Source organism: Hibiscus syriacus, unplaced genomic scaffold, assembly GCF_006381635.1.
Source record: "Hibiscus syriacus cultivar Baekdansim isolate YM2019G1 unplaced genomic scaffold, ASM638163v2 tig00112495_pilon, whole genome shotgun sequence".
Taxonomy (NCBI): Eukaryota; Viridiplantae; Streptophyta; class Magnoliopsida; order Malvales; family Malvaceae; genus Hibiscus; species Hibiscus syriacus.
In genome coordinates this window covers 388,755-532,933 of record NW_024063345.1, presented here as the reverse complement: position 1 = coordinate 532,933, position 144,179 = coordinate 388,755, and the positions used below count along the sequence as shown (strand labels likewise).

The 144,179-nt window shown below is 34.7% G+C and overlaps 7 protein-coding genes, 1 long non-coding RNA gene and 4 pseudogenes across 9 annotated transcripts; 7 read left to right on the top strand and 5 right to left on the bottom strand.

The window, feature by feature from the left end:
- Window positions 1-10,144: 10,144 nt before the first annotated feature.
- On the bottom strand, window positions 10,145-13,443 carry LOC120180384 (cyclin-A1-1-like). Its single transcript, XM_039185715.1, has 11 exons — window positions 13,176-13,443; window positions 12,363-12,771; window positions 12,137-12,276; window positions 11,748-11,840; window positions 11,471-11,604; window positions 11,258-11,333; window positions 11,103-11,179; window positions 10,976-11,009; window positions 10,682-10,831; window positions 10,462-10,596; window positions 10,145-10,343 (listed from the first exon to the last, which is right to left on the bottom strand). Exons 1-11 carry the CDS (start codon window positions 13,368-13,370, stop codon window positions 10,281-10,283), a joined length of 1,506 nt encoding a protein of 501 aa, XP_039041646.1. The 5' UTR covers window positions 13,371-13,443; the 3' UTR covers window positions 10,145-10,280.
- Window positions 13,444-18,083: 4,640 nt separating this feature from the next.
- LOC120180374 lies at window positions 18,084-18,647 on the top strand. Its single transcript, XM_039185708.1, has one exon. The coding sequence runs from the start codon at window positions 18,084-18,086 to the stop codon at window positions 18,645-18,647; it is 564 nt and encodes a 187-aa protein (XP_039041639.1).
- A 16,701-nt stretch (window positions 18,648-35,348) lies between these two features.
- Window positions 35,349-38,700, top strand: LOC120180350 (metal transporter Nramp5-like). Its single transcript, XM_039185692.1, has 13 exons — window positions 35,349-35,562; window positions 35,652-35,730; window positions 35,823-35,863; window positions 35,953-36,031; window positions 36,119-36,223; window positions 36,359-36,468; window positions 36,643-36,824; window positions 36,980-37,049; window positions 37,435-37,608; window positions 37,700-37,804; window positions 37,893-38,024; window positions 38,106-38,201; window positions 38,278-38,700. Exons 1-13 carry the CDS (start codon window positions 35,395-35,397, stop codon window positions 38,617-38,619), a joined length of 1,683 nt encoding a protein of 560 aa, XP_039041623.1. The 5' UTR covers window positions 35,349-35,394; the 3' UTR covers window positions 38,620-38,700.
- A 1,266-nt stretch (window positions 38,701-39,966) lies between these two features.
- LOC120180351 lies at window positions 39,967-42,446 on the top strand (annotated as a pseudogene).
- An 11,360-nt stretch (window positions 42,447-53,806) lies between these two features.
- Window positions 53,807-55,380, top strand: LOC120180382. The gene is made up of 3 exons (XR_005521681.1): window positions 53,807-53,912; window positions 54,244-54,416; window positions 55,339-55,380. It is a non-coding gene; the product is annotated as an uncharacterized LOC120180382 (long non-coding RNA).
- A 25-nt stretch (window positions 55,381-55,405) lies between these two features.
- Window positions 55,406-66,353, top strand: LOC120180373 (annotated as a pseudogene).
- A 544-nt stretch (window positions 66,354-66,897) lies between these two features.
- LOC120180390 (replication factor C subunit 5-like) lies at window positions 66,898-71,401 on the bottom strand. Its single transcript, XM_039185719.1, has 9 exons — window positions 70,978-71,401; window positions 70,455-70,671; window positions 70,130-70,209; window positions 69,878-70,037; window positions 69,027-69,108; window positions 68,416-68,545; window positions 68,249-68,312; window positions 68,095-68,163; window positions 66,898-67,401 (listed from the first exon to the last, which is right to left on the bottom strand). The coding sequence occupies exons 1-9, from the start codon at window positions 71,165-71,167 to the stop codon at window positions 67,302-67,304; spliced, it is 1,092 nt and encodes a 363-aa protein (XP_039041650.1). The 5' UTR covers window positions 71,168-71,401; the 3' UTR covers window positions 66,898-67,301.
- Window positions 71,402-72,358: 957 nt separating this feature from the next.
- On the bottom strand, window positions 72,359-78,846 carry LOC120180352 (aldehyde dehydrogenase family 3 member H1-like). The gene is made up of 10 exons (XM_039185693.1): window positions 78,436-78,846; window positions 76,675-76,743; window positions 76,477-76,573; window positions 76,160-76,366; window positions 74,966-75,081; window positions 74,785-74,889; window positions 74,526-74,698; window positions 74,341-74,431; window positions 73,581-73,733; window positions 72,359-72,631 (listed from the first exon to the last, which is right to left on the bottom strand). The coding sequence occupies exons 1-10, from the start codon at window positions 78,658-78,660 to the stop codon at window positions 72,401-72,403; spliced, it is 1,467 nt and encodes a 488-aa protein (XP_039041624.1). The 5' UTR covers window positions 78,661-78,846; the 3' UTR covers window positions 72,359-72,400.
- A 5,482-nt stretch (window positions 78,847-84,328) lies between these two features.
- Window positions 84,329-87,943, top strand: LOC120180372 (annotated as a pseudogene).
- A 24,104-nt stretch (window positions 87,944-112,047) lies between these two features.
- LOC120180417 (nitrate regulatory gene2 protein-like) lies at window positions 112,048-117,381 on the top strand. Its single transcript, XM_039185744.1, has 5 exons — window positions 112,048-112,403; window positions 112,586-114,191; window positions 114,460-114,668; window positions 115,520-115,743; window positions 116,225-117,381. The coding sequence occupies exons 2-5, from the start codon at window positions 112,595-112,597 to the stop codon at window positions 117,018-117,020; spliced, it is 2,826 nt and encodes a 941-aa protein (XP_039041675.1). The 5' UTR covers window positions 112,048-112,403; window positions 112,586-112,594; the 3' UTR covers window positions 117,021-117,381.
- Window positions 117,382-117,959: 578 nt separating this feature from the next.
- LOC120180370 lies at window positions 117,960-119,247 on the bottom strand (annotated as a pseudogene).
- A 2,181-nt stretch (window positions 119,248-121,428) lies between these two features.
- LOC120180416 (protein transport protein Sec24-like At4g32640) lies at window positions 121,429-143,653 on the bottom strand. Of its 2 annotated transcripts, none has more exons than XM_039185742.1 (25): window positions 143,409-143,653; window positions 142,319-143,268; window positions 141,568-141,804; window positions 141,025-141,099; window positions 140,788-140,886; window positions 140,569-140,680; window positions 139,954-140,081; window positions 139,280-139,399; window positions 138,402-138,482; window positions 137,507-137,584; window positions 137,274-137,366; window positions 136,850-136,904; window positions 136,648-136,724; window positions 126,828-126,899; window positions 126,591-126,674; window positions 125,709-125,828; window positions 125,527-125,595; window positions 124,436-124,513; window positions 124,183-124,321; window positions 123,398-123,562; window positions 123,063-123,208; window positions 122,807-122,986; window positions 122,098-122,186; window positions 121,936-121,967; window positions 121,429-121,614 (listed from the first exon to the last, which is right to left on the bottom strand). In XM_039185742.1, exons 2-25 carry the CDS (start codon window positions 143,177-143,179, stop codon window positions 121,508-121,510), a joined length of 3,297 nt encoding a protein of 1,098 aa, XP_039041673.1. In that variant the 5' UTR covers window positions 143,180-143,268; window positions 143,409-143,653; the 3' UTR covers window positions 121,429-121,507. The 2 variants fall into 2 exon arrangements, with proteins under 2 accessions (XP_039041673.1, XP_039041674.1); XM_039185743.1 differs by having other exon boundaries at window positions 142,319-143,257.
- Between the last annotated feature and the right edge of the window lie 526 nt (window positions 143,654-144,179).

Sequence of the window (144,179 nt, the reverse complement as noted above, 5' to 3'; positions counted from 1 at the left end):
AAAAATTAAAATTAAAATTAAAATTTATTTTTTTAAAAAAATAATTATGATAATTAGTTCAAAATTGACTTTTTTACGTTATTTTTTTATAACATCTCAAAAATTATAATTTCAAATGTATTTTAACATAATTATTTTAAATTTAAGGGTTGAAGGAGAATGAATAATCATAATAAGATATCTAACCATTTGCAATATTAGTACTAATATGTTATTTTGTTAATTTTTAATAAAAAAAATTATTGTAAATCAGATCAAATTCTAATTTAAACTTAAAACTTTCTTTTAGAATCAAACATCAACTCGATCTATGTACACATTTACAATCAGTACCAATTAGTATTGATATTTATTTTTCTTAAAAAAACTAATTTCTATTTTTTTCATCATTTATATTTTTAATTTTATTTAAAGAATAAAATATTTTCACAAAATGAGTCTATTAAATCTAGTTAATAGTAATTTACTATCTTAAAATACTTGTGTATACAAAATAATTTTATATTATTTTAATAATAAAATAGAGGTTAAACATTTATAATTTTAAAATTTATTTAATTCTAAACATGGAATCATGTATCACATGGCTTGTGTTTTTTATAAGTCAATTAGTCATAGCACCGTTAGGGATGGCAATGGGACGGGTTCGAGTCGGGTATTGGTCCCCCGTCCCCGTTTAAAAAACCAGTATCGTCTCCGCTTAAAAAACTACGAGAATTTAAACGGGGATCCCCATTGGATAATCGGGGGAAACCGCGGGGAAACGAATATCTCCATTTAGCATAAACGTTTATTTAAACGGGTATCGGGCCGGGTATCGAGCCCGTTATATATATTTAAATTAAATATATAAATATATATATATATATATTAATTTAAATTAAATTAAATATTATATATATATAATAATTATTATTTTTAATATTTATCGGGCCGAGTATCGGGTAATCGAGGCGGGGATTACCAAACCCGTCCCCGTCCCCGTTTAGTATAAACTATTTTTTCTCGTCCCCGTTTAATTCGGTTTTCGATTTTTCCCGTCGGATTCGAATTTTTTTGGCATCCCTAAGTACCGTTGTAATACCCCAACCCGTACCCGACCCGAATACGAGTCCGAGGTGTCACATTGACTTTTAAAACCTTGACACTTAAAGAAAATTCCCGGGAAATTTAAAACTTTATTTAAAACAAAATACTTTAATTTACATAGAAGAGACTACAAAATACAAACTCGATCAGAGTACTCATAATTAATGACTTATTACATGCCAACACTCTATACACAACAAAATACATACTTCGTCAATTACTTCTGATCTGATCTTCTAGTAAAAATACTATCATTGCCACTTCTATTCTTGCTCTTCACGTTTCTTGGTACCTACGTGTAAATCACTTACACGCTAAGTCATAGACTTAGTGAGGCAATAAATAAACATGTAACAATAGTTTCATGAATATGCATTCTTACCATTTGATCATGGTATTTCAATATGCATGGATATATTTCCTATGACATATATAACCAAGTCATGGACACATGAAACTTACCTTTATGCATCACTTTCACTTTAATTTATATTTCAATTGTCGTTGTTGTTGCCCATGTATATTATTGAGAATAGAGGTATGTGAGTACATTGAGGTTGTGCACCAATGTTGTCACCACAACTCGTATAAATTCCCTCATGGGGCACCGAACATTTGTTCAGTATTCGTCCATAAGGACTGCTATATATGTCCCGTAGGACCACTACGTCACGAAGGACTACAATACCCTTGACTCTTGGCATGCCAACTATACCTATAGCTCTCGTATCATATACTATGGGCATTTACGATGAATACTTTTCTCATCACTTGTTATTTATTTTCTGTCACATACCACATATATGTGTAACCATGTATTTCATATCATATCACATGTATCATGTATTGCATATTCATATATCATTTCATATATTCACATGACTTATCTCATTTCACATTGATCATGTCTCATAGCATATATCACATATGCATATAATCATGTATATCATATCATATATCTTATGTTTCATGCTCTTATGTCTATGCATATCATATAACATATATAATAACCTATACCCATTTCATGTATTCATGCATATATAAGAATCACAAATCAATTAACATTTTAAGAATCACTTTTTACCATAGTAACTCCATCACTAGCTCATCGCAAGCCAATGTTCAATAATATAAGTACAATTAAATTGCACTCACCTTAGCCTTGCTTTGATTCGATTATAATCCTTTGATTATTCCGGAACTTGTTTAGGCTCAATATCTACATAAATATAACATTTCAAAACAACTATCAGAAGCCTAAACCTTAAACTTGATGTTAACAACTTAAGCCAGATTATTGAACCCAATTTCAATTTTCCTTTAGGGGGGAATCGATACCCCCTGGACATACTGGAAATTTTCTCGTTCTAGAAGGGGAATCGATTCCCCTTCATAGGGTATCAGTTCCCTATGCCCAGAAATTGTATTTTAAGCCCGAAAATCATCAATTTTCACTTAATTCTTCTATTTTAAACCCCTAACATGTTATTAAACTCAACTACCATTACTTAAACCAACTTATATCCATGAAAATCATCTATAACTTCAAAATCCTATTCTTCATATGAAATTCAAGAATCATACTCAAATTTCAATATGTTCTAAATATAATTCTAACACTTCATATTCCTTAATTAGCATGATGACAAGTCAAATTTAACTTCAAATTCAATTTATCAACTCTATTTCAAGATTTCATATAAAAACTCGTTTTCTTAAATCTCTTATAACTTCTTCATCTTTTGATTATAAGACAACTTAAGCTTTCCTTAAGCTTAGTTATCATCTAATGATCAAAACCTAACCTTTAATTTAACAAATAACCAACAAATCAGAAAACCCTTACCTTTGCTATGGCTTTCTCTCGTATGGAAGAAAAAGAGGAGAAGCAGATATATTCTTCTTATCCCTTTCCCCCGTATATATCCTCCACATAACACAAATTAATCATTTAATGGTTAAATGACCATTTTGCCCTTTAACTATTTGGATAATTACTAAAAACTTTCAGGAAATATTTCCGAACAAATCATCGGACTACACAAATATCCCACTTAAATCACCAAACTCTGAAGTTTTATGATTTAGTCACTAACCCGTATTTTAGGATGTTACAATCGCTGAATGCTGTCGTGAAAAACATAAATTTAAACTGAGTGATAAATGTTAATCATTAATTTATGAATTAATTGCATCACATATACTTAAAGTATGACCCTTATTTTAATTTGGTCTCTAATATTTTAATTGTTCCAATTTCATCCCTAAATTATGACTATAATTCTAAATTAGTCATCAAAATTTTGAATATTTTAATTTCATCGCCAAAATATGACATTCATTCTAAATTGGCCCCCATACTTTTTGAACATTCTAATTTCATCCCAAAGTATATGTGTATACTAATCACATCCATTGCTAATAAAATCGTTAGGCCAAGTTATATTATCATATGCTTGGAAAAAAATTAGGCTAAACTATGGTTGAAATTAATTACATATTTGGATGAATGCAAGGATGAAATTAGAATATTCAAAAGTTTGGGGATCAATTTAGAAAGGTCATAGTTTAGGGATGAAATTAGAATGTTCAAAAGTTTAATAACTAATTTAAGAATGAGTCGTAATATAAGGATGAAATTGGAACATTCAAAAGTTTAGAGATCAATTTAAAACGAGTGTCATAGTTTGAAAACATATGATGTAGTTAACTCTTAATTTAATATTATTATACCAATTATAATAATAAAACACATTTAAAATAAAAGTATAAATTTTTAAAAAATTCAAAAGTTGATTTCGATATTTAAAAGGATTTAAAAAATATTTTTTTTATCTTGGTTTATTATTGTTTTCAATTCAGTTGATGCTGGTGTGCAAGGGAGAAAACAAGCCCACGCCGCACCCTTTTATAATGTCACGCCCTTAGAACTTCGACGCCTCGGAACGTGCGGCCTTAGTCGCCTTCTTAGTGATTGCGGCTAAGTAAGCCTGAAAATATCCCAAGCAAGGATGTTTAGAACCTCGACGGAAGCTAGACAAGAGAACTATCACAAGAAGGAAGATAAGAAAGGTTTGAGAAAATAATGCTCTTATGATTTCTCAAAGTGAAGTAGTGAGTACAAATAAGGAGGGGAGGCCTCTATTTATAGCTAAAGCTCCCCTCAATGAACGGCTAAGATCTAATTACATTGACGGTCAAGATTAATCTTTACCTACAAAAAACAAGTGGGCATTATCTATACAAATTTAAATGCCACCTAAGTCTTTGTGGCTTCTAGAAGGTCCAAACCACTACTTGGGCTACTTCTCATGGGCTAACCTCGGTGATGGGCTTTGGTCCGTGACATTTTCCCCCACTGGTTCTGGTGACGCCCTCGTCACTCGTTTGGCATGATATTGGTCTATTCTATTTTTGAATTGCCAAAGTCCCTCGGCATGTTCCCAACTCCCTTCGCACTCGGGTTGTCCATTCCACAAGACAAAATACTCATGCCTTGGGCGATGTCCTGGCCGTCGAATAACCCTCTCCGCTTGTATGTCTTGGATCTCTTTGTCATATGAGACCGCTACTCCGACTGGCGCTTGGTGCGACTTGCCTCGATCTGGATCCTCGGTATCCTGATGGTACGGCTTGAGCATGCTAACATGGATAACGTGGTATGCTCGGATAGTTGGAGGCAACTCCAATTTGTAGGCCATGGTGCCTACCCACTTCACGATTCAGAACGGACCCTCGTATTTTTGCACAAGCCCCTTGTGCACATCCGCATGGCGCAAAACATTGGCCAACTTTGCAAGGACAAGGTCACCAACTTCAAAGTTTACGTCCCTTCATTTTCGGTCTGCCCACTTCTTGGTCCGCTTTCCCGCCTTGTGCAAACAAGCTCGGGCTAAGTCGTGTTGCTCGTGCCACTCCTTGGCAACGTTGTGTGCTGATGGATTGGGCCCTTCATACTTGGTAACAACCGTGTTGGGTGTCAACGGTTGTTGCCCGGTCACGATCTCGAACGGACTTTGGTTTGTCGCCTCGCTCCGTTGTAAGTTGTAGGAAAATTGGGCCACATCCAATAGCTTTGGCCAATCTATTTGGTTGGCAATCACGTAGTGCCTCAGATAGATCTCTAACAGAGCATTCACTCGCTCAGTTTGCCCATCGGTTTGTGGATGAATTGCGGTGGAAAAGTTCAAGCTCAATCCCATCAGTTTGTATAACTCCGTCCAAAACCTCCCTGTGAACCGTGTGTCCCGGTCACTAATGATGGTTTTCGACATTCCCCAATACTTCACCACATGCTTAAGGAAAAGTCGAGCGGCCTCTACAGCTGGACACACCTTAGACGCGGGTATGAACGTTGCATACTTCGAAAACCTGTCAACCACAACCATTATACTTGAAAGTCTATCAGTTTTGGGTAAACCAATTATAAAATCCATGGAAATACTCTCCCATCGGCGCTTAGGAATGGGCAACGGTTATAGCAGTCCTGCTGGCTTCTTCGCCTCGATTTTGTCTTGTTGGCATACAAGACAAGTCTTCACATAGGCCTACACATCTTCAGCCATGTGCGGCCAATAGTATTGCTCCGAGAGTAATGCCAATGTTCGATCAACTCCCGGATGTCCCGCCCACTCGGAATCATGGCATTCCTTCATGAGCTCCTTGCGTAACTTCCCATATCGAGGCACAAAGAGACGATGGCCTCGGTGATAAAGCAAATCTCATTTGAGCCAAAACTCTCGGGTTCGCCCCTCCTTGGTTCCCTCGATGATTCGTTCGGCCACATGATCATAGGGTAATTATTCCTTGATCCTCTCGAGGAGAGTACCTTCCACAGTTTCAATGGCATACCTCCGGCTTAATCCATCTGCAACACAGTTCACCTTCCCGAGCTTGTACTCCAAGGAAAAGTCGAACTCGGCAAGAAACTCTTGCCAACGAGCTTACTTGGGAGAAAGCTTATTCTGGGTGAGGAAGTAACTGTTGGCAACATTGTCTGTGAACACCACGAACTTCGACCCAAGCAAGTAGTGTCAACATGTGCGCAAGCAGTGTACAACTGCTGTCATCTCTTTCTCATGAACCGAGTACCTCCTCTCGGTCTCATTGAGCTTCCGGCTCTCGTATGCAACCGGATGTCCCTCTTGCATGAGGACTCCACCAATGGTAACATCGGATGCATCAGTGAAGACTACAAAAGGCTTGGTGTAGTCTGGCAACACCAACACGGGCTCATTCACCATGGCCTCCTTGAGTTTTTCAAAAGCATCCTGGCATTTCGTGTTCCATTCCCATGCCTTATCCTTTTTGAGTAGCTCGGTCAGAGGCGTGGCAATCTTGGAATAGCCCTTCACGAATCGTCGGTAATAGTTGGCTAATCCCAAGAATGCTCGTAGTTCGGTCACCTTGGTGGGTGGCTTCCACTCGTCAATCGCCTGAATCTTGTCCTTGTCCATCTGGAGCTTGCCTCCTCCAACAATATGGAATAGGAACGACACTTCCTTTTGCGCAAACGAGCATGTTTCCTCCTTGACACAAAGCTCGTTCTCTCGTAAGACTTGGAACACCATCCGCAAATGTTCAATGTGTTCTTCCAATGTCTTACTATACACAACGATGTCATCAAGGTAAACTACAACAAAACGATCAAGAAAGGGTTGTAGTACCTTGTTCATTAATGTGCAAAAGGTTACAAGAGCATTGGTGAGACCGAAGGGCATCACAAGGAACTCATATGAACCGTAGCGTGTCACGCAAGCAGTCTTTGGTTCATCGCCTTCCCCTATCTTGACTACGGTAATAGCCCGATCGTAAATTTTGTTTGGTGAATCACCTTGCACCACCAAGCTGATCGAACAAGTCTGCAATGAGGGGAATGGGATACTTGTTCTTTACTGTGAGCTTATTTAAAGCTCGGTAATCTATGCACATCCGTAGAGAACCATCGTGCTTCTTTTGAAATAACACCGGTGCACCATTGGGGAACTTGGATGGTCGAATGTATCCGGCATCGAGGAGATCCTTCAATTGTCTATGCATCTCTTCTAATTCGGGCGGAGCCATTCGGTAAGGGGCCCGAGCGGGTGGCTTTGCATTCTCCACCAATTCAATCTTGTGATCCACCTCCCTCTTTAGAGGTAACTTCTTGGGTAACTCGGCTCACTGGAACAATGCATTGTTGCTTTGGATTCATGATGCACAAGCAATCGGTAAAAGGTACTAGGAAAGCATTTATTCGATCCAAAAAATTTAACCCAATAACAAAGTCGAAGTTATCGAGATTGATTACCTTGATGGCTTCCTTTCCGGACCAACTTCCGACGGTTAGCTCGATTCCCTTTGTGACCCCCGCAATTGGAACCTCTTCGGTATTCACGGTTTTGATGGATCTCGTTGCCTTCTCCACATGAAGGCCAAGTCTTTTGGCAATTTGTTCGGACATGAACAATTCTAAGGCATTTGTGTCCACTAGTGCGCTCATCTTTTGGCCTGCGACGGTGATGTTTACGTACATCAATCCCTTCTTCTTGCGGCCCTTCTTGACCTCCATGGTGCTAAGGATGGAGCCAAGCTTGAGAGTCTCACTCTCCACCCCATCATTCTCCTTGATGGCAACAACTTTCACGAGTTGAGGACAATCTCGTTTCATGTGATTTCCTCCACAAGTAAAGCACGCTAATTCTCCCTTCTTATCCTAAGGATTGAAGAGCTTTTTGGGTCCATCATTCGGCTTCCCATGGTTTCCCGTTGGCTTGTGAAAGTTACCTTTGGCCTTCTCTCCCCCACTATTACCCTTGGGTTTTGACTTGGATTGGAGAGAGTCGGTCTTCTTTACTTCAAATGGGGCAATGGCCTCGGCTACATCTAACGCCTTGGAGAGCTCGGTCACTCCCCTCCTTTGGATCTCCATGTTGGCCCAACGTGTTAGTCCATCCATGAATGCAAAGTACCCTTCTGACTCGCCCAAGTCATGGATTTGCATATTGTTCTCTGTGAAGATTTTGACATACTCCAAGATAGAACGATCGTGCCTCAATTGTTTTAGTTTTGCTCGAGCCTCGAGCACAACATTTTTCGGATAGAAATGCTCCTTGAGTTCTCCCACGAACTCTTCCCACGTTCCGATTGGATTTGTATTCTCGGAACACCTACGACGCCACCATAACATAGCAACATCGTTAAGATAATTGGAAACAACATTTACCTTGGTGGTATCATCCCCGATACCCATACCACAGAAGAATTGCTCCATGCCCCAAATGAAATTCTCCACATCTTAAGCATTTCGACTCCCCTTGTACTCTTTTGGCTTAGGGACGTCGATTATGGGTCGTGGTGCTTGCGCCTCCCCAGTCACTCCATTCAACACGGCCGCCTTGTAGACGAGCAGCTCGCTCTTGAGCTCCTTTACCTCATGCATTATTTCGGCCCTCATGGCCAAGTACATGCTCTCAAGGCCTCTGGTACGTTCGTCTACGTTCTCCGTCAACTCGCTGATGAGTGCTTGGGTTTCCTCACAGAGTACATCCTTACGGACTCCACCTTCTCCAAGCGAGATTCAACCGAGTCTTGAGTCTCTTGGACTTCATTATATCGGTCTTTCAACCTACCGACCCTTTGCTCGAACAAGGCCACCATATCATTCGAGTTTGCTCGTTTTTTTGGTATGGCAACACGAGTAACTTTGCTTATTGGGGCATCGTCTGGGTTTTGTTGTGTCATTCTCACAAAACTAGCTCTGATACCACTTGTCACGCCCTTAGAACTTCGACGCCTCGGAACGTGCAACCTTAGTCGCCTTCTTAGTGATTGCGGCTAAGTAAGCCTGAAAATATCCCAAGCAAGGATGTTTAGAACCTCGACGGAAGCTAGACAAGAGAACTAGCACAAGAAGGAAGATAAGAAAGCTTTGAGAGAAGAATGCTCTTATGATTTCTCAAAGTGAAAGAGTGAGTACAAATGAGGAGGGGAGGCCTCTATTTACAGCTAAAGCTCCCCTCAATGAACGGCTAAGATCTAATTACATTGACGGTCAAGATTAATCTTTACCTACCAAAAATAAGTGGGCATTATCTATACAAATTTAAATGCCACCTAAGTCTTTGTGGCTTCTAGAAGGTCCAAACCCCTACTTGGGCTACTTCTCATGGGCTAACCTCGGTGGTGGGCTTTGGTCCGTGACAATAAGAACGAACTGAAAAATGGTAGTGAGTCCAAATTACCATATTGTGAATTTTCATTTTCGGATATCCAGTATTTAAAATGTGTGTAATTTACAATTTTTAATATTAATCCATTTATAACAGAAACTGCATTTTGCGAAATTTCATACTCCGTGTCTGCTGAATGACAAAGGTGCTGGATAATACCGTCATTTGCAAAAAAAATTTGGGTTGGAAATGAAATTTCATTTTTTTTGAATTAGAATTTAATTTTAATATAGTTTTAGTTCAAACTTTTCTAATTTTATAAAAATTAAATTATAAATTTTATTGTTTTAAAAAACTTAAATAAAAAATAAAATATATATATATATATATATTTTAAAAAAACTAAGGGTAAACTATATATTTAGTTGCCCAACTGTCAAGTAGATTATGTTTTGGTCATCCAGATATTTTACTTTTAAAAATCATTACTAACATTACATTTTAGTTTCATTTTTTTCATACACCATTAAAAACTTAACAGAACTGTTGATGTTATATTTATTATTTTTTTAATAAAGACAAGCCATTACTTGTTTGGTGACACAATAACGTCACTGTTAATTTTTTAACTGAGTGTTCCAAAATGAAATCAAAAAGTAATGTTAGTGATGATTTTAAAAAAATAATTGGATAATCAAAATGAAACTAAAATATTAGTTGGGTGACTAATTACGTAGTTTATCCAAAAATTAGATAGACAATAAATAATTTACACGACGTCCAATGTAACAGATTAATAGCTGCGATGCGGTAGAAGTTACAACATTGGCATTGTAAAGTCTCTTTGTGACACTATAGATTTTCTTGACATCTGCCAGAACCGCTTCGCATTATATAATGCTCATGACTCGGCAGTTCAACGCGGTCGCGTCCTGGACAAAATCTGCACAGCTGATTTAGTACTTCATCTCACAACTGGAGCGGAACAGGTTATCCAACAAAGAATTGGAACATGTTTGGTTCTGATCTCAAATGCCATCTTCAGTTGTGGAAGAAGTCCGAAGGTATTGAAGGAGGACAACACTGCTTTGCAACACATTTGTACTGTGGCCTCAAAAGAAAAAAATGCATACATTTCAGCTATGCAAGCAGAGGAAAGAAACATGATGTTCCTATTGCGTTTTCTTAGTATAAATTTGATGCAACCTATCATATTTTTTACCTTGTGCTGGCTGTATTTCTCCCTGATTGCCGGCAAAGTCGAATTTTTGTTGTTACAGCATAGTCTATGAAGATCCTTAACACACTCGAATAGATCAGACGGATTATACAGTGTGTAATGCTGCAAGGTAGAATTCTGCACCATGATAAAAAGAGATCAGAACAGTAATGTCAAGAAAATGTGTCTTTTTAACAAGAAAACAATCATGAGTGTCACGAACCCAAGGTTTCTTTGACGGAAGAAGTATAAATATGGCCAGGAAAATAGCTGATGCAGCAATAAGTGATGGAGCATAGCAGAGCATACTGTACTCGAGGAGAGAGAGCTCAGCAATGTAGTTGGCCATGCACTCTAATTGCATCAATGGAACCTAATCAGACGCCAGGGCAAATCAAGGAGTTAGGTGCATAAAACCAAAGGAAATAATTAATGTTATTCGGACTTGGGTGTGAGTGTTTGTTACGAATACGTCATTTTACTAATTTTCAGAAAAAAAAAACAATATTTGTAGTACCTCATCGATCCCTTGAGCAGCACGAACAAAACGTCTGATTATCATATGAAGATCAAAAAGTTAATTCAAGAACAGAGATCGTGAAAACCCGAAATTACATTTGAAAATAATGTGCTAAAAGAATGACCTTAAGAAGCACTTAGAAGTGGGGGCAGTCATTTCAAACTTCAAGTAATTCAAAACAGATGATTCCATCTCTAGAACCTGTTTCAATGGCATATTCAGATTTGATAAAGTAGCATCAAAGGAACTTGTAGTTCAAATAAGAGGCCAAAGCCGAACCTCATCCTTGAAATATGTGTTATCAGTGATGTAGCAGAACTCCTCCACTTGAGGGGCGCAAATCTCCTCATATTTGCTGATAAATTGAACACTCTAATGTTAAAAATTAGAAAAATTACATATGATCCTTTGTTATTTGGACTAAACATGCTTTGTATGTATGTGTCAACATGAAATACTTTAAAACAAATGTAGTAGTGTGCTATTTCTTACGCAGCAATCATCATGCAGGCAACACCAAGCAGCTGCAGCTGCTGCCTGTTCATCATATTCCCCGAGAGGTACCGATCTATGTAGTTAACGGTCAAATATAATGTATCTGGAACAAGCCTATACTCTTCAGCCACCTGCATTTCAAATTGAATCTTGGAAATGTTAAACGGATGAAGGTGATGGCACCAGAGATTATGCCAACAGAAGACAGACAGTTTAGTCTTGGTGTATTGGATTCTAAATAACCATATAACTCCATGAGTACACAGAAAATTACTTCAACAAGCCAATCAATCAGTATTGCACGCATACTGGAATTTATGTCTTTCTGAATTGTCTCCATGAAGTCCGTGGAAGGTCTTTTCTTCAACTGAAAAACCAAAAGAAATAAGAAATTTCAGGAGCAAATCAAAATCAGGAAACAGAATCAAACAGGTTACACTTCTCTATGGACATTTGAATTTTAAGATTCTTTCCATAAAACTTCTTTTGTTACTTGAACTGGGATGTAAATTTCATAAGTATACGTTCAACAGGGGTGTCTTCGATTTGTTTATGTTTTTATGCTAATGTTTCTTAGTCAAAATAGTGTTTAATATCATACATTTTCTAGTTATACCTTTAAGAACTCTGCCTATTTATTTAATCAAATCTTCAAACGTATACCTCAGATGCCCGTAGGTGCTTGTAAATATCACAAGCATATGTTGCACAAAGCTGTGGATACATGTAGTTGTCATCAACATCCATTATCTTATTATCGGTTTCCTTGCCGTCGTCAAAAACTTCTCGATTGCAGAATTTTCCTGCAATAAAATCAATTAAAACCAAGTGAATATATTTCAAGAGAAATCTAAGAACCAAATACATTTTCTAGAACATGGTGCTGTACCTGCTGCTTCTACTTCATGGTCCGAAATGCAGAGATTGCTGAATGTCTTTCGCTCGATGGAACCAACCGCTGAAGCATCCTGGTTGTCCATGTATTCCACCTCGGGGCTTTTGAAAGAATCACACGTGGACATTGTCTCATCCATGGAAACTGATGATAAGCCTTCTGATTTACTAGGAGAAAACTCCATGCTACACTGTACTGTTGGAGGAGGGAATACCACTTCATTTTCTGTTGGGAAAGATGAAACAACCTTGGGCGGCAAAACTGAACTGTGTCTTACGTTTGTAGGAGGAAGAACATGTCCGGAGAGACCTACGTTTGTAGGAGGTAAAACAGGTCCTGGGAGACCTACATTTGTAACAGACTGTGTCTTCCTTGCCTTTGATATTTTGTTTGAACTTGGTACCTTCAAATTTGAAATTTAAAATCAAAAGTCAAAGACTGGTTTACCCAATAACCCAAAAATATAAACATAATCAATCAAAACCACAAATTTCTACTTAAATGTAAACAGAACAGCATCCGGATACAGTTTTCTTTTTGGTTCTATGATAAAACATTTGGGTACATAGTTTCAAGTTTGCTCTAACTCTTCACTTGGCTTCTAAGCAAGAAATAAATGAATAATAATAATAATAACCCAAATCTGTTGTTCTTCTCAGAATTCCTATAATAGTAAAAAAGTTATTTGGAAAAGTTTTGAAATACCCATTAAATTCAAAGAACGTGTATAAACATAAGAATCCTACATCAATGAAAGAAAGAAGAGAAAAAGATCAAATATATAAACAAAAAGAAGTTAAGACCCACCAAAGAAGAGGCCGAAGCCGAGCTTCTTGAGCTATTTCTTTGGTTAGTTATGTTAGTGAGAGGGACTCTCTTTTTAGCCAAAGAAGCCGTGACTTTCCCCACATTCTCCGACGACGATGCATGTCGTTTGGCTAAAGACGACGTCGTCGATGAAGAAAACGACGATCGCCGATTGTTACCATTTAGCTTCGACATTTTTATCAGCTTCCTTTTCCGAAAGAGAGAAGACTACTGCAAGAAGCACTTTGGTTGCGGAATGTTCGTTCCCTTGTTTCTTATATTTTCTTAACGATGCAAAGGGCATTTCAAACTTTGAATTAACGAAATATCTTAGCCGTTGTTTCCACTCGCTAATCGTTGGGAGCGTGATATGGGGACCACTTACCCTGTTTAGAGTTCTAACAGCCGGAGTTTTTTGTTGGTCACAACAACCAATAAAAGATTGACACATTTGAAGCACAAAACCGGGGGACGAACTGAGAGGATTTGATTGGTTGGTGATTGTGTACAAAAGTCACAGCTAGGTGTGTTTTGATTCAGGTGTGTCTTTTGAATTCGAAATTTCAAACGGTCACAAGATCTGTCTTGTCTTTTTCTCAATTCTATGGTAACCACCTAGTAAATATAACAAAAATATATAAATAAAACAAAAAGATTTTGAATAATTGAACTTTTGCAGGTCTTTTTACATAGAAATCATATATGAATATTTTAGTTTAAACAAGTATTTTTTGATATATAATTTATTTTAGTTTCAAATCTTAAAATTAATTCATAAAATTTAATTTAAATTTTAAATCTTACATATAAACAGAGTCGGAACGGAGTTAAGACCAGTGGGGGCTTACACTTGAAAAATTATATTTTAGACCCTTAAAATTTTTAAAATTTTAATTTATTTATTATATATTTTTTAGAAATTCATATTAAACTTTAAAAAAAAATTAATGTTCTTAATTAAACCTCTCCCATAATTTTTAAAAATTCTAATTAAATCTCTCAAAATTTCAAAAATTTTAGTTAGATCCCAATTGTTTTGCAAAAAAAATGAAAACTAAACTCTTCATTTTTTTTTAAATTTTAATTTAAACTTTTTAAAATTTTAAGTTGACCCCCAAACTCTATCACCAAGTTCCGTCATTGCATATAAATCATAATTCTTGAAAACTAAAATATTAAATATTAAATATGAAAATAATATTAAAATATTCAGATTATATAAAATAAAATTTATGTTTTTTTTGGTTACACACGGACAACTGAATAAACGAAAAACTATAGAGACTAATTCGTTGAATAAACTGAATTAGATTTTACATTGTTTGTGTATAAAAAACCTAAAATTTAATGTAAAGTATGAAAAATAGTTTCAGAGGACGAAATTTAGGTTTAAAAACTTAAAATGAAGTGTTAAAAAATTAAAATATAACATTAGTTTGGTTTGATTAATGAATATGGAAAAAGTATAATAAATATTATTACAAATTAAATATAACACTTTGTATATGTTTTATATTCAGCGGCAAGATTACCTTTATTTTTGTAATGAGAGAGTGAGGCCGAAGCCAGTTTTATCAGCCCCTTAAACGTTTATGAAGGGGGGCCATTAACATCTCTAAGTAAAATATGAACCAAAGATACCGGTGGTTGGTCTAAAACAGAAAACAGCTCATCTTGTGGAGCAACGGAAGTTGCAGTGTAATTTGCAGCTTGATTTGAAATCAACACTCCGAGCATTGTTGCAAAGGACGGCAACAGATCCTGTATGGACTAGCTAATGAAGGAGGTGAAAGTAGCTTATACACGTCTACATTGTCCATTTTAATGACAACTTTGTTGCAATAATTTGTCCAAGCCAGCTTGAAGAACGGAAGATGGTCCCAACTGTTTTCTAAAATCCAATAGAAATTTCTCTTCAAACCTTTGAAGACTCCCCAGAGTTCGATTTCAAACCTTTATTGTTGGACTTTCAGTTGACATCTTAAAAGAAAAATAATTAAATTAAATTAAATAATTTAAAATATAAAAACCCTTTAATAAAATAGTAACATGTATCACAATTTGATTGGAGGATTAAATTTATTGAATTAAATTAAAATTAAGATCAAATTGATAGAGGGTACAAATATTGAGAACAAAATGTATAATTATACCAATTTTATTACTGTACAGTCACCACCTCCGTTACATTTAAATAGTTAAGTGGTCTGATTGATTAAATTGAAACGTTGGTGGTTAAAATAATTTTTTATAATAATTTGGTGATCCCGTAGAGTTTACCCTAATTAATATTATGCTCATTTGTACATATAAAATTCAAATTCAAATTTGAAACGTTGCTACTTCATAGTTGTATTGTATATATTTCTATTATTATTATGGGGTTCATAAAGCATGCTCATGAATCGAAAAATGTTCTAAAGTTTTACGAGCTTGATTGTGATTAATATCATGTGATAAGTAGATTTGATTGATTGAGATGATATTTATTTATTTATTTTTTTTATCACCGAATTATTATTTTTAAAATTATATTTAATATTATATTATTTTTTATTTTAATTATATGTTGTTAGATTTAATAATTAGTTTAACAAAAATGTTGATATGCCATGATATAATAATAACTTTAGTCTTTAAAATTTTTGTATTTATCAAATTGGTCATAAATTAAAATAATTTAATAAATCTTAACGATATTAATAGTGGGTTGATCTAGTGTTGAGACTCGAGTTATGGGCTTTGGTCCCGACTAGGGATTTTACTAACGTAAGGGTTGAGAGTGGCCTTAGTGACAAGGCTATGATAGATGTTGACCTCAATGGTGGTTGTTGAGATAACATACACAATAAAAAAATCAATTTATAGCTGTAATGACACTTGAACATTACATAATGATGCAACCTTACTGGTGATCGGAAAAACGACATAGTCACTTGATATTATACTTATGGGACCTTAGTGGCGTTGTTACTAGTACACATTTGTAAACAATTACGACCTTAGTGATGTGACCTCAATGGATATTCTGAGAACATTTATAAACTTATACTCAATGTTAGAGAAGGTCGAGAGATGACATATTGATACATGATTATATACTATACTGCCCCGATTACTTGTTGATCATAATTCATGGCTAAGCCCGTAATTGTAAACTAGGAAAAGCATGAGACCAGGGCCGGTGTTAAGACGTTGAAGGCCGGTGTTAATATGTTTGGCAACATTGTAAAATATATATAATCCTTTATTGTTTTAGTTGTATTTGAGGTATTTTTTAATAAAAAATAAAAAAAATATTTGATAAAACTTAATTATATTTTTTTATAATTTATTAAAAAAATATTAAATGAATTCATTGAATGACTTCCATAGTTAAAGGATATGTTATTTTTTCTAAAAGTCTTAAATTCAAACAATTATATTTGTAAGTGTATTTGTGTGGTTAATAATATTAAATTAATTTTTTTAAAGTAATGTGAATATATTTTTATTTTATAAAAGTCTATTTTTAAATTTTTATATGCTCGATACTTTTTGAGGCGACTCTTGGGGGTTCTCGCTGCACCTTTCACAACCCCGCAGCCAAAATCATCAAACACCTATAACTTAACTTTGCTGTTCAGGTTTTGTCCTCCTCCCTGGGGATCTTGACTTATGTTTTCAAGCCAAAGAGTTCAGGCTCTCACCAAAGACACAGGTTTTGATCTTTAATTACATTCATCGTTATCTTTCCGGCAAATTATATCGTTTTACCGGTAATTTGGCGTAATTCTTATATTTGCTCAATGGCTTGAAGCATCTAGTCGACAGCATGCCACTAGTGTTCTCGTTCGACACCTACAGTGGGATGCCGGTGCTTTCCAAGACAAAAGGAGAGATTATAATGGGAGAAAAATGGTTTTTCAAACTTTGTTTATCTGCTATTCACCGAAAAAGGCCCCATCCTTTTTGAATCTCCTCACTCCAACATGGGGTTTGTAATCTTAACTTTGATCTCTCTTTTAACTTTTTTTTTAAGATCCACTGCTAAAGGCAATCCTTTATCTTCTTGGTACAAAAAAGTTAGAATAGTGACAATATTATAAATATTAAGTTTCCGAACTCAATTTTTTCTTCTTCTAATTTATAAAATTGGAGAGGGGTTATCGAATTTGAACCTTAAGTGTTGCCACATAACAATTTTATCACCCTAATTGATATTCTGCAATGTGCCATGAGTTATTGTTTGCATGCTGCCTCGTTGTAAAACGACAATGCTTATTTCTACATAGGGTTATTTTTACTGTTACACATCATAATGTTGAGACCGAGAGTAATGAGTTTGCTTTCTCATTTGAACCGTTCAAAATTACGTCTAGTTTGAATCAAGGAAGAATACCCCAATCCTACCGTTTGCAACATGCCTGTCAAAGGCATCATACCCTACTTTATGCTTTTTGACTTAAGATTTCAAAATATTTATATTAGATATTTAATTCGAATTAATTCATCATAAACTTTTGAGAAAACGGAATAAATCCCACATTTATCATGAACTCAGTTACACCATTCAAAATTTGACAATTCAAAACACCGAATCAAAGGAAAAACGCATCCTCTGATTTGGAATTCCATGCCGAAAAGTCTAGCTAAAGAACTGAATGATTGAAAATTGAAACTATGGCTTGTCGTCTACTGAACCACCACAACACAAGTCACAACTCCAATAGGTCAATGGACCCAACAATATCTACATCTACCCCACCATCATGCCTTTAATCCCGCCGAGACTAAACTTTCCTAAAATCTCTCTCTCTCACACACATATATATAGAGAGAGACCTTGACTCACTCCAGACACTGAAACTACTTTGTTTTACGATCGGTTGGTTTTTTTTACTTGAGTGTTTGTTTTCAGTTAAAGCAATGGCACACGATGATTCCTGCAGAAAGCCTGGAGCTGTTCCTTTTAAGTGGGAGATCCGACCCGGTGTTCCCAAGGTCCAACAACACCAACAGAAACAGAGGCAGCCGCCGCCGCAGTTGTCACCACCGGCGTCGCCTTTTATAAACCAACGTTCATTGCGAAGTCCTCCACCCGGACCTCCTCGGCGAAAGCTTAAACCCCCACCAGCTGCATCCTCCTACATTCTATCTCCGGAGCCCCGAACTCACTCTTTTAGGTCCACACCACGTGGCCGATCCGAGAGTTTCCGGTTCAACCAACCTACCCGACTCCGACCCGAATGTGTTTCACCCGGGTGTTTCCCAGCTCCACTGCTTAGGCGAATAGGAAGCAAGAAGAGGACCCAAAAACTCAAACCCGAACTCGATTATGTTTCAGAGGTCGAGATACGATCACGATGGTCAACGTCGAGCCGAAGGTCACTTTCTCCATTCTACAGCTCTCCGGCTTCGTCCTTTTCATCTATTAGGTCATCGCCTCGACTCGCAGCCGATGTCGAATGGGCCGGGTTTGGATTTTTTTAGAAAAAAAAAGAGTTGTATAGTTGTTTGGGGGAGAATATGCCTTTTTATATAAAAGGTTAGTAGTGTTGTTAAATCGGCTATTTGACAGCCGAAGTTGTATGTCACATGCCCAAATGTTGTGATGTCGAGGAGAAATGGAAATTAATCCCAAGTTTTTATCATAATTTCAAGAGTGAAACTTTTTTTCTTTATCTACATCATATAATTCATGGATTTATACAGGAAATATATTACTTTTATTATTTAATATATAAATTTGAAAAATTCTGAACGGATTCCCATTTCCCATGATTGAAAATACGTTAGTGACCAAGAACATTTCAAATTAATTACTTGAATAGTAGCAATTTGGAGGAAGGGTCGGTAGAAAATAGTAATCCAAAATCCATATAAAAACCAACCAGGTCCAAGTACGAGAATGGGCTTTTTACCGAACCTATTATTTAATCCATATAAAATAGTCATGGTCATTGCTGCTTCAATTCAAATTTATTACACAATCTCAGTAACATGTAGGATTAATAAAATTTGTATTGTGAATTACGAATAATTACAATTGTTTGCGCTCACTTTCTCTTAAGCCATGCTTTCGTTATATTTGAAACCCTAAGTATCCCTAGTTTTCTCTATTTTTTTTACGTGATAGGTAATTTTTTTTCCATATTTATAATTAGACGATAATATTAATTTTAATGTTGATCATTAACCACTAATATTTTTATTTTATTTTATTATATAATATTTTTATTTTTTATTATTTTTTATTTTTTAATAACTCTCTTTTTTGACACATTTTTTTTATCGTTTTGATTGTGTTGTTTTCGTTTATATTTTTTCTTATAATTGGATTTGATGGATCAAGATGACGCTTATTTGTTATCATATTGATATTCATTGCTTTTGACTCTCGGGTAGGATTTGAATACGTGATTTACCCTTATGGATAGTCTTCTCACGTCGCATGATTTTAATTTACGGTTTGTCAGTGGTCTTTCAATAAATTGATTTTCTTTTATGATTCTTCTTTTCATATCCACATTTTGTTAGAGTTTATTTGGTTAAGTTTTTTTAACATTTTTATTGTATGATCATTGTCTTATATGATTTAAATTGACTAGTTTTATGTGTTATAAGAAAATGTCTTTATGTGAATTTAAAACAACATTTTAAGTTTCTATCAATTTAAACTTAAGTTAATTTTCAGATCAAATACATAATAAATTTATATTATTTTAAATGTAGATAATTTATTTATTTTAATATTTAATCTTAGTTCTGATATTTTTAAGGGGGCATATTTAAGATAATAGTATGAAAAAATAAATAAGATAACTGATAAAGGTAAATTATTTATGGAAATAAATTTAATAATTTAGTAAATAAAAGAAAAAAATCAATATTTGTATAAAAAAAATAATAGCCACTAACTTAAGAGTCACGTCAAAGTGAGAAGAAGTTATTATTATATTCAAATAAATTATTAGTGAAATGAATTTGTTTGTTTAAGCTGCCGCCTTATCAGAATCATCCAAAACGAATCCATCCAAACTTGTAATGTCATTACATTTTTTTTTTAGCGGTCAGTGAGATTACATAATATCTTTCCATTTTCGCTCCTCTCTTATTTCTTTCCTCGAACTTCAAAGATGAAACAAATTAATTTTTGAGAAAATAACTTCAATGATCGAAAATGCCTTATAATATATGATTTTAATTATTATTTTTTTGGATTTACGAAAATGACCAACAAATTCGTAACGCTAACTCTAATTTCGCAACTCAGTTTCTAAATTCGCAACGCAAATTTGTAATTCATAACACAAAAGTCAAATTTGCAACACAGAAGTCAAATTCGCAAAGCGCGTTTATTTTCGCAACGTGAATTTTATTTTCTAATTCGAAACACAATATTAATTTCGCAACACAAATTTAAACAGTATAATCGCAAATCATAACTTAAAACCCTAAATCACAACTCAGTCTCATCTCCATCTCTCACTCTCTACGGCGACATCCGTCCCCATCTCCAACGAAATTCGTCTCCATCTCCGGCGAAATTCGTCTATCTCCATCTCTCAGAGCTACCCTCATAACCATTCACAGTCAAAAATAGAAAATCAACCACCGATGGTTAGTTTTTTTAAAATTATTTTTATTTTGAAAATTTTGTATTATTATTAGATTTTTCATATTTAAATTGATGATAAATTTACTGGTAATTTCAATAATAGATTAACCATTTTACTTAGATTGCTTAGTAAATTCATTCGGTTGCTGCCAATACTGCTAAACTGTTTAGTCTTTAATCCTGTGAAGTTAGTATTTGTCTTTGTTTTATCTTTTGGTTGAAGTAATGCAATTCATTCAAGTTTCAATTTGCAGAAGACTATTTGAAACTTAAATTCGCAACACGAAAATGAAAATCGCAACGCGAAATGAAAATCGCAACGCAGTGATGAGGAGATATGGTTTCATTTTCCTCCGACGTATACTTGTTTTGGGAGGGAAGAGTTTTGCTTAATCACTGGTCTACGCTTCAGACACGATGAAGTAGGTCGGTACACTAGTCATATCGCCCGCCCATCATGGTTATCTCAGGTTTTTCCTGAGCTAGCAAAGGCGAAGCCGAGTTTACACGTCGACGACTTGAAAAGATTACTTGTTAAATATGGTTTTACTCGGATGGATGATCTCGATGTTGTCCGAGTATGCCTTTTATTACTTTTGTATGCCGTCTTTTTAGGCAAAGAGGTCAGACAACCTATTTATGAGGACCTAATATTATTGGTAGATGACCTAAATGCATGGAACGTGTTTCCATGGAGTTCATATCTATGGAAAGCTACCTAGAAAAAGTTGTCATATGCCTTTGATGACCGAAAAAGTTTGCGTGGTCATGGTTCCAAATACACTTTGAAAGGCTTTATTTGGGCCTTTAAGGTAAGAATTTATATATAATGTTTCCAAAATTATAATTAATTATTTAATAATTACTAATGTTTGTGTATTATATTGTTTGTATATTTGGATATTTGAGGCTTTTCCCAGCATGCAGACATATGCAATCAAAAATTCAAATGATATTCCTAGGGCTATTTCTTGGAGGAGGATCCAACTGTTGGATTGGGAAGAGTTATTACCATATACGACGATGAATGATGTAAGTTAACACAAATACTACCATATATAAACAAGTTATTACTAGTAGACGTTTAACTTTGTTTGAGCTTTTATATTGTTAGGAGGCCAACTATCCATTACAGAGGCTGACACCCACAGAGGCTGAGCTTGCCACTGATTGGTGGCAAGCTAGTAAGTGTTTTTTTGATGGCATGGATGATGAGCACCCCTACTTCAAGAGCCATCACCTGATCGAGCCGATTATACAACTCGACACCAGATCCATCACCTCCACAATAAGAGCCATCACCTATTCCATCACATCATTGAGCCTCTTCTCCACCATCACCTCATGATAGGCGACCGAAAAAGATGCCACGAATTTTATCTTCATGTTCTCTACCTCCACAGGATGAGTTAGGGGAGTTACGTGATGAGGTCAATACTTTGCGTGAGGAGGTCGGTACTTTACGTGATGACAATGGTGTATGACGTGATGAGGTACGGTCTTTATGTGGTGAGGTAGAGGTTTTAGGCGATGATAGTGGTGCTTTAAGTGGTGAGATCTACTTTACGTGATTAGGTAGCCGCTTTACGTGAGATTGTTGCATCGTTGCAGAATGAGGTTCATACTCTACGCAATGAAGTAAGTTTGTTTAATACTATACTAAAAATGCAAATAACCTTTTTTCAGCATTATTTATTTGTTTATTTACTGATTTATGTATTAATTTATTTTTAGCGGCCCGATAAGGTAGATGTTCTACGTCGGGTTTTTCTTGCACGACGGGGTTCACGCATAAGACGTCGTGCACGTGCCATTACGTCTCCGTTCACCCCAATAGTGCCAAGACTCCGTAAGAAAAAGCCCGATTCACCTGTCATCATTCAAGAGGCATCTCCTATCGTTAAAGCGACCCCTATCATCCTTCAAGAGGCCCCTCCCACCATTCAAGAGGCACCTGTCATCGTTCAAGAGGTCTCTCCCACCGTTCAAGAGCCCGATTCACATGACATAATATGTCGACATATTGATAAACCCCCTCACGTGCCCGACATGATGGATGAGAGTTGGCTTTCGTATGAGTTACAGGTCAGTACCATTCCAGTATCTGAAGTGGAGAGGAGAACACTACCGGACACAATTCTGGATAATACCCTTTGGGCTAAGAACGCAGTTGATTTTTATCTACATGAGCGGAGCCAAGGATGTTACGCTTACATATGCAAACTCGACGATGATATGCATTTGTTTCTTGATCGGTCTTGGTGGGGTGTGTTATTAGGGGTTGAAGACAATGGCTATTTCGAATGGGGGGTAAGTCTTATATTATTCTTATATTGCATTTTGATTAATTTTTTTTTTAAATTTATGACATTCACTAATATATTTATTTTTTTATAAAACAACATATTGATGCATGGGTGTCACGTCTTATGATAATAAAGAAATTAAAGAAAATAAAAAATACGCGATGGACTATTATGCCGACGTCTTTTCACGTAGCTCACTTGAAGGATCAGAGAGACACTTCATATGTGTTGGGTAATGAAAAAGCTAAACTTTATCCTGCGTGGTGGGATGTCGATAAGGTTAGTATTTTTTTTGAATATTTTAAAGGTGTTCATAAATAAAAATTTGATATGCGCAATTGAATTATTATTTATGATTGCAAGTGTTTATCCCTGTTTTGGAACGTCGTCATTGACTTCTCTTCGAGCTTCAGCTCCCTTCACTGAAGACGATAGTACATGAAAGTATGTTGAATTACATATCATTGTCTTATTTGAAAGATATTATTTGTAAGGGATGAAGCGCTCATTTGGCTAAATACTTGGATGCGATTGATTATTGGACTAATTCTGGAAACAAGAAGCCAAAAAAGCTAAAAGTTACAATGATCAGAGACGAGACCGCGCTACAACAAACGGAGGGAGCCAGAGGGGATTGTGATCCTCTTGTATGCGTGTGCTTAGAACGTTTGATGACAGGAAGTAAACAGTTTCTACCTCACACAGATAGAGATAGAGGTGTAGTAGGGTTGTGGTTTCGGTATTTTATGGCTCGAGCGATATATGCGAGACGTTGATTACCTACATCCGCGTGCTGAAAGTGTGCATAAACAATTGGTAAGTTTGAGCAAGTGTTGTTAACATATATACTCTTTGTTGGTTTAAAATGTTTGGTTAAGTACCTAGAATTCAATAATTTGATGTTTGTTGGTTTTAGATGTGTAGAAAGTGTTGTTTGAGCAAATGTTTGGTTTCTGCAGGTTAATCCTGAAGTGAGCTGCGTGAAATTGATGTATTTGTGCATAGACAACTGTCTGAGGTACATTTTTTTTCTTGTTTAATTGATTTGTAAAAGTTGATTTGTTTAATTGATGAGGAAATAAGAATTATTTTTTGCTTGTTTAATTGATTTGTAAAAGTTGATTTGTTGTTTTAAATTTCAATATGCATTATGTTGAAGGCAAAAAAGACATGTTGAATGTACACTTTCGCAACACGAAAGTTAAATTCGCGTTACGATTTCGCGTTTCGAATTTGACTTTCGCAACACGAATTTGACTTTCGCAACAATCGCAACAAAAAATCGCAACGTGAATTTGACTTTCGCGTTGCGAATTCAAGGAAAACACCTTCAAAAAGATAACAGACAACAATCTGATAAGTGATAACAACTGAACATATCATAGCATTATTCAAACTCAAGTTACTAATGAATGTCTAACTGAAATATATGCATTCACACATAAAATACACATAATACAACGTTTGCATTTAAAAATCACCTAAGTTAATAAGTCCCAAAAGGTGAAGCCGGTTGTGATTGAGATTTTGATTTTGATTGCGATTTTGATTTCCTGTTGCTTGGCATCATATGAGCTTTGGGTTTTGATAAGGATTCATATTTTGGTAGAGGAAAAGATTATTGTGATGGAACTGGTGATCCACATGTCAACCTTGTATGACCACTTTCCTTGCATCGACTACATGTCGATATACTCTTATCTTCACCCTTAGACGGTATACGATCGTGATGTTTTGGTCGGCCAGGTAGCCTGTTGTCCATGATTGGTGGCAAAACTGTTTGTAAGTCATCTGATATGTCCCACTCAGAAGGATGTGTAATAGGGTAGACAATCTAGGCATAAGTCTGTCGATATACTTCTGTAGTGTATCAATCCATAGCGTATGCGCTTGAATCATCTTGGTTTAGATGAAGAGCAACTTTTATAACATGGCCACACAGATAACCAGATGTTTTCCATTTCATACAACTATACGTCTTTGCATTTAGATCGACAATCTCATTTAAGTTATTATCCAATACTTCAAACAAAGTGTTTGAACATGGTTCAACTCTCCATGACGTTGATTTCACAACACATTTCGTTATCTTTTTTTCAGTCCATGGTGTAACACGACGTTCCAATATTCCTGTAAATTTAAATAAATAATACTTAGTAAAATATATTATAAGTTACGAATTTAAAGAAATAATACATGCATGGTTTCTTTTCTTGTAGTACCACTGTTGAATAGAGGCTCGAAAAAACTCCATTAACATATTAATGGGTAATTTCTGGGAATGAAGACTTAGAGCGTTGATTGATTCTACACTATTAGACGTCATGAAACCATATCTTGCTCCAAGTTGATGTACTCTTGACCATATTTCAAACCTGACATCTTCTAGTGTTTGAGCACATTGAGGCAAAACACGTCTTAAACAATTTATATGCTTATTAAAATCCACTTCCCAATAAGCTTTTACAGTCTTCCAGTATGCCCATTTGTGATTTTTTATACCAGCAGACCTTGATTTTAGATTTTTGTACAAATGAACACCACAAAGTCCATGAAAAGCATCTGGGAAACACCTTCTAACAGCGTTGTCAATTGAGTTTGCCCTATCGGATCTGATTGTCAGATTGCTAATAGGACCTATGCAATCCCTAAGATGCCTCATAAACCATGTCCATTAATCAGAGGTTTCAGATTTGCCTACCCCGTAAGCTATTGGCAGTATCTCATTGTTAGCATCCATGGCTACTGCTAATAAGTTTACTCCAAGTATCGACCTTTCAAATGTGCTCCGTCAACTATAATAACTGGGCGCATGCAAGTAATAAATGAATGAATCTATAAAATCATAGACACAAGAAATATAATCATTTAAATGTGAAATGCATGCAACTAACAAAAATGAGTCAACAAAATTATAATTATTTACTAACCGCAGCACCAATGGCGATAAACATCAACTTAAAGTGTCTATCTCTATCTGTTTTGATATGAGTTACCGACCCAGGATTTTTCAGCTTTAAATTGTGACAATAAACCGGCAGTTGGGCAAACGATGCTTCTGGCGACCCCCTCAACAATTCCAAGGCATAACATTTGGCTCTCCAAGCTTGAGAATATGAGATACTATTCTTGAATCGAGCATTCATGTCAGTCATAATTTCATGTCCCCGATATGCCCTGTCATTCAAAAACATTAACTCAGCCAGAAAACCACCCAACACCTTTTTGTTTGCCTGTCTATGGTGAGGAAAAACTTGGGTTCTTGAACATGTATGTTTATCAATAAAAATCCTACCTTGAAACATTTCGTAATCTTTTATCCTCTTTGCAATCATACGACGTGTACAATTTTTTTCAATCATACACTTTGTTTCGAAACGATCTTTGCTTGATTTGTTAACTTTTAGTTGATAGCCATCTTCCACACATTTCGTATACAAAGCTATCTTCAAGTCTTCCTTTATATCAAAACAATCATCTTTCTTGATACGAATAACTTTTGTGTAACAATCAACTGCTATCTTTACCAACTCTTCTTCCAGTATCTGAAGTAATTCTGGCATATTCCAGTTATACTCCCGTGGCATTTTCTTTTTTTTCTTTTCTTCGTGGGCTTCTTTTTTTTCTTCTTCTTCAGGGTTATATGAATTACATAATGTATGTTCAACATGTTCATTCACAGTCGTAACTTCCTCCTCATTATTATCAACAACATCTTCCTCGGAAGCGGCTGTTTCATCATCAAAATTCGGGTATTGACCAATATCAAAATCATTACACGCATGGTCTGTTTCTTCTTCTGAAACATCATCAAAATCCAAGTATTGACCAAGATCAAAGTTCGGGTATTGACTAAGATCAAATTTCGAATACTGACTAGTACTCACAATTTTTTCTGTTGGCTCATAATCGTCTAACTGATCAAAACGAAAACCAGAATTTGGTGTTGAAAGTTGATTGAGATTTGGATTAGGAAAAGGTTGTGTGTTTTGAGATTGTGTTTGATATTGTGTTTGGTATTGGAAATGTGGTGAAACAAAATTTTCTTGGTGATGAAATTATGGTGGAACTATTAAATTTTGAGGTTGATAACAACGTTATATATTGTGAGCACCATAAACTGGGGTTGAAGAACTTAGTTGATTACTACTCGCTACTGACCCAACTTCATTACTTCTAGGTTCAACAACATACAATTTAACATCATCTTCTTGCGAAACACTAATGTAAGTAATGAATCGTTCAACATCTTCATTGTTGATTAACAAATAAACTTTACATTTTCTCTGTTAAGATAGCCTAAATCCACTTAGAGGCTCTAAATTCAATTTCTTTACAACACGTAACATTAGAGTTTCATAAGTTAACTTTTTAATGACAGTTTTAGTTGAAGATTCATGGGTAAAGGCATATATTGTAAAACACCATGAACATTCTCTCATGACCCTCCAAAACACAAATTTATCCAAACATGATCAACATTAGATGATTTCATTCTAAAAATTGTAAATTAATTTACTAAACAAACGAGCTATAAACTAGATATCATCACTAACTTAGAGAAAAACATATCTTTATTAAGTTGATAGTTGATAATTTGGGAGAGAAATCATTAAAAAATTATATAGAAATAAAATTATGTAAAAAAAAAAATTAGAGATGGGAAAGGATGTCGTTGGATATAGGAACAGATGTCGCCGGAAAGAGTGATAGATGGAGATGGAATGAGTTACGATTTAGGGATTTAGGTTATAAGTTGCTGCTGCTGTGTAGTTATATACTTAAAACATTTGTGTTGTGAAACTAAAACCTGTTGCGAAATTAAAATTCGTGTTGCGAATTCGAAAATCGAGTTGCGAATTCAGAAATCGCGTTGCGAAATTGGAGTTCGCGTTGCGAATTTGTTGGTCATTTTCGCAAATCCAAAAAAAATTGGTTAAAATCGTATATTATAAGGTATTTTCGGTCACTGAAGTTATTTTCTCTTAATTTTATTTTACCAGTCAATGAGATCACACAACGTATTTCCATGGGTAGAAAAACTATAATTTTTTTAAATATTCTAGATAATTATAAGTTATTATTTGTTTATAATTTTTTAATTAATTAACAATACACATTGTAAACGTTGTTGCTCGAACATAAAACCTCTAAAAGCAATAACTGGTTGAGATGGTGTTAGGTAGAGGTGTTCATTTTCAGAAATTGAATATTATTCGATCTGAAAATTTAGATCACTAAAATTGTTATATATATCCGAATCGAAAAATTGAATATCCAAAATTTTAAATCGTATATCCTAATATTCGAATCCAAATATAAATTTTAATTTGACAAAAAATGTAATTTTAAATCTAATATTTTATGACTTTATACAACATATTTTATATCTATAAAACATATTTAAACAATTTCAAGATAAGTTCTTGATAAAATAAATAATATATATTCCTCAAGATATATTTTATCAAATCTGAAAATTTTTATAAATATTAAGGACAAATAAAACTGCATATAATAAATTTTAGAACTTGTCTTGTCATACCCCAATTTAGGGGTTAGATTTTAATAATTTTAAGTATCGAATTAAAGTCGTAACAAGGGATAGATTGAGGATCAAATTATAAATTTTAAAAGTTACAGCTCGATTTTGGAACTTGTGGGAACTTCAGAGACTTAACCTTGAATTATCTCAGTTTGCTAATTAATGAAAAATAAACCCCCTCGATGATATACCCAAAAAATTCCCCATTCCCCCTAATTGAGCAACCCATCTGCCGGTCATATCCACTTATATTACTCCGCCGTCCAACCGCCATTCAATGCATCGTCACCCTCATCGTGACCGCCGCCTCAAGCCGACCAAAACCCCAATATGCCTCACCAAAAATTGACTCTGATTACCGTGAAAAAGCACTCGAAACCCGCTGAAAACCTAAGTCGATCATCGTATATTTCTTCATTTTTCGGCCGATCTCGACGTTGGGTTACCTCACCGCCCTCACTTCTTGACTCCCCGCTGTCGTGCGAGCAAAACCCAACTGATAAGTAGTTCCACCGTTGTCGATTTCATCGTATCTCACCAGGGTAAGTTTTCTATTGTTCTTTTAGTTATTTCAACATGGATTTGGCTTGTTATCTGGGTTGATTTAGGTTGCTTGTGTTGTAGTAATGTAAGTGGAGCAATCAGACTGCTGAAACTGACACTGTCATCGCCGTACACGCCGCCACACGCTGACAGTGCGCGTGGGGCTTCTATGTCGGTCAGGAAGCTTCTGAAACTGGTCCAGCCAGATTAAATTGGTCTAGTCAAACCAGTTTGAACCGGGTCTGCTTGACCCTATCGAGTCAACTCATCCGAGTTAACTTGTCCGAGTCAACCCGTTGACTTTGATAGAAAAATCAAAAAATTTGAAAAGTCTTATTTTATGTTTTTCGACGTCCTGAGTCTGAATCTGAAGCCCGTTTTTCAGTGTTTTATCTTCATATTCAAATTGGTTTTTCGATTAAGTTCATTTTCTGACGTAAATTTGTTTGATATGTATTCGATAAATTATTGGACGTTGAATTCAAGTTCGAGAGTGATCGAATGAAGTTTAAATGTTCGAACAGTAGAGCACAAATATCGAGGTAATACTTTGCTACCTCTTTGTATGCTTTATGGAACATATTGATAATGAATAAATGCATGGATGTATATAATTGATCTATTATGCATGTTTGATTATGGATGGACTCGAACCGACTATAATTTAAGGGATAAATTGGTTAAGACTCGATAGAATTACATAAAGGAATTAAAAGACTGGTAAGAAATAATTTCAAGTACAATAATTAAATTACATAAAGGTTTAATACCAGAATCACCTGATTATAAAATTATGAAATTGCCCCTATGGGAAAAAATGGCTTGAACTGACCCGAGAACGAAAGTACCTCGAGAATTCATAATTTTTTATTTGATAAATTATTATTTCATCCGTTAAATTCACGATCTACTCAGATAGTCAATGATAATTGGATTCCAACATTCGAGAAGGTGCAATACCTATAATTGTTGATTATTAGCAAGCACCTAAAGACTAAAATATTGGAAGTACTATTCTCGTTTGAATTAGTCAGAAAAATTGAATTAAATGGAAAGATTGGATGGAAGGAAATGACTGGAATAACCTTGAATTTTGATTTGACCAAAATGCCCTTGCACTGCAAAAATATCATAATTACCCCTAAGACCAAATAATAACGCTGAACAGATATATCTGACCAAATTACCAGAAAAGATACATAGGTTTGGATTGATCTTAATTACCAAAATGTCCTCGAGCTACGAAATAACTAAAATAACCTCCAACGTTCAAATGACCAAAATACCCTGAACTCTAAAGAAACTATAACACTTTAAAGTCTAATTTATCGAAAGTAATGCCACTGACATAATTGAATAGAATGACGATAATACCCTTAAAGAGTAAAAAGGACTATGAAAGACTATGATAATGGAAAAGACATGAAAACTTATATTTTGATTCACTTGAACCTTGGAATCACCGATTAAATTCCTGATATATTTGGAAAACTCCAAAAATAAACTCCTACATTTGGAAATTCTTAATATGTCGATCTCCTTATTTTTGAATAATCATTTGAAGACTAGATTACTGGAAGTGCGATACATATCTAAAGTATGTAAATGATTGATTATCCTCAAGTTTTGAAATAACTAATGAGTATGGACCTCAAATGACTAAAATAACCTCGAATACCGAGATGATCTAAATACCTTTATGACTTGGATCAAGTGAATATATTTCAATAGACTATGGGAACACCGATGAACCTAAATGATGTACTTTCTCTAAAGGTTATGGAGCATGACCCAAGTCGTCGGACATTTTGGATACTATTACAATATGAAAATGAAATAAATACTAACGGAATACCTATTTGTCTCCTCAAAAACTGATCAAATATCATTATAATATTGATCGGATCAACTGGTGTAGTCAGTAATAAGAAGTGAATAATAGTGAAGTATCACGGTCCGAATGATTGACAAGTATCGCAATATTGGGATCTGTTGTTCTATCGGACTTGAAATCCTGATAATTCAATGTAAAATCTTGAATATCACAAATCATTATGCTATCCTTATTGAGTTAAATTATTAAGAATTCTACAAGAACCAAAATGTCTGAAATACCCCTGTTTGTTTGAATAATGGAATCATTTATGTCATGCTTGAAATATTAAGTAACTCTGATGCACAAGATTATGAATACCTTCCTAATTACCAAATAGCTCTGAAGAATATATGGATCCTCTAGTATGTTCCTTATGTGACATGTAAATGTTTTACCTGTTTTAAATGTGATTTTCTAAAATCACTGATTTACTGGGTTATGAACTATGGCTACATGATATATGTTTTCTGGTTACCTGTTTTCACTGGAAAATATAATAGTTCATGATCTATGGATCATGGAATCTACTGGTTTATGAATTATGGTTACCTGAAATATGTTATATGGTTTCCTTTTTTCACTGGAAAATATGATTGTTCTTGATTTATGGATCATGGAATTTAACTGGTTACTACTTGAACTGTTTTTTTTGTGACATTATCTGGGTAGTTTGGAGTATGAAGGTTCAGCTATGGTCAAGCTGGTAAATCCTTACAGACCTAAGGTGACCTTTGGGTAGGCTTCGAGGCCCCAAGAAACTTTCTTGAGTATGCTCTCAGGCCCCAAAGCACTCCCTTGGGTTAATCATGGGACTACATATGGTGTATAGGTAGAGGGCAGTTAGGTGATTTATTTCATAGTCACTCTTACGAGATTTTACTGGATCACGATCCTAATATTACAATTTACTGTTAAATCTGATTTATAATGGATATTGTATGGGTAGGATTCTGGAGTATGGATGTTCAACTCTGATCAAGTTGGTAAATCCTTATGGGCCTAAGGAGACCCTTGAGTAAGCCCATAGGCCCTAAAGTACTCCCTTAGTGTGGCTCATATGTTGTGTGCTTAGGGTAAGTCTTTATGGATGTAGTTATGTAGAACTGCATAACAATGTTCGGGTGGAGGATATTACTATGGTTTTATATGTTTTAACTATTACTCTTTTTAAAAAAATGTACATTTTCACTGGTTTTGGTTGGAACACACTAGACATCCTATTCCGATCTCCTGAAAACTTGGTACTCTAAATGTTTCCTATGAACTGAAATCTTCATGGCTTTTACTCGATGAAAAATCGGTGGAACCTCATATCATCATAAAAATATGTAGATGTCTGAATCAATAAGGAAAATTATGCTTGCCTTTTTTCTGCATGTCCTTCAGCATCACTTGGTAGTTCTATATTACTGAGCTTCCCAAAGCTCACTCTATTACTCATTATTTCAGGTTAAAAGAATTGATCCAGTGCAACTATCGACATCAGTATTGGAGTTACACCAACGTTCTTGCAGAGTACGGTGCATGTGATTAGGGGGCATGTAGGTTGCATTCTATTTTTATATCCGAGTATGAAACATGTATGATTTTAATTCTGTTTGTAGTATATAAATGGTTTTCTGAATTTGTGTTTTAATTATAATTTGTTTTATGATTTTACACGTTTTAACGGAAATTTTAAGGTTTTCCGGGATTTTTATTGTGGGTCGCTCCGGTGGCCCTAATGTGACACCTCAGATCAGATCGGGTCACCTGCATCGGTCTGTGAGTGTTACATGTCTTGAAATATATATTTTAAAACTTATCTTAGAAATATATTATAAAATACATGCAATGTGGTTAGCACTTAGCATACATTAACAAAACTCAAAACAAAACCAAAATTTTTCGGGGGAAATACAGATCGAGGCCGCACGGTCAGGCTAAAGGTAGGCTGGTTAAGATTATTGGGTCTAGGGAAAAACTTTAAAAGGCTTATTTTTTATCGGATTTTTAGATGATCTAAATTTAGAAGTTATCAAATTTATATTTGATTTAGATATTTAATTTTTTTTTCTAAATATTCAATTTTAATTATCTTAAAAATAAAAAAACAAATTGAATATTTTAATTTTTGGATCGATTTTTTTCCACATCCTAATGTTAGGTACTTCACATTTGTATTCTTCCTTTGTTCGCTTTGCATCACTAATTTAAAATGGACTGGTTTATGCTTACCAACACTAATTGCAACTGCTCCATTCTACTTTATTCATTATTATTGGTTTTTTTAAGGTTAAATAGTATTTTTAGCTCATGAAACTGCTTCTTGTTATCCCCTTATTATCTATTTTTGTTGAGTTTATCTTCTGAATATTTTTTTGGTTGAACATATTATTCTACTTCTTTCTCTTTGTTTTTAAAATATATAAATTATGAATTTATTGAGCGACTTCAGTGATAAAATAAAATATTTTTCTTCTTAAAAGTCTTAAATTCGAACAGCTATGTCTTTAGGGTGTATATGCACTATCAATTGTTAAGAAAGATTATGAATAAATATTACCTTATAATTATCTCATATTATTATATTTTAGATTTTTAAACAGGGACGGAACCATAAATTTATTAAGGCGGGGTTAAAGTAATTTTTTCATAAATAATTTTTTTAATTGAAGGAGACCGGGTAAATTTTTTTATTTATTTTTCAAGATAAATATATTTTTAATATTAATTAATACTTAGAAAAATTGACGGGGCCAAGATTCCTATGAAGAACAGCCCATGTTTTTAAAGTTTTTTTTAATATCTAAATTTAATATATACTATGTTCCACATGACAGGTTTTTAGAGTGCAGTGTGAAATTTTATAGTAAAAATAGATTGAAATAATATGTTTGACGAATGAAAAAAAATTCGGGTCAAACTATATAAAATTTCTTCAATTATCAAACTGATAATAAGATACAATTTTAGAGATTAAAATCCGAGATCAAATTAATAATCTAATATCAATCATGACTAAAATAATGTCATTTGTCGATGAATCACAACAATTAAAATTATTATTAGTGAATAAACAATATTAATATTCCTAAAACATTAAAAATTTAAAATTTTAATGTTTTATATTTATTTAAAAATTGTATTCTTTTTATATTTATAAACTTTAAATTATTTATTAAAATAATATATATATCCTATTAAACAATAGTACATCAACAAAATCACCAGATTAAATCACCACATTGGCAACAACAAAAGATTCGACATAAACTAACTTCCACGTTATTAAGATTTAACGGAGTTAACGATCAATCGCAAAAACTATTCATCAAATTGCATTTTTCGATGAATTTTAGAAGGCAAAAATACTTAATTGAATGTAAATAAAAAGATAGTCTGAGCTTAATTTTTTAGTATAGTTTAAGGCCTTTTTATAGAATTTACTCAAAAGAAAACCATAATAATAAATGCAAATTTTGATACAAACCAATCACAATCACCAAACCAAAACTCCGTTTACCATCGTAAAACAAATCAATCGATAAAGACTTAAATTAGCTATAACGCTGTGAATTTAGAAACAACAAAGTTATAAATCTAATGAGTGTCCTTAGCAGCAAAAGATAATATTTTTATTCTTTAAAATTTTAAGTTTGAGTAGTTGAATTGCAGAATGTATATTTTATCAATAACTAAAAAAGTTCTAAACATGTAATATTTTGTAATCATCCTATAATTTTAAATAAAAGCAACAAAGTTATAAAGAAATAAGTTTTCAACGCTATTGATTGAAATATTGTGAAGAAACTAACATTTTACAAAATTAGTTTAATTTTAAATGGTTGAGACTTAACATTTATATAAGCCAATTCATTTGCAAATCCTGAATAACTATGGGTAGTAAAATAATATATTATTTAATTTTTTTATATATTATGTAGTTTGTATTACATAAAAAAATAAATTTATAATAATATACACAATATTATAAAATAAATTTTAATAAAGAATGAGTACCACATGATATAATAAAAATATACCTAAATTGAGTCGTAGTTTAGAAATGTGAGACGAAAAGAAAAATTACAAAACTGGAATCATTTATGAAATGATTGAAGAAACTAAATAAAAGTTCGAATTCAGAAGCCATTCTTTATAGAAAGGGAAAGACAATGACTGGTCAGGCAGCGCCGTGTCATTGCCATATGGGAGAGAAGAAACGGAAATTTGAATAAAAAACATGGACTGCTATGCCGTCCGTTTTATGACAAACGTTCGATGGATTCTACATCTCCATCTATAAATAAAAGCTTGACAATCTAATATATATATAAAACAGTATATCAAAGATAAAATAGAGAGAAATGGGAGATTTGCAGCAGCAACAGCAAGGCAGTGAAGTTGCAGTTCCTGAGTCATTGGGTGGAGGAAGCCACCACATAACTGCTATCAATGTCGAACCTGGAAGCACCCCACAACAATCCTTCCCTGTTAACCATACCAAACGTTTTGTTCATTCTGATGCTCACGAGGTTCATGATTATGATTTTTTTTCAGAATTTGACATATTATATTATATATAATCGATTGTTGTGATATTGATGTTTAATTTGATGCGTAGAAACCTGGGTGGCGAAAGTTTCTATCGTATGTAGGCCCTGGTTTCCTGGTCTCGCTAGCTTATCTTGATCCTGGAAACCGTAAGTCACTTGTTGTTTCTTCATCAATCTTTGTAATTTTCTTTTTCTGCAACTTGTGATCATCGTCTGGTATATTTTTTGTCATGCAACAGTGGAAACTGATCTTCAAGCAGGAGCTGAACATGGATATGAGGTAAATTAAAGAGAAAATCCAAAAAGGAAAAAACCCACACAATCTTCTTAAGTTTAGAAAAATAATTGAAAAATGTTAAAAATTTTCAGCTGCTGTGGGTGGTGTTAATTGGATTAATCTTTGCCCTTATAATCCAATCTCTTGCTGCTAATCTTGGAGTCAGCACTGGTAATTCCCCAATTCTATTATTAATCAACGTTCATCAATTTTGACATGATTGATTAATCACGTTTCTTTCTTTGTTTTTTTTTTCAGGCAAGCACTTATCAGAATTGTGCAAGGCTGAGTACCCAATTTTGGTGAAGTACTGCCTATGGTTACTTGCAGAAATTGCTGTCATAGCTGCTGATATACCTGAAGGTTTCTTTTTCTTTTAAATAATAATTTTCAGTTATCAAATTGTTCACTGATTTAACTTATGCAACATACAATATATGAAGTTTAAAACAAATTAAAATCGAGCAGCTTTTGATGCATTTAGTTATAAATTTGCAGTTATCGGGACAGCCTTTGGACTAAACATACTGTTTAACATCCCAGTGTGGGTTGGAGTTCTGTGCACTGGTTTAAGCACTCTCCTCCTCCTTGGCCTGCAAAGATATGGGGTATTCAATTTAATTTCTTGATAAGCCTTACTGCATATATTTTATGATATATATATATATTTTGTTCAAAATATCCTAATTTTTAATTTTATCCTTTCATCACAAGTCAACTTGCACTTGGCCATACGTTGTTCTGATTTTAATTTATTTTATTTTGAATGAATAAAAAAAAAGGTAAGGAAGCTGGAAATGCTGATAGCAATTTTGGTGTTCGTAATGGCTGGATGTTTCTTTGGGGAAATGAGTCACGTAAAGCCTCCAGCATCAGGTGTCATTAAGGGCATGTTTGTCCCTAAGCTTGCCGGCCAAGGTGCCACCGCTGATGCCATTGCCCTCTTGGGTGCCCTCGTTATGCCGTAAGCAATATTAATTATGCACCACCTTTGTTATTATTATTATTTTGCCAAACATTACCTTATTATTATTATAGAGAGAGAGGATCCACACTTAAATTATAATAATGATCTCTTTAAAATTGGTCTTGTTTTTAACTCCAAAGTTATGTGAACAGGCACAATCTCTTTCTCCATTCTGCTCTCGTGCTCTCCAGAAAAGTACCCAACTCCGTTCATGGCATCAATGTAAGTCCAAATGTACAAATCAAATACTAACATTTACCCATTTCAAAATCAATAAATAAATAATACTAACATTTACAATACGACTAGAATTTTGTATGTTTTCCAACAAAGCTGGTGATTGGATACTAAGCAAAGTATCTCCTTTTATAATACGACTAGAATCACATTATTTATTTAAAACAATTGTAATCAAAGTTGATTTAAAATACATATTTTAAAAATATTTGATTAAGCAATTTTCAAATATATATTATATAAATTCTAATTATTTAAAATACTTATAATTAAAGTTTAAAAATTCTATAAAAAAATTAATAAATAACAATTTTAATAAGACAGAGTTGAGTATATGCTAAGCTTTTGTTATTATTTTCAATTTGAGCAGGCTGCTTGTAGATATTTCCTAATAGAGAGTGGTTTCGCCTTGTTTGTGGCGTTTTTAATTAATGTAGCGGTTGTATCAGTTTCGGGAAGTGTCTGTTCTGCCGATAATCTCTCCAGTGATAATCATCGTCGTTGCAATGATCTCAACCTTAATTCTGCTTCTTTTCTCCTACAGGTCTAAGTAAATTTTATTACCATTAAAAAATGTTAATATTTCCAATTTAAACCCCCCCCCCCAAAAATCTGAAGAACAAAATCCATTGCAGAATGTGTTGGGAAAGTCAAGCTCAACCCTTTATGCCATTGCACTTCTTGCCTCTGGACAAAGCTCTACCATCACAGGCACCTATGCTGGACAATTTATAATGCAGGTCTTACAAAGAAAAAAGTGCTTATGAAGCTTAATTAGTAGTTATTTATTAATCTTAATTAATATGTTGATTTTTAATGTAATTTCAGGGTTTTTTGGATCTTAAGATGAAGAAATGGGTGAGGAATTTGATGACACGGTGCATTGCCATTACACCTAGTCTTATAGTGTCCATTATTAGTGGATCTCAAGGTGCCGGTCGACTGATCATCATTGCATCCGTAAGATAATATCCCAAACATTTCATTTAATTTTCATGTTTTAAGGTGAAGTAATAGTGTTTTCGATAATTGATTTTGTAGATGATTCTTTCATTTGAGTTGCCATTTGCTCTCATCCCACTCCTTAAATTCAGTAGCAGCTCAACCAAGATGGGACCATATAAGAACTCAATAATTGTAAGAAACAACCTTCTTATGTATTGTTTATTTAGCCTATCAATGATCGATCATATCAAATTATCGTTGCTTGTAGATAATCGTAATTTCCTGGATTCTCGGGATCGGAATCATCGGCATCAACATCTATTATCTGTCTACGGCCTTCGTAGATTGGCTGATTCATAATGATTTCCCAAAAGTGGGGAATGTGTTAATAGGAATCATTGTATTTCCTCTAATGGCAATCTACATCATGGCAATCATCTATCTAACCTTTCGAAAAGATATCATCATAACATATATCGAACCCGAAAAGAATGTAAACATTAATGCTCAAATTCGAATGGAAAGTGGGCTAACTAAACCCGGTGACTCCTTCCGAGCAGACATTGTTCCTTACAGGCAGGATTTAGCTGACATCCCGTTGCCGGAGTAGTTGGTTTTTGATCTCTTAAATCAAGTGTGTTGACAAGTTAGTGTTATCAATTTGTTTCAAGTTAGATGACGAAGATGGTTCAAAGCCGCTTTAAAGGGGATTTTTTTTTGGTTTCATATCACCGGTATTTATAACTTATCTCAATAGATTGTATTATTGTTATAATGTAAATTTCAAATTAATCGATAAGATTATTAGTTATTGCATTTAATATGTCATTAAATAACTTAAAAAATTTATGCGTGTTTTATTTTACGTTCATATAGTTATAAATTCCTCCAGATTTCTAATAACTCCATAATTCGAACCTCACGCTTAGGCACTGGTGACATAAAACAATTAAGCAAGCAAGCAGTTTATTATATACCAAGTTGCAAATTAAGCATCAAATGATAGCTGTTTTTGCCTATATATAAACAGAGGAAAAGTAACAAACTTGTTACAAAAGATAATACGAACAATTTCAGTTTCAAAGGATGACAAAATAAAATGGTGAAGAAGGTAACTGTGTGGGTTATGCTCTATTTTATAAACAGGGGGAAAAAGGGTTTCTGTCTTCAACTCTTTACTGCAAAGAGAAATGAAGGATCAGAGGATGTTTTTGGTAAAAAAATAACATTCACTTAATCTAACTCAGTAATTAAGGATTGTATTCCCTTTCAAGTGTCTCGGGTTTGACACCTCACTTTTGTCTTACAATATTATTTTCTTTATTTTATAATTATTTGTCCATCAATAAAAAGGAGAAAAATGATATGGATTTTTTTTAAAGAATTAAATTCACATTAATATCATGGTTAACTTTTTAACAGTTTAAGATTAAAATAAAAAAGAAATATTAGTAATGGTTTTATCTAAAAAGATAGTCCGATAATTAAAATAAAAATTAATAACTAATGATGTGATTTATCTTTTATTTTAAATCAAAGCTTTGTAAAGGCAAAATTTTTTAAAAAATAACGTGATGAGGAAAAATTATAAAAAGTTTATCTAAAATGAAAAAAAATAAAACATACGATACTTATCAAAGATATATGTTAACACAAATCGAATAACAATAAAAGTATATATGTATGAGTATTGTCTTCTATTACTAAAAGGATGTATATGTAAGAGTTATGTTTAAATACTTAACGAAATTAATTTATAGTGAAATTTGATAATTTAGTGACTATCTATTATTATTTATTACATCAATCTAACGGAGTGTTCGTGACTATTTGTGATTTATCAATAATTTTAATAATTGAAATTCTATTTTTGAAACTTTAATAAAATTTAGTGACCGAAAACGAAATTAATCCGATAAAAGGGTCGTTCTTCTTTTTTGGCTGCAAGGAAGAATAACTGAGAAAGGGGAAGCCGGGAAGAAAGCAAAAATCAAATGCACTCAACGAAGCCTTCCCTAGCAATGAAAAGACCGAGACCGCCTTCAGCACCACCGTTTTCCTCCGCCTCCCCCACAGCCCCCAGCAAACAGACATCTTCGCCGTCGCCGCCCAAATCCCTCCACCAACCCAAAACCCCACCCATCTCCTCCAGGAAGCCTAAACCCCACACTAAATGGGTGCCACTCAACCTCTCCCAGTCCGAACTCTCGCTTCCCCTCACTTTTCCCACCGGCCAAACCTTCCGCTGGAAACAAACCGGCCCGCTTCAGTATACGGGCACAATGGGGCCCCACATGCTATCTCTCAAGCACCTCCAGAACGGCGACGTTTCTTATTTCATCCACTCCTCCCCTTCCGAGTCGGCTGCCAAGCTAGCTCTCCTCGATTTTCTCAACGTGGGCATTTCCTTGGCCAAACTATGGGATGTTTTCTCCGAGAATGACTCCAGGTTTGCCGAGCTAGCCAAGTATTTGAAGGGTGCTCGGGTTTTGAGGCAGGACGCAGTTGAGTGCTTGGTTCAGTTCATTTGTTCTTCTAATAATAACATTGGGAGGACTACTAAAATGGTGGATTTCGTTTCCTCTTTGGGCACTCACTTGGGCGGTGTTGGTGGGTTTGAGTTTCATGAGTTCCCTTCATTGGAACGTTTATCTGTTGTCTCTGAGGAAGAGCTTAGACAGGCTGGTTTTGGTTACAGGTAAACCATTTTGTTCTTTCTATTAGTTTCTTTATCTGTATTTTTCCTTAATTGCTTGCTTGCTGCTTTAAAGATGATTATATAGTTGTTATTTGCGGCTAAAGTTCCTTAGACAGTGATTTCTTGTTGCCAGTAGTACTCCTTAAATCTTCTTTCACTGCTAGATTTTGTTGCAGCCAGAGGAATAGACTTGAGATTTCATATATCTTGGTCATGTTCATGCATTATTTTGGTATTTTATATTTATATGAATTTTGATTCATTAACAATTAACATTTCAGATTATATAGCTTTTGAGATTCTCATGTATTCGTAATCGTGGCGTGTTCTTATTATTACTTTCATGTTTACTCATGTCTCCTTTTGTGTTTTAGTTATTTTTTCTGTTTCTTGTTGGTGGTGGAAATGTAAAAACAGTAATTTAATGCTTAATGTCTGTTTAATCTCTTCGTACTGTTCTGCTAGTGAATCATAAATGATTCATTATCTCTGGCATACATGGCCGGGTTTTCGATTGTAATCTTGGCCTCATGTGGGGATTTCATGATATGGGTGAACAGGGCCAAGTACATTACTGGCACAGTTGATTTTTTTACAATCAAAACCTGATGGAGGTGCTCAATGGCTTCTCTCTCTTCGTAAATTGGATCTTCCAGAGGCAATTGATGCTCTATGTACTTTACCTGGAGTCGGTCCCAAAGTGGCAGCGTGTATTGCTCTCTTCTCCCTCGATCAGCATCATGCCATTCCGGTTGATACACATGTGTGGCAGGTATTCTTTATGAATGTAGTGCTTTACATTTTGCATTTGTCAGTATTGTACCATCAACTTGACCAAGGTTGGTCATGCTTAAATCCAGGACAAACTTCGATTAGGAAGTGGATTCAACCTTCAAAATCACGTTGCTTTCCATTTAACTTGGCTTGGAGTCGAATAAAGCGGACTTCAAGTTAAAGTTAAGTGCTAAAATCACTATAGTTCCCTCTCTGTTGTGGATGGGAGTTCTGGGGATTTTGTTAGGACTTAGAATACGTGCAATGTATGAAGGACACCTATTTGCTTGCTTGATTCGAGGGGCATTAGATGTTTTGCTCATGAACATTTATAATGCTGAAATAAGAACAAACTACCTCTGGTTATTTAAATTCACAAGTTAATATCATGTTATTCCTCTTTTCGATGCGGTTCTTCAATACTGGTAAATGGTTATTACCTTTTTATCTTCTTTCGTGTTTTTTGGATCTATCTTTCTAACATGGGAATCTTCTACTTGTTTCATGGGCAAGATTGCTACGAAGTACCTCCTTCCAGAGCTTGTCGGTGCCTAAGCTTTGCAGCCGTGTGGCAGATGCATTTGTAAGCAAATATGGGGAATATGCAGGGTGGGCTCAGACGCTTCTGTTTATTGCTGAATTACCTTCACAAAAGACCCTCTTACCATCACATTTTTGGGATATTAAAGGGAAAAAATCTGCCAAAATAAAAGACGGTAATGGTTGCAGTAACGATGGAAACTACAGTTGAAATTGCTTAAACAAAGTCCTTTTGAGACCAGATATCCGAACTTTGCCATCAAGTAGCTTTTACCATTGGATCATTGTTTCTTTCAAGAGCATGATCTAAGATGATATATCTCTCAATCTCCAATGAAAGAAGTTTGTCAGAAATTTGAACTTGGGATGATTAATTTGTAGATAACACCAATGGTGGTTGGGGAGAACTGAGCGGCCTTGACAAGTTGCTGTTGTAACCATGCTCTGGCCCGCCAGGTATTTTTTTCCTATAATTTTCATCGGCAAGCATTACTGGGAATGTTCGAACGGCTATGAATTGATCTTAATATGATAGTTGTTGATTGGATGTTCCAGTGCTGTTTTTTTTTCAAAATGTTCCATCTGTTTTTATGTATCCAGAATTCATGCTTTATTTATAGGCATTTAACTAAGAGGCTAAGGGTTAGAATTTAGAACATTAGGGCTTTCCTTGGTATGTGTTTCTTTAGATCATTCCTTATTACTCCAACCTATAAGACACCGACTGTAAATACGAAATCATAGTTAAAATGGAAGGAAAAAAAAAAACAGCATTAAATATATATTTTCTCGAATACAACATTGAATTCTTTAAATTTAATCAGAGAAATTAATTATGTATGCCGTAATTTCATTGATAAATTAGTTATTTTAACTATAATAAATTTTTGTAAAGGATGTTCAAATTCCATTATATGTATAAATAGTTAATTATTTGAACTAAATTATTTTTTTATTAAATTGGAATTAATTAAACAAAATTAAACTTAGAATATCTTTTAGTAGATCGTTTCATATATAAATCAACTCCATCCATGACAACTAAAATCCAAAAGTTATAGCATGAATCAAGTTACATCGGTGGTTAAAGAGATGATTGTTATCTCTAAAGGTTATGGGTTTAAGTAATAGCAATCGTAGAATATTTAAGTGTTCATTATCAAATGGTTGAGTCTTTAGAATAAATATTACCACTTATAATCACCCTACAATAAAAAAAAATCCATAAGCTATAATGATATTCCTATAACAAATTCAAACATGTCAAATGTATAAAACCAAGTAATATTTTAGTTATAATTTAAATTATTCATTGATTTTGCTTAACCAAAAACTAAAATCTTTTATAATACCTTCATTAGTTGACTAAAAATATTTTGATGTCCGACAGATTAACCGAGAAAAAATCTATTTGACATATTAATTTTGTTTTAACAATACAGTGCATCTCTAATTTGAAGTTAAATATCAACAGCTACGATCTTGTTTTCTATAATTTCAAGCTATTGTACAAAAATATAATAGAGAGTATTTTTCTGTGCAGTGTATTTGGCATGAAAGCTGCCTTTTTCTGAAGAAGGCTTTAGCATTGTCCCATTCAGCCCTTCAATTCCCCTAACATATATAATTGCGATGGAAAGCGAAGCATCAGCAAAACAGTCACCCTTTGCCCATCTTCATTCCCCTTCGGTTTTGGAATTGCAAGAACACGAGGGGATTTCTTCGATGCTCGAAAGCAATTATGACATTGACGATGATCAAAGCAATAACGATTATTGTTGGATATATGAACTGCAAAAGTACACCGTTAGCACTGACTGAAAATATAAACAGTAATTAAGAAGAACAGATTCGTAAACCGTGTCGTGGTAAGAACCACTGCCTTAGAAACGAATTCGCCTCGATGTGTGTAATCGCTGCAGTAGGCGGACCGTCCCCCGAGGTTAACACGGTCGCTCCGAATTCCGTACACCCGAAACCGGAGTGGACTGCTGGTGGTATTGCACTTCTGATCGGAAAGCACTCAGAGAGAACTCACAGAGAGAACTTTAGAAAACACTTTGGTAAGTGAATTGTGAATGTTTTGGAGTGAGTTGAGAAGCTGAATATAGCTCTCTATTTATAGGCTAGAAATAGGGTTAAAATCGTCCATAAAATTTCAGGATTAAACCTCTTATTTGTAACAGCTGAAACGACTAGATGAACCTGACTCAGAAATAGTCCAGGTTCATTGTATCATTATTCAGCTGTTATAACTCCCGAAATTATATCATGTAACCCCTGGAATTAAATCAAATAACTCCTGTAACTCCTGATATTAACAGCTTGTCTCCTCTATACAAAGCTGTAAATCAGTCTAGGTACATCTTAACGTTTCTGATTTAATTTAGGAATAAACTGTTTAATTTCTGATAAAAAATAATTCAGCTGTTATTATTTGAAATTCAAACAGTCCTCAGCAGCCTATAAATATCAGTTGATATCTTTCACATTTTCCATTTGTTTCTTTCAAAGAGAAATTCCTCAAGAATTTTCTCTAAAAAGATAGTATCCGCGCAGACGTGTCGAAGACACGTATTACCACGACCACGACCACGACCACGACCACGACCACGACCACGACCACGACCTCGACCACGACCACGACCACGACCACGAGCCGAGCCGTGCCGTGCCGTGCCGAGCCGAGACGGACGGACGGCGGCGGCGGTGCGCGAGAGCCCCCTTTGTTCTCTATCACTCAACAAGGAAGTAGAATGTCAAGCCTTAAATACCATTCCCAATAGTGTTTCCAACACTATGTGGGATTGAGCATTACCAACATTCCCCCACTAATGCGAAAGAAATCTTCTGAAACTCGAAAACAAGCTTTCCAGAAGAGTAATAGCGAGATTAGTTGCTTAAGCACTAGTGAACATATCTGGAACTAGTACATAGTGATGATGAGCAATCCTTCTCTTAGATAAGTGAAACTAGTCTGGAACTTTCTAAGATCAGGGTAAACTCATAACACACAACTAACCCCTTCATCCACCTGAGTCCTCGATGTGTAAGATATATATATACAAAAGTATATATTTGGCCATCTTACCTCAGGATTCTAGTAAGTGTGCTAGAAAAATAGCCCAACATTTTTCATAGAAGGCGGCTAACCCTTCTCACTTACATAGGTTATTTCATCAAGTTTATCTCAACATAAACCACCCTTTAAAAAGGAATATGAAATAATTAAGAGCTTTTATAATAGCTCAACCTCACAAAGGGTATGGTGACTTTTTTCAAGTTCATTATAAATGAACCACCCAAACTCTGGGCTAAGAAGTCATTAAGAATAAATATTCAACCTCATTTATCGGTAAATTCAATAAGTCCTTCTCACTAGAACCATCCAAATACTTGGATTTGAATTTATTAAGAGTTTAACAAACTCAACCTTTCTGTTGGTAAGTTCATCATTTCCTACCCACTCACTCTGGGTTATGAACTTATTAAGAATAGATATTCAGCCAAAATCGGTAAATTCATCAAGTCTTTCTCACTAAGACCACCCAAAACATGGGCTATGAATTTATTAAGAGCAATTAAGCTCATCCTGGGCATGCACATTATTCATCATAGGGATAGGCAGTAGGAATGTGCACTATGAGTCTTTCCATGGTTTCGTTTGACCACATGGAACTTAGATAACTAAGTTGGGTATCCACCATGAATTCCTCAACCAATGGGCTTTAGACCCATCCCCCTCGACGAATCTAGGACCAGCTTCCGACTTAACCCTTTGGTAAGTGGATCTGCTAGGTTCCTTTCCGACTTCACATACTCTAAAGAGAGCACTCCATTCTTTATCAAGTGTCTAACTGATTCATGTCTTATGCGAATGTGTCTTTTCTTACCATTGTAAGCTTGGTTCTTAGCCACACATATCGCAGCTTGTGAATCACACAACAATGAAACCGGAGGAGTCGGTCTTCCCCACAACGGAATATCTGCTAACAAGCTTCTGAGCCACTCGGCTTCTTGCCCAGCTAGGTCAAGAGCTATAAACTCTGACTCCATGGTAGAACGAGCAATACAAGTCTGCTTTGATGATTTCCACGAGATCGCTGCTCCACCCAAAGTAAAAACATACCCGCTCGTAGAGCTTACCTCATCATTATCAGAAACCCAGTTGGCATCACAATATCCTTCCAATACCGCATGAAAGCCAACAAACTCAAGTTTCCAATTCACAGTACCCTTAAGATACTTCAGTAAGCGTTTAAGCGCAATCCAGTGCTCACCACTCGGATTATGAGTATATCTACTTAGTCTACTCACAGCATAAGCAATATCAGGCCGAGTATAGTTCATTAAGAACATTAAACTTCCGATTAATTTAGCATATTCAGTTTGGGAAACACTACTTCCTTTATTCTTAACTAGATGTATGCTAGGGTCATAAGGAGTTCGAACAGGGACGACATCAAAACTGTCAAATTTCTTTAGCACTCTTTCTCTATATAATGTGCTTGACATAAAGAAAATCCCTTCTCAGTTTTGGTAATTTTGACTCCTAAGATTACATCTACTTCTCCCAAATCTGTCATCTCAAACTTAGTGGACATGAAATTTTTAACTTTGTTAATGGACTCAATGTTAGAACTGAAAATCAACATGTCGTCAACATAAAGACTTATGATAACACATTCAGTTTCAAACATCTTCGAATACACACAAGCATCCGAACCATTCACAACAAAACCAAAACTAAGAATAGTTTTATGAAATTTCTCATACCACTGTTTAGGAGCCTGCTTAAGTCCATAGAGTGACTTTTTGAGTCTACAAACTTTGCCTTCCATACCAGGTGCCTCAAAACCTAGTGGCTGCTCCATGTAAATCTCCTCATCTAGATCCCCATTCAAGAAAGCAGTCTTAACATCCATTTGATGTACCTGCAACTTATGAATAGAGGCTAGTGCAAATAATGCACGAATCGTTGAGATTTTTGTAACGGGAGAGTATGTATCAAAGTAGTCTAAACCAAACCTTTGAGTGAACCCTTTGACGACTAACCTTGCCTTGTATCGCTGAATCGAACCATCTGGCCTTAGTTTCTTCCGGAAGACCCATTTGTTGGAGATTGGTTTGAATCCCTTAGGCAAGTCAACTAATTCCCAAGTATGATTAGACATTATCGATTCTAGTTCATCATTAACAGCGCTTTTCCAAAAACTAGCATCGATAGATCTTATAGCTTCTTCAAAAGTTTTAGGATCCTCATCTAATAGAAAAATTTGAGCTATAGGATCTGAAATGAAGTCTAAATCATTTATCTCAGAAATAAAGGAAGTAATAAAGTCTGGTCCAAAAGAGGTTTCAACTCTTTGCCTTTACTTCTTCTAGGCTCAAAATCAATTTGTTCAGAAGACCTAGCAGGTTTACTAGAAGAAGTTGATGGAATATATTCTATTTGTGTTTCAATATTTATTCTCGGTTCCTTTAAAGGAAAAGTATTTTCAAAGAAAACAGCATCTCTTGATTCACAAATAGAATAATCTTGTAAAAGCATGAATCTGTATGCAGCACTATTCGTAGCATACCCTATAAACACTGCATCAACGGTTTTAGGTCCGATTGTGGACTTCTTAAAGTCTGGCAAGCCCACTTTAGCCAGACACCCCCACACTTTCAGGTATTGTAAATTAGGAGCGTATCCTTTCCACAATTCATATGGGGTAGAATCTAATTTCTTATGAGGAACTCGGTTCAAGATATGAGTTGCCGATAGAATGGCCTCCCCCCACATGTTATCAGATAACCCGGAACTTATTAGTAAAGAATTCATCATCTCTTTTAAAGTTCTATTTTTCCTTTCGGCTATACCATTCTGTTGAGGAAAATAGGGGGCTGATGTTTCATGAATTATGCCATTCTTTTCACAAATATCTTTTAAGAAATTAGATCCATATTCACCACCTCTATCAGATCTAACTCGTTTGATTCTCCTATCTAACTGATTTTCAACTTCTGCCTTATAAATAAGAAAGAAGTTTTCAGCTTCATCTTTAGTTCTTAGGAGATAAACTTTTGTATATCTTGAATAATCATCTACAAAAGTTATGTAGTAGTGTTTTCCTCCTTTACTTTCAGTGTTTCTAAAATCTGCTAGATCAGTATGAATGAGTTCTAACAGTTCAGTCTTTCTATTAGAAACAGTCTTAAAGTGAGGTTTAGTATGCTTAGCTTCTACACAAATCTCACATTTGTTAAAGCTAGTTGTGTCTAGTTTAGACAGAACATTCATATTCATTAATTTCTTTAAAGCATGAATATTCACGTGTCCTAATCTAGCATGCCACATATCAATGGATTCAACAATATAAGCAGAAGTGGTAGCTTTATTTTCATTAAATTGAGTTTCTATGACAAATAAACCATTGCTTAAAAACCCTTTCCCCACATAATCACCATTTCGGGAAAGTACAAGTTTATCTGCCTCAAAAACTAACTTAATGCCTGCCTTATTCAGAAGCCCACCACTTATCAAATTTCTACGCAAGGCAGGTACATACAGAACATTATTTAAAGCCAGAGTTTTACCAGAAGTCAGCTTGAGTAAAACCTTGCCTTTGCCTAGCACTTCAGAGCTGCTAGAGTTCCCCATGTACACACATTCACCAGTGTTTCCATCCTCGAACTCAGTGAAAAACTCCTTCCTTGCGCAGAAATGCTTCGAAGCGCCAGTGTCAACTACCCATTCTGAACTTTTCTCCACCAGATTAACTTCTGAGACCACCGCAGCAATGATCTCATCATCTTCTTCTACAACGTGCATCTGTGGCTTGTTGTCATTCTGGCGGTCTGAGCGGTGTTGGCATTGGTAAGCCTTGTGGCCAGGTAAACCGCAGACATAACACTTGAACGTCTTTCCTTCCGGTTTGGCCTTTCCTGACTTCTTGAAGTTGGTAGCCTTCTGTGGTTTCGTCTTTTTGTCTTGATTCCCACGTTTCATGATCTTCTTAAATTTGGACTCAACCAAGTTAGCTCTAAAAGATAAATTACTCATAGAATTAGTAAGCTTATCTTTTAAACGGTTGGCTTCTTCAATCTTCATATGGCCCACAAGTTCTTCAAGCGAAATGTCTCTCTTCTTATGCTTAAGAGAGTTACGGTAATCGGACCAGGACTTGGGCAGTTTCTCAATGAGTACACTGGCTTGTAGCACCTCACACATTTGCATCCCTTCAGCGATGATGTCAGCGACTAAGTTCTCATAGTCATGGACTTGATCCATTATTGGCTTGTCGTCTGTCATCTGGAATTTGAGCCATTCGCCGACAACGTACTTCTTGATCCCCGCATCATCCGCACCATACTTCTTGTCGAGAGTGTCCCATATTGCCTTGGCACTCTTTTCTCTAAGGAACATATCAAATAGTTTATTTGACATGTGGCTGAGCATATGTCCTCGTACCGTCTTGTTATCCTTCTCGAATTTCTCGTAGGTAGCGAGAGCGGCGGCGGCAGTTGCTAAGGCATCATCATTGAGGATCGCATCCGCATCATTACCAACAGCTGGGGTTGGCGGCATGGTAGGTGGTGGCTTGAGCAACACGTAATCAAGATCAAGTTGCTCGAAGAATATAAGAATTCTTTGGGACCACCTTCTATAGTTCTTTCCATCAAGTGCATCGAGCTTGGAAAGATCGGGAATGAGTTTGCTCAAAGGCTTTAGCATTGTCCCATTCAGCCCTTCAATTCCCCTAACATATATAATTGCGATGGAAAGCGAAGCATCAGCAAAACAGTCACCCTTTGCCCATCTTCATTCCCCTTCGGTTTTGGAATTGCAAGAACACGAGGGGATTTCTTCGATGCTCGAAAGCAATTATGACATTGACGATGATCAAAGCAATAACGATTATTGTTGGATATATGAACTGCAAAAGTACACCGTTAGCACTGACTGAAAATATAAACAGTAATTAAGAAGAACAGATTCGTAAACCGTGTCGTGGTAAGAACCACTGCCTTAGAAACGAATTCGCCTCGATGTGTGTAATCGCTGCAGTAGGCGGACCGTCCCCCGAGGTTAACACGGTCGCTCCGAATTCCGTACACCCGAAACCGGAGTGGACTGCTGGTGGTATTGCACTTCTGATCGGAAAGCACTCAGAGAGAACTCACAGAGAGAACTTTAGAAAACACTTTGGTAAGTGAATTGTGAATGTTTTGGAGTGAGTTGAGAAGCTGAATATAGCTCTCTATTTATAGGCTAGAAATAGGGTTAAAATCGTCCATAAAATTTCAGGATTAAACCTCTTATTTGTAACAGCTGAAACGACTAGATGAACCTGACTCAGAAATAGTCCAGGTTCATTGTATCATTATTCAGCTGTTATAACTCCCGAAATTATATCATGTAACCCCTGGAATTAAATCAAATAACTCCTGTAACTCCTGATATTAACAGCTTGTCTCCTCTGTACAAAGCTGTAAATCAGTCTAGGTACATCTTAACGTTTCTGATTTAATTTAGGAATAAACTGTTTAATTTCTGATAAAAAATAATTCAGCTGTTATTATTTGAAATTCAAACAGTCCTCAGCAGCCTATAAATATCAGTTGATATCTTTCACATTTTCCATTTGTTTCTTTCAAAGAGAAATTCCTCAAGAATTTTCTCTAAAAAGATAGTATCCGCGCAGACGTGTCGAAGACACGTATTACCACGACCACGACCACGACCACGACCACGACCTCGACCTCGACCACGACCACGACCACGACCACGAGCCGAGCCGTGCCGTGCCGTGCCGTGCCGAGCCGAGACGGACGGACGGCGGCGGCGGTGCGCGAGAGCCCCCCTTGTTCTCTATCACTCAACAAGGAAGTAGAATGTCAAGCCTTAAATACCATTCCCAATAGTGTTTCCAACACTATGTGGGATTGAGCATTACCAACATTCCCCCACTAATGCGAAAGAAATCTTCTGAAACTCGAAAACAAGCTTTCCAGAAGAGTAATAGCGAGATTAGTTGCTTAAGCACTAGTGAACATATCTGGAACTAGTACATAGTGATGATGAGCAATCCTTCTCTTAGATAAGTGAAACTAGTCTGGAACTTTCTAAGATCAGGGTAAACTCATAACACACAACTAACCCCTTCATCCACCTGAGTCCTCGATGTGTAAGATATATATACAAAAGTATATATTTGGCCATCTTACCTCAGGATTCTAGTAAGTGTGCTAGAAAAATAGCCCAACATTTTTCATAGAAGGCGGCTAACCCTTCTCACTTACATAGGTTATTTCATCAAGTTTATCTCAACATAAACCACCCTTTAAAAAGGAATATGAAATAATTAAGAGCTTTTATAATAGCTCAACCTCACAAAGGGTATGGTGACTTTTTTCAAGTTCATTATAAATGAACCACCCAAACTCTGGGCTAAGAAGTCATTAAGAATAAATATTCAACCTCATTTATCGGTAAATTCAATAAGTCCTTCTCACTAGAACCATCCAAATACTTGGATTTGAATTTATTAAGAGTTTAACAAACTCAACCTTTCTGTTGGTAAGTTCATCATTTCCTACCCACTCACTCTGGGTTATGAACTTATTAAGAATAGATATTCAGCCAAAATCGGTAAATTCATCAAGTCTTTCTCACTAAGACCACCCAAACATGGGCTATGAATTTATTAAGAGCAATTAAGCTCATCCTGGGCATGCACATTATTCATCATAGGGATAGGCAGTAGGAATGTGCACTATGAGTCTTTCCATGGTTTCGTTTGACCACATGGAACTTAGATAACTAAGTTGGGTATCCACCATGAATTCCTCAACCAATGGGCTTTAGACCCATCCCCCTCGACGAATCTAGGACCAGCTTCCGACTTAACCCTTTGGTAAGTGGATCTGCTAGGTTCCTTTCCGACTTCACATACTCTAAAGAGAGCACTCCATTCTTTATCAAGTGTCTAACTGATTCATGTCTTATGCGAATGTGTCTTTTCTTACCATTGTAAGCTTGGTTCTTAGCCACACATATCGCAGCTTGTGAATCACACAACAATGAAACCGGAGGAGTCGGTCTTCCCCACAACGGAATATCTGCTAACAAGCTTCTGAGCCACTCGGCTTCTTGCCCAGCTAGGTCAAGAGCTATAAACTCTGACTCCATGGTAGAACGAGCAATACAAGTCTGCTTTGATGATTTCCACGAGATCGCTGCTCCACCCAAAGTAAAAACATACCCGCTCGTGCCGTGCCGAGCCGAGCCGAGCCGAGCCGAGCCGAGCCGTGTCGTGTCGTGCCGAGCCGAGACGGACGGACGGCGGCGGCGGTGCGCGAGAGCCCCCCTTGTTCTCTATCACTCAACAATGAAGTAGAATGTCAAGCCTTAAATACCATTCCCAATAGTGTTTCCAACACTATGTGGGATTGAGCATTACCAACAATTATGAATACTTTGAAGTTAGAGGTGACCTAGAATTTCTCGACGGACAATATATTAACGATGTCAATGAAGACATAGAGTACGATAATGAAGATGATAACGAGATTGATTTGGGCAACTTCTCGTACGAAGAATTGATAGCTTTGGAAGAGATAATAGGAGTAGTGAAGAGAGGGTTATCCGAGGAAGAATTTTCTTCATGCTTGACGCCATTTAAGTTTGGATCCATCGAGCGTGAAAACGGAGTTTCGATGTGTAATTTGTCAAGTGGAATACGTAAACAATGAAGGATTAGTTGCTCTTCCTAATTGTGAACATCCATATCACTCGGATTGCATAAGCAAATGGCTCCGAATGAAGTAGAATTGCCCCATTTGTAGCATTGAAATTCTATCATCCAACAATGTTGTATAGATCTTGTGTTTATTTAATTCGTCTTCCACTTCAAATTCATTCAAAAAAAGTTTAATCCTAAAATATTTCATATTGAAGTCCAATCTTTTGTCCATAACACCTTCCAAAATCATATTTCAACATTACCCTTAACCCTTTTCTAAAGCATAATTCACACAAACTTAAGCATTTCCACCACGTTTCTTTCATCCAACCTAGAGGTGCCAAGCTTTGTCTTGCCCCCTAGAGTGAGATCTAAGGGCTAGATTCTTACAGCAAGAAGAAGAAGAATGTATAGAAAATTGAGTTGGACTTTACAGATAAGTATAATTTTAGAAAGCAGTTTGTTTATTATAATAAAATAATAGATGGCGGCCCCATTTTCATATGCCTCTCCCCCATGCACATGCTTTGCTCTGCTCCTTACTAAATAATACAGATCCCAGGAAGATCTCTCATTTCCGCTTTCACTGATAATGCCAAAACAATGACCAAACGTGAACTTCTTATCTTACTATTGTTGTACCCTTTCCAGTATTACTTTGATCCAATTAATTTGATATACTGTCAATGGGTTCCCACAATTCATTAATCTATATTTCTTTTTTTATATAAAAAATTTTGGTGGATCCTTAACTAGATTAGATCTACCTGTAACCCTCTTAATTAATAAATTTGGACATTGATATCTGATAATGACAAGTATCCACGGTATTATCTGATTATTATTATTATTGTTTTATTACATGACAGACATGCAAAACACATTTTTTTTACTGATTTCTAGATTTTATAAAAGCAAATTACATTGATGACTTGTGTTTTCCAAAATTGTTGTAGATGAATTATAGTATTTTGTTTAAAATTATTGATCTACTGGGTTAAGCAAATTACTCTTTTTTTTTAGGAAAAAAGGAAAATGAAATGAAAAGTCCCATACTTTCTCTTTCTTTCTGTCAACTGAACTCTGTCTGATACTACCTCTGTTTCTCAGTGTGATTGTTGGCTTACATTTGGGTAGCATTCATTTGCTCTGATTCTTTAAGTAATACACCTTTTTTTTCCTTTTTCTTTTCCATTTAAAAAAACAAATTTTTTAAATGATGACAATTAAGAGGAAGACACTTGTTTTTCCTTACCCTAGATTCTGTTAAATCCTTTTGTGATTTGATCTCTGTACTCCGTTAATTTCTTTTTTGTTATCACATTTCCATTGACTAAGATAATAATAATACTCTTATTAATCTTCTTTAATTGCAGCATTTATTCATTGTCAGGATCTGATTTTTATTTTGCACTCGATTCTCCTTTTTGAAATTTGGGCTTCTGGTTTTGTTACTTATTAAACAAAGAATCGTAATATTTCAGGGTTTTAGGATTGCTGCATTTTCTGGGTTTTAGTTACTTTGGACTAAAACTGTGTAAAATGGTGAAGAATTGAAGAGCTTTCTTTTAAAAAAAGAGCTGAAACTGCTTCTGGACTGAGAAAGAAGGTTTGGGATTGATCATAAGGAAAAATCGTTCTTCGGCATTTGCAATTTCAGCAAAGGTAACCTTTTTTTTGTTTCATTTTATTTTGTGTTTCATTCAAAAAATATATATTTTGTGTTAAATAAAGATAAATCAGTTTTATTATACTTCTTTCGGAAGATGTGGAATAGGATGAAATTTGGTTATGTAATATTGTGTTACAGTTTTTAAAGCTTGCAATATGGGGGTGTAGCTCATATGGTAGAGCGCTTGCATTGAATGCGAGAGGCACAGGGTTTGATTTCTCCTGCACCTCCGATCTGTCTTATATACATTTAGGGTGCGTTTGGTTCACGGAATGTAAGATTATCAGAGAATAGAATTATTGAGAATGTTGTATTTTGTGTTTGGTTGATTTAGCAGGAATGTAAGATTATTGTGTCTGGTTAAAGGAATAAAAGATTATTGGAATGTATATTTGACCAAATTATCCTTATTATATATTTGTATAATATTATAAATTATAAAATATTTATATATTTTCTTTTAAAAAAATTAAATTTATAATATTTATATAATTTTTTTACAAAATTAAAAATATAAAAAAAATTTAATGAAAGGGTAAAAAAAAATTTAACCCTGAACTTTATATAAAATTTTAATTATAGATTTTTTTTTGTAAATCTAAAATAATTTAAGGATAAATTTTTAATTTAACCTTCGTAAAATTTTTATTATTCAATGACATAATAATGATATTTTTGAAAAAAAAAATAAAAATTTAAGGGCATTTTAGTCTAAAACGCCGATAATGTTATAATATCTAAGGGAATGAAAGTAATGACATTCCTAATAATATACCAAAAAAATTTACTATTGATAATAAAATATTATCGGAAATGAAATTTACAGCCAACCAAACATGAAAATATAAGATTTTCATCCCATGAAAATCTCATCTCTTTGAACCAAACACTAATTTTGCTTGTCTGATTCTGCAGATAGTCAAGGGGCAAGCTAAAGCGACTTTTGTTGGTAATGTCAGACTGTGTCCCCTGAACCGCGGGAATGGGGACAACCTATCTTCATCTAACCCTAGGTGAGTTACTAAATTATTCTAATGAAATAAAAAAAATGAATATAACAATCAAACTGTAGATAGATATCATCTCTGAAGTTTTAATTGAAAGATCAGATATATTTTCATTTATTCTATTCTAAGTGAAGACATCCGTGCCTGTGTCGAGTTACTGATGAAATTGTACAACTTTGCATGAAGCTTTTGACTAGCAAGACTCAAGTTGTTGCGACTCAATCTGCTCGAGTGTTGGGCTTCTTGCCCAACCAAATCTAAAACTGCTAAATAAGATGTCTTACATTGCAGCAGCAGATGTCAAACCTCTAACTAGATTAGCAAAAACTTCTTTCATTGGCGCTGCTGAAACCGCTGTTGCTGCTTTGGCCAATCTTCTCTCAGATTCCGATATTGCAGCTGAAGCACTAGCTGCAGATGTTGTTTCAGCTTTGACAAGAGTGATGGGAGATGGAACTTTAGAAGGTAAGAAGTATTCGTCAAGGGTTCTTCATCAATTACTCAAGCATTTTCCAGTCGGCGATGTGCTCATAGGAAATTATCGGTGTCGTTTTGCTGTTCTTGCACTTGTCGATTCCTTAAATGCAATGGATATGGACATCATTGATGCAGCAGATGTTTTAGAAGTAGTTGCACTATTGTCTAGAACAAAAAAGGGTGCGAGTTTAACTTATTCATGATCTGCGCTTGCTGACGATCCATCGAGTTTAGAGCCTCTTGTGAGATGCCTTGCGGAGGGGCCTCCTCCACTACAAGATAACTCCATAGAAATTTTATCTAGACGTTGTGCGGAACAACCAGTTGTTCTCAGTGATCTATTGGTTGCAAGATCAAGATCTATTTGTTCGTTAGCAGATAGAATAATGAACTCTTCCAGTTTGGAAGTCAGAGTTGGAGCGACTGCACTTCTTACATGTACTGCAAAAGAACACAAACTGCAGTCATTGGATGAACTTGATCAGTCTGGTTATTTAAAACCTCTTGAAGCTTTAGTGGATATGACAGAGGAATTCAAGATGTCCCTCTTTAGAAATTGTCAGAGGCAGAGCCCCAAGAGAGTTTATTGAAAGAACTGCATTCCAGGAAGGTGAGGAGTTTGATGTTCTCAATCCTGCTGTTGTTTTGGGTGGAACCATTGCTTTTTGGTTTTTGTTAATACTGTCTTCATGCCTTTCAAAAAACAAAATTACCATAATGGAAGCTGGTGTACTTGAGGTCCTATCTGACAAGGTTGTAAATTATGCTTCCAATCCTCTGGTATGGCTCTCCCTCTCTCATTCTCTCTCCGTCAATACTGTATACTTGACAAAATCAGAATCCACCTCTCTGTAGTTGATGCTAAACATCCTATTCTTGTGCGCTCTTACATTCTTTTCGGTAGGATGATTACACTTGCTGGAGCTATTTTCACGATTGATATCGGAAAAAGGGACTTCCAGGATAAACTTACAAGCTTTTAGTTGATTTTATTTTTCAATTTTCAGATTGTGCTCTTTAATGTTATACTGTAATGGCATTAACTTAATACTTGCATTAGCTTAAATTAGTTTCAGCTGCATTAGCTTATCCGAGTGGTTCCATTTATGTTAAACCATTATGCGATGATAAGGCATATTTTGTGCTCTTGAAATATGCCATGGCTGTAGATACTTATAACTAAACAGACAAAGGTATCTTCCGACATTAACTGCAAAGAGAAAAAAGAGGAAAGATTATAATGCTGACATGATTGTGGAATGCAAGTGGGAACATGTGTTCTGAATATATCAAAATATAAATTTCCTTATTCCTAAAGCCACTTTTTTTATAATAAAAAAAATTGACATAACACCATGCATGTTGATACTTAAGATTACTTGCTAAAGATTTTGTTAGCCTAGCTGAAAACCAGGTTTATTTTCAGGCAGAATTCGAGGATACAGTAGGTATTTGGATAAGTGTCCAAGATGAAAATCTTGTTTTATCTCCAGCAACCATACGCATTATACCTTCACTTGCTCTTCTTCTGAGGTCTGAAGAAATTATTGACAGATATTTTGCTGCTCAGGCGATGGCTAGTCTAGTTTGTAACGGAAGCAAGTGAATAAGTTTTGTCATTGCAAATTCTGGTGCTGTTTCTGGGTTAATAACATTGATTGGCTACTTGGAATCAGATATGCCCAATTTAGTTACTGAAGAATTTTCTCTGGTACGAAATCTATTCCTCTTTTAGTGGATCGCTTGAGACCAATACCAGATAGGCCTGGGGGCCCTCCAATTGCTGTTCAACTCTTAACCCGCATTGCAGGTGGAAGTGATGCAAATAAATTAATCATGGGCGAAGCTGGTGCTATCGACGCTTTTACAAAATATCTGTCTTTGAGCCCTCAAGACTCAACAGAGGCTGATATATGTGAATTGCTCAGGATATTATTTGGAAATCAGGAACTTATTCAATATGAAACATCAATTAGCTCCTTGAATCAACTTATAGCTGTTTTGCATCTGGGTTCTAAAATTTCCAGGTTCAGTGCTGTGAGGGCTCTCCATCAAACTTTTTATTCTGACAATGTTTATAGATTCTGAATTAGCCAGTCAGGCTGTGCAACCATTGGTTGACATGTTTTCTGCATCTGAGAGTGAGCAAGAGGCTGCTCTTGTTGCCTTGATCAAGTTAACTTCCGGGAATGCTTCAAAAGCAACTTAATGACTGATGTGTAAGGAAACCCACTCGAGAGTCTGCACAAAATCTTGTCTTCGGCTTCATCTTTGGAATTGAAAAGAAATGCTGCACAACTTCACAACTTTTTTTTGTTCTCTTTGGTAATACTAGATTTAGAGCAGATCCTATATCCTCCGAATGCATACAGCCGCTTATTTCTCTTATGCAGTCTGATGCTAGTACTGTGGAGTCTGGAGTCTGTGCTTCTGAGAGATTGTTGGATGATGAGCAGCAGGTGGAGCTTGCAGCAGCATGTGACATTGTGGATCTCCTTGTCCGCTTGGTTTCTGGAAGAAACCATCATCTTATTGAGGCCAGCATATGCGCACTCATAAAGTTGAGGAAAGACCGCCCACCACTCAAATCAGACATGGTGAAAGCTGGCATTATTGATGATTGTCTTGAGGTACTCCCTCTTGCATCCAGTTCATTGTGCTCCTCAATCGCAGAGTTGTTCCGAATTTTGACAAATAGTAACTCTACTGCTAGAAGTTCAGATGCTGCAAACATAATCGAGCCTCTTTTCATGGTTTTACTTCGTCAAGATTTTGGTGTGTGGGGACAACACTGTGCGTTCCAAGCACTTGTAAATATCTTGGAGAAGCCGCAAATATTTGCCACTCTGAAATTGAGTCCCAGTCAAGTCATTGAACCTCTGATTTCATTTCTGGAATCACCAGCTCAAGCTATTCAGCAGCTCGGAACAGAATTATTGACTCATCTTCTTGCGCAGGTACATTTTCAGCAGGACTTCACAAAAAAATGTAGTTGTGCCGCTGGTGCAGCTTTCTGGAATTGGAATATTGAATCTGCAGCAAACAGCAGTTAAAGCTTTGGAAAAGATCTCTGCTAGTTGGCCGAAGGCAGTTGTTGATGCTGGAGGTATTTTTTTTTTTGTTGAAAGTCAAGCCATTTCGGTGCAATTAATGCACTGAAGGGCAATTGTCAAAAAGCTTGGGCTGCAGAAATTGTTTTCAACATTCGGTGCAACATTTGTTGATTTTTCAACAATGGTAAAACATCAATTTTAACCATTGTAATTTAGAGTATTTACAAATTAGTCCTTAAAGCTTCAACTATAAATACCCTAACTCATTTAGTTTCAAAAGCATACCAAAGCATTCTAGCTTTCTTCCAATACTAGAGAGAATTTAGAGAGTTGTTTTCTCCTTTTTATCAAGAGAGAATTATCATTGTTTTCTCCTTTGTAAATCGAGAGAGGTTGTAATTCATATTTTTTCATAGTGAAATTCTTCTACCGTTGCCCGTGGTTTTTACCCTATATTATTTAGGGGTTTTCCACGTAAATTTTGTATCTTCTTTATCTTCATTTTTATTTTCTCAAATTATCAGTTGCATTTTTGCTCTATCCGATAGCCGTCTTCCGCAACAATTGGTATCCGAGCCAAATTTGAGTGTGTAATATCTGCTTATTGTCTTTGTGGTTGTCACTAAAAGGTGGATCCTCCAACATAAGAAAATAAGAAGTTATTACCTATTTTTTGAAGGTTCCAGAAAACTATTCACGATAGTGAAATAGTGGGAGCTATCCGTAAAAGAAGCTATGACAACGAAATTTGATATTGAAAAATTCAATGGGAGAAATTTCTCATTGTGGAAATTAAAGATGAAGGTCATCCTGAGGAAAGACGGTTGTCTAACAGCTATCAGTGAAAGGCCGGTAGATTTCACAGATGACAAAAAATGGATCGAAATGGACGGGAATGTTATGGCAAACTTTCATCTAGCATTAGCAGATGAAGTATTGTCAAGCATCGAAGAGAAGAAGACAGCTAAGGAGATATGGGATCATCTCACCAAATTATATGAGGCCACATCGCTGCACAATAAAATTTTCCTTAAGAGAAAATTGTACACTCTCCGTATGCCAAAATCTACTTCAGTGACGGAGCACTTAAATACACTGAATACTTTATTTTCTCAGCTTACATCCTTAAGCTGTAAAATAGGAGAACAAGATCGTGCTGAACTTCTACTTCAAAGTCTACCGGATTCGTATGATCAACTCATCATCAACTTGACAAACAGTAATGTCATCAGTCTAGTCTTCGATGACGTTGCAGCTGTTGTTCTACAAGAAGAAAATCGGCGCAAGAACAAGGAAGACAGACAAGTAAATCTGCAACAAGCAGAAGCGTTGACAACGACGAGAGGGAGATCAACAGAACGTGGCCAAAGCAGCAGTCACAAACATGGTAGATCGAAGTCGATGAGCAAATAGAATTTAAAGTGCTACAACTGTGGAAAGAAGGGTCACTTGAAGAAGGATTGTTAGAGTCTAAATAAAAACTCCAATCCACAAGGCAATACCGCAAACATTTCAGATGATGGAGATGCTCTATGCTGTGAAGCGTCAACCACCGTTGAAGGCAGAAAAAGATTTACAGATATATGGCTCATTGATTCGGGAGCGACATATCACATGACCTCAAGAAGAGAATGGTTCCATCATTATGAACCTGTCTCAGGAGGATCTGTGTATAGTTGCAATGATCGTGCCTTAGAGATCGTTGGTGTGGGAACCATCAAATTAAAGATGTATGATGGAACAATTAAAGTTGTTCGAGATGTGCAGCACGTGAAAGGCCTGAAGAAAAACTTATTATCCTACGGATTGTTGGATAATAATGCAAGCAAGATTGAAACACGGAAAGGAATCATGAAGGTGTTCCGTGGAGCGCTTGTGGTGTTGAAAGGCGAAAAGATAGCTGCAAACTTGTACATGCTGAAGGGAGAAACTTTGCTAGAAGCAGAAGCCTCTGTTGCCTCATGTAGTTCAGATTCTGCAATGCTATGGCATCAGAAACTTGGACACATGTCAGAACAATGAATGAAAGTCCTTGTGGAGAAAAAACTACTTCCAGGCTTAACAAATGTATCACTTCCTTTGTGTGAGCATTGCATAACAAGTAAGCAGCACCGGTTGAAATTCAACACATCAAATTCTAGAGGCAAAAGTGTTCTAGAATTGGTTCACTCTGACATGTGGCAAGCATCAGTTACATCTCTAGGCGGAGCAAAATATTTTGTCTCATTTATTGATGACTACTCCAGAAGATGTTGGGTGTACCCTATTAAAAAGAAGTCGGACGTGTTTTGAACTTTCAAAAACTTCAAAGCGCGGGTGGAACTTGATTCTGAAAATAAGATCAAGTGTTTCAGAACAGATAATGGAGGAGAATACACAAGCGAAGAATTTGATGACTTTTGCATGAAAGAAGGCATCAAAAGACAGTTCACACTGGCGAACACTCCTCAACAAAATGGAGTGGCAGAGCGGATGAACAGAACCTTGTTAGAAAGAACAAGAGCAATGTTAAGGGATGCAGGCCTAGAAAAATTATTTTGGGCAGAAGCAGTCAATACCGCCTGTTATTTGGTGAATCGAGCTCCATCAACTACAATAGAGCTGAAGACACCAATGGAGATGTGGACTGATAAACCAACTGATTATTCAAACCTCCATGTATTTGGAAATATAGTGTACGTGATGTACAACTCCCAAGAAATTTCAAAGTTGGATCCAAAATCTAGGAAATGCAAATTCTTGGGGTATGCTAATGGAGTAAAGGGGTATCGCTTGTGGGATCCCACTGCCCGCAAAGTGATCATTAGCAGGGATGTTATCTTTGTAGAAGATAAGCTACAAAGAAAAGAAGAAGATGGTAGCGCTGAAAAGTCAGAGACTACGCAGATACATGTGGAAAAAGAGTTTGAACAAGGAGATTCTTCTGAAACATAACCAACACATGATGAACAAGAACCAGAGAGTTCTGAAGCTCCAACAACTCGTCAATCAGATCGTGTGAGAAGACGTCCCAATTGGCACTCAGATTATGTTATAGAAGGTAATATTGCATACTGTCTTTTAACAAAGGACAGTGAGCCATCAACATACCAGGAGGCAATAAACAGCTCAGATGCTTCACTGTGGATGATGGCGATGCAAGAAGAAATTGAGGCCCTTCATAAGAATAATACATGGGACCTTATGCCACTACCACAAGGAAGGAAGGCAATTGGTAACAAATGGGTCTTCAAAATCAAGCGAAATGGTGACGATCAAGTAGAGAGGTATCGTGCAAGACTGGTGGTCAAAGGATATGCTCAAAAAGAAGGTATTGATTTCAATGAAATATTTTCTCCTGTGGTTCGACTAACAACAGTTCGAGTAGTTTTGGCAATGTGTGCTACATTGAATTTATATCTAGAGCAGCTAGATGTTAAAACAGCTTTTCTTCATGGAAATCTTGAAGAAGAAATTTATATGCTCCAGCCTGAAGGTTTTGAAGAAAAAGAAAAGAAGAACTTGGTTTGCAGGTTGAACAAATCTATGTACGGTCTAAAGAAGGCGCCGAGGTGTTGGTATAAGAGATTTGATTCTTTCATTATGTGTCTTGGACACAACAGACTTAATGCAGACCCTTGTGCTTATTTCAAGAGGTCTGGTGATAACGATTTTGTTATTTTGCTGTTGTATGTAGATGACATGTTGGTTGCAGAACCCAACAAAGATCATATTGAAGAATTAGAGGCACAACTGGCTAGGGAATTTGAAATGAATGACTTGGGATCAACAAACAAGATTCTAGAGATGCAAATTCACCGAGATAGAAGTAATAGGAAGATTTGGCTTTCACAAAAGAATTATTTGAAGAAGATCTTGTCACGATTCAGCATGCAAGATTGTAAGTCAATTTATACTCCTCTTCCTATTAACTTCAAATTATCCTCCAGTATGAGTCCTAGCAGTGAAAAAGAGGATAGAGATGTCTCGAGTATCGTATGCATCAGCTGTGGGAAGTTTAATGTTCGCTATGATATGCACAAAACCAGACATTGCACAAGCAGTGGGAGTAGTTAGTCGGTACATGGCAAATCCAGACATAGAGCATTGGAATACAATAAAGGGGATACTGAGATACATCAAAGGGACCTCAAATGTTGCATTATGTTACGGAGGGTCAAATTTACTAATCAATGGGTATGTAGATTTTTACTATGCAGGGGATTTGGATAAAAGCAAATCTACTACAAGGTATGTGTTCAAAGTTGCTGGTGGAGCTGTAAGTTGGGTTTCAAAATTGCAGTCATTTGTGGCTACGTCAACAACAGAAGCAGAATATGTAGCAGCTACACAAGCTAGTAAAGAAACAATTTGGTTGAAGATGCTATTGGAAGAGCTTGGGCACAATCAAGAGTATGTCTCTCTATTTTATGACAGTCAAAGCGTCTTGCATCTAGCAAGGAATCCAACATTTCATTCAAGGACAAAACACATACGAGTTCAGTACCATTTCATTCGTGAAAAGGTGGAAGAAGGGATAATAGATATGCAGAAGATCCATACCAAAGACAACATAGCAGATTTCATGACGAAGGCGATCAATGCTGATAAATTTACCTGGTGCCGATTCTCCTGTGGCCTGTCAGAAACGTAAGCAACATGAAGGTATAAGGTAGAAAGAATGGTGTGAAGATATGATTGTTCCAATTAAATCTTCAAGTGGGAGATTGTTGAAAGTCAAGCCATTTCGGTGCAATTAATGCACTAAATGGCAATTGTCAAAAAGCTTGGGCTGTAGAAATTGTTTTCAACATTCGGTGCAGCATTTGTTGATTTTTCAACAATGATAAAACCTCAATTTTAGCCATTGTAATTTAGGGTATTTACAAATTAGTCCTTAAAGCTTCAACTATAAATACCCTATCTCATTTAGCTTCAAAACCATCCCAAAGCATTCTAGCTTTCTTCCAATACTAGAGAGAATTTAGAGAGTTTCTTGAGAGTTGTTTTCTCCTTTTTATCAAGAGAGAATTATCATTGTTTTCTCCTTGGTAGATCGAGAGAGGTTGTAATTCCTATTTTTTCATAGTGAAATTCTTCTACCGTTGCCCGTGGTTTTTACCCTATATTATTTAGGGGTTTTTCACGTAAATTTTGTGTCTTCTTTATCTTCATTTTTATTTTCTCAAATTATTAGTTGCATTTTTGCTCTATCCGATAGCCGTCTTCCGCAACATTTTTAGCTTTCAAAAGTCATCATTCAAGATGATCCTCAGCCTCCTCAAGCGCTTTGGGAATCAGCTGCTTTCGTTCTCTCCAATGTTCTGCGTTTCGATGCCAAGTACTATTTTAAAGTTCCTTTGATTGTTCTGATCAAAATGTTGCACTCCACGGCGGAGAGCACCATTACGGTGGCTCTCAGTGCCTTAATTGTCCATGAAAGGAGTGATCCTTCAAGTGTCGAACAGATTACTGAAGCTGGAGCTATAGATGCTTTATTGGATCTACTTCAATCTCACCAGTGTAAAGAAGCTTCTGGCAGACTGCTTGAAGCTTTATTTAACAATGTAAGGGTACGAGAGAAGAAGGTTTCTAAACATGCAATTGCTCCCTTCGCACAGTATCTGTTAGACCCACAGACAAGATCAGAATCTATAAGACTCCTTGCAACTTTAGCTCTCTGAGTATGAACGACATGCTAGAGCCAGTTCATTCTGTTTCTGGATGCCGTGCACTTGTAAGCTTGCTTGAAGATCAGCCAACAGAAGACATGAAAATGGTTGCAATTTGCGCATTGCAGAACTTTGTCATGCGGAGTAGAACCAATAGACGTGCTGTTGCTGAAGCAGGTGGCATATTAGTAATCCAGGAACTTTTACTTTCTCCTAATGCAGAAGTAGCTTCTCAGGTAGCACTGCTGATCAAATTCTTATTCTCTAATCACACGCTTCAAGAATACGTATCAAACGAGCTCATCAGATCTTTGACAGGTGATATAACATTGCAAAAGCTTTTTCCTTTTGTAATTTTTTGGTATCAGTTCGGAGAGTCTAGATGTGTATTTAATCTTATTGTTTTAATTGAAATTAATGTTAGTAAGAGAAAGAAAAAGTATTGTTCCACAAATCTGCTTGAAACTCGGCACAATTCATTTCTATCTGGAGTTCGTCTACATGATATATGACTATTGTTTTACGCTTAAAAAACTTCTAGCCAACACGCAATTTCAAAATGAGTCTTTCCTCGCTTTTGGTTCTCAGCATTGCATTTGATATTGAAATATGTAATCATTTTCTTCTATCAAAAAAAAATTATGTAATCATTTTGTCGTGCAGCTGCCCTTGAGAGAGAACTGTGGTCTACTGCAACTATTAATGAAGAAGTCTTGAGAACATTAAATATGATATTCGCCAACTTTCCCTAGCTCCAAATTGAAGTCTGCAGGTATAGATTTATCAAGAAGGTCGATGTTTCTCATTCTTTTAGATTTCATTTATTTAAATGAATTTTTTAGCATATCCAGAATTTCTTCATTCATTTTGTAAAACTCTCCACTCTGTGCAGTGATATATCAATATATCATACACTTGTTATGTGATGGAAACATAAAAATTTAATAACTTTACCCTTGCCTTGCTGATTGCGTAATATTTTATTATCATCATCAATGGCCACAGACTTCAACACAAATGGCTTTGTACTACGATTAGGTCGTGAAAACGTGGACTTTTGATGTGCCCCCAAAGGGACAAAAACTTCATATCGTTTGCAAAAGTAAAAATACTTTTGGGAAGGTAAATGAGATTTTCCAAATCTTGTTCTGAATATACTATGGTTAAATTGCTGTAATCTCGATGCAGTGACATTCTCGGGTGTGCTTTGATGAACAGTTTTCGTTTCATAGTTGATGGAAAAAAGTGCTAATAGTTATATTTTCATCATATCTTTGGCAAACTGTCTTTTTTATTTCTGATGGATATGTTGGTTTTTTCAGACAACTTTAGGAAGAGTGACTATTCAGATCGACGAAGTCGTGACTGAGGGAGTATACAGTGGTTTATTCAGCCTGAATCCTGATAGCACCAAAGATGGGTCTTCCAGAACTCTTGAAATCGAGATAATATGGTCCTACAGGATCGGAACGACGAAAGCATATAATGGATTACAGGTTCATTTCTTTACAAGCAACCACAATGGAATCAGGCGAGGAAATTTACATGAGAAATACAATAGGAGTTTAGGGGTGCTTGCTTTTAAGCATATTATGTATATATTAAAGGTCCAGTTTTTGTAGTAAATGGTTTAAGAATGTAAAGTAATAAATGTTTATTAATTGATGCGATGAAAGAGGATAAATCCAAGAGAGGTCCCCCCAAGTGTAGGTAGGGAGTATAGGAGCTGCATAGAAGTTCCATTCTTGCGAGTTATGTCTTGTTAAAGGATGCGATGGCTTTGCAAAAATGCATGTTATACAAACGGCTTCTTGTAGCACGAAGTGCTGCTTTGTCTAATGAATTAGCATTTGATATATTAATGGTAGAGTTTTTAAACTTTAGCTTCATTAAATATGCTATTTGATATACTAAGGTTGAGTTTTTAAACTCCAAAAAGCATTGAGGAAGTGTAACTGATTTAGAAGCATCATTATTTCGTCATTTCTGATCAACCCATTGGACAAATAGGCATGGCATTAACCATGACCCCCTCCTGATAAAACTCTAATACCATTACAACCACAAAAGCTGACTTAACAAAATTGATGTGTCGTTTCTTTGATATACTTCTTATGAACCCATTGAATCACCAACACGTGCATGGATTTGGCTGATGCCATTGCCATATATATATATATATATATATATATATATATATATCGTTTGATTTATACCAATCTCCCATCAATCCATGGAAAGTGGAAATCAACTACCAACCCTAACATTTTACTCGGCCTACAGGAAAACAAAATACTCACTTGCATCGCTATTGATATGATGAGTTTACATGAAATAGGAATCACTTTTTGACTGACTCGGGTGACTCACTAGCTTTACTTGTCTTTACCCTTATAGCTTCTCTTGTCCTGATTTTCCAAACTGAAAATGTTGTTCGACTCGGTTTACTTCTACTCAATCACAAGCTGGCAAGGAACAAAGCTAACGGGACTACATCTGAAATGCCTAAAGAAAAATAACTACGCAGAACCATAATGACTACGTATGGAAGGAGACGAACATGCTTTAGGTATTCACGACTCACAGACTACATGCGCAAAACACTTGGTATTTGTCAGGCCAAAATCACACAAAAAGAACATGCCGAGATCCCCAGTGGGAGAAGAAACGAGGCCAAGCTTCATGAACAGCTACTTTGCTGCAGAAACTAGAGCAGATCTAGCTTGCGTGAAAGTAGCAATGAGTGATCCCAGTTGCAATTTATCATTGCACCCAAAACTCAAACGATACCTGCAAATGGTAAAACATACCGGTTGATGCCATTAGCTACTATCAGATATACATTCCACAATTCACACCCATTATACAATATCAGCTATGGTCTTGATTTGAAATACCAAAATAAATTATGTTCACAAATACAAATATAAATACAAACAGATATTTAATAAACATTTCTTTCATGATTCCAAAAACAAAGCCAACAGTTCTTTTTACAGGGATTGCATATCTACTAGTCAGTTATTCTTCAATCTACTATCTAATATGAAAGCCTATTTATATTGATAAGCATAGTTCTTTCCATAATCTGGCCCATATTTAAAGTGTTCAACAACTTCGCCAAAAAAAATTTCCAACGACCATCAAATAACCCGAGTAAAATGACTCTAAAACCTCATTAGGGTAAGAATACTCTAAATGGAATCCCAAAGCAAGCAATTCCTGATACTTGCAATAAAATAGTCTTAATCTATATGATAAATACAGCTTATTTACGAAATTGTTTCAAAAGTACTTTTCCCCTTAATTCTTTTGGTTCCTCTTTTATATTCATAACCAGTTTTATGATACATTCATTATTTAACATCTCAATATCTTGGCTTTATTTTTATCATTCAAAACATCAACCGTTTACCAATTGTTCATGTGTTGTGTTGTATGTGTGCGTATCTGAGTTGAGAGATAGCAGATATAAGTACTTACTCTATGGCTGCCAAGTCGTTAATTAACTGAACTCGAACATCTGAGGGCATTTTAATCTTAAAAACAAACCTGTTAAAAAGTGTACTGAATGAATATCAACCAAAAAAAATTTAAAGAGTAGCCTTTTAGGAGTTAAAAGAGACATGGCACTTACATAGTCAATTCCCTCACAATATCGATCAAGGCCAATCCTTTACTTGTCTTCGTTTCAGAAACTCCTACGGAGAGTTAATCACAGAATAAAGATTTGGTGTTAAAATGCAGATCTAAAGATGACAATTTTATTAACTGCATAACAAACAGAAAGATTGAGACAAGTACGTTTGAAACTCTCAGAAAATGATTCATTCAGAAGCCAGTATGATATTTGCTCAATGTCTTTAGGCAATGGATTTCCAGTACAGAGATACACTGCTTCTTCTGTAATCTTCAGAGAAGCCATGTGTGTTGACTGCATATAGCAAAGAAATTATTAACAATACTACTCTTGCACATTCATTAACACAACCACTTTAGAAATAATAGGCATCACACTCTCCAAAATCCCCCAGTATGGAAAATAAAGTACATTTATTCACGCACTTGAGGATTCAAGTCAGAGAGAAGTGTATAATTCCCAAGCTCAAGTGCCAGCTTTAAATCCCCTTCCCCAAGTGCGAAAAATATGTATCCTATACATTAAAACTAGTGTTGAGATCACCTGAAACAGAAATCACGTAACCTAACACATCAAGCACAAATTAGACGAGGCTACACTACCCCTCCAAAGAATAATGAGATCATACGGTAATGGAACATGACTTTTGCTACAAAGCAAAGAACATATCGATGCCAACCTGTCATTTGTCTGACACTCTGAATTTCTTAAACAAGTGACTATTATCGTAAACCAATTTACGCAAAAGCAATATATGAGCAAGTGGTTTAGATACCTGCAAAATGTTTAAAGCCTTTCTCATGTCACCATTGCTAAGCCGTACAAGTGCTGCCAAGCCACTATCAGTTACATCAAGCCTGGTCCAATAAAGCAAAAATTGCAACAGTAGTCAGGTGAAAGATTCAAAGATAAGACCTAAAGAACAGAAGGTAAATTCATATGAGATATGCTAAGGCACAGATTTTCACTTTTTAACAACTCTAACACAAGTCCAAATAGCTTGATAAAGCTATATCTTAAAACTTTAAATCTACAATGGTTTCATATTTATGCAAGCTTGAACCAAGCCTGAAAAGGCAAGCTCTAGCTTAACTAGTGGCAAAATTGAAAATGAACAGTTCTAGCTCAATTTGGAGCAGGACAATAATTGGAAGGTTAAAATTATGATGAGTTGGAAACTACAAAATGCATGAAAAAAATCATTTATAGGCCAACAAGCATTGGACTCATGTATTAAATGGGAACTGATCATGTGCAACTCAACTCATTTGCAGCCCTAGGAATGAAATAACATAGTGACCATCCAGAAAATCAAAATTTTATGATGTCTTTGAATTAAGTTAAAGCTGTAAAATTTTAACAATGCAAACAATGAGAATATATAAGAAGAAACTTTTAATGGGTTCTAGCATTGACAAAAAAGAACTACAGGTAAAAACTATAAACAGGAATTATCTTGCATTCTAGTAAGCTTGTAAACTATCAATATTTTAGCTGATTATCACCAATATAGAAACTCATTCCCACCTCTTTTCCACATAAAAGAGCACTTAAATTAGAAACACTTCACTCCAACCCAAAGTTTAGCACAACACAAATTAATGGCAAAGGAAACAGAATACTTACCCTTCAGCCTCGATAACATGCCTAAGACGCTCAGTGACATGAATAGGATCGAGAGGTGCAAATCTGAACCGAGTACATCTGGACTGTAGAGCTGGAATGATCTTGTTCACATGATTACAGATCAGTGCAAACCTAGTATTCTTTGTGTATTTCTCAATAACTGCAGACAATCACTAAAAATGTAATTACAAAAAGAAAGGGAAAAAGTAATAAAAACTTCCAATGAGATAATTCCGGTAAAAAAAACTATACCTCTACGCAGGGCAAATTGGGCATCCTTTGTCATAGCATCTGCCTCATCAAGTAAAATCAATTTTACGGATGACTTCGCCCTGCGAAAACCTCAATATTAATCAACAGGTTACCTTTGCAAAGCATTTATTCAAGCCCAAAGATAACAAAATGCTAAATTATGAACAATGTAGACGAAAATGCGAGCAATATCAGCGGCAATACAAGAGAATGACTGGATTTAAACAACCAAAAGCAACTTCTGCAGTTCCATTTTCATAAATAGCCAGTGGCGGTTATCCAGCTAATGCATAATATACAATTGCACACAATAAAAGGAATTTACCCAAATGAAAAGCTTTGGGTGCTAGCAAAATCTTGAATTTGTTGCCTGACAACATCAATTCCCCTATCATCAGAAGCATTCAACTCCAGAATCATATTATGATAATGTGCTCCATAAAGCTTCCGTGCAACAGCCAGAATGGTGGATGTTTTGCCTGTTCCAGGAGGACCATACAATAGAAGATGCGGCAATCTGTTCTCGCTTGTAAGCCTATCAACTAATTTACACCAACAAAAAGCGGAGTAAACAATTTGTAAAAACACACACACACACACACGAGTAAAATATCATCAAATTTCCTTCAATTGAGTAACGAAGCAGACCGATTACATTAACCTATTTCCTTTTACTAATGAACAGTTACGCAATAGTAATGAGAAAAAATTGAAATCTCGAACTCAGTTCCTGCCTTTCCTGGAATTCATTCCTTTTGTACCCTATAATCACAGTAAATCCTTAAATAGAAAAAAAATAAGTGGAAATACATTTTAAAAAACCCTAGGACAGATAGAAAATGAATTACTGGTATCAACGATATCGCGGTGAGCGGCTACGTCGGCGAGGGACTGAGGACGGTACTTCTCGACCCAGGGAGTGGCTTTGATATCGGTGGGTGTGACTACACTTTTGCCCTTGTTTAGCTTCTGTGAGCCATTTTGTTTCTGATGCTGGTCATCCTCGTCGATGTCCATCAGCGAAATTACTTCCGCCATAGCCGTTAAATTTCTTCTTCGCTTTGTCCCTTCTTATTACGGTGCTACAATCGTGGTCGTTCGATCTCCGCCATTCGACACGGTTTACGAGAAAATGGGGTTTCACTTCACTCGTTGTGATATTTTACGAGTCTCTGTCTTATGGCGCCAACCCTGTTTTTGAAGCGCTCTTTTTTCCGTTTTCTTAAGCCATGACCAAAACTCTCGGGAGAATCCACTCACTTGGACGGACAAGTTTATCTTCTCACTTAACTCCATTAGTCCATACGATAAACTATATGATTTGGTAAATTCAATGAAAATAATTTATTTTAGAATAATTTTATTTTTTTCAAAATTTAAATTTAAATTGTATATATTTTTATTTTATCTGTGTATTTTAAATTTAGTATCTTTTAAATCATATTTATCAAATGTAGTTATTAATTTTGAGAAAATACCAACATATGTTTAACAATTTAAGTTTAATATTTAATTTCATATAATAACAAAAAACCTTTGATATTTATTATTTTTTCAGTTACACCCTTAAAAGTTTTCTTTGAAAATTTAAATTATAATATTTTAGTTATATTCAAATAAATCTCCTTTAAATGATCAATTAACAGCCAACATTTATATAGACATGATGTAATAATATTAAAAGTATAATTAAATAAATAAACAAACATTAACTTTTTCTACTATCGTGCTTTTTGAATTCTCAATTTATAATTTATTTCATATTTAAATAAAATAACTAAAAATTATTAATTAATAATTAAACACAAAATTAACAAATTTCTATACTAATATTTTATAGCTCCAACATTCGTGAAATAAAAATTTATAAATATTTTATATAAAAATATTGTTTACACTTTCCATTTAGATAAATAAAAAGCAACATAAGAAAAAGCTTAATTATTACATAAATCTTAAAGCAGTACCATAATAAAGCATATATTTAAACTTAGAATTAGAAAAATAGTAAAATTTCAAATAAAGTATAATACTTATTCTAAATATGCGTTATATTTTTTCTTTGTCAAAATTAAATAATGTAAAATGACTAAAAAAATCTCAATTGCTAACTCGGAACAAATAAAATTATTACCATGCGTAGCATAGTGTCGTATACTACTCTGCTTGGTGATACTGAATTAATGGCAAAGAAAATGCTGAAATAAATAATGTCTTGAAACTACATTATTACGTACGAAATAACCTTAAAAGGGAAGACAGTGGAACTTGTTACCATCCCAGCAAAGCACGGATTATGCGCAGTATGCTACCACTGAGAAGAGCCTGCAACAATCTGAGCTTTCCACGTGTGTATGGCGGGTACCTCAGAGATGAATCACCGGAAAAACCTTTATACAGAACAGCCTTCTTATGGCTAAAAGCATCGAAGGAGAATTTTCCATGGTACGAACCCATTCCGCTCTCCCCAACTCCTCCGAATGGTAAATTGTGCTCAGCAAGCTGAAATATTAGTTGATTTGATCGACGTGAAGACTGGAATCTAAGGTGTATTTTAACTGATCCCGATAATTAACTAAAAGTAAAAGGAAAGTCCTTTACTCATGAATCCCAAATGGAAATCTACGTATAATTTCCGGCTGCCACAAACCATACAATGAATCGATGCTTTTGCCGGGGCAATGATGACCCTTTACATGAAATCTGATCCTCGCCTACTGATTACCCTAGAAGATTATTATCTCAACGATTGAATTCATTCTAACAGTTCCTTGGCTTGGACCAAATGATTTACCGAAAAAAGCAGTTTAAATCTAAGGGTAAACTACATCAGGTACTACCAAACTTTAGGCATTGTATCATTTATACCACTAAACTTTCAATTTTACCAATTACAGTGTTGAAATTTGATTTTCGTTTCAAATATACCATTGAACCGTTAAATAATTAACAACCGGACCAAAATGACAACATTTTGGTGAGGTGTCTAAGTCAGCTTCCGTCAACCACGTCATCGTGCCATTAACGATTTAATGGTTCAGTGGTATAATTGAAATGAAAATCAAAGTTTAGTGCTATAATTGACAAAATTGAAAGTTTAGTGGCATAAACGATACAATGCCTAAAGTTTGATGTATCTAATGTAGTTTACCCTAAATCTAATGTCACCAACTAATCACTGGCTTATAATTTCCTGGTGACATTCTTTAGGGTCTAACAAATTATTTTTCAAACCTAATTTCACAGTTACGCATTTCATGTTTTTCATATCGATTTAACCATAAGGATACAATCAATATGCTCCCTCATTAGCCAAATCAAGGGATCATTTGTATTCTATCCAATATCCGTGGAGATTGCCGCCAATTCCGAAGGTAATAATGTCTAAATGTAGATTGTATAACAATGCATGTATGTCTATACCGGTTCCATAAGTTGAAAGTATACTTACATGTACAGTAGTGTCATTGACGACTAAACCCCCGGCAGAGACCTCTGCAACGAACTCCTCTTTTAACTTGTTGTTATTGGTAAAAAGATATGCTGCTAGTGGCTTCGCTCCACAAGAATTTATCACATCAAAACTCTCTTCCAGTTTATCGACCTGTTATAAACCAACCACAAGAAAATCATGATGAATGACCCCTATTCAATCTCTATAAATGAAGAACAAGAGCACTAGTCCAATTATTCATTAAAACTTCCTCGACGCCATAAATAATTGGAGTTAGTTTCAGTCAGGTCATTTTCATGCAGAGAATTCATAAACCAAGTTATATTCTATATTTTGCTCGGACTCTTCAATTTGTTAAAATATGAGTACGGGGATATAACCCTCAAAGGATCCTTCAAATACATAGGAAAACTCAACAAAAAAAATTAACCATGCCCCTGCCAAATATATACCTGTACTCAAAACACATACCCCAGTCCGAGTTACATAGGCAATATCCTCAAGAAGATCTCTCTGTTCATATGTAGAACTTTTAATTTTTCCCTTGCAAACTTTCCAGAAAAATATTGCTTAGTCATTTCTTGTCTAATTATTCATGTTCCATTTGAAGCAAATGATATGCATTCTCTTTGCTCAATCAATAAAAAGAAAAGGTTTAAATCTTTACCATAATAATCGCATGGAACCAACAAAAAGTAAAAGAAATTGTAAAATAAATAGCAAAACATTTTGGTGCAATTGACACTTTAGTTCCTACCATGATAATCGGAAGCAACGGGCCAAATATCTCTTCCTTCATGATTAGAGAATTTATCGGGACATCAAGCAAGATAGTGGGAGCAATCTTCCTGTCATTGGAAGAAAGAAACGATCATCAACTATTAACAATATAAATTGTCCGGTGCACTTTAAATGAGAAGCAAAGCCCAGATTAGAACTGACAAGTTTGTTTCATCTTTCTGACCACCATGTGCAATCTTACTAGAAACCTTGTCCTCTTCCAAGAGTTTTGACAAGCGATCAAAGTGGTTAGGGTTCACTATGCGAGACAAGTCTTTTGATTCCAGTGGGTTTTTTCCATAAAATTGCTCCAATTCACATTTGAAAGAATCTACCTGCAGGGTAAAAATAGCTTGAGAAGAGCGATTGAAAACTAAATGGGTTACAACTTACAAATGTTAACATGTACGAGCAATATTACCAATTTCACAGCATAATCTTTTGTTGTAATAACATAATCAGGAGAAATACATGCTTGTCCATTATTACACCCCCACTTCCCTGCAATTATCCTCCTAGTTGCAACCTGAAACACACAAAGAAAAATGTAAGTCAATCAGAAAGAAAGTTGACATCATGGCAGAATTGAACACACTGCATACCTTTAAATCGATGCCTGAATCAACAATGACAGGTGACTTCCCTCCGAGCTCCAAAACAACTGGTGTTAAGTGCTTTGCGGCAGCTGCCATTACAATTCGCGCAACTCTTCCATTGCCTAAAAATTTAAAAGATGTTTTGACTCAGAACTTATAATCAGAACTGATATGACAATGACTAAAGCACTGATTAGCATACAGGGAAAATTAGAGGTTCTGGGAGAGCACCAAAAATTGGTCACAAGGGTTCAACTTGTTGAAAATCACTTTAAGACTTGAGTACATTTTACTTTCAAATCTCTAATCTAAAAACAGCATATCAGCAGAGTATCAAATAAATATGCCAAAGAAAACCCCTGAAAAATCCCCCCAAATCCTCTTCATTCTTATAAGATCCCAAAGTAAGAAACTTTTTAGAATCATTAGGCCAGCAAGACTTCCAATTTCCAATAAACTCTAGACCATTTCCAGTGCTTCATTATCCATAATCACCCTCAGGGAACACATTAGCTTGTCAAACTATGGACCATACAACTGTCTTCTATGTCCCCATGAAACACTCTTCTTCATCTGTCTAGCAATTCCCGAGGATAGGAAAAGGTTAAAACTGAAGTGAGATGTCAAAGAAAAGAGCCAATCAATAATGCCATAATGTTCTGCACTTCAGAATTTGAGGTCCCAAACCAGATCAAGGATGTTGGAGTTGATTTGGTCAAGCAGCCGGAAGTAACCACAAAACATAAATCCTAGAGAGAGAAATGATTGCCAAGAGAGTCTACTAAGTTTTATAAGAACACCTATTTACAAAAAAAAATATGAGTTATACGCCGCCCAACAACGAAGAATACTTAATTTTACCTCTAACACAGCTTCATCCACAGAGTGATCTAAACTATATAGAAGCTATAAAGAAATCTAAACTAAATGCTAAAACGGAAATCCTGTTAAATCATCAATACCACTTGCTCTTCCACGGAATTGAGCCTTAACACAACACAGCGAAAATATATGACTTCCAATCCTACCCAACTGTAATAGAGATTTACAATATCCAACAACCACTGCTACCACAAGCTTTTTGAAGCATTATGTACATATCACAGATGAAACTAAAATGCAGCTGTCCAAGAATGCTTAAGTAAGGCATAAAAGACTAAGCAAGAGAAGAAGGTAAATAGATGCAAATGTGCAAAGGACCTGTATAAAATATTTTGTCCCACTTTTGCTCCAGTAGTGCTGATGTTTGAGGAACTGCTCCTTCAACAACCTTAATGCAAGAGCCATCCAAATAACGAGCTACAAGCTTTGCAAGCAAGGATGATGAGGCTGGAGCTAGTTCTGATGGCTTTAAGACTATAGCATTACCAGCTGCAATAGCTCCAACCATTGGATCAAGAGATAATACTGAAAGAAGAGATACAAATATAGTCATATTCCAACATATTCCAGGAATTAAAAGGGAAAAAGGGACATAAAGGCATGATTTGAACAAGTTCATCTTGTGTTTAACATACAAAAAGGATAATTCCATGCTGAGATTACTAACACAACTCCCAATGGTTCAGATACAATTTCAGCAGATGAAGGAAATGTAGTCAATGAAGTTTTTGCCTGCAAAAAGGGGCAAGTTGATCATATTCAACTCTTTTAATGTCAAAAACGAAACCTTAATGAAAGCTTATGCCCGGTTTAGAGGTATCCAAAAGTTTTACATTTTCTGGCTTGATCCAATGCTTCATTTCCTTGAGTGCCAATTTGCATGAATTCTTTAACATTGCTATCTGCAGAGTAAACCATGTAAACATCATAAGAGTTGAATATGTACATAATGAGCTTACTAAATTCAGGAGACTAAATCCAAAAGGTATCATGTTTCATGAGGGACTTCTATAGAAGGAAAAAAAAGCGCTTACTAAATTCAGGAGGCTAAATATAAATAACTCCAATATTTGATGATTTTTCCATAGTTCTAGTTTCCTAAATATTATTGTGAGATATAGAGCTTAACTATCAGCTATGGTATGAAAGTTGAATTTAAAACAAAGATATCATGTATCATGAATTACACAAATTTAACAATAGTTCAGAACAATAGTCATCCAATACATTATTTTCCCCAAAATTACAGAGCCTAAAAATAAATAAGAGGCTCTGTAAAGCTCTTTATCTTCAGAAAAATTGACACTACCAAAGAACAATCATTTAGGAAACCTAAAAAGAGAATTTGCTTACCTTTCAACTTCATCAACTATTAAATCTAATTAATTTAAACACAGAAAGTTGACTTAAATGATGCATCTAACTAGCTTAAATTAAACACATCAGCTCCCAAAGTTAAATCCAGAGACTGAAAATGTACATTTAAGCACATGACTAAGATACTTTTGTAAGAGCCGCAACACCAATCATCAAATTATAACTACTCAAAATAGATAGCAAGATATATCTCTGTTTCTCTTCTCTCGTTTTTTCCCCCCAATTTCTGTCCAACCACCGACATGCATACCTACATTCAAATTCAATCACTACTTATTCTTAATCTTTCTCTCTACTAAATAAAGTTATACTCACTCAGCAACTATTCACCCCAAAGCAAAACTTATCCCCGCTTTCCAAAATTAATATTCTGAAGAATCTTCACAATGAAAGGGAAGTATTAGCTGGTACTGAAAAAGCGTGCCAGAAATGTAAAGAGCTCTTACTACAGTTACATCCTGTCAGCTGCAGATTTTAACAATGAGTGAGAACTGGATCAGCAATAAATATTCAAGCACTTAAGTTCTAACAGTTTCAAGTATTAAATAGCTCGAATTTTTTACCAAGTCTTGACACTGACCAACCATTTTCACGAAAAAGGAAATATTTGGCATGTCATAAATGCTATTCGGTTCCACCCAGATTTCAAACCTATCATCTATTTAGACACGTCTAAAAATTTTGCACCCAAAAGGAAAAATGGACCACTCCAAACCTCAAGTTCTAACCATTTTTATTCATGAATTTCAAGTTCTCACTGGAAGTTTGTGATGAAAGGTCGTCTCACAAACAAAATGATATATATATATATATATATATATATATATATATGTGTGTGTGTGTGTTTATATATTATAAATAATAAACCCCAAAGGAGAAAAAACAGGGAAGCAGACAAAATAAAAATAGCTTTAGTGACATTCTGCTTTGGAGGCCAGCAATTATTATTTATTAATACCGAAATTTAATTAAGAATACTAACACAAAATTTGATAATTGTGGGCACAGTGAAATCTTTTTATTTGCGACACATATTGCGAATCGAGAACAGCAATAGAGCCGACTTAGATCGGCCTATTTGTTCTTTTGTCTTTACTAATACCATGAATAACGATTCAGTTCATGAAATAAATTAAATTAAAACCTAGTCCGATAACAAAATCAAAGCAGATTCATTGAAATAATGATCGGATTAAAATTAATTAAAAAACTTTTACCTCGTAGATGGAAGATTCGAGTTCCGGCTTGGAAAGATCATCGCGAAGAGCGGAGACGATTTGCGGCTCGCTCTCTTCCATCATGTTCAACATGGCTATCAACTGAGATACTCTCCATTCGTAGCTTTTAGTTTTTCCAGCCACGAAGCTAGCTCGCAGCTTGTTCACCATCTGGTTCGCTGAATCCGTATCAAAAACCGCTTTGTCCTCCGATTTATTCCCCATTATTACCAAAATCGACAACGAAAATTACAATAATCAATGAAAAAAGATCCAAACTGTGAAGCTTCTTATTACAGTATACGTCGATTTCTTTCTTATAGTTTTGTTCGAATCTGCTTCCAGAACACGCCGGCGTCGTTGAAAAAGATTACCGTGTATCACCGTGCCACCGATAACAAAGGTTGAAGTTATGCCTTCAGAGTTTTATTGGCATCAACTCGGTTAAAAGATTATATAGTATAGATTTTATTATTATTGATTATTATTATAAATAATAAATTAATAATATTACAAAAGGTCAAATCAATAATTAACCCATTTGACTTTGGAAGTGTGCAAAAATAATAATAATAGTAATAATAATAATCTATTACTGTTCAAGAGGATACAATGACATTATCACGACTTTGGGAGAGCGGGTAAAACTAAAATATTTTTTCACATATTACTCCCACTAATTAATATATAGGGTAAATTACACAACAAAAATCATTGTATTATTATAGATAAATTTGTAATTTGATCATAGTATTTTAAAAATATGTAATTGAACAATTCTTTTTATTAGTTATAATAAGTAAGTATTTTTTATTAAATAAGTTTCGTACATTATTTTTTAATTATATTTAAGTGATTTGATTATTATAATTGATAATTAGAATGGTTTAATTATTATAATTAATAAATATAAAAATTTAATTATTAATAAAAGTCAGTATATATTATTATTACATAATAAATAAAATAATTTAATTATTATAATTGATAAATTGTTGTTTTTAATTTGCTTGTGGAGACTTCACTACCATGTATATTATAATAGTCTTATTTATAATTGCTAAAATATTAATATTATAAAAATGTAATATTTATATACTATACATAATAAAATATAATTATAATTATTCTAATAAGTGTACTGATTGAATTGTCAATTGTAATATTATAAATAAAAATTCTATAACGCTCGTAGTATGCATGATCACCGTTAACGATGAGCATCATTAAATTAATTTATAAAAAGTTAAATTATAAAGTATTAAACTTATAGTTATAAATTAGTTAAAACTCTAAATGTAATTTAATTAAAATACAATATTTATAAAGCATTAATTTTTAGGGTAAACTGTGTCATTGACCACCTAACTATTTATCATTTTACTTTAACCACTAATTTTTCAATTTTATCAATCGAGTCACCTAACTATTTAAATATTGTCAATCAATCCATCTTCCGTTAAATATTAACAGAGAATATGATGTGGCAGTTAATAAAATTTATATAATTACATAATTAGTCCTCATTACTTACACATTTTATTAATTTGGTCGTAACTTTTAATTAATTCAATCAATTTAGTCCTCAATTAGATGATGACATGTGTCACCATGTGATTGGTTTTTTTCTTAATATTTTTATTTAATTTAATAAAATTATCATCCAATCAAATGGTTCCATGTGTCACCAATTGAATGAATATAAAATAAATTTAATCAATAACTACTGCTGGTGGGGTTTGAACCCAAGACATGAAGAGAGAAAGCAAAAACGCTCCAACCACTGGGCTGCAAAATTCAAATGACAAACCTATCACAACATAATATATATAGTTAATGGCAATAAAAAGGGAAAAATTACCTAAAAAGAACTCCTACATGGAATAATTGAATAATATGATATATATATATATATATACAAATATAATGAAGATCTTCGTTAACTTAGAATTTTCCTGATTGTTGAAGGCTTATCGTAGTAAGCATTTTAACTTATGCATTGACTTGTTTATATACCAGTTAGAGTAAGAATTTTATATTTTATTATTTGTTCATTATATATTTGAAGAAACTTTTATGGAAAACTTGGTTTTATTGAATTAGTATATTTTAATATAAAGTTGTTAAATAAGATTAGAATCTAATCGACGTTATAATATTTTAAAATATAAGATATGATACATTTCAATTAAATAAAATTAGAATAATAAAGATAATTTATTAATTCAAAATATGTAAAATGATACATTTCAATTATAACATATTAAATTCACTTTTATTTTAATTTTTGCATTAAATGTTATTTAAAATATAAATAAGCATATTCATTTATTAATCAATTATAATATTTGTTGATATATATTTTATATTTTCATACTATTCAATTATTTCATGTTTGAGTACTTATAATGTCAATTGTTACCATTAACTATATTATAAATTATATAAATTATGTTCTATATAGTAGGAAATTTAGTGGTCTAGCTTAGAGGTTAGGGCGCTTAGTTTTTCAATTTGCTTCTCACGTTCAAACCACACTATCAATGGTTATTGATTTAAGATATTTTCCATTCATTCAATTGGTGACATGTGAAACCACTTGATTGAATGAAAAATTTATTAAATAAAAAATAATTAAAAAATCGAATAACATAGTGTCACATGTCACAATCGGATTAAATATTAAATTTATTGAATTAAATAAAAGTTATGATCAAATTAATAAAATGTTTAAGTAATAAGGACTAACCATGTAATTATATAAATTTTAGTAACTGCCACATCATCTTCTACGTTAATATTTGACGACAGATGACTTAAATTATAATATTTAAATAGTTAGGTGACTTGATTGACAAAATTAAAAAATCAGTGACTAAAGTAAAAAGGATAAATAGTTAAGTGGTCAATAGTATAGGGTATAGTTTATCTTAAAAACTAATGTTTTATAAATATTATATTTTAATTAATTTATATTTAGATTTTTAATTAGTTTATAATTATATGTTTAATACTTTATAATTTAACATTTTATAAATTAATTTAATGATGTTCATCATTAACTATACTAATTCGTGCTCGTTGAGCGTGTCAATATCATTTTATTATATATTATGTGTACTTTTCTATAAATAACTATTTTCTATAAATATATATTATGTAGTAAAATCAATCCTAGTAAAATATAATCTCATCTACTTTTTCTTAAAGCTATCAATTATTTATATTTTATGTCAACTAAAAATACGTATCATAAATAAAATATAACATGATAACAATGTCTTTTATCTTTCAAATTATTTTTAATATATTTAAAAGTTATTGTCATTTTTCTTAAATCACCAATTTTCGTGAAAAATACAGTTTTTCATATATACTTTATTTTTCCCCCCTTGGATTCATTTAGTTGAGAAAATAACGGGAAATTACGACAACCATTGCGTATGGCGTGTGATAAAAGAAAAGGAAAATGCAGAAAAGAATGAAATAGAAAATACTGTTTTTTTTATTATTATTAATGCTTATTTGAAGGAAGTGGAGGCATAATTTTGTGGTGAAACAGGATGATCAAATGGATAGTGAACGGATGTATTTTTTTTAAAAAAATAATTTTTTATAAATTTAAATATTTTAGTTTTTATTTATAATTTATATTTATATTTTTTTAAATTTTATAATTTTACACGTTAATTTTTTAGTACATATTTTTTAAAAAATTCTTACGTCCGTGACGTCACTGGTGACAAAAGTAGCCACCAAATCTCAACTATTGTTTGGTTGTTATGCTGAACTTTGAATTTGATTTACGTTCTAGCAACTAAAACTGAAAAGACATTGGGCTCTTGTTTCCAGAAGGAGATTGTTTAAACTCTTTATTATCTTTCTTTTAATTTATAAGGTAGTTTAAGTCCCGTTACTGCCTACTTATATAATAACTGCCTACTTATATAATAAGGTCGCATCTAAATTTATTTCTTTGTCATTTTCTGATGGCTTAACATAAAAGAATTGTCTAAATTATATCTTTTATTTATTCATGTGTTTAAACATTTTTTGGTCAAAGTAGATATCATTTTAGATGTTTATATCATTTTCAAAATTATATAAATGTAACACATGTCGTTTAATAATTTTTTTTACAACCGTTACTATTAGAACACTTAAAATAGTAATATTTATAACATTAAACATTTATATTTGACAAAAAATTAATTTAAACCCCTAAATAATAAAAAAAATATAATTTAAACACCTATTTTTATATTAAGTCTTATAAAAAATAGCTTTCACAATTAATTTCATATAGACCCTAACCATTATTTTCATTTCCATAATTTCTCTCTGAATGATCTCATCACTTCCATAATTTCTCCCTCAATGATCTCATTTCACATTGAAAAAAATATATTGTAAGTTTAATTATACTTTAATCCTTCATAATTAACTTTTATTTTCTTTAGATAAGTTCTAAATTTAATCCTAATTCTAATCATACTTAGAGAGTATAAGAAAGAGAATGAAATAGAGCGCTCTTAGAGAATTTAGAACTAAAAATTTAAAAGAATACGAGAAAATAAAAATGAAAAACTTGACTAATCAATCAAATGTATTTGCTCTTTTTTATTTTTGTTTTAATAGATTCAAATTCAAATATTAATAATAGAGAGACGAGTCACCTCTCTTATACATCATTGACCATCATTTGTAGAAATAATCATGTCCTTGTGACTCAATGGTCTAAACATTCTCTCTAATGAAACTAATGTTTTGTTAGTCAATAACTATCATCAATTTCAATTGATATTCATAGTTAATTATTTTTATATTTGATTTTTTTTCTTAATTTTTATATATAAACTTATTTCCAGATTAACTAAAAAAATTGTCAGGAGTCGTAACTTGCCTGTTATTCACCTATAAGAGTGAGTTCATGGATTTTAGTTCACTTGTTCGAACATTAAACTAAAATGAAACTAATGTTTTGTTAGTCAATAACTATCATCAATTTCAATTGATATTCATAGTTAATTATTTTTATATTTGATTTTTTTTCTTAATTTTTATATATAAACTTATTTCCAGATTAACTAAAAAAATTGTCAGGAGTCGTAACTTGCCTGTTATTCACCTATAAGAGTGAGTTCATGGATTTTAGTTCACTTGTTAGAACATTAAACTAAAATAATGATACGCTAATTACTAATAAAAAAAACAGATTGATTTAAAATTATGGTTGAAAAAAATCGATCTAACCTCAAAAGTTAAAGTTTTTAAATTTTATTGTGAAAAAACATTTTTAAGATGAAATTATATTTTTATCTTTAATTATTTATTTATAATTTACAACATAACATTTTAAAAAATATTTTATCTTTTTAATAACATTTTTAATAACAATATTAACAATTAAATTTTAAATTATATTTTTCAAAAATATTTTTAAAAATATTTTTTATAAGTGCTTTTAGTAACCCAAAAGTAATAAACAAAAAAATGTATAATTTCAAAATTAGTCCCAATGTTTATTAAAATAGTTATTTTACCTCATAGTCTATTTTTTGGAGCATTTTAGCCCTCCATATTTCATTTTAAGGCAAAAGGTTCTTAACATTTGATAGAATAATGACTTTGTTCCTTATTATTTTTTTCATGGCATTTTAGCGTTCAACGTTTCATTTTAACTTGATTAGTGCTCTTATTTTAAAGTATTAATCATATGTTAAGTAATAGCTTATTTACAAAGGAAACTTTTGGTCTCAAAATAAAACGTTAGATGTCAAAATGCTTCAAACAAAAAAGAATTGAGATCAAAACGATTAATTTGACAAATATTAGGGGATATTTTTGGCATTATGGTTAAAAAAAGTTCCGAAACAATAGGAGACCGTTAGACATGGCTGAGGCAACAATAGCATCACAGCTAAGTTTAATGCTTAAAGCTCCTCCCACTCTTTCATCGCCTTCACAGTCTCTATTGCAGCAGTTAAAGCCGATGGCTTCCTCTCTCCGAACCATCGCCTCTTTTCGTATCTTCTCTTATTCCTCCGCCGATCGACGTTCTCCCCGCGCTACCCCCTCTCTCCTTTCTTTCTCTTCCTCTCTCAAATCCCTCGCATTCTCTCTTCTCCCCTCTCCTTTATCTCGCCACCAGGTTCATCCTTTTCTTTATGTTTCTCTTTTGGATTTCTATATATTGTTTCGTTTTGAAAATAATTTGTGTATTTATTTATATTTATAGAGAGGATCAGCTGTAAATGTGTCCACTAACGGACGATTCAGCTCTGTAACAAGTCCGAAATGCGCTGCCTCGCTTACTGATCAGTTGAAAAGTGCTACAGAAGATATCCGACAGATTTTAAAATCCAAACACTGTCATCCTATTCTGGTATTGATCCCGTTTCACTTTGTTCATTGTTGAATGGATGTTATGTTTCTTTGAGTTTGAATTTTTTTACCGTAAAAATAATAGCACGATGGTTCATTTTGAAGACATTTTTTATTTTAGTGAAGTTTTGTTTCATATTTGAAGCAATGTACCAATACCATACTACCATAAGCTTACACAGTATAAAAATATATACAGCGATCTTCGGTTTTATGAGTAATCTCGGACTCGTTTTAGTTTCTTACGGAGGCATCGGAGTTTCAGGGGGGGAAAGGCTCAAAAGTTTTTCATGAATTGAGAAAAACTTCCATTTATTGTAGTATGATATTGATATATGCTCAATAGGTTCGTCTAGGATGGCATGACGCTGGTACCTACAACAAGAACGTTAAGGAATGGCCTCAAAGAAGTGGTGCAAATGGAAGTCTTAGGTTTGAAGTTGAGCTGAAATATAAATCCAATACGGGTAGCATATTAGCTCCTTCTTATAACGTAGAATTAGCTTAGTTAGTACTTGCTAGCGCTCTAGTCTCATTAGCTTATGTTTCAGGTCTTGTCAATGCATTGAAACTTATTCAGCCTATCAAGGACAAGTACCCTGCTGTATCTTACGCGGATTTGTTCCAGTTGGCTAGTGCTACTGCTATTGAGGTCATCCTTGCAATTATTCTTCAGTTTGTATTTTTTGTATCAATCCATTTTGTAGTCATTACACTGAGAATAAAGTTGACATTTCAGGAGGCTGGGGGACCTAGAATTCCCATGACATATGGAAGAGTTGATGCCCCTAGTCCTAACTACTGTCCTGAAGAGGGCAGACTACCTGGTAAATGAAACTTATATCAGTGCATGATTTTCTTATTATCAATGTAAATTCCGGGAAGATCATAGTGCGTCTGGTTTCCTAAATTAAGAAATATAAATAGAGACGTGGAAACCTTTTATCCAAAAAAAGAGAAACTCGAGCCATTGGCGGGAGATGGGCTGCTGTTTCTTGAACGGTTATCGTGAACTAGATTTCTAGGCGGGTCATTACATTGATGGCATCTACTGTATCTTCCTCCGCTGACAAATAGGCACTACCTGGTTTTCATCATCAACAGGATAGAACATATACTTGGGGGTGTCATTGTTCTAAAACTGGATAAAACCAACTGATCGGATCAGTTGAATTTGAAACTGGTGGCTTGTTTGGTTCAGCAACTATACACAAACCAGCTAATAATCCTACCATCAAAATCTGGAACCAGATTGTAATCAATAAGCTGTGAACCTTTAAGCTTTAGTTTCGTAAAGACCATAAAATTAAATCAAATGCGTTTTTTTGTTAATTATCAAATACTATGGTATTGTTTAGTTTACATTAAATTAGTAACATAAAAGAAAACCAAACCGTTTATTCCAACTGATTGTACTGAGAACTAGAGGTCTTACAGGCTTGAGCTTTGGCCCTGTTTTCTTTAACATTGCTATTAGTGCATCTCCAATTAATTTGGGCCTGTTTTACCTTGTTCCCTCATCGGCATTGATACATTATCTTCTACTTATGTTTAGAGACCTCTAAAAGTTATGAATTTTCTCTGTTGTTTAGCTGCTGGAGCCTCTTCACCTGCCGATCATATGCGGAAGGTTTTCTACCGAATGGGATTCAATGACAAGGTAAACTTATTTCAATATCCTTGGTTATTGTCTTTATCATGAGCACGCAATGATAATTATCATATGCAGGAAATAGTTGCATTATCTGGCGCACATACACTTGGGAGGGCCAGACCAGAACGTAGCAGTTGGGGTAAACCTGAAACCAAGTATACGGTATTTAAGCAATCTGTTTTGATGCTAAATAGGAAAAGTCTCTTTTTTGTGTGTGTGAGTAACTTGAATTGGCTCATTGTCATGTCCAAATCTTGATTGGGGATAGAGGTTTTGGGGCAAATGCTTAGCCTTATATAGCCTATTCTACTTACCTTAGAAGATGCAAAGTGCTTTATTTAGCAAATTACTATTCTTCAGAGAAGCAGTCTCGAGTCCCCCTATCCTGGATGCACTTGGCATCAATGGGTTAAGAACTGGTTACCCGCTATTTCTATTATAGTGCTTGATTGAAACCTATGGATACATGTGATCAATAAAAAGACACATAGAAAAGCAAGTGCGAGAAAGAAGCACCCATCTTTGCCTTATAGGTTTAAGCTGTCCTGTTTCCATTTTCCTATGGATCAGTATTAGGTTAGTGTGGCCAAGTTCCAGCATCAACCACTTCTACTTTGTTTTTCATACTGAACCATAAAGTTCTAGCTCGACCCGCTAAGAATTAAGATGGCTTTAAAAAATTTAAGTGTAAGTTTTTTATTGCCCCAGTAAAATTTAAATTGGATTTTCCATCTTGAATGGCAGAAAAATGGGCCGGGAGCACCGGGAGGACAATCCTGGACAGTGCAATGGTTGAAGTTTGACAATTCATACTTCAAGGTTTGAAATCGAAAGCACTTTGGCTTTTCAAGAAGAGACGTGAAAGCCTCTGATTCTCTTTTATCCGTACAAACAGGAGATCAAAGCTAAAAGTGATGAAGATCTGCTTGTGTTGCCAACTGATGCTGCTCTTTTTGAAGATCCCTCTTTCAAGGTAAGTAGACCGAGTTCAAACTAAGCCAGTAAGAATATATAAACAAAGTTTTGGCTGGGCATTACTCTCTTTGCAGGTATATGCCGAGAAATATGCAGAAGATCAAGAGACGTTCTTCAAGGATTTTGCAGAAGCCCACGCCAAACTTAGCAACCTTGGGGCTAAATTTGATCCTCCAGAGGTATGTTTGTGAAGGATGGTTGCATGCTTATTAACTAAGAAGACAGTTAAATTATTAGTAAAAGTTGCTACTTTGCTAGACTTCTATTCCTTGGGGGCCAAAGTTGCTACTTTGGTAGACAGTTAAATTCGATTGAACCAATTAAATCAAAAATCAAAAGTCTAAATTTAACTTAATTCATCATCGTCATTGTACATACAGCTACTGATTTCTAAAATCGATTGCATTTGATGATCAGGGCATTGTCTTAGATGCTGCACCATAGAAGTTTGTGGCCGCCAAGTACTCTGACATGAAAGGTTGTAACCATGAATAAATTATTTCATCTTCATCATAATATATCTACTGATTTCTAAAACTGATTGCATTTCCTTTTTTAATACATATTACATGTTGCATGAAGCAATCTTCTGAAGGAGATTTATACATGCGAAAACTGTTCATTTTGTCTCTTTCCCCCCATTTTATTGCAGGAATAAGAAAAAGAGAGAAGTTATTGATGTGGGGTCGTGTGTTATAACAATAGTTCGAGCTTTTGGAATTCTGAAAAATGAAGAGGAAAGAGAATAAAATTTTAATCGAAGTGGTTTGAAAACTAAGAGAATGGGAGATGTTAGATGCAATGAAGAAGAAGATTCAAGCAAGCATTTGGTGGAAGCCCCAGTGAGGCTCAACCAACCAACCAACAATACTGATGATCGTTGGTGCTTTGGCTATTTTGATCTCTCTTCTTATTAGTTAAAAGTTTATTATACCTTAATCCAGTATTAATTAAATTAATATCATTATAATAATAATAGTTTATTTTTTATCCAAAAATCATAATAATTAAATAACGTGAATTTGAACACGCAATTACCTATAGTAACAAATTATTTTGGAGAACATTTTATAGAAATTAAAGCAAAATGAATGGAACAATGTGAGGACAAAATTGGGGGGGGGGGAGATAGCAGAGAGGGCAAAAAGGCAACAACTAGGGAAATTTAAGAGCACCACCGAACCCAACAACAACAGGAAGCAACCCCACCCCAGTTTGACAGGTTTTGGACTAACATAATTTAGAATCCTTACAAAGTTTTGTTTCTTTTAGGAGAAAAATAAACATGGATATGTTAGTTTTTTTTTTCTTTAGAGTTTTGACCAGACAAAAGTGTCCAGTTCAAACTTTTTTCTTTAATTTGTCGCTGGGGATTGAAAACTGTAATAAGAGGGGGGGGGGAAAGGAAGGAGATGATTGAATATAGTGCATTCTGCCCCCATTTATGGAAGCACATGGAGTGTTGAGTTAATAATTCACTCTCATGCAAAAATCATCATTTCTACACCGCTTTCCTCTATACCTTTTCTATTATTTGTTGGGGAAACTTCTTTATCCTTTTTCACTTTCACTGTGCCCAAACCTTATCTATCTCTATTTATTTATTCATTTATATATATTATTTTATGCACTAACAACCTTACAAACACAGTTATAATTCTATTATACGTAGAGATGAATCATAGGTGGGGTTGGTAGTTGATTTAAATATTATTTTTAATGTTTTATCTTTTTATTTATTACACGATTCAATACAAGTTTAAGGAGATTTTATTCGATTTAAAATTGGACTTGATTTGAAGTAAATACTTACATCTAACTTAAACGAATATAATATATAAAAATTTATTCAATAAAATAGAGGTAATTGAAAATTATTACATATTATTGTAATTATTTTTAAATATATAAGAGATATTTACATTATTGTCTCAAGTCAAAAAATTTCATCTTAAATATACCGTGATCTTAATCTAAATTTACAAAAGAATATAAATTCAGATTAAATCAAATGAAAATCTAATGGGTTCAGATCAAATAATCATCTTTAATTTATACATTCTTAATTTATACTAAAAAAATTAACTTAGAAAACAAAAATACATAGAAACAATATAATCTTACTAAATATATTTTAATATTTTTATTTAAGATTGTCTTTAAAATATATGTTACTATTTATAACTCCTTAAATTTCGAATTTGATAAACTGTGTGTTTGACTATACTCAAATAGTGAAAATTAGTAGTTTTAATGATTTATATATATTAAAATAAGTTCATCATTAAGATCATTTACATATATATTAAAATAAATTCATTACTAATGGTTAAAGAATTGTTAAAGCGAGACGAGTGATTAATGAAAGATATTTTACTAGAGAATTTTTTCCTACTAGTTTTTGCTTTAAATTAAGGGCAGTGTAAAGGATTTAAGCTAAAGTGGTTAGAAAATAAATAACTTTGAATTTTGTCCCAGTGGTAAATGTTCTAATTAAATGGAACAAACGTTTGACAAACTTTTTTTAAAGGTAAATTGCCCATGCAGTAAACAACTCCCGGAAACACAAATAAAATTACCATTTGACTCAAAAGTTTAGTTCAGTTAAACTAAAATAACCATTTTTTAAAAAATGGCTGAGCAAAAACAAGTATTAGTTATAGATGATAAATTTAGTCGGATCTAACAAGTTTTGAATCAATCTGATTTGATTGTTTGATTTTTTTATTTTAAAGTTTTAAATTGAGATCGAATCAGATTGAGTTTTTTTTTTAAATAAGATCGACTCGACTTTGGATTTAGGATGAAAAACTAAACATGATCTGACATAATATTATAATTATCTCTTATATATTTGAAGACAAATGCAATAATATCTTTTTTAATTTATCTTTTTAATTAGGTCCTTTGTTTACCCAATAAAAATGATAGTATATAAATATATATAGGCCATTTTGGATTTTTAAATGGAGAAAATAATTTCAGTGACAAAAAATGCCTTATAATATACGATTTTAACTAACTTTTTTTAGATTTGCCAAAATGACCAACTAAATCGCAATGCAATCAATAATTCGCAACGCGATCTCCGGTATTGCAAATTAGTTTCCAGATTCGCAACGCGAACTTCGACTATCGCATTGCGATTTACATATTCGCATTGCGATGGTCCAAGTTCGCGTTGCGATTTATTCCAAGTTCGTTGCGATAGTCGAAGTTCGCGTTGCGATTTATTCCAAATTCGTTGCGATAGTCGAAGTTCGCATTGCGATTTATTCCAAATTCGTTGTGATAGTCCAAGTTCGCATTGCGATTTATTCCAAGTTCATTGCGATAGTCCAAAATCGCAAAGACGGTATTGCATTTGTTTCTTAAGAATTTTCTCTAAAAAGATAGTATTCGCGCGGACTTGTCGAAGACACGTATTACCACGACCACGACCCGAGACGAGACGGACGGCGGCGGCGTGCGAGAGTCCCCCTTGTTCTCTATCACTCAACAATGAAGTGGGAAAGCCAAGCCTTAAATACCATTCCCAATAGTGTTTCCAATACTATGTGGGATTGAGCATTACCAACACTTGTTTCCAATACTATGTGGGATTGAGCCTTAAATAGTGATATTATTTTTAAATATTTTGCTTAAAATTGCAATAATCGCGATTGATTGTAGATTGACTTTTAATTATGACATATTTAATCGTATAATATTAATGCAATTGGTTGCTGATTTAGTTGTTTTAAGGTGTATGATTGTTAATTGTTTCCTGAATAATCACATTGTATTGAAAACAAGTGTTGGTAATGCTCAATCCCACATAATATTGGAAATACTATTGGGAATGGTATTTAAGGCTTGGCTTTCCCACTTCCTTGTTGAGTGATAGAGAATAAGGGGAACTCTCGCGCGCCGCCGCCGTCCTTCTCGTCTCGGGTCGTGGTTGTGGTTGTGGTCGTGGTAATATGTGTATTCGACATGTCCGCGCGAATACTATCTTTTTAGAGAAAATTCTTAAGAAACAAATGCAATACCACAAGTCGTTGCGATTTTGGACTATCGCAACGAATTTGGAATAAATCGCAACGCGAACTTGGACTATCGCAATGCAAATATGTAAATCGCAATGCGATAGTCGACTATCGCAATGCGAACTGGGACTATCGCAACGCAAACTTGGACTATCGCAATGCGAACTTCGACTATCGCATTGCGATTTACATATTTGCATTGCGATAGTCCAAGTTCGCATTACAATAGTCCAAGTTCGCATTGCGATAGTCGACTTATTCGCAATGCGATAGTCCAAGTTCGCAATGCGATAGTCCAAGTTCGCATTGCGATAGTCTAAGTTCGCGTTGCGATAGTCCAAGTTCACATTGCGATAGTCGACTATTGCATTGCGATTTACATATTCGCATTGCGATAGTCCAAGTTTGCATTGCGATAATCGAAGTTCGCGTTACGAATCTGGAAACTGATTTGCGATACCGGAGATCGCGTTGCGAATTATCGATCGCATTGCGATTTAGTTGGTCATTTTAACAAATACAAAAAAAATTAGTTAAAATCATATATTATAAGATATTTTTGGTCAATGAGGTTATTTTCTCTTTTTAATTAGGTAAAACCTTCTAAATCTGGATTGGATTGGGTGCATGTGAAATGATTTGATTTTTTTGGATCATATTTATATGAGTCAAAAATTTGATTAGACACATGACCATCTCTAATATTAATAATGAGATTGAATAAATTTTAATTAAAGATGTACTATCATTTTTATAATATATAAAAATATAAGTTATTATTTATTTAAATATATAATATATTTCAATTTATAAAAATTAATTTTAACTTAAATATTGTATAAAAGTATTTTATCATTAAATTACATATTGGTTGCACATCACCAACTATCAAAGAATAGATTCATATAGTTCTTAAAATATGTGTTTGCTAATCCATATTCTTTTTCAGGTCCAGTTCAAGTTTGACCTACCAACTCATATCAAGTCTATATTATTAATAAATGTCTGGTTCAATGGTATCTTAATTAGTAACTATATTTCATAAAGATAAACTTATGTTGCCATACAATATGAACTTGAAATTTCCTCGACATTGAACTATTTTGCATTGCCTCGTTTACAGGGAATGTCTAAGTGCTTCGTAGAATCACTTTCAACTTAAAAAGTGGTGCCATTAAAAGAAATTTGGTTAGAACAGTGGCTTTTTTTCATAGTGAGAATATATTAAGACTTATACACTAAAGTAAAGTGTGTCATGTGAGTTGGTCTAAATTAATCAAAATGAAATTTTAGAATTAGGAGGACAACTAAAAAAATATAAATTTTTTGTATTTGATAGACATAAATAAAATTTAAAAGTAAGCATCATCTGTAAAATGAACAATTAACATAAAAATATTCAGATTTTAGAATAAGCACGTGTCCTCCCTAAATTACATGTAAATCCACCGTATGGTTGAAATCTCAATATCAATAATATCTTAGGATTTTTAATAGTTTGTAATATTATAGAATATTGTATATTCAGAATTTTTTATTTTATTGATAATACATCTTATAAAAATAATTTTTTGAATTTAAATTTTTAAAAATAATAATATTTTATTTTATCATTGAAATTTTCTTCAAAAATGAGTTTCAAACAATGTCCATGAAATATATTTGATAATATATTTTATTGTTAATTCAATGTGTAAATAGATATTAAATATAGTTGATATTCAACAAAAAGATATATATGAGTTGATGTTTTATATATATATACTCCAGCAATTTTAGATTCAATAATTTTGGCTATTGACGTTATTTTCTTTAATCAGGATTTAGAATTTTACAGTTTATTATTTATTATTTAAGGTTTATTGTTTATAATTTTAAGTTTTAGATTTTTTAATAAAAAAAAGTTTTAGATTTTAGGAATAAAATAGGTAAGTGTCTAAAATCTAATTTGTACATATACTTTGTATCAAATATTTTTTTTTATTTTAAATAGAAAATAAGAAGCTAAAATAATTAGGCTCCTTGTATTTTTTTTAAAGAGAACACAAAAACAAATCAGCTTTTATTTCCTATAAATTGTAAAATAGGTTTAGTTAAAAAAATTAAAAATGATTTAAAAAAATGAAAACGTGTGAAGATTAAAAGAATAAAAAAATTAACTGATTTTTTTGTTGCTGTAAATTTAAAAAGTTGAAAGGGTTCTATAACTCTATAAAACATAGATAGTTTTTAAATGTAAAATATATGATATTGATTTGAATCCTGAAGACACAGATATTGTCCTGTCAACCGAGGAGTCTTCATGTAATTAAAAAAGAAGAGTTGGATTATGATTCAAATACTAGTATAAAATAGAGTTGGATTAGGACTCAAATACTAGTCTAAAATAGGGTTTTTTAGTACTATAAATAAGCCTTGTAATTACCATACCAGGGGACACGATTATCATACGGGATTACGCACACACAAAAATACCCAAAACAAATATGCAATAAGCCCCAAAGATTCGCTTGTAATTTTCAACAGAGAAATAAAAGAGGTATTTTTACCTATATTGCTTCGATTCTCGCTTGCATGTGGCTTGTTTCACTTCTTCTTTTTCGTTTTTACTTTAAAATGGTCGATGAACACAAGGGAACCGAGATATTTTCTCTTAAATCTACGCTTCCCCTAGGCTTATTTTGAAAAAGCGGTTTGATTTTCGGTTAAAAGAGAGGAAGAACTTTTTAAAAATCTATATTAGTCCCTTTATTTATTATGTGGATATTTTATTCATTTATTTTTATTATACGTATATATATATATATATTTTAAATTATTTTCATTTGATTTTTTACTATATTTTATTATTATATATATATATATATATTTCTTTAATATTTTACTTATAAGTCTATTATTACTATATATTGTAATTATCTTTATCTAGTTATATATTTTTTTTATACTTTTAATAGTTTATTTATATACCTATTATTAATATATATATATTCTTAATTATTTTTATTTGATTATTTCTTTATTTACGTAATATATCTTATAACTTTATATATATATATATATATATTTTTATTATTTTCGTTTTTTATTCATTATTATATATATATATATATTTTAAACCTTGTGTCTTTATCATTATTATTATTAAACATTATATTATATACTACTAACTTAGAGGGCTCATTTTTTTGTTTTATTTTTAACTAAAGTTTCTTCCACTTTCCTCTTTTTGTCTTATTTCTGACTAAAGCCTCCCACTTTCGGTGAAGTGAGAGGGTAACTTTTCTATTTTTAAATTTTTGTTGTATATATATATAGCTTATTTATTTTACTAATACTTTGATGTATATATATATATATATATATTCTTTTTTCAAATATTACTATATATAATTATTACTTTAATATTTTTTCTTATCTTATTTATTTATTTTATTTTTCCCTTTTATTTTATTCTCTTTATCATATTTGTTTTCTTTACCTTGTTTATCTAATACATTTCTCGATTTTTTAAGGATATTTTCAAATCAATCTAAGGTAAGTAATCAGGATCAAATTTTACCTTTTTATTTAAAATTACAATTTTCTTAATTTAAGACAACTGAAAATTATGTGGTACCGAAAGGGCGGTTCAAGGGTGCTAATCATTCCTTGACTGTAACCGACTCCCGAACTCGACACGTTTCTGATACAACTCAGATCAGGTAAAATGGTGTTCGACCCACCTAAATTCGTTTTAAAGTGGTCGGTGGCGACTCCAATCCATATTTTCCTAAGTCGAAGCCCAATTTCGGGGCCCAACCGAAAGACGGTTGCGACAGTTTGGCGACTCCGCTGGGGACAAGTAAACGAGTCAGGCTAAGGTAATTTCCAGTTGTCTTTTTAATGAAAAGGGTAAGTTTAAATTTTAAAGTAACATTTTGATCCTTATTACTTACTTTTGATTATATTTTTCTGAGTAAATAGTTGACTGACCGTTTTCTAATGATTTCAGTTTCCTGAACTTTTTCATCTAAAGGCTCTTTACTCGAGCTCCGAACCCGTTTTAAGTGGGGGTAAAAGCGACGCATTCGTGTGAATTTATTCACCGCATATGCCTAACAAGTAGCCTTCAGGATTCATATACCTTATGTCTTCGTGTGAATTTATTCTCCGCATAGACATAAGGGAATGTGTCCTCTCGAGTTTAACTTAGTCCACACAAGCCTGTGATGGGTTTAGGACTAAGGGTCTGGTAAGCCCAAGGGGGTTCCAGCAAGGAGAACTCGGGTACCGTTTTTAGAACCTAAACCGGGAGACTTTGAAGAAATAGAGTCTACCCCAAAACGACATTCCAAAACCTAGGACATTTCTTTCCTAACCATGTTTTTTTCCTTATGTTTTTTTTCTTGCCATTTTTTTATTCATTTCTATTTGTTTTTATTTTACTAACTATTTGCCTTTGTATTTGTTTTTAGCATTTGCATCATAACAAGAGGTCATTGATCCCTAAAAAGTATTTGTTACACATAATAATCTGAATTAATGGATAAAGGTGTTGTAATACAAGAGATTAAAACCCCCGAGGTACGACTATGGTCCGAGAAGACTCAGAAGGAAAAGAGAGACAGTCTTCAAGGAAGCTATGTGTCAGAACTGGTTAGCTACGCCTCTATTAGCCTAAAGCAGAACGACGTACAAGAGCTTCGGGACATCTGGGGTAGTTGGAAGAATGATCAGAAACAGAAGTTCAACCAACGGCACGGTGACATTTCATTGTTACTTCATATCAAGACTGATGATCCCTTGATCAGAGCCTTGGTTCAGTTCTGGAACCCGGGATACAGTTGCTTTACTTTTAATCATGAGGACATGGTACCCACCATTGAAGAGTACACTACACTGTTGCACTGTGAAAATATCAGACTGGAGCGAGCTTATATTAAACACATCAAGAGTCAGTCTTTTAAGATTGCACTAGCCAAGGTTGCTGGGGTTGACGAAAGATGGGTAACAGACCGAGCTCGATATAAAGGCAGTGGGGAAGGAATTGCCTGGCTTCATATCAAGCAACTGATGAAGGACCATCCTGATGAGTGAAAGGCAATAGACATGTTTGTACTGGGTCTCTATGGTCTGATTATATTCCTGAAGACTTTGGGATACATTAATGTTGCTGTGGTGGAACTATTTGAACAACTTCCGAAGCGAGTAAACCCAACACCTGTCATCTTAGCCGAGACCTTTCGTTCTCTTAATCATTGCATAAAAACTGGTGGAGGAATGCTCATTGGGTGTGTTCAGCTCCTTCAAGTCTGGATTCACAGCCACTTCTGAAAGACTAACGGGGTTGCTTACCGCCTATTTAGCACCACCTATTCACTTTTGGGAGAGATCGTCAATATGAAATGGCATGAAGGTGCTACAAAGGAAAAATGGATGAAGGTCTTCACGCATCTTCAGGACTGGGATATTACCTGGAGAGCCCCCTGGTTGTTCTTCAGTGTTGTTCTTTTCAAGTATGGGAATTCTGACACTATGACCCTATTTGGACTTTGGGGTGCAGTTGGGTATGCTCCGTCGTTGGCACTTAGACAGTATGGGGCACATCAGTTTGTCCCAGCAACATATGGATTATCTACATCAAAGTTTATGTATCACGGTGACAGTTATAAGAAGATGATCAAAGAAGCAACCGAGTCATGGAAGAAAGTATCTCGGATGGATGTCTAGAAGATCTAGTCCGAACATACCTTTGATTGTTTTTATGTCTCTTACAAGATAAAACATTTTTGTCTGAATAAGGATTATTTATAATAATGGACACTTTTCTGGATCAATGCCTATAAATTACATACATCACGCATTACATACTTTGCATTTTTATTTTCATATTTTCCATGTTTTTTACAAGAGAAAGAGCAAACACCAAGTTTACCACCACAAGCATTAAATACGCATCACCCGTACAATACTCGAGCAAAGAAGAGACAAATGGAGGCCATAATGAAAAAACTCGAGGAGAACATGACAAGACTGCAAAAAAAAACTAGAAGATAAGATGGCTCAAAACAGTCAGAGCACCCTGGAGTCCATTAAGAAAAATCAGGAGTCCTTGGTCGACCAAATCGTGGCCAAGTTATCGGGTTTGCAGCAAGCTAGTGCAGTAGGGGGAAGTCCCTCCGAGGGGGAAACCACATCATCAACCCCACAGACCCACATGTGGTTATTTCACCCGGAATTCTACCCAGACCACAAGAAAATTCTTCTGTTGTCAAAAGAAAAACATCATCTGCTATTTAGGTGCAAATTGAGGTGCCATCAATGAATGGGGCCTTAGTAATTATCAATACTGAGGAAGATATTGTGGCAAATATGACCACGGAGGCCCCATATATCGAAGTAGACGAGTAAGCGATGGAGTGTTCATTCTGCTCATTGGAATTTGTGAATGCCACCTTTTTGGAAGAAGGAAGAATGATTCCTAAACCCCGACTTTTTAAGTATACTAGAATGGAGATCACGTGGACTTTGGAAAAATGTGTCAGGACTGGAATAGGGTTTGGGAAGTCTCTACAAAGAAGATTAATACAGTCCTTCCTATTTCAAAGCTAGATCAGTTTGGGCTCGATTTTCAGCTCAATTACCATGAAAAGAGAAAGGAAGTTCAGAAGAACCGAGAGAAAAGACTAGCCAGGTTGACTGGAAGTGAACTTCAATGGGAACCCATGACATTCCCGCCTCTCCGCCACACATTTCAGTCAGGTGGTTATGTATTTGAGACTACCTTGTCAGATTTAGAAGCGACTTTGGAGGATTTGAGCATCAATGCTGTAACCACTGGAAATGCTGACAACGAGGATAGATATGGGATATGCCCTCTGCCACTTGGGTTCGTGCCTAGCATTTGGTCGGTCGAAGAACTACATGTGGTTTACAAGAGTCTTTTAGAGTAATATTCGAACAATCCCTATTTGCCTATACCGAGGGCAATAGGTGATCTTTTGTAAGGGTGAATAAACATTATGTTTAGGTTCAATAAAAGATGCATTTTTTTCTTTCTTTTTCCCATGACAAACAAATTTTCCTTTTTTTCCCTTTTTGAATTCATCGTCTATCTTATTCATTTTGATACTTTATTTCCACTTTCTCTTGAATTTAATTCTTGAATATTTCGTGTGGGGGATTTTCCTCTCACGCATGCACATTTTTCCTCCTTTCAGATCCCCAGATAACAATAATATAGGCACTAATGATCCTGATCTGGAGGTGGATTTTGAGTCGGCCATTTGTCTCGGGGAATTTGATGAACACGACACTGAAGAGGAGTGCAACTTGCCAACCGAATTTTTGAGAATGATAGAAAGAGAAGATAAACAAATACTGCCCTATAAAGAGACAATCGAAATCTTGAATTTGGGTATTGAAGAAGATCGAAAGGCGGTTAAAATCGGCACAACTCTTTCGACTGGAGCAAGACACAACATGATAGTCATACTTCGGGAATACAGAGAGGTGTTCGCGTGGTCGTATCAAGGCATGCCAGGATTAGACACAGATATGGTAGTTCACAAACTATCTATCAAACCAGAATGCAAACCAGTGCAGCAGAAACTAAGAAGGATGAGACCAGAAATGCTCCTTAAGATCAAGGAAGAAGTCAAGAAACAATTTGATGCAGGTTTTCTTCAAGTGGCCAAATATCCGGAGTGGGTGGCCAATATAGTACCTGTACCGAAGAAGGGCGGGAAAGTACGCATGTGTGTCGATTACCGGGACCTTAACAAGCCAAGTCCCAAAGACAAATTTCCTCTGCCACACATAGACACTATGGTGGATAATACAGCCGGGAACAACTACTTTTCATTCATGGATGGATTTTCGGGATACAATCAGATCAAGATGCACCCTGAAGACATGGACAAGACCACTTTCGTCACAATGTGGGGAACTTTCTGTTACAAAGTGATGCCTTTCGGATTAAAGAATGCTGGGGTAACATATCAGAGAGCTATGGTGATCTTGCTCCACGACATGATGCATAAAGAAATCGAGGTTTATGTCGATGACATGATTATCAAGGCACAGACCGAGAATGAACATATCGAGCATTTGAGAAAGCTCTTCCAGAGATTGAGGAAGTTCCCGTTACGATTGAACCCTAGCAAGTGTACCTTCGGGGTAATATCCGGAAAATTATTAGGCTTCGTGGTCAGCAGAAGAGGCATTGAGGTTGATCCTGACAAAGTTAAGGCTATCCATAATCTACCACCACCTCAAACACAAAAAGAGGTCCGAGGTTTTCTGGGCAGATTGAATTACATAGCTCGGTTCATATATCAGTTAACCGATAAATGTGATCTAATCTTTCGCCTTCTCTGAAAGAACAACCCTAGAGTATGGGATGAAAACTGTCAGACTGCATTCAAGAAGGTGAAGGAGTACCTATCTAATTCTCCAATCTTAATGTCCCCCATCCCAGGCAAACCTCTGTTCTTGTATCTATCCATATTCGAGAACTCAATGGGGTGTGTCCTGGGTCAACATGACGAATCTGGAAGAAAGGAAAGAACCATCTACTATCTGAACAAGAAGTTCACCGATTGCGAGGTCAGATATCCTCCTATTGAGATGGTTTGTTGTGCTTTAGTCTGGGCTACGAAAAGACTTAGACAATACATGTTGTATCACACCACTTGGTTGATTTCTAAGCTAGATCCACTAAAATACATGATGGGTGTACCCGCTCTATCTGGAAGGTTAGCTCGATGGCATATGCTATTGTCTGAATTCGACATAGAGTACATGAATCAGAAAGCAATCAAAGAAAGTGCCATATCAGATTTCTTGGCAAATAGAACCGATGAGAGTTATGAGCCCTTAAATTTTGATTTCTCGGATGAAGACTTGATGGCTTTATCCTTAGAAGAAGCAAATACTTCAACAGATAGTTCCCGAAGAATACATTTCGATGGGGCATCAAATGCACTAGGACATGGCATCGGGGCAATATTGATCTCTCTAGAAGGGAGTCACTACCTATTTACCAGCAGACTGAACTTCGATTGCACCAACAACATGGCAGAGTATGAAGCCTGTGTCCTGGGAATTCGAGCTGCACTGGGGCAAAATGTAAAGACCTTGCGGATATATGGAGATTCAACATTAGTAATCTATCAGCTCCGTGGAGAATGGGAAACCAAAGATACAAAACTGATGGAATACCGGAAGCTAATACAGGATCTGCTCGAGGAATTCGATGAAGTCACCTTCCACTATGTGCCAAGAGAAGAAAATCAAATGGCTGACACTTTGGCTACCTTGGCAGCCGCATTCAAAGTTGGTGGGGAATCTGAAATGATGCCAATTGACATACAGTCGTATGAGTACCCGGCTCATTGCTACCAGATTGAAGAAGTAAAAGACACTAAGCCTTGGTACTACGACATTTTGCAGTATATCAAGCATCGAAGCTATCCAGAGGAGGCCACTGAAATCGATAAAAGAACCATTAGAAGGATGGCAGCTGAATACGTCCTTGATGGAGAGGTCTTGTACAATAAAAGCCATAATCAAGTTCTGTTAAGGTGCGTCGATGCTGAAGAGGCAAAATTGATAGTGGAAGAAGTATATAACGGAGTTTGTGGAGCACATGCAAATGGACATATGATGTCGAGACAGATAATGAGATGCGGATATTTCTGGTCCACACTGGAAAGTGATTGCATCAACTATGCTAGAAAATGTCATAAATGTCAGATTTACGGTGATAAAATAAATGTCCCGCCTCATCCGCTTCATATCATGACGTCACCATGGCCTTTCTCTATGTGGGACATGGATGTAATTGGATAAATCCATCCAAAGGCTTCGAATGGTCATCGTTTCATCCTTGTAGCTATTGATTATTTCACTAAGTGGGTAGAGGCTGCTTCCTATGTCAGTGTCACTCAATCTGTTTTTTGCAAGTTTTTTAAAAAAGATATCATATGTTGGTATGGTTTACCTGAAAGGATCAGTATCGATAATGCTACAAACTTGAACAATAAAATGATGAAAGCTTCTTGTGAGCAATTCAACGTAAAGCATCACAATTCTACTACCTACAGACCAAAGATGAACGATGCAGTAGAAGCAGCAAACAAAAACATTAAAAAGATAGTGGAAAAAATGACCGAAACCTACAAGGACTGGCATGAGAAGTTGCCTTTCGCTTTGTTCGCTTACCGAACCTTAGTACGAACCTCGACTGGGGTAACTCCATTTTCACTAGCTTATGGAATGGAAGCAGTGTTGCCCATTGAAGTAGAAATTCCGTCATTACGGGTCTTAACAGAAGTTAAATTGGATGACGCAGAATGGGTGCAATCCAGATACGATCAACTTAATCTGATAGATGAAAAGAGACTGAAAGCCATTCACCATGGTCAAATATATCAGAAACGAATGATTCGAGCACATGACAAGAATGTATGCCCGAGAATATTCCGTGAAGGAGATCTGGTGCTAAAGAGAATTTTGCCAGTTCAGAAAGATTTCCGAGGAAAATGGACGCCAAATTGGGAAGAGGACCTTATGTCGTGAAAAAGGCCTTTTCCGGGGGGCACTTGTCCTTGCTAAAATGGACAGACCTAACCTGCCACATCCTATCAATTCAGATGCAGTCAAAAAATACTTTGCTTAGGATGAAAACCTGAAAGGGCATCCTAAGTCGAAAAAAAAGGAAAAACGTTTAGGGTGAAAACCCGAAAGGGCGCCATAAATTGAAAAAAATGAAAAATAGAAAAAAGAACAAAATAAGGTGGGTTCAAGATGAAAACCCGCAAAGGGCGTCTTTCAACCAAGGATGGGTCCAAGTTGAAAACTCGAAAGGGCGATTTGGACAATTTAAGAAATCCAGACAGTTGAAACTCCCCGACATCTAAATTTTCCACAGAATCAACGAGTCAGAGAAAGGTTGCACTCTCCTGAATGTTGTCACATTCTCAAAGATCCTTTGATAAATGCCGTATTCAAGGTCACCTAACGGCTTTTCAGCTCATAAGTGCCCACATTATTGAAATCTAAGACGTTCATTTACACCCCATCATGTCTTCATCTTCTAGAATATTTGCCATGTATTATTTGTTCCTTTTTTTTCCTCATGAATAAAAGACAATTTTTTTCTACACTAATTCCTTTTGAGCATCTTGGATTGAGCTTAAACTTAATGATTTATTTACTTATGGAAAAGATATTCGCATATTACTGTACAAAGATTCATTGAAAAGTACAGGTACTCAGAAGCCGATCGAGGCTCATGCATATAGTTGAGATGGTCGAGAAGCATTTCCCAAATCAAGGATATAAAAAAACAAACATCAGATTTGAACATTGAAGAATTCAAGACCAGGGATCGAAACTTCAAGATTCCAGAATCAAGATTTCAGACAAGCAATCGGAGTTCGAGTTTTCTCTCCAGAGCTAAAAAAAACATATATGCATAACTTTTTTAGATTTTAGCTAGAGTCAATTTCAACTTCGCGGCGAAGGATATTGAACTCAAAGTGACACAATTTGCTCGAGAGTAGATTTCAACTTCACGACGAATGATATCTAGCTCGAAGTCGAATTTCACAATAAAGATGTCATCCATGGTTTCAACTTCACGGCGAAGGGAATCGTGTCCACCTACAACATATGATACTTGGATTTCAACTTCACGACGAAGGATATTCAAGTCAAAGCTCAACTTCACGACGAAGGGGCCATCAGCGATTTCAACTCCACGACGGAGGATATCGCGCCACTCGAAGCAACACAAGTTCAACTTCACAACGAAGGGACAACTGGTTGTCAACAAACAATTTTCCAATTTCATAGCCAATTTCAACTTCATATCGAAGGATGTTGGACTCGGGACAACACAAGTTCAACTTCACAACGAAGGGACGGATGGTTGTCAACAAACAATTTCCTAATTTCAGAGTCAATTTCAACTTCACAGCGAAGGATATTGGACTCAAGACAACACAAGTTCAACTTCACAACGAAGGGACGGCTGGTTGTCAACAAACAATCTCCCAATTTCAGAGCCAATAGCGAAGGATATTGGACTCGAGACGACACAAGTTCAACTTCACAACGAAGGGACGGCTGGTTGTCAGCAAATAATTTCCCAATTTCAGGGTCAATTTCAACTTCACATCGAAGGATATTGGACTCGAGACCACAAGTTCAACTTCACAACGAAGGGACGACTGGTTTTCAACAAATAATTTCCCAATTTCATAGCCAATTTCAACTTCACAGCGAAGGATATTGGACTCGAGACGACACAAGTTCAACTTCACAACGAAGGGACGGATGGTTGTCAACATACAATTTCCCAATTTCAGGGTCAATTTTAACTTCACATCGAAGGATATTAGACTCAAGACATCACAAGCTCAACTTCACAGCGAAGGTACGATTGGCTGTCAACAAACAATTTTTCAGTTCCAGAGCTAATTTCAACTTCACGGCAGAGGATATTGGACTCGGAACAATGCAACCTACTTGGATTTCAACTTCACGACGAAGGATATCCAATTCTCATGCTCAACTTCACGACGAAGGGGCCATATACATATACAACTTCACAACGAAGGGTATCATACCCCAACGGATTGACTCAACTTCACGATGAAGGGGTCATCTGTAACATCACAACACCAAAGTCTTCAGGTCAAGTTCCACCTTCAAGGCGAAGTATCTTGAGCCAGAAGACGATTCAGAGGCCACTTGTCAAAAGCTTTGAGCTCATTTTCAACTTCACGACGAAGGATTTCGTGCTCAGAATTTTCCAATTTTGACTCAACCTCACAATGATTTCAACTCTACGATAGAGGATATTCGATATTGACAAAATTTGTGTCTTGTAATCTTTGCTCCATTTTCATTACACGATAATGAGCAAAGAGGGGCAGCTGAAGACATCAGATTTTGTCCTGCCAACCGATGAGTCTTTATGTAACCAAAAAAGAAGAGTTGTATTAGGACTCAAATACCAGTCTAAAATAGAGTTGGATTAGGACTCAAATACTAGTCTAAAATAGGGTTTTTTAGTACTATAAATAAGCATTGTAATTACCATACCAAGGGACACGATTATCATACGGGATTACGCACACACAAAAATACCCAAAGCAAATATGCAATAAGCCCCAAAGTGTAGCACCCCAAACTATGGGTTAGTGACTAAATGGTAAACTTTCAGAATTTGGTGATTAAAGTGGAAGAATGGATTAGTTCAATGATTTATCTGGAAATAAATCCTAAAAGTTGTTAGTAATTATCAAATGAAGTAGAGGACAAAATGGTCATTTGACTAATAAATGAATTAAAAATAGATATGATAAGGATATATATGTTAGAGGGGATAAGGATGAAGAGATATTCTCTTCATCATCTTCTTCTTCTTCTTCATGTACGAGAGAAAGAAAGAGCCAAGCTTGCAAAGGTAAGATTCCTTGTTAGCTGATTATTTGTTAATTTTAAGAGTGGGTTTTTATCATTAGGTAATACTTAAGCTTATGGAAAGCTTAAGTTGTCCTAAAATCAAAGTTAAAGAAGTTATGAAAGATTAAAGAAAATGAGTTTCTAAAGGAAATTCTGGAAAAGAGTTAGTAAGTGAATTTTGAGAAAGAATTTGACTTGTCATCAATCTAATTAAGAAATATGGAGTGTTAAAATTAGATTTAAAACATGTTAAAAATCTGGTATGATTCTTGAAGTTAATAAAGATGAGAGGATATTAAGGTTAAAGAAGAGATAATTGATTATAAACGAGTTTAAACATGTATATGAAAGTTAGGAATATGAAAGGGTATGAAATATGAATCATTTGAGTGAAGAGATGATGATTTTCGGGTTCAAAAAGAGGTTCTGGGCAGAGTGCATCGATGCACATTCATAGTGCACCGATGCATCAAGGTTAAAACCCAGAAATTTGTTTGAAGGTGTATCGATGCACAGGTAGTGCATCGATGCACTCTTTTAAAATAGAAACATCGAATGCAATTAGTGCATCGATGCATCCCTGTGATAATACAACATCGAATTCATTTTATGCACCGATGCATCAGTAGTGCATCGATGCATACTTTCATTGAAAGATGAAATTGGCATTTTTCTTAGTCTAAGGAGTGAACCATTAGAGTATATTAGTTATAATACTGATATAGATCTATGAATGATTATGTAGATATAGAACGTGATATCATTCAGAAACAATTGAAGGATTAGAATCGAATCAAAGCAAAGCTAAGGTGAGTGCAATTTAATTGTACTTATGTTATCGAATAAACATTGGCTTGTGATGAGCCAGTGATGGAGTTACTATGGTAAGAAGTGACTCCTAAAATGTTATTTGATTTGTGAATGATATGATGCTTATGTGTGTATGAGTACATGATTACATGTATATGTGATAGGTGAAACTGAATTAAGTAAATACATGAGAATATGACATGAGATAGATAATATGAGTTATGTGATCGTATTAGAAAATATGTTAAGTGATATGTGAAAGTGGATTACATGTTTGTGCGAATATGTGATACGATATGAGATTCATAAATATATGTTTATGAGATATATGTTTACACATACATAGGGTATGTGACAGAAGAGAAGGAACATGAGATTATAAGATCAATGATTACACGTATATGTGATACGTGACAGAAAAGAAGAGATATGTGTTTATAAGAGAAATGATATGATAAAAGTTATGTGATTACATGTATGTATTAATACATCTTACTTGCATTACATGTTAGTGTGATTGTGAATAGGTAGGAAGGAAACAAATGATGATATAAGAATCTATTATAAGATATATGATATGAAATACATGGTTACACATACATGTGGTATGTGACAGAAGAGAAAGAACAAGTGATGAGAAATGTATTCATAATGATAATGCCCATGTTATGAGTTATGAGAACTGTAGGTATAGTTGGCATGCCAAGAGTCAAAGAACTACCTATGTCTTTCGAGACATATGGACAGTATACCTATGTTCTAAGGAACATATGGATAGTTTACCTAGGTTCTTCGGGACCTATGGATAGTTACCGAGGATCTTTATGACCACTGGATAGTTACCGAGGATCTTTATGACCTCTGGATAGGTCCTTCGGGACAGTGATCGAGCTGTGGTGACAGCATATGTGTGCACAACCTCAACGTACTCACATACCTTAAGTTCTCACTAGTGTACATGGGCTAATAAAGAGATAACTCTGAATACAATGTATGTAATATATACATATATGATGTGTAATATGAATTGTATGATATGATAGATATATGTGTTATGGGTTATTGCATATGTTAATGAATATGTGAATAAGTATAAATGACTTATATAAGATATAGAATATGAACATAAGAGATCATATGAACAAGAGATAAGATATATAAAGGGTGATAATATAGGAGCAGGATAAAACATAAATGATGATATATATATGTATATATATATATATATAATTGTTACATGAAAAGTATATGAGTGATATGATTTGATAGGAGGTGTATAAATGATAATTACATGATTATAAAATAAAAGGAATTAATAATAATATGATAATAGTAGGAATGAAGATAATTACATGCAGATGTAGAATTGATGTATGAACGGATATATGTTTGTGTATGATATGATAGTAGTAGTTGTTCATGCATTATTACATGTTAGAGTTTACATTATATGTTTTATATGTCTCATTAAGTCATCGACTTAACGTGTGATTGTTTCACACGTAGGTTTGGAAAGCGAAAAGAGAAGTAAAGAAGAACAAGACAGGTCAGTTATCCTTACCTAATGTCAGATCAGAAGAGAGGTGAATAATATGTATTTTTGTATATAAAGTTCTAGTTGGCATGTAATCAAAAGAATATATTGTATAAGCTCTGAATAGTTTTGTAAATGATTTGAATAAGTTAAATGTTATAAAAGTTTTTAAATTACTCACTATTTTATACGAATAAATGTTTGAAAAGTAAATGTGACACTTCGGACTCGTATCCGGGTCGGATACGGGTTGGGGGTGTTACACAAAGATTCGCTTGTAATTTTCAACAGAGAAATAAAAGAGGTATTTTTACCTATATTGCTTCGATTCTCGCTTGCATGTGGCTTGTTTCACTTCTTCTTTTTCGTTTTTACTTTGAAAGGGCCGGTGAACACAAGGGAACCGAGATCTTTTCTCTTAGATCTACGCTTCTCCGAGGCTTATTTTGAAAAACCGGTTTGATTTTCGGTTAAAGGAGGGGAAGAGCTTTTTAAAAATCTATATTAGTCCCTTTATTTATTATATGTATATTTTATTCATTTATTTTTATTATTCATGCTATTATTATGCGTATATATATATATTTTAAATTATTTTCATTTGATTTTTTACTATATTTTATTATATATATATATATATTTCTTTAATATTTTACTTATAAATCTATTATTACTATATATTGTAATTATCTTTATCTAGTTATATATATTTTTTATACTTTTAATAGTTTATTTATATACCTATTATTAATATATAAATATATTCTTAATTATTTTTATTTGATTATTTCTTTATTTACGTAATATGTCCTATAACTTTATATATATATACATTATTTTTTATTATTTTTGTTTTTTATTCATTATTATATATATATATATATTTTAAATCTTGTGTTTTTATCATTATTATTATTAAACATTATATTATATACTACTAACTTAGAGGGCCCATTTTTTTGTTTTATTTCTAACTAAAGTCTCTTCCACTTTTCTTTTTTTGTCTTATTTCTGACTAAAGCCCCCCCACTTTCGATGAAGTGAGAGGATAGCTTTTCTATTTTTAAATATTTGTTGTATATATATATAATTTATTTATTTTATTAATACTTTGATGTGTATATATATATATATATTTTCCTTTTTCAAATATTACTATTTTTTTTCTTATCTTATTTATTTATTTTATTTAATTTATTTTTTTCTTTTATTTTATTCTCTTTATCTTATTTGTTTTCTTTGCCTTGTTTATCTAACACATTTCTCAATTTTTTAAAGATATTTTCAAATCAATTTAAGGTAAGTAATCAGGATCAAATTTCACCTTTTTATTTAAAATTATAATTTTCTTAATTTAAGACAATTGAAAATTATGTGGTACCGAAAGGGCTGTTCAAGGGTGCTAATCATTCCTTGACCGTAACCGACTCCCGAACTCGACACGTTTCTGGTACAACGCAGATAAGGTAAAATGATGTTCGACCCACCTAAATTCGTTTTAAAGTGGTCGGTGGCGACTCCAATCCATATTTTCCTAAGTCGAAGCCCAATTCCGGGACCCAACTAAAAGACGGTTGCGACAAATCCATATAAATAAATGATTTTTATTTTTAAATATTTCTTTATTATGAAAATAGATAAATAAATACATTTTTATGTAATAAATGATATTTAAAAACAGAAAATCATTATTTGTGCCGGTTAGTCCAGTAATTTCAATGTGTGCAAAGAAAATGGAAGTTGTTTAGAGAAACAAATTTTGGGAAAAGGCAGGTGGTGTAACCCAATGTTATGGCTTCCTTAATTAGCAAGTAAGCCGAAAGCTCTTGGTTTTTCTCCAATAGCCACGAGGCAGCATTTGTTTATTTTAAAGCTTGTTTCGACGCGTTTTTGTGTTGAAAAAAATGGTAATAAATATTGATATTTTAGATAAAAATAATAATGTTTTAGGTAATTTTTATTAATTTTATTATTTAAATAATAATAAATTCAGTAATTAATAATGTTTTAGGTAATTTTTATTAATTTTATTATTTAAATAATAATAAATTCAGTAATTTTTTTTTAACTGTATATTAAGGGTGCTGTAGAACTTCCCTAAGAAAATAGATTCCAATTAAAGACAAAATAGTTGGGTTTCATTTCACTTTGTATTTATCCAACAAAACTAGTACTATAATATAATGAAATATTTCATTCATTTTTCTTTGTTTCTTTCAAATTATTTGAAGCTAAAGGAAACAATTTTTATTCAACCTATGACTACGACCATTTCTATAGAAATATCAATTTACGATAAATTAGATAGAGAAACTTTTACCGTCTCTATTTTAATATTAATAAGGATAACAATTTAATATGTTTTATATATTTTACAAATATATCTCTTCGAGCTCAAATTTTATAAGAAAAATAACTTGTTTTATCGCTCCGTGGTTTTATCTTTTAAGAAAATTGAATCATATAAAAAGTGGATGGAGGGGAGAGTAGTTTGTTGTTGATTAGTTTAGTCTAAAAAAAGAAGTATCAGTCGAGGACGTATGGCTATGGTGGTTGTTAGCTCATGAGAAGGACATCAAAAGGTTTTGGAGTATTTCGAAAAAAAATTAATGTAAAGGAAGGTTAGGGAAGACAGAGATGTCATAGCTATTGGCCGCGATAACATGGGATTGAAGGAATAAGGAAACAAATAACCCTACGGGATTACTGGACCAAATTAATAATCTTATATATTTAAAGATTAATTTATTGAATTATTTATTGGAACTAAATTATTTGAATGTATTATTTGATAAGATTAAACATGTTATTATATAAATTTTAAAATTACGTTAATTATTTTGACAACCAATTAAAAATAAATTATATGATTGAAACTAAAATAAAAGTACAACAACCTAATTGATAAATATTTTTATTCAATAGTTAGAATAAAAACGATCTTATAATTTAATAACTTAATATCGTTATTTATTAAAATAAAAATATTTTATAAATATTTTAAAAATCAACCAATTATGAAATATTAATTTTTTAACAAATGAATACGGTGAGAAACTCTAAGGTTCAACGGTTTTAATTTCAGGGTAAATTATGTCTTTAGTCACCTATCTATTATCGTGATTTTATTTTAGTCATTCAATTATATATATTCTAAATCATGGATAACGTTACATTTGGGAATAATATTATGTCAAAATAGAAAAATAGAAAAATGATACATCAACAGTTTTGTTTATTTTTTAATATCAAGTGACTAAAACATAACTAAAATATAATATTAGGTTAAATTTTAAAAATAAATCATTAAATGACCAAAAAGAATTGTAAGAATAGATGGTTGATTAAATACGTAGCTTACTCTTAATTTTATTATGAGTAATATTATGTATAACTCTAATCTAATGATTTAGGATTTAAGGTTTAGGGTTTAATTTAATAATTTATAAAATTATGGATAATTTAGACGACGTTTACTCTTATAATCAATTTCATCTCAGTTTGATAAATTGAATTTGGTAATCATATTTTTAATCCAAAGTTAAAAATTAGGTTTAGAGAGACGGAAGGAGCAAGCCTTAATCCGAAATAAGAAAGACAAGGCATTAAATGTGTGGTAGGAACTGTGCATCATATTAAATGCATGTCATGGATGAACGCCAACAAACATTTACTCCCAACCCAATTGACTTCATTGTCCAAAGTAGCATCATAAATCACTACAATCCCCTCATATTCGTCACAAGCTTAGACATGTATTTATTCAAATGAATTATTACTTAATAATAACATATTTTTATTTAAATTAATAATAAATTAGTATTATTATTATTATTATTATTATATATTTTTACTTTTTTTTATCTATTATTAATAAATAAACTATCGAATCAAACTTGAATAAAAGAAGTATATTAATATTTAATATTATAGATTAACTTGACCGAACTCGTAAATATATAAAAGAAGTTTATAGGATTGATACGGATAGAATGTACCATAAGTACATGACATAAGAACTATATTAATTTATTTAGGGTAAAGTACAAAATTGATCATCAATTATAAGAAGATATTTTGTTGTGTATTTCGATTATTAAAAATTATAAAATATTATTTAAATTATAAAATATTATTTTGTTGAATCATCTAACTATTAAAAGTTACAAAATGATCACTCGACTATTCGTATATTATAAACTCATCATTTTCTGTTAAAAAAATGTATGGTTGTCTGAGTTGGACGTTAACATACTAACTGAGATGTGATAAAATCATATTTTAATAATGTCCATTGGTATTATCGTTGCTTTCAAGTACTAATTTGACGATATAATCTTTCAAACATTAACTAGATAATATAATATAAATGAAGGGTCAATCCATAAAATACAACTCAAATAATTACGAGATCATATTTTATCATATCTCAATCAATAGATTAATGTTCAACACAGACGGTCGTTAATTTTTTAACAAAAGATAATGAGTTTAAAACATATGAATAGTCATATAATCATTTTGTAATTTTTAATAATCGTATGATTGAACAAAATGACATCGTATAGTCAATTAATCATTTTATAATTTTTAATAATTGAAAGAATTAATAAAATAATAACATAAGTAAAGTGATTAATTTGAACTGATTTTTATACTAGAGGGACGTGTTAGTACATTCCTTAAAAATCAATTCTCAATTATTTGAATTTTTCAAGAGTGCTGGTATTTTTTTGTGTGTGTAAAGAAACAGTGGTGGCATTAGAAGAATCGTAAAACAGTCTGAAAAATGGGGCGGGGGTAATAATGACTAATGTCGGGTTCTACGAGCCTTCTTCTTCGTCGTCTTCTCTTTCTGCAATTCTGATACCCCTTCTCTCTAAAACCAATATCGTTTCTCTCTATATACCATTCTTTCAAAATAATTTGACATCCCCACACACGCCCTTCACGCATCTCCATAAAATCATCATCATTATTATTATTTTCTTTCTGTACTGAGTCCGAATTCAATTACTACAATCCAAAACAATAACAAAATCCCATATCTCAGTTTCATCAATCTCAAACTATTCTGTCTTTTCTCTGCATGGACGGTCATTTCTTGGCCTCTCTAGTTTCAACGGTCAGATTTCTGTCTCCCCTAAGCCCTCTCTCTCTATCTCTCTCTTTGTCAACTTTTTTGATCATCCATTCGTTTGTCGTTGTAGATATTTTAGTAGAGTTTTGTTCTTTTAATCGAAACAGTATTGTTTTACTTTTTGTTGATTAAAAATGGCTGTTTTTCTGGGGTTGTTTTGTGGGCAGGAATCATGAATGGAACTACTGGATCAAAGTTTCAATCTGGGTTTTTCTTGTTGTTGTTGTTCTTCGGTTTTGGCTACCGTTTTCGTCGCTAATAGTATTATTATGGGCTGCGGACATTCCAAAGTCGACGACTTACCTTTGGTAAACCTTTGTAAAGAACGAAAGGAGCTAATCAAAGCGGCGTCGATTCATCGTTCCGCTATGGCCGCCGCTCATGTCACCTACTTTCACTCCCTGCGTGACGTTGGTGAAGCGATCCTTAAGTTCGTCGAAGAAGAGCTCGTCTTTGGATCCGCCTCTTCCGTTGATTCTCCTGTTCTGACATTGCCTTCCGACGAATTCAAATCTTCGAAAAAGAACAAGAGGAAAGACGACAACAACGTCGTCTCTTCTTCTTCAACTTCCCTTTCACATTCCGCTGAAGAACGCGGAAAAAACACGAGAAAAGGCAAAGAAGAAAGTGATGAAGAGGGGTCTCATCTGGATTTGTCATCCGGGTCACCTTCTATTTCCGGGTCAGGTTCCGGTTCACCTTTTGGTCATGGTGAAATGGACCATAGTCATAGCCACAGCCACAACCCAGACCAAGGACCAGCAGCGCCATATGACTACAACTATGGTTATGGTGGATATGGCGGCTACGGGAGTTATGGCTATGGATACCCTTACCCTCCCCCTCAAGATAACTGGGGGACTAATGGTAATTCTTCTTCTTATATGTATTACATGAAGAAATCTTCAACACCTTCTCAATCTTTTGTTTATCAGGAGCCTGAAGGATATAATGGCTCCTCAAGTTATACAAATGGAAGCTTTTTTGGGTATCCTTCGGGGTCTCCGAGAGGAGAAAATGGGTATGTGCAGAGAAATTCTCCTCCCGGGCCACCTCAACCACCACCTGCTCCGCCGTCTCCACCGAGAAATTCGACATGGGATTTTCTTAATGTGTTTGATACATTTGATAACAGTGGTTATCCGGGTTTCTATCCTGCGTCTAGATACGGTTATGGGTCGACCACCAGTAGTCCGGACTCAAAGGAGGTGAGGGAGAGGGAAGGAATCCCTGATTTGGAAGATGAAACAGAGCCAGAGATGTTAAGAGCTGCTCACAAAGAAAAGAGGAAAATGGTGATTGAAGAAATGAATAATAATTATAATAGTAGTCATAATAAAATTAGGAACTTTGGTGAAGGGACTTCAAAGTCAGTTCCGGTTCAAAGGGTTAATGGTATTATCGAAGCCTCAACTTCAACTTCAAAGGCAGTGCCATCAAGTAAAAGCGAGAGCTTGGAGCCTGGGGATCATATTAATATTAGTTCAAGTAGTGGAAGTCCTGATAATATTGTTACAAAGAGTCCCGAGGGAGACTTTCCGAAGAACAAAAGGGTCAGTTTTGAGGTAGAAGAGGTATCTAATTTGGATGTTGACTCTTCCAAGCCGAGTAGTTTAACCACATTGTCCGTCCATGGCACAAGAGATCTGCAGGAGGTTGTGAAGGAGATAAAGGATGAGTTTGAGACTGCCTCTAGTTATGGGAAAGAGGTTGCCGTTTTGCTTGAGGTTGGAAAGTTGCCTTACCAGCAACGTAAAGGAACAGGGTTTAGAGGTGGGTTTTCGTTTTTTCTTACTTACAACTTCGTCTTTGGCTCTTCATTTTTGCTTCTTGTTGGATGCTTGTGAAGGTAGCCTCTCGAGTCTTGAATATGCTAGGTTAGACTTTGGGAGAGAGATGTTTAAAGATTTTGCTGAATTGATATGTGTGAAATTTGAAATCACTGAGCATTAGTTCAAACCGTGCGACAGGTCTGCTGTAAAGTTGTATGCTTTCATTTACTATGCTCTGCTTTATTGAAGCATACATTTCTTTGGTGCAGTGATTTTTTCTAGGATGCTGTATCTGGTGGCGCCTAACGTGATATTATCTCCTCCTCCACCTAGACCATCAATACGGATAACTTCTAGGACAATGAAAACGGCAAAAGAATACTGTCAGGTTCCAGAGCAGGATGAAAAGCATCGAAATCTTTCATCAACTTTGGAGGAGCTTTATGCATGGGAAAAGAAATTATATAAAGAAGTCAAGGTATGCAAGTTATATGACTAAAGATAAACTTTGCTTCTTTACTTACCTGATGTCTATGCTGAATCAGTTTATATCAGAAGACTGAATCAGTTTTTGGTTTAATGGTTTTAGGTGTTGTTTTTATGTATGTTATGTCATTAAATGTTGGGTTGTTTTCCTATTGATGGAGGTTTATCTTAGGTATAGGGTGATTGCCTTTTGATTTTTGTGGTCGAGAAGGTGAGAGCTTTAGGTGATTATGTTTTTTGTAATGGTGTTTATCCTCGTTTGAGGGTATTTCGTGTTTTCATATGTAATGAGGCGTTTTATTCAATGAAATATGAGGTACTCTTTTCTTCCTTCCTATGTTCGTTAACATACTTCTTAGTATGTGGACGAATACGAAAGGAGTTTTTAATGAGACCTCCAACTTCTATCAAAAAAAAAAGAAAAGGTTGTAATTGTATAGCATAATAGTTAGTATTCCTTGAGCTATACTGCTTTTAGTCATTCATTTTCTTGTATAGTCAAAATGTCATGCTTATTTGATTGATTTTCAATGTTGTTATTATCTGAATATCTAAATATTTTCCTCAGTTTTTCTAGACTTTTCCCAGTTTCTGTCATTTCAACTCTTACTTCCCCAGTTAACAAAAAGCTATCAGTAATTGTTGGATTTTAGAACCTAATGTGCGGTAGTAGCATTTAAGTGCTTCTATATAATCTGGAGTCCTTTGCATGACTCTAGCCCTGCGCTATTTATTGCTTTTCGATTCAAAAATTAATCCCAAATTAACTAATTGTCATTCACAAATGTTTTGAAAATGTTTTTGAATCCTTATTATATGTGCTTGTTTTTGCCATGATTTTAGGATGAAGAAAGGCTACGGGTTATTTATGAGAAGAAGTGTAAAAAACTGAGAATGCTTGATAACCAGGGAGCGGAATCCAGCAAGATTGATGCAACACGGGCTTCAATAAGAAAGTTGTTGACAAAGATTGATGTTTGTATAAAGGCTGTTGAAGCTATATCAACTAGGATACATAAGCTAAGGGATGAAGAACTGCAGCCTCAGCTCACCAACTTGGTTTATGGGTATTGACTTTTGTTATTTTCCTAGTCAGATTTGATCATCTATTACACTTCATGTGATTTTACCATAATCACTATTTTATTTTGTTGGTGGTGGTTTTTGAAACATTTTTAGCTTCTAGTTTTAGATGAATCCAATTATATGGTGGTGCAATGGTGAATCATGCATCTGCATAATGATACTTGCATGTATTGTGGTATGCCTTGGTTTGTAAGTGGAGCTACACGGGTCTTTCATTGTATTTTCTTGCAACTTGTGGGGGGGGGGGGAAATGATGGAGCTTTGTCTCGTTCTTTTTGTCAAATTTAATTTGCAACTTTGAAAAGGATTTGTGGAATGTTTTATTATGCATATTGTCAAAATCTTCTGGAGGTGTTCATTTTTATCCGATTGGTACTTAATATCCCTTTATCTGTTTAGAGGTAGTCGGTGTTTTACTTATTAGGTTCTTATGCAATGATATGTGGCCCTATTATTTTGCAGGTTGATAAGAATGTGGAAGTCCATGCTTAGCTGCCATCAGAAGCAGTTCCAAGCCATAATGGAGACCAAAGTTCGATCTTTAAGAGCAAATACTGGTTTTCAAAGAGATTCGGGTTTGAAAGCTACTATTGAGCTTGAGATGGAGCTTTTGGACTGGTGCACTCGCTTTAATAATTGGATCAATACCCAAAAGGCATATGTTGGGTCCTTGTATGGATGGCTCATGAGATGCATTGAACGCGAACAGGAAATAACTGCTGATGGGGTCGCTCCATTCTCTCCAGGTCGAGTTGGGGCACCACTAATTTTTTTAATTTGCAATGATTGGTACCAAGCAATGGATCGAGTTTCGGAAAATGGTGTAGCAAATGCCATGCAGAGTTTTGCTTCAAGCCTACACCAGTTATGGGAAAGGCAAGATGAGGAGCTTCGTCGGAGGACCAAAGCACAATATCTCTCAAAGGATTTCGAGAAACGGCTTAGGGAGTTACGGTTACAGAGGCAGAGGATGGAGCAGGAGCAAGAAGCAGTATCAGATAAAAATGCTGTATCCAAGGTTCCTTCCGAAAGTGGAGTTTCACCACTGGATGACCTAAAGGTGGATCTGGATTCCCTGAGGAAAAAAATAGAGGCAGAGAGAATCAGGCATAAGGATGCCATAAAATTAGTTAATGATGCTGCTTCAAGTAGTTTACAAGCAGGTTTGGTCCCAATCTTTGAAGCCTTGGGGAACTTCACGTCAGAGGTTTTGAAATCACATGAGCAGGTCAGACTTGAAAATGCTGGGGTCTCCTAGATTTGGTGTCTCGCATGGAAGAAAGCTTGCCTTTGTTTATGCACATTACTTGCCACGTGAGATTACATCTGCCAACATAGAATGTCGGCCTTGGATGTGTCTGAAATGGGTATGTATTTCATACGAGTACATATCAAGAAAAATGAAGGGATGAAACGACACAGACCGATAGAGACGAAAGGGAAGATGTTTGAGGTTGGGTGGTTGTAGGATCATTGTTACAAACTGGAAGTTGTCAGAAAGGAGTTTTAATCCCGAAGATCTTCTCTTGAATCCTTAATTCTCCCATAGTTCATTAGAATTAACCCCTTGAATTATATAGTTGTAGTAATTTTTGTACAGAAAATTATTCATTTATTGATTGATTGGGTAAGTCGACATAAGTTGTAGATCAGTTAACTTTAAAAGAGAAAATTTTGACTGGTTAGATATATGGAAAGGGTCTTGTGGATAAGTTAGGAGGTAACATTCTTATTTTTGTTTTTTAGGAAGATATACAAGCAAAATATTTAGAGATTTTCCAGATGGGATTGTGGAATAAAATCATAAATTAATTTTTTTTATTAATACGATGTAAATACAAAATAATATGTGTTTAAAAATAATCTCTCAACCATTTGATATTAAATATTTACATTTATACTGTATTCTTTGTGTTCGAATCTGAAAACTCAAAAAATAACAATTTCTTTTTCACCGAGATCAATTGGTTCATGTCATAATTTAAAAACTAGTTTTAGAAAATGATTTTTAATTATATTATTATTAATAAATAACAATACTTTCATGATATATATTTTTTGATTAATAATACTTCCATGATATTTATTTTTCTTTTTGAGGTAACTTCAAAATTTTTATTTACGTTGAAAAAAAAATACAGAATCAACTAAGTTCATAGGATATATTAAGCATGAACGCGGTCATCGTAGAGGTGGATGGTTGAACTAAGAACGAGGAAGGGATTTGAGAAGGTGAGCTTCAATTTTGTGTAGGTCTGATAATTGAAGAGGTTTTAACATGAATTCTTCTGCTCCTCCTTCTAGGCACCTGCATTCATCCATGCTTTCATTTTCTTCCTTTCTTTCTTTATCAACTCTTTATTTTCTTCTCTTTCTCTTAAAAACTCAACAACTTGCATGCTAATTCTTGAAGGTTCATTCTCTGATGACATCACCACCACTGATACATCTTTCCATGAAGATCCCTGCAATTCTAAGTAAATACTACGTTATATTTTCGAATTTCCGGTCCAATGTTATATTAGAACTTGGAATCATACGAATTGAATTAAAATCGACTCATTATTTATTAATTTATATTCTCAAAAACATCTTTGCATGTCATAATATTTGAAGCCATATTCCATTACTAAAAACCATATGATCAGAAAAGCAGATAGATATTTTATCAAGGGAATCATAGCCGCTCGTTCCTGACATAGAAAAGTCTGTCAAAATTAAGTTGACTTTAAGTCCCTACATTTCATAAAAAAACACAGAAGAAAATAGTAGTTTCTAAATTAAAAATATCGAAATTAAAAGCAACTTAGTTATATAATCAAATAAGATTGCAAGAGAAAACCAAGTTATATGATCACTAAATCAGATATTTTTCATATATTTTATACAAATACCTTAAAAAATTAGCTAAAATAATAAAACGACCCTTTAAACTTTTATTATATTTCATGATATCTTAAGTTAAACCTTGATTTTGAAGTTCTGTTGGAATACTTAAATACTACTTATTATACAAATTAAAGGGTAAAAAAACTTGTTTGAGTAGAATGAAAATAATCAAATTGGATTACATAGGTGGGCTGAGATGGATTAAATAAAAAGATGGATTCTAAGGACAGTAAAATAGACGATTAATATTTAAAACCTGATGTTGTTGCGAAGAGGAAGCAGCTGTCGTTGAGTTTGAAGCAAACCTAGATATTCCAAAGCTTTTTCTCCAGACTCCAAGCATGTCACTGCAATTATTTTACTCACAGGCTACAGCTAGCTTAAAAAAGCACAGTTATTATAAAGTAATTTATGATCCCACCTTGGCATGAAAATGCTTTGAGGGGCTTCTCCAATAACTTCCTGTCGATAACGCTGTCATCCACAGCCAAAATATGAAAACGACCTTCTTCTTGTTCTTCCTCCTCCTGCTGAGCAATTTGTTGTTGTTGAGGTTGTCTATATTGAATAATATTGTCTGATTTCATCAGCTCCATAAAAAAAAGGCTTGGTAGCTTGTGATGTAGATTAGAGAAAGAAGGGAAGAAAGAATCTAAGTTGCTTTCGGTTTAATCTGAATGAATATTGAGATAAAAGAGCTGTTATAAGAAAGGCAACTACACGTATTTTGCAGCAAATAGAAACTTATATTATATCATTGGAAGCATGTTTTTTGAGAGTATAAATTTATATGAATTGTTATAATTTATTAATTAATAAAATCATTTGTAGTTGTTTTTTTTTCTCCTTAATTTTTTATTTGTTTATTAATAAGATGAAAGCTTCATGTTATCTGCAATGTAATTTAAGATCATCTCTACCGTAATGATAAAAGTTGTATTTTTATTATATATTTAATAATTTAAATGATTTTCTTGTATCGAATATTTTTAATTTACTGTGGAATTATGTGTAAAATAAAATTAATATAATTTTACATTAATGGAATAATAAATATATGTATATAATTGTGATCTCTTCCTAGATTCTGTGTTGGCGCATATTTCTCTCTTTCTCTTTCAGTCTGTGTCATTTTCTCGTCTCTGTTTTCTTTTATTTTGCTTTGGAGTTTGTTTGATTTCCGAGGAAATCTTGACAAGATATTTGTTGCCATTTAGTCGTTTTCTTTTCTTTTTCAAAAAATTAGGGCTGAAATTCGATGACTTTGAAAACAAATATTTAAATGTTACTGTTAGTAGCATCAGACATCAATGAAAGTTGCTATCATGCCTAAAGCTTGGTGGGATCAATCTGTTTCAACTAACAGATTTTGAGACGTTCTTCTAATATTCTCAGGGAATAATTTATTATATGACTAACAAACAATTTCAAATCAATCCATAGGTTAATTTAATAATTTAAAGAAGGCACGTCAACATGTTGTTGGCCCATGCTTAATGATAACAAGCTATCATGGGTATAAAATTATTAATTTTACTCAATTAAGATTGATTAAAATTTTGCTTTTAAAGCATAAAATGAAGTAAAATCTATAAAACAAATTAATACGTGGTTTGTAAAGATTTATTTTGATCTAATGAGTGACTCATAATTATTTTTGTAAAAGTTTTCATCGTAGTGTGATTATCACATCCTTTTCCTTACTAATTTTAGCTAACAACTTTTATTTATTTATTTATTGACATAATTAAACTGAATCTCTCATTAAATTTAAGGTGAATTGGCTTAAATAAAATAGAAAAGCGCACGGCCCCATGAAGCAAATCACTTCACCCAAGCTGGTTCGCCCCCGCTGTTTCCAATGACGGGTCTTTATTGCGTCATCAAATTTTCGGTTAATATAGGTTTAAATATATAAAGGCTATTCGTATAATTTTTAAAATTTATTTTTTATTTTTATAATATTAACTTTTTAAATTATTTTTATATCAAAAATTTTATTTTTCTCGTAATTTCTATTCAATGTTAACGTCAACTATTGTTCTGACATTTATTAAAAATAAAAATAAACTAACTATATTTACAATTTTTTTTGGCAATTCTGATCTTTAAAATAAATAAAAATCATTACATTTAAACAATCTATTTTTACAGCTTCTAAAAAATTAAATTGAAAAAAATTATAAATATAAAGGACTAAAAATTATAAATGTTGTATTTTTTTTTGTTAGATTCAAAATCTGAATGCAGCTAAGGCCCCCCGACACTTCTAGCCATTCGGCAAATAAGATTACCTCAATTACAAAGTGAAAGTATCTGCGAGCTGGGCTAGGTTAAATTAGATTCGAGCCGAACTAAAATACAATAATAGGAACACTTAAGCCCATGAAAAGGTCAATTATAGAGGTTCTGTTTATAGAACATTTCCAGGACACACGAAAGGGATACAATACGAAAGCTGGGTAAGGAAGCCCAGAGATTATTTGTATTGTTCCTTCAAGTAACTGACAACTGTAATATCACATTTACTACAATTAAAAACTTCTCTTTAGCAAAATTTATCTCAAATTGCGGCTTCAAGAAATAAATAGTAGAACCCCCCCCCCCCTAATATCTGGAATTACAATGTTTCTTGGTAACTTTAATCTCCAAGTGCATCATAAAATGTGAAACAAACTGTGAAAAGCATAAATAACTCTCTTTCACTAAGAATAGCCGCGCAATACAAGAAACTCCGAGTAGGAGGCCACTCGGATTTGTCATCTCACTTGTGACCCTTTTTTCTTTGTGCTTCATGCAAAACCCCAAATCAAAATCGAATACCTGTTGAGCTTAACTGAGGAAGCTTGAAACTTATCATGACATCTTCATTTGGATTTGCCTATGAATATGTACAAGAAACTCGACATAAGATGCGCCACCTGCATTCTTGTCTTCAACCATGCAAGATAAGAACAGCATTCCTGAAAATGTAGCATTGAATCATGAGAATGCCATAATATAATTGCTCTTCTTCTAAAATGAAAATTGATTATACACAAATTACTCTTAACAATAAGAAACCCACAAGCGTAGAAGCAATTTGCTTCACTATCACAAAAGTTAAGGCAAAAATTCTCGGACAACCATTAAACACCTTATTCGCACTCTCAAATTACATAGTTGAGAAAAAGTTTATACGATGCCATGTTTAAAAAATCAATGGCTATTTTGGTTGAACATTCCACATATGATAATTTATCAAATAGTCTCCTAGTTTGTCTTGAGAAGTTCAATGCACCAACCTGATGGATCCCCCTTCTTGCACAATTTGGAGCTGCAAAAGAATATCAGGATAAAATTGCATTAAACAGCCAAATATACTTCACTTTTTTATACGAAGAGATGGAACAAAAACCATTCTTTTAGGAGTAAAGTAACACTAAGGTAAGAACCATTAATCATACCGAAGGTAGGAACATCTTTGTTGACGGATCACATTTACAACATCATTTAGCTTCTTTGATAACGGATTGTCAAATTGCTGCATCACAAACTTAAAATACCAATGTTGGCAACAGACTGTTAGTTCCAGTAAAGTAATAGGTAAGTGAAAGGGTCCAGACACGGAATAATGCTGACAAGTGAAGAACATATTATGGAATAGACACCAAAAACCCCATAAAGTTTTCTTCTTCTTCTTCTTCATTTTTTCGCTAATCTTTTCTTTCTACCATACTGAGAGGAGACAGCCTAACACTTGAATCCAAGTTCACTCGTTCCAGCTTCATACTATTCAGTCATAAAACACAACAGATTTCAAGACTCTTCCCATTCAATGCAAAAATCACACCTTTTAATGGAAGGGATTTGGAACTTAGCATGCAGATAAAAAATCATTATACAGGGAGTTTAATAGTGATTTCAAATCAAAACCTGCACGAGGTCTATTTAATATATACTGGCCTGGGCCATTTGAATTTAGTATTTAAATATGCAATTTACTTTAAAATAAATAGGGCAACAGTTATTTTCAGCCGATATAAACCTGAAAATGTCTGGAAAAACAATATCAGGTCCTCAACACTTTCCATTTATGCGATTATGATCAGAATTCACAAAATGTTTTTAATAAGTGAACGAGGATTATAAGAAACACAAAGTAAAACAATGTACCTGAGTGGGGACTTCATCAACTGAGGTGAAGCCAAAAAGTTGTTGCACGATATTCAAATCCACTGAGCTCCCAAAATATATTAAAACATCCTCACCATTCTCAAGAAGATATATTCCATCATCACTGACATGTTCACTAGAAAGTGGGATTGTAGAAGGAAGAATAGAACCATCCCCTTCCTGTCCAACAAGCATAAAATTGTTTGTTAGGATGGTTAAAATACTTTGGACCATAAGACAACTAGAAATTTATTACCTTTGAATTAAGGTTGTGGATGGCAAACATCCTGGGATAAACCAGTGGGACTGCCAAAGGAGTAGAAAGGGAGGAAACATAATTGAACCAGAAGGAACGGTCATCTATTCTGCCATCATTTCGCAACCCTGTACTCTTGATTAACGCTAAAGGAAAAGAATATATTTATTAACATATGAAAAAAATTTCAAAATTTTTCTTGAGAATACGACTTAGTTTCTGCCACAGGGGAAGAAAACATGAAATTTGAAAATCGAGATTAACTAAAACAATAATAATGGAAATGAATGAGACTCAACATCAAGTAGATAATTAACAAAAAGAAAAATTTATACCAAGGGTATATAGAGGAAGAAGCTTAAGAGCCTCAGGAAGAATAAGCTGTCCAGACGATGACACCGTGGCGCAAAATTTACGATATGAAAGCAGAATGTTGATACAAAGATTTGTCACTTGGTCCCTCACTTGCATAAGTGGGGCTGTAGGAATTTCAATTGCGGCTGCATTCAAGGAAAATTAGAAAACACACACTACATTGTCAGTATTCTTGCACATCAAACTAATGATTCCATGAAGAATATTGCAATAAAATTCTTTGGATATAATAACCAAGTAACATCTCATCCATACAACATCGATCCATAATGTGAAAAATAATGGCAACGTGGAACATCTTCAAATCACAGTTGGAAGCAAAGCAAACATTGAATTGGGTGGGAAGGTTACAAAAAATTGAAGTGGTTTCGTGGTAATCATTACTTCTTCAATAGTTGGTGTTTTTATGGGTTTTGTTCTTTAACAGTGATTTATTGTTTTGTAATTGAACTTCGGGTGTTTCTTGGAGTTTGTTTGATATTGGTTTTCAAAACTTTTAGGTGATTCTCGGCCATTTGTATCCTGATGTTCTTTGGTTTGGATTGTTTTATGGTGTTCTTTTTTGTGTTCCTAGGTGTCTTTTGGGGTTTTTAAGATGTCAATCAGGTGTTGCAGTTGCTTTTAATTACCCTTTGGGTTCTAATAAAAAATTCTGGCTGAGCCAAAACAGAAAAAAACTTGCACAACCAATTCACCAAAAAGGGAAAAGATAGTAAAGAAAGATGTACAACGCAGAATTGAGTACCTTGTTTTAAGAAATTTGCGAATTGAGCATCCAAGTCAGCAGAGCGGAACAAATTACTTAGCATATTTGTGCATGGCAAGGACAAGTTTGTGACTCGAATTCTTCTTTGCCCATAAACAGTGGTATACAGAAGGGCGCACTGGAACATGAAAGCCAGAATATTATAGATGCATAAAAATGCTCAACTTGCCAATGCTCACATAATGTAAGAAACATCATGGGCATTAAAGATTCAGATACCATTAATTAGTACCTGAAAAGCACATTCAGAACCATCTTGTAATTTGTCATCATGCTTTAAGGTTACCAATATGCATTTGTCACAATCAATCTGCATAACGGAAAGTACTAATCATGGGTTGAAACAAAAATAGATAAAATACCCAAAATCTGCTCAAGCAGAGCTTCACCATGTCACCCCCCTTCTAGCAGAAAAAAGTGCAAATATTTCTCTTGAACAATATTACCAATTCATGAGCTACAAAACCATGGCTCGTGAAAGCACAAAACTACATACATGGCAGAGGGAAAATGTTGAATAAGGAATATCACATTTTGGAATTGTTTATTTGATACTAAATATGAGAATTCACGAGGAACTTTTAAGATAAGCATTGCAACATGAGTATCTTGCTCCAACCTTGTGACAGCTTAATTTTTCTTTATAACCATGTTACAATGCTTTGAATACCTCAAGTAGGACATAAATTATTATTGTGAAACTCTTCGAACAGAAGGAAAAAACAATGAAAATTTGCACACACTTGTCAGCCCCACACCAGACCTTATAATATCTAAACTCCAGTCGTATACCAAGAAACAAACCACCAGGAAGAAGTTATACATCAAACTCAACAACTCATCATTAATTTCCCTAGCTCATTCATAGTGAAATTATAAGATTGACTTCAATCAATAAAATGAGAAAATATAATATCATTTTGCTAAGTAGTTAAAAGACTATTGACTGAATTTCAAACACCAGGGAAAAATACAAACAATAGTTTCGGAATAAATTAGAATAAATTATTCAAAACATCAATCCCCAAAATGAAATAATATTCACCAGGCTGGATGCACAATATCCCAGATACTTGATCCAAGCAAATTTTCTAACACGTTTTTTTAGCAAGGATTAGCTAATCATCCAACTTGAGTTCAAAGCTAAACATTATGCAGAAAATAATTTTATAATTTCTTTAGGTTAACCAAACAGTGCAAGGAGTTACAATCAGATTTTTGAATCTTTCTTAAGTGATTAAATAATAAAATAACTGTGGTTCAGAAGCTAAAGCAAATTAACGAGAAATATAAGACCAAGTATTTTTCAAAAGGAGTACAAACCCCAGGTAGGTCGATGTCAGTTGGAATGCGTCTGCAGAAATTTCCAGAGTAATCATGAACTTGAATACCCTACAAGTATACAAGGGGTAAACAAATTAAAATATGGTCAAATAATCATCATAATCCGATAAAGTCAACTATCAATATTTCACTTAAGAAACAGAGCAACACAGAAACATTACCTGGCTGCATCTTACACGCATGACAGCCTCAAAACCTTGGGGCCTAGTGATGTTCCATCTAAGGTCATTGTAGAGCTTTGCAGGATCAGATACAGCAGAGAAGGGGTAATAATAATAAACCTGGAATTTCGAGAAAATGTGTTGAAAAGTAACTCTTCCATTCAAGAAATAAATCTGTAATCCTGATACTGAAGGCCTCATACATAGAGTTCGACAAGTAGAGATTTAACTGAATAATATATGACATCAATATAGTCAGGCTTTCAAGTTTCACCAAGTTATGCATCAGACTCGATATTTTATTGATTGGTACTCTACTTGGGGAAGCAAACAAGTAGGTGGAGGAGATGACACCAGCAAGTTCACTAACAATGACAAGGGAGTCGAGTAGTTTACCGCAAAGAGAGGATTAAGTAAAGACAACTTCTTAACTAACAAAAAAGGGAATAAGCCACTCATCCATCGTATTTTTACTGCTCCCTATAAACTTGAGATGCACTTCATCCATAGTTTACCAATAACCACTGTTTAACCAAGGAAACGCAGCAACCCCATTCATAAATTATTTGGATGTGGTGTTGAAGATTCCAGTAGCACAGAGTCAGAAAGACAAGGAAAGAGCCTGTTCTGATTTCAGTAACAAATTTGCATTGTGTGACCTGACTTAAGCACAAAGATGTCCAATAATCACCAAGCCACCAACATAAAAAGATGTTGAAGTACCATACAACAGAAAATTTTAAAGCAAGGTTTGCAACTTAGTGCACTTTAAGAAATTCAAAGTAGATGGAATAAGCAGAGTAATAAACAACTTCACACATTATCAGCCAGTAAAACAAAACAGATAAATAAATAAAAATAAGGTAAATATTATGTTAATACCTGGCCTCCAGTAGTTCTTGGGATGACAGAGATGGAAGCAATGTCTACATAACTCTGAGTAGTTAAAAATACATCAACACAGACCTGCAATGTGTTGCAATAGAAGAATATGCGGGGGGAAATCAGTCATAATATAGATTTACCTAACCAGCATGAATTTCAACAAGAATCCATCAGGCAGATTTTTATTATCACGTCATGATGATATCAAGGAGAAAAAAATTACTGTTAGTTTACCTGGTACTCAGCAAATTCAATTGCCATTGTCTTAAGAATTTTGTCAGCTGGTTGCAGTAATTTATGAGCCTCCTAAACAAATAGAAATGCAAAAAGAAATCAATACAGAAGCAAAAATTCTGTCTTCCGTTGGATATGAAATAATTCTTGTTTCAATCACAATATTATGAATTATAATAAGTAAATATATCACCAGAGATTCAACATGAAAGAACAGAAAATAAGACAATCGTATCTGAAATGCTGATCAGTAGTTGGCAAATTCATTTATGATTTTTTTTTTTATGAATTTCTTTTAATTAGTTTTTCTTCTTTCTCTCAGAAGGGGACTCCCACACATCCACTGTCAAGTGAAAGTCACAAATGCATTACAAAGATGATCATTAGAGATAAGTACCATAACCATCCCAAAAAGGGGCCAAACTTTTGAAAGCCTACAAACCACAGAAAAAAATACAGGAACTAAAAGCCTATTCTAGCCTTGCAACAATATCACTTTTTGGTTAGAAAAACTTGAATCCATGCCAAGCATGATATTGGAAAGAAGATTCCCAATATCTACATCTAGAAGATCAACCAAGAATTCTGAGCTGCTGTGGGAACCGGTGATCCAGAATTTTTCGTCCAAATTAGCAGGTTGGAAAGCTTCAAGACTCTCGTTGGCTGGGAGATTGGTGTTAGTGAAGACGGTGTTGTCATCCTTGCCGATTTTCTTCATGTCCATTTTCAAAATTCCTCCTAAGGTAAATCATAAGTTGAATTCTATAATGGCTAGATTCCTTTGGGGGGAAGGTCCAGCAAGAAAACGGATTCATTGGGTTAATTGGAATTTGGTGTGTCAACCGATTGAGGAGGGAGGCTTGGGTGTTTTGGAATTGAGTTTGATCAATCGAGTGTTACTTGGGAAGTGGGTTTGGAAATTTGCTAATGAGAAGGATTCTCTATGGAAGAATATGCTTTGTTGCAAACACAATAGCAGCAACTTATCCTTATCTATAAGTACGGCAGTTTCTTCTCAAGATTCTTGGATTTTGAGAGGAATTAGGAATAACTATGAGAAGAAGAATGAAATTGGAGATTGTTTGAGGTCAAATTCGAAGATGCAAGTGGGGAATGGTAGATCTATTGCATTTTGGAATGATGTTTGGGTTAATAACTCAACTCTAAAAGACCAATTCCCAAGGATTTTTGCTCTATCTAATAATAAAGGGGGAAAGTTGCTGAATTTGGTTGCTTTGAAAACAGTGGATGGGTTTGGAATATTCAATTAAGGAGGAATTTATGTGACTGGGAATTAGATCAGTGGATTACCTTGATGTCATTGCTTGATAATATTGGTTTGATTGATTCAGTTGATGATTTTTTGGCTTGGTCTGGGAAAGGTGATGGTTTGTTCTCGGTTAAGTCCTGTAGATTGACTATTTCTGGCAGATCTAGAGGTAATTTTCAGTGGAGCAAATGGGTGCGGTCTGGTTTGGTTCCTCCCAGAGTTCAAACCTTTTTATGGCAGTTATCTCATCATAAAGTGGCTGTTAGAGTGGAGCTGAAAAAACGAGGGGTGCCATCGGAAAATGTTTTTTGTCCGTTATGTCTTAAGGATGAAGAAACAAATTTTTTTTTTTGATAAGAATTTCAGGCCTCGTTAAAAACCCCCTTCTTGATTAATGGAGCTTATAGAACTCCTTAATCAGCGGAAGGAGGAAAAGAGTGCCTTAGGATTTTATTGAACCATAAATTTACATAAGATACAACAATTATACACCCCACCAACCAAAAACTCAAAACAACCATAAAACAACGTAACTATAAATATAGGATCAGCCAATTCCTTCTTTAGCTAAGGCATCGGCTTCTATGTTGGCTGTCCTGCTAACCCATCTAACCAGCCCTCCGAACTCTATAAGCCTGTGAACAATGTCTCTAACCAATATTGCATAAACATCAGGACAAAAATCAACCCCCTTAATCCAGTCCACTGCGATTTTGCTGTCACTTTCAACAATCAACCGGTCCTGAAGTCTATCTCGAAAATCCGCAAAGAATATTAGCCCTTTATGAATAGCTTTTAACTCCATATAAGTCGGAAGCCCCGGACCAGCAAGCTCCTTGAAAGACCCTAAGGTATGTCCAGAAGAATCTTTTAAAACTCCTCCTAACCCGCTCTTCTTCCAATCCTTATTCGTAGCTGCGTCAACATTAATTTTCACAAAACCTTTAGGAGGGGGATGAGAGATGCCAAGGAATAGTAGACTTATTCCTATTAGGTTGAAAGTAACAACAGTCCCCTAAGGAGGGGTCTGAAATACGAGAGTCTTTTGGAATACACACCCCTTTATTTTTTGCTAAAAACCATGAAGCAAGCCTAAATCTTGCTAAGAAGAAGAACTCAACCTCATCCAACTTCCCTCCTTCAAAAACAATTAAGTTCCTCAATTTCAATGTAGTCCACATAACCACCCCTGGAATGAGAGACCAAATCTTAGAATTAGTCCTCAAAGCATCCCAAGCCAGGAGAAAAGATTTTGCATTAGAATGGAAGAAAGTCTTAATTCTCCAAAAGTTAAGAAATTTGTTCCAAACAGACTACACCACCGCACAAGAGAAAAACAAATGCGTTGGAGACTCTTCCTCCACCATACAAAGAGGACATAACAGGTTTTGAATTCCTGAAACCCCTCTTTTCACCAGTTCAGTTTTAACAGCCAATCTCCCTAGAACAACCTGCCACATAAAGGATTCAACTTTTGGTGGCAACTGGCCCTTCCAAACAATCTTATTCCAAAAGTAAGCCTCCTCCGAACCTAAAGAACCGGATGAACAAAGCTTGACAGCCGACTTAACAGTGAACAATCCATCACCGGTCCCTTTCCAAATCATTCCATCCGAGCTATCCATAGATAAAGCAAAAGACGAGATGACAGTCATCAGATTAGCCCACTGCTCAATCTCCCAATCATTTAAATTTCTGCGAAATTGCACTTCCCAACTCCATCCAGTAGAGCTATACTCCCCAAATTCAACCAATTTTCCTGTCTTGTTGATGGAAATGGAAAACAGCCTAGGAAAGATAATCAAAAGAGGGTAATCCAGAGCCCAAAGGTCCTGCCAAAACCGAATACATTTGCCATCTCCAACTAAACTAGAACACAAACTTCTCAGCTTAAAGCCAACAGGGTCCTCTTTAAAGTGATTAGAAACCACTGATCTCCACAACCAAGAAACTTTGTTTGGAGATTTATTTTCAAACATTAACAAAGAGGGATCCAGATTATATTTAGAACAAATGAAATCCCTCCAAACAGATCCCCTCTCGTTTGCATACCTCCAAGACCATTTTTCTAGAAGCGCTCTATTCATCAAATTCAGATTCATCACACCCAAACCCCCCATCCATCTTAGATTTGCAAACATTCGACCAACTAACCCAGTGGATCTTACTTTTATCAACTCCACCTCCCCATAAAAAATTTGACCTCATTGAATTGAGGATTTTTAGAACCGAAACTGGTATCTTAGAGATAAATAATAAATAGGGAGCGAACATAAAACCGATTTAATAAGAACCAATCTCCCCGCTAAAGAAAGAGACGTTGCCTTCCAACCAGTTAACTTTTTGAAAAAATTACTGATCACTGGATTCCAAATAGCAGCAGAATTCCTAGAAGCCCCCAAAGGAAGTCCTAGGTAGTCAGAGTGAAAGCTACCAACTGAACAACCAATACTGTGAGCCCACTCATGCACAACCTCATCATTTAAATTCACACCAAACAGTTTACATTTCTTCATATTTAGTTGTAGTCCTGACATAACTTGAAACACTCTAAGCACCCTTTTCACATTAAGGATTTGCGTTTCCGAAGCACCACTAAAAATAATGAGATCATCCGCAAATTGTAAATGAGATAACTTAAAAGACCCCTCATCCCTCCCTATAATAAGACCAGAAAACAGCCCCTGAGAAACTGCCTTAAGATCAATAAATTTAGTAATTCGCCAATAAAATTAAACAACAGAGGAGATAAAGGACATCCCTGTCTAAGACCCTTCGCCATAGGAATTTCCTCAGTAGGAACTCCATTAACAAGAACAGAAACCGAGGCCGTAGTAACACATCTTATGATCCAATTTATCCACCTTGAACCAAACCCCATCTTCTCCATAACTAGAAACAGGATGTTCCAATCCACAGAATCATAAGCTTTTTTAAAATCAGCTTTGAACACAGCCTTGAAGCCCATTTTTCCTCAAAAAGTCGATTCCTTCATTGGCAATTAAAGAGCAATCTAAGATTCGTCGGCCTGGTATAAAAGCGAATTGGGTATGACTGATTATGTCCGAAATACAACTCCTCAACCTCCTCGAAAGACACTTGGAAAGAATCTTATATAATCCACCAACTAAGCTAATGGGTCTAAAATCATCAAGGTCACCACTATTAGATACCTTAGGGATCAGAGTAATAAAGGTATGATTAATATCGTGTTCCCACTCTTTCCCCAAATAGAAGTTATTGAAGAACTTCAAGACATCTCCCTTAATCACATTCCAAAATCTCTTAAAGAAACCCATATTTAGACCATCTGGCCCAGGAGCTTTATTCCCATTACAAGACTCTAAAGACTCCCAGATTTCCTCCTCAGAGAATTCTTTCTCTAATCTCAAGCTCTGCTCATGAGTAATACTGGAAAAATCCAGCCCTATGTCTTCCACTTGTAAAGTAAACTGATCATTAAAAGCCTTGAAAAAGTACTCTCTTACTGTTGACTTAACCACATTCGGATCATGAACAAAGCTGTCATTGACAAGTAGCACATTCAAGGCATTTCTTTTCCTCCTAATAGAAGCACAAGTATGAAAATATCTTGTGTTTCTGTCCCCATCTTCAACCCACTTCGATCTTGATTTTTGAAACCAAATCTGCTCCTCTATCATATACAACCTCCACAATTCTGATCTCAACACCCTCAACTCATGTTCTGTCTCGGAATTGGAGCCCAGTAGACCATGATGAGCATCCACTTCAAGCTTCTGAATCTTTAATTCAAGATCAGAAATCAAATCCCCAGGAAACTTATCTCTCCTCCCTACCCAATTTTTTATTGCTATTTTGGTATTCTTAAGAATACTGAAAATTCCAGCATTCCTCTGATTTCTTTTACAATCTTGAATTGATGAACTTACCAAATCCTCAAAACCAACTTCATCCATCAAATAATTAAAAAGTTTGAAAGGTTTCTTACCCCAGTTTACCCCACCATTTTCAAGCAATACAGTATTATGGTCAGATATAGACCTAGGCAAAAGATATTGAGCTAAATCTGGAAATGCAACCAAGAATCGATTATCAACCAAGAATCTGTCCAATCTAACGTAGGTTGGGGAATCTTGGTTATTACACCAAGTGAATCGGCCACCATTCAATGGCAAATCGATTAAACCAGTGAAGAGCAGAAATTGACTAAAAATCTCAACTGAATTCCTGTTTTGAGCTCTACCCATCTTTTCATCCTCATGAAGATAAACATTAAGGTCCCCTCCAACACAGATAGGATCACTAAGGCCTCCAATGAACAAGCCTAGCTCTTCAAAAAAGCCTCATTTCTCCTCCTCAATAGAAGGACCATAGACATTAATAAGACTGCATCTGAAATTATTGGCACGAAACCTCCCAGTAATAGCAATGAATCTACTGGATATAAACTGATTTTCCAAATCGAAAGTACTGTCATTCCAGCAACAGAGTAATCCCCCGGAAGCACCAACCGAAGGGGATTCAATAAACCATTGCAAGTTAATTAAACCACATCTTCTGATAACAGATTTCTGAAACAACTCTAATTTAGTTTCCTGAAGCAACAAAAATTGGGGGCAACGAGTAGACACAACTCTCTGCACCGCCCTTTGCTTCTATTTTCTACCCAAACCTCTGACATTCCAAGACACAATAACAAGCTTTAATTTCATCATAATAAATCGTAAACATACTCCTAACTTCCCCAAGAAATCAGCCTCCCCTGAGAAATCAACCTTCCCTAATTACCTCCGATCCATGCTCAAGACTTAATATTTTTTCAATGAAAGTCTCCTTCTCCTCTTTGAATGAAATGCCTAACAACTGACAAACTTCCCAAGTTGCCAATGCTTCCTCCACCAATTTCGAAAACTGAGGAGAAAAGACAGTAATCACGTTAACCAAGTCCACAGCTTCCCTAGTTAAAACTCTCCTCTCCCTTCTATATTTCCTACCACGCTTTGAAACAGGAGGGAGAATAGATTGGTCCTCAAAAATATTCTTACAGAAGATAGGGACCAAAGATTTTTCCTGATCATTCGCAGAACCAAAGACTTGTACATCCTGTTCAATTCCCCTATTTTCTGAAGCAACCATCTTAATGTTATCTTCAGTAGAGATTTGATTAACTCTTCTCTCCCTTCTTTTCGATCTTCCTAATCCTACAACAGAGATAGGAACTACTGACACATCCTCTCCCATATTTTCTGAAGTGAGCTGCAGAACATCATCCTTTCTACCAGGAATTCCTTTGTGATCATTCTCAAACCAGTTATTTCTCACCCTAGATCTGCTATAAAATCTTCTATAGCTGGCCATTCTCCTTCTCTCTAAGGGCACACTTTTAGAAGAAAGTAATCTTCTATGCCGAATCAACGTTCTGCCTCTTGAAGAAAACTGCGAGGATTCTTGATTAGGAGCTGACAGCATTAAGTTAGGATTTAAGGGCTCAATTTCTTCACAGTCCTTGAAATTCACTGAATTTCTCTTCTTCTCACAAAAAGAAGAATCACTACGCGCATTGAGAATCACTTGATTGACATCCTTAACCATTCTCAACTTCTTTTGAACAGCTCTATTGTTAACTATAGCTTCATCCCTCACTACATCTGTATCTTGCTCTTGAAAATAGAACAAAGGCTGATCCTTTTTTTTATTTACTGCCCTGGCCCAATTCAACTTCACAACAGGGCCCGCTGGGACAATTTTAGTTATAGGAGAAAGAGACTCCCCATTTGAATCAGAATGGGCATGGATACTCTGGTCCACAGCCTCTCGCAGCCCAATTCCTGCATAATCCCCACAATAGTTTAAATCAAATTCAAATTTGTCTGACACCCCATTATTATTGGGCAGAGTGACAGACTTCTTTTTCAAATAATGTTCCCCATCTTCTTCTGACATCCTCCTTTCTAGACTGGTCTGAAGCCACGTGTCTACCTTTGACCGAAATCCTTCTTCTGAATTTTCCCTGTTGTCTTCTTCCTTCTCTAAGTTTCTACCATCGTCCCCCTTTGACACATCGTTATTGCAGCTGCTATATGAAAAATTCTGCCTCACGACTCCAAAATCTTCAGAGTTAGGATTACAACTGGTACCCACATTAATTTTAACTTTAAAGGATCTGCCATAAGAACCCACAATAACATATTCTTGTACATCAAAGGGGCTTGCAACCCTCAACAGCATTCTGGCCGAAGAAAGATCATCTATATTTCTTGTTTCCTCCAGGATACTCACAACCTTTCCCCATTTTTCACCAAGCTTCTCCAAAAAAGGAACACTCCAACTAAGAAGCGGTAAACCAACCAACTCGACCAAGCAATAAGCCAAAGGAACTCCATCTTCACTCAACAACGGATCTACCCAATCAAACCAGCAGTATAGTTTCTCTCGGAGACTCGACTATGCCTCTAAAAACTCTTCATTTGTATTGAACATAATAATGCTGGCGTTCTTGATATATCCCCACCTTATTATCTTAACCTGGAATCCCTCCTTTGCCAAAGCTCTCTTCACCATATCATGCTGAAAGGGATCTTTGATAACCCCTGTTAAGGAGTTTTTCACCCAACAAAAATCATCTGATGGGATATGCATATCCCAAACATTTCTTATTCCATTTGCATTTTTCTGACCTCCCTTATTCACCATACGACCTGGATCCACGCTCCTACTGTTGGCCACATTCACAACCTCCTTATACGATCTTTCATCTCTCAAACTTCTCGATTTCTCCAACTCAGCCTGCAGTTCACCATTAACCTCTCTACCCAGCTTAAAACCATCCAACTGATTTCTTTTTACCTCTGCTTCTCTTTTTCTGCCCCTCTTGTACTTTGCTATCCCCACTGAGACTCTTCCCATCAATCAGCGTACCGTTTACATTATGAACTGCTCTTCTGCAACCTACCTCCTTCGCAAATTGCACAAAAGCAAACGTGGATGACTTATAATTTGGTTTAGACATAAAACTTGGAATAAAAACCCTCACTATTTTTCCATAATGGTTAAAAATCTCTCTTAACTCAATTCTAGTAACTCTCGTACTAAGATTGTCAACAAAGACAGTCCATTCCTCACCAGAGGACGAATTACCAAAAAAACTCGCTCTTATTCTCTCTCTACTTTTCTCACTCATACTGTAATTTTTAATCCTTTATCTTGTATAGGATATCATTGGCATACATGACGAAACAATTCAACATCTTTTTATCTTGTGTCCGGTTGCAAGGGAGCTGTGGAATATGTTCTTAAGTTTATGAGATGTAGTTACAGTTCTGCCTAAAGATCCTCAGTCCTTACTTTGTTCTTGGTCTCATATTATGGCATCTTCTTCTATTTGGAAGTTTATCCCAGGTGTTGTTTTGTGGTCTACATGGAAAGCTAGAAATTCTGTGGTGTTCGAAAACGGTAAACTTGACATGGCTTTACTGCTTTTCATCTCAAGATTCAGGCTGGCGAATTGGTTTTTAGCAAAATATCCTAAAGCAAATATCCAGGTCGATATTTTGGTAGGGGATCCAAGGCTTGCTGACAGTATTGTAATTCTCCCTCCAAAGATGAAGAAGGATACGTGCTGGTATCCTCCTCCACTTGATTTTTTAAGTTCAATGTGGATGGGGCGGTAAGGCATGATGGTTTACAAGGAGGAATAGGAGGAATTTTGAAAGACTCGAACGGCTCTAAGCTTATCTCCTTCTCTACTGTTGTGGGACCAGGTCCGCCGATGTTTGCAGAGTTGAAAGCAATCAAAGAGGGAATTGATGTTTTTCTTTCTTCTGAATGGGTGGAGAAAGGAAGATTAGTGTTAGAGAGTGATTGTTCAACGGTAGTGGAATGGATTTTGAGGCCTGTTTCTGCCCTTTCTTTTTTCAGGTCATTGGTTGGGGATATTGGTGCCTTAGTTTCGGCTAAGGACATTATGGTTAGATGGATCCCTAGGAGCTGTAATTGGGAGGTGGATAAGTTAGCTAAGGAGGGGATAGGTTGAACGCTTATAGCTTTATTGATGTTATGTTATGTTTTGTTAGGAGTTTTATAGTGTAAAGTGTATCTTTTGTAATTCTGGGGTATTAATAAACTGAGGTACTCTTTTCCTCCTTCAGTTTGTTGTCTCTTCTTAAGAGGCAACGATGACGGAGGTTTTTAACGAGACCTCCTATTCCTATAAAAAAACATCTAGAAGATCAAAGAAGCATTTCTACTAATAAATCAGAAAACAGATTTATCAGGTTCATAATAATAAATCAAATTCTTACGTAGTAATGTAACCATCCCAATATTCTGAATAGATGATAAACAGATAAAGCAAGTTTCAGAGATGAGATGCTGCAGTTACAACACTGAAGTTCGACAAACAAACAGAAGATTCCACATTTTGATTTTTTAGTTGCAAGTCTGAAGGTATAACAGCATCTTCATCTAAAAAAACTATACTTGAGGGAAAAAGAGTTTTAAAAATAGAATTGCACAATTATTTAAGTAAAATTAAACATAGAGAGGAAACAATTAAAGCCATATGCAAACCTTTTCACTAGCAGAAATGTTAGTTCTCCCTTCGGCCTCCCTAGAAGAAAGGGCACCAGTACCAACTGATGGCAAAACTGTCATAAAACATATACATGTTAATTAGATAACTATGGGAAATGATACAGTAACTTGCGTGTATGAGAGCTGTATGACAAGCCATTCCAAAACATGCAAATGTCAAATAGGTAGACGAGCTTGCCTGACTGAAATACAAGAAGCTTCCCTCCAGTACATTTCATGGCCAAGAATGCAGCCTGAAATATAAACAGAACACTGAGATATCAACATCTACACTTCAAACGTACATAAATTGTTGTACACCCTTAAATTATGACCAGGCATTATTAACTTTCCAGGAGACCATAAAACTCTAACTTTCCAGAAACCTCAAAGAAAGCTAAAGTTATTGAACATAATTTGTTTAAGCAGCAGAGATTAAGTTTCTTGCCTTTCAAAAGTTGAACGAGTTCCACTTTTTATTATAGTCATAACTATAACAAAAATGCATTTGCTTAACGAGAAAACAGATTAACCCATGACAAAATACTGAAGTTAGGATCAGTGGGGTTGAGTGGAATAGAATTTTATCTGTTAATTTATAGTATCACCATGAAATAGCTTACCTTGATTGCAGCACCAAAACATGACTCAGCAGTTGTACTAGTCTGAAACATTGTTGGGATGTTTTCAAGCAACAGCTCTAAATGTTGGCGGCACTGAATCCTCGAAATAAAAAAACCATAGTCTAAAGAACATATTTGAGAAATCGCTAGTATGACATGATAGTTTCAACCACTGTTAAATTAAGAACTTGTAAACTTCAAGAAATATAAGGGAAAAAATCCCAAGAACTAACCTCAGAAAGCTGAACAATGACATCCGTTTCAAGAGGGGTATAGACATCTTGTATGTCAGGAATGATAAGCATCAACGGCTGAAAATTGAAGACATCAAAATCAGCTAAAGAATAATTTCAAGAGGTTCTTCAGTAGATTACATCAGAGAAAAAGATCATATAATAAAAAGTTCAAAGAGATATCAGTGATACATAAAAAATGAAACCTGACATTAATGCCCTGTTGGCCTTTCACTTTCCATCTATGTGGGAAATTAACTTTCCCACCAATTGTCAAGGGAATTACCTTCCATTGTTTGTAGGAAAGTAACTCCAAAGGGAATAGTACAACCCAAGGAAAGTAAACATATTTTTGCATCCCAAACGTTGGAATCACATTCCAACTAATTAAATTCCTTGGAAAGTGTGAACTTTCCATCATGCCAAATGCCACCAAAAGGTTGAACAAACCTTCTTGTACCAATCCCAAACACTATATTAGCAACATGTATGTTGTTTATATACCACTTACACCACTCTTATATTGATCCTCCACTGTGTAGTCCTAATCAATTAAACCTCACTTAAGCACATAATAGAACCACCCTAAATTCCAAACTGCACCACAATATCAAAATCATAATTTTGTGATCCTGCATCACAAATTCACGTTTAAAGCATGCAGCCCAACCCAGAATGTTTAATTTACCATTATGTTATCAATGACCCTACTTGAAGAAATAAATTCTTGAAACATCTAAAAAATATTAGAATCTTCTATACGTCATTATTGTTAAATTGAATTTCCCTTTCTAAAATAGAAAGCACTTAACAAAATGAAACCACAAAAAAGTCTTCTACCCAAAACAATAGTTGCCTGAAAGAGGGAATGTTAAACGAAGCAACGATTACTGACCTGTTGCAGTGCCCGTTTCAAATTATAAAAATGGACTGTTGAGTCAAATGTTGCTATTCCGACTAGAGTTCGGGGACCTTCCTGCAATAAGCAATTGACACATCATAAAGAATGGCATATCAAAGATGGGTCAAACTTATGATGTGTTCATAATTTTGTGAAAACATCACTTATAATGTGCTTACTGATGATACTTCTTCAATGCAAAAACAGCAAACTATTGAGAGAACAAAGAAATCAATAGTCAAACAATGGTATATCAACAAACAGACTCAAAGACTCATGTGAAGCCATCCCCACTTCACACCATCGAATTTGTAACTAAAATAAGAGTTAACATTTCACTTTTTCTCTTTAATTCACAAACAACTCACTTTCAAGTGAACATAAAAATACAACATACACAAAAATATTGCATCAACAACAGTAACTCAAGTACAAACTATAAGAACCAAGGAAAACAAAAAATGGGACCTGCAGGAGACATGCATCTTGGGGCTAAGTTGAAACTAGGGAAAGAAACACTTCAGTAATAACTTATCTAGGAAGAGTTCCAAAAAGACTTAATATACAAAAATGCCCATGGAAATTCTTACATATCAAAAGATGGGTCAAACTTATGATGTGTTCAAACAATAAAAACAAACAGAAAAGAACCTCATTTCTAGAGAATTTGACACAACAAATTCAAATCTTTCAGAGTTAATGATTAAATAAAAATAATAAATCAAACCACAAACTATGATTTAGTATAGTTTCCACGTCTACTGATACACTGCAATAAGGAGAACAACAGGGGGGAAATGAACAACTAAATGAATAATTACAACACAAAAGAACTAAAAGCCATCCATTCTAGAAATTGACATGAAACTCACAGGAAGATCAGCAATAACTTGACTAATTGCACTGCAAGCTGCAGCAGTGGCACCAGTCTGTACGGCATTCATGGATACGTCAATTAGGAAAAAATACACGGATGGCATTGGATCGCGGACCTGGAATAAGAAATTTATCCAGAAGAATGAAGTATACTCTCACCCAATTATATAAAAAAAAGACACAGCATTGATGAAAGAATAAAAAGAAACAATTTCAAAAACGCCTTCCATAAACCCCTGGGCACAATAATTTCACACAACTAAACAGTACCAAATGTTAGCATAATTTTGAATTGTTTAAATTCTTTCCTCCCTTTCTTCGACTTTCTTACTTTCTTTAGGCTCATCTTAATCTTTTGGTTATTACCCCTGGAATGCAGGATCACTCAAAGTTGTACAATAAAAGATTCACTTGTCTTGACTCCTTTGCAACAGGATATCCGGCAATCAAGAAGACAAGGGGTAAAAGATATATCTACCGGCGGGAACTAATATGTGACTAACTTGAGCTAACCAAATGTTACATAATCACGTGATTATCCAAAGATGTGTGCATTAACAATTGCTATGGGCATTTACGAAGAAAAGAGAAAGAGATGTAACCAGAGTTAAATAATGTAGAAATATACAGTATCAATTTGAAATTTACAAATTTACAAATTTCAACAAACCATGTACTCTTTTGAAGCAACAAATTCAACTGTTCCTTTACAAAGCTCAGGCCTTTCATCAGCGTCTCTACGCCGGCCATCAGGACCAAGGTTGCAATGGTAGTCACGAGGAGTATCATCAGTAAACCCTGAAAGAATATAGCATAATCAGTGATGTTGTCATCTTCCTACATTACAGAAACATCAGAGTGCAGAAATAGACAAGCTCAATGTGTGGTCATGGCATTTATCCAACATGGAATAAAGATTTCTATATATATGACCAGAACGTAAGTGGCATTTATGTGCAAAAAAATTAAATGCAAAATTGATAAAATTCAGCATAATAAGAATAGAAGAACAGATCGCCATATAATTTAAGGAACCTATAGATGAAAACTAAGATACTTGGAGAGTATTATTACATTTCAAACATAATTTTAGTTCAAGAGCTTCCTAACAAAAGCCCTCAAATAATAATCACACTATTTGATTCTCTAAGTGTAAGAATAATTAGTCGTTTAAGTTTTGATAGAAATGAAACACATGCAACACAAATGAATGAATACAAGAATAATTAAAAGCCACAAGATATTGCCAAATGTGTAATATGAACACAAGATAAATAATACTGACCGCACAAATTGCAGATAAACTTCCTTCCCTGATCAATAAACTTCATGAAAGGATTTATGTAACCTTTGCAACGAGAACATCGAACAGGACCACTTTCCCCAAAATCCACAACCTATAGAAGAAATGTTAAAAAGATGATGAGCAAACAAAATTTTAAATTTCATGGAAGGCCTGACAGATTGGATATCAAATTTGAAGTACAAATTGCTCAGGCATTACTTGAATAGGATCCTCTGATGGATGAGGGAGGGCCATAGGTTGAACTAACAAAGATAGCTGCATTCCAGAGGTTGTCAAAAGGTCGGCCGTGCAAGGGATCTGTTAAACAAAAAAGAAAAGTGAAGAGCATGAAACAACACAATGAGTACTGATGGGGAAATTGCAGCACAATCCTCATTAAAATATGTGCAATTAAAGAAAAAGAAGCTACAATAAAATTGAATAGTTTGTTATGACCTGATTTAGGGTACATCTCACATATCGTGGACTACAATTCCCAGCGTCTCTGACAATGTAATCACTTGTAGCGGGCTTCAAAAAATTACAAGTCATCAGGAATTAGGATAGATAACAAAATTCAAATTGCAACTACATAACAAAGCTGTGATAGCAGTATGCATACATTCAATGACAACCTAGAAGAAGAACGATGAACCAATCAGGTATCTAAATTGGTTTACCCTAAGTCAGTGGTGTTGGTTATGGTTGTTTTTGGGTGTCTTCTGTTTTTCGGTTTTTGAAGGGGTGTTTTTCTGGTTGTATCTTATGTAATTTCAGGTGTTGAATAAATTTCTAAGGCACTCTTTTCCTCCTTCCACTGATTAAGGAGCTTTGTTATAAGCTCCTATAATCAAGAAGGGGGTTTTTAACGAGGCCTACAATTCTTATAAAAAAAAAAACTAAGCTTAAATAAAGATCAAAAGGAATAGCCAGATTTGCAAATTCCGGGTGAATTGAGTAATTTTCTTTCTATTCCTATCAAATGACCAGAGATTGTACCGGAGGTGGATTTGCCGAGTTGCCGTGGCGAGTTTCATACACAATAGGTGTGGCACTTGGAGCAGGCCTTGGAATTTGACTAGGATCAATCTTTGACGACCCTGACAGAGGTGCTCCAGGTTGACCCATGGCAGGTGAAATGGTAGTTGCAGCTTGATTTGGAAGTTGTTGTGGCATTCCAAACATTCTTGAAGGTTGTGCATGTGCAGTGCCAGGAATATGAGGAGGTTGGAATCCCTAAAGCAATTAAAAACAGCCAGAATTCAAATAGAAGCAAACAAAATGCAAACCCACTACAGCCAAATCACACAATTCTGGTTAGAATTTTCAGTGCCTCGTACACATTGCTTCAAAATGATTTCAAGTCACTAACACAATTTCAACCTAACTCAGAGCTTTAAAATATCCATCTAGACCAAAATGCCATGTACTAATTGATCAAATTCAACCTGAAGAAATAAATAACCAACCTCAAATTGGTTCGAGCTAGAAGATATACACCAGCTATTGGACCAAACATCCAGGTCATTTAATGTACTTTTAATGTAATTACTAAAATGCAGGGCTAAGATTTCTACAATGATCATTCAGTGCCTAATGTAATTACTTAAGTACAGTACAGGGATGAGTTAGCATAAAGAGAAGGAAGACAATCAACGACTTTTATGCCTAAGATAATCAAAGATTAATTCCAACTGACTATACTTCTTTATAGGAAGAATCTTGAAAGCGTACAGTTTTGAATACTAACCTGCTGGGGTTGCATTGGCCATGCCTGTGGCCCATAAGGAGAACCAGGAGGTGGTGGTCTAGACTGAGGCGCAGCTGAAAATGGTGATGCTGAAGGCAGGGGAGGAGTTATCGGGGAACTAACAGCTGAACTTCCCAAAACAGAATGCATGGCTGAAGCCTGAGCAGGAGGCCTAGCTGACATCATAGATGGTGGAGGCCCAACAGGGGGTTGTGAAACACTTGCAGCAGAAGGGAATTGGGGAGGACCAGGCAAAGCTCCCGAGCCAACTGCAGGTGTCCCATTACTCAAAGGACCAGCGAGCGCATTTGACATTGGCACAGCAGGACCTCCAGTAAAAGGTGAAGATGACAGAAAAGAACCCGGGAGAGAACCTGCGGGTGGTGGTGCAACAGAGACAGTAGGTACACCTGAAGATGGGAAAGCAACAGAAGGTAGAACCGCACCACCTGTAGATGAAGGCAATGAAGCAGAAGGAAGTCCAGACCCGAAAGGGGGCATATGACTAACAGGTGAACCAACCGGTCTTCCTGGGAGTACATTAGCGGGTAATGTGGATTGTGGTGGTCCAGAAGGAACCACTGCAGGTCTTCCCACCATACCAGGTGGTTGTCCGGACCGTGAGGCAACTGGAAATCCAGCAGAGACTGAAGATTGAGGGAAGGGTGGTTGTTGACCAAAAGGTGGAGGTCTAGGACCAGAATTGGGCATAGTAAAAGGCCGATTTAGGTTCAAATTCTGCATGTTATCGGCTAAGGAATTGGGATTGGTTTGATAATTAGGATTAAAATTAGGCGGAGGTGGTTGCTGCCGTGCATTGGCGCCGGATCTAGGTGCCCCTGGAGGCACTGGAGCTGCCATGATTTAATCAAAACAAAATCCAATCCCCTCTTTCAATATCCTTTCCTTTAGATATATATTTTACAACAAATTCAAGTTCTGCACAAATCCAAAAAAAAACAATAATTCTTTAACATTTCTAAGAAAATAAAAGCCTATAACATTATGATCCCAACTTAACCAAGAAAAAATAGATCGAACAAAATAATACACAAGGAAATAAAATTGAGAAGAGAGAATTAATAAGTACCCGTGATCAGAAGAAAGATGCGTCGGATCTGCTGACCGAAGGAAACAATTAGCTAAGATCTGAATGATGTTATTTATATGGTAGGGTTTTAGAAAGAGGGAAAGGAAATTAGGGGTTCTTTTAGGAGGATCGACCGGTGGATTCGGATTTCGTGGAGGAAGGGAAAAGAAAGGCATACAAAGATTGACAAGTAAAATTAATCTATCTTCATTGTTCATTCTTTGACAGTTACATACTTAACAGTTAGATTTACAATTTTTCTTCTGTTTATTTCTTTCTTTCTTTATTAGGCTGTGTTTAGAAAGTTATTTTAAGGGTAAAGTATATAAATGGTCACTACATTTTTTAGGTGATTGCATTTAGGTCCTTCAACGTTTAAAAATTATAATACAATCACCAAACATTTAGTTTATTTACAATATGGTCCTTGACGTAACGGCCGTTAGGGTAAGTTACATAAATGGTCACTGAACTTTTTAGGCGCTTGCATTTAGGTCCCCCAACTTTTAAAACTTGCAATACAATCATCAATTACATTCTAAACCCCAAAATCCAAAATACTTCAATTACATTCTAAACCTCAAATTCCAAAATACTTCAATTACATTCCCAACCTTAAATTCATAATCTATTCTCAAAATCTACCATAACAAGTTGAGCTTGAAGCATTAACCTTAAACCCTCAAAACATAACCATTTCAAAAAAAATAAACAACTATAAGTGAACAATAAGTGATTATGTTGGGTTTAGGGTTATGTTGGACCTAAATA

What these genes read in the sequence shown, in the direction of transcription:
- LOC120180384 (XM_039185715.1), bottom strand. Translation starts at nt 13,370, where the DNA reads ATGTCGAAGCTAAATGGTAACAATCGGCGATCGTCGTTTTCTTCATCG. An exon ending in TGATTGATTGGCTTGTTGAA is followed by an intron (nt 11,605 to 11,747) that starts GTAATTTTCTGT and finishes TTTGAAATGCAG; the next exon opens with GTGGCTGAAGAGTATAGGCT. An exon ending in TTCCGTCAAAGAAACCTTGG is followed by an intron (nt 10,597 to 10,681) that starts GTTCGTGACACT and finishes ATCATGGTGCAG; the next exon opens with AATTCTACCTTGCAGCATTA.
- LOC120180374 (XM_039185708.1), top strand. Translation starts at nt 18,084, where the DNA reads ATGGCACACGATGATTCCTGCAGAAAGCCTGGAGCTGTTCCTTTTAAG.
- LOC120180350 (XM_039185692.1), top strand. Translation starts at nt 35,395, where the DNA reads ATGGGAGATTTGCAGCAGCAACAGCAAGGCAGTGAAGTTGCAGTTCCT. An exon ending in GAGCTGAACATGGATATGAG is followed by an intron (nt 35,864 to 35,952) that starts GTAAATTAAAGA and finishes AAAAATTTTCAG; the next exon opens with CTGCTGTGGGTGGTGTTAAT. An exon ending in TTGGCCTGCAAAGATATGGG is followed by an intron (nt 36,469 to 36,642) that starts GTATTCAATTTA and finishes ATAAAAAAAAAG; the next exon opens with GTAAGGAAGCTGGAAATGCT.
- LOC120180390 (XM_039185719.1), bottom strand. Translation starts at nt 71,167, where the DNA reads ATGGCGGAAGTAATTTCGCTGATGGACATCGACGAGGATGACCAGCAT. An exon ending in CATGTTATCGAGGCTGAAGG is followed by an intron (nt 69,109 to 69,877) that starts GTAAGTATTCTG and finishes TTATTGGACCAG; the next exon opens with GCTTGATGTAACTGATAGTG. An exon ending in ATTTTCTGAGAGTTTCAAAC is followed by an intron (nt 68,313 to 68,415) that starts GTACTTGTCTCA and finishes AACTCTCCGTAG; the next exon opens with GAGTTTCTGAAACGAAGACA.
- LOC120180352 (XM_039185693.1), bottom strand. Translation starts at nt 78,660, where the DNA reads ATGGGGAATAAATCGGAGGACAAAGCGGTTTTTGATACGGATTCAGCG. An exon ending in AAGATTATGCTGTGAAATTG is followed by an intron (nt 74,699 to 74,784) that starts GTAATATTGCTC and finishes TTTACCCTGCAG; the next exon opens with GTAGATTCTTTCAAATGTGA. An exon ending in CAGAAAGATGAAACAAACTT is followed by an intron (nt 74,432 to 74,525) that starts GTCAGTTCTAAT and finishes TTCCAATGACAG; the next exon opens with GAAGATTGCTCCCACTATCT.
- LOC120180417 (XM_039185744.1), top strand. Translation starts at nt 112,595, where the DNA reads ATGGAACTACTGGATCAAAGTTTCAATCTGGGTTTTTCTTGTTGTTGT. An exon ending in TAAAGGAACAGGGTTTAGAG is followed by an intron (nt 114,192 to 114,459) that starts GTGGGTTTTCGT and finishes TCTTTGGTGCAG; the next exon opens with TGATTTTTTCTAGGATGCTG. An exon ending in AATTATATAAAGAAGTCAAG is followed by an intron (nt 114,669 to 115,519) that starts GTATGCAAGTTA and finishes CCATGATTTTAG; the next exon opens with GATGAAGAAAGGCTACGGGT.
- LOC120180416 (XM_039185742.1), bottom strand. Translation starts at nt 143,179, where the DNA reads ATGGCAGCTCCAGTGCCTCCAGGGGCACCTAGATCCGGCGCCAATGCA. An exon ending in TTGCTTCAAAAGAGTACATG is followed by an intron (nt 139,400 to 139,953) that starts GTTTGTTGAAAT and finishes TTCTTATTCCAG; the next exon opens with GTCCGCGATCCAATGCCATC. An exon ending in TCCACAACCTTAATTCAAAG is followed by an intron (nt 122,987 to 123,062) that starts GTAATAAATTTC and finishes CTTGTTGGACAG; the next exon opens with GAAGGGGATGGTTCTATTCT.